The sequence below is a fragment of the Oryctolagus cuniculus genome, chromosome 12 (assembly GCF_964237555.1).
Source record: "Oryctolagus cuniculus chromosome 12, mOryCun1.1, whole genome shotgun sequence".
NCBI classification, from domain to species: Eukaryota; Metazoa; Chordata; class Mammalia; order Lagomorpha; family Leporidae; genus Oryctolagus; species Oryctolagus cuniculus.
In genome coordinates this window covers 114,209,426-114,353,604 of record NC_091443.1, presented here as the reverse complement: position 1 = coordinate 114,353,604, position 144,179 = coordinate 114,209,426, and the positions used below count along the sequence as shown (strand labels likewise).

The 144,179-nt window shown below is 44.1% G+C and overlaps 1 protein-coding gene and 1 long non-coding RNA gene across 4 annotated transcripts; one reads left to right on the top strand and one right to left on the bottom strand.

Moving 5' to 3' along the window:
* Nucleotides 1-50,360: 50,360 nt before the first annotated feature.
* On the bottom strand, nucleotides 50,361-90,444 carry LOC127489679 (uncharacterized). 3 transcript variants are annotated; one of them, XR_011381160.1, is made up of 5 exons: nucleotides 90,358-90,444; nucleotides 74,032-74,538; nucleotides 72,805-72,916; nucleotides 52,517-52,624; nucleotides 50,361-50,540 (listed from the first exon to the last, which is right to left on the bottom strand). It is a non-coding gene; the product is annotated as an uncharacterized lncRNA (long non-coding RNA). The 3 variants fall into 3 exon arrangements; XR_011381158.1 differs by lacking the exon at nucleotides 90,358-90,444 and adding an exon at nucleotides 89,047-89,284; XR_011381159.1 differs by lacking the exon at nucleotides 90,358-90,444 and adding an exon at nucleotides 89,047-89,196 and having other exon boundaries at nucleotides 74,032-75,071.
* A 3,977-nt stretch (nucleotides 90,445-94,421) lies between these two features.
* LOC138844812 (uncharacterized) lies at nucleotides 94,422-100,712 on the top strand. Its single transcript, XM_070054860.1, has 3 exons — nucleotides 94,422-94,535; nucleotides 98,654-100,265; nucleotides 100,396-100,712. Exons 1-2 carry the CDS (start codon nucleotides 94,422-94,424, stop codon nucleotides 100,130-100,132), a joined length of 1,593 nt encoding a protein of 530 aa, XP_069910961.1. The 3' UTR covers nucleotides 100,133-100,265; nucleotides 100,396-100,712.
* Nucleotides 100,713-144,179: the final 43,467 nt, after the last annotated feature.

Genomic DNA, 144,179 nt, shown 5'->3' with positions numbered 1-144,179 from the left:
TTAGCTATTGTGAATTGAGCTGTAATGAACGTGGTGGTGGAAATATGTCTCACGTACCAATTTCATCTCATTTGGTCACTTACCAGGAGTGGAATGGCTGGGTCATACATTTGATATATTTTCATATTTCCAAGGAATTTTCATACTGTGTTCAATAATAATTGTATGGGTTTACATTCCCACCAATAGTGTATTAGGGTACCTGTTCCCCCCACATCTTTGCCAGCATTATTATTTTTTTTTTTTGGATTGTACACATTTTAACTGGGGTGATGTGAAACCTCATTGTGATTATTTGTATTTTCCTGTTGGCTGGTGATCCTGAGGAATTGTTCATGTGTCTATTGATCATTTGTATTTCATGCATTGAAAACTGACTGTTCATGTCATGTCAGATTTCTTCACTGTATTGTTTTTATTGTTTTGGAGTTTCTTGAACTCTTTACATATCTTGGTTTTTAATCACTTATCAGTTGCATAATTTGCAAACATTTTCTGCCAATCTGTTGGTTGCCTTTTTGTTTCCACTGTAGAGATGTTTCACATTCTTGGTTAATTTTATAAGATATTTAAAATATTTCTGGAGCTACTGCTAATTGAATTGATCTTAGAACGTCTTTCTCAGCCATGACATTGCATTTGTTTATTAATGCTATTGATTGTCATGTGTTGACTTTATATGCTGGAACTATACCAAGTTGGAGTCCATTGATCCTGTATACAGAATCATGATGTCTGCAAACAGGGATGATTTGATTTCCTCCAATTCTAATCTCTATCTATTTGAATTGATTTTCTTGCCTATGGCTGTGGCTAACACCTCCAGAAGTATACAGAATAGCAGATGTAAGAGTGGGCATCTTTGTCTGCTTCCAAATCTTAGTGGAGATACTTGCAACATTTCCCACTCAATATGATGATGGTTGTGTGTTTGTCATATATTGCCTTGATTGAGTTGAGGTATGTTCCTTCTACAACCAAATTGCTTAAGATTTTTGTCATGAAAAGATGTTATACTTCATCAAGTGCTTTATCACACCTGCTGATATAATTATATGGTATTTATTCTTCAATCTGTCCATGTGACACATCACATTTATTCATTTGCATGTGCTGAAACAAACCTGCATACCAGGAAAAAATCACAAGTGGTTTATGTGAATAAGCTTTCTGATGTGTTGTTCAATTGGATTAGCTAGAAATTTTTTTTGAGGATTTTTGCATCTGTGTTAATCAGGATATTGGTCTGTAGTTCTTTCTCCTGTATCTTTTTCTGGTTTTGGAATTAAGGTGATACTGTCCTCAAAGAAGGAGTTTGGGAGTAGCCCTTCCCTTTCAATTGTTTGGAATAGTTTGAGGAGCATTTGTAGTGGGAGTTGGGAATAGGGTGAGTGGTTGAATGCTCAGGTGTACCAGCCAATATTTAATTTTTAAACATCTATTTTAAATACTTCCACAAAGTGAATATTGGAACAGTACACACTTTGAATATTTAATATTTAAATAAACATCAAATATTTAAATATTAAATATATAAATAAATATTAAATATTTAAATAAATATTATAAGAAATATAATGTATATTATATGTATATTATAACTCTCTCAAGAGAACCACAGTAATGTCAAATAATAGACAATATAATCAAGTTTACTCTATTAAACAATGAAGTAAAGTAATTTACATAAAGTAAATTGATTAAACAGTTACAATGGAGTCAGAGCAAAACCCTTCCAGCCCAAGCCCCATCTTTGCAAAAGATAAATGCAATTTCTGTTGCTTCTGGAATAATGAAGGATAGAATTAAAAGGGAGAGAATGATCCTACGGGGCAAGCAGGATGCACAGCAGATTCATGGAATGGCAAATGCTCTAAACAGCACTCCAGCCTCAGAATCCACCCTTGGGGCATTTGGATCTGGCTAAAAGGCCCATGAGAGTCTCGCAGGCATGGAAAGCAAAGACACTGTGGCAAAAATGACCTGAATGAAAGATCTCGGTGAGTGAGATCCCAGCAGAAAGAACGGGCCCTCAAAGAAGGAGGCACCTTCTCTGAAGGGAGGAAGGAACCTCCACTGTGATACGGCCTTGACTACATAAGATCAGAGTTGGTGAACTCAAGAGGCTTCCATAGCCTCGACAGTTCGTGATTATTGACATCATAAATAAGAGTGTCGATTGTTAAATCAATAACGGGAGTCACTGTGCACTTGCTCCCCATTTAGGATCTCTGTCCTTAATATGTTGTACTATGAGAATTAACGGTAAAACTACTAGTCGAACAATACTCTATTTTGTGTGGCTGTGTGGGTGCAGTCTGTTGAAATCTTTACTTAGTATATACTAAGTTGATCATCTTCATATAAAGATAATTGAAAATCTCGAAGAATGGGATGGGAGAGGGAGTGGGAGATGGGATGGTTGCAAGTGGGAGGGAGGTTATGGGGGAAAAAGCCACAACAATGCAAAAGTTGTACTTTGTAAATTTATATTTATTAAATAAAAAAAGAAAAACAATTTCTGTTGCTTCTGGGTCATGTCCAGATTGCAGACTATGGTAGCAGAATTTAGGAACAGAGATTACGCCCCTCCTTTGGGTATACCTTATCTGTAGTTCTTCTTGTAGCAGCTGGCATCTGGTAGACACTCAATGTATTAATGTATTTTAAAAAGCATTTAGAATTAAATTTTAAAGTATTTTTCATTTTGATAAGATTTTTGATATTCATAAAATGGAATGTATCAATGGCCTCAGAAGGGCCTATCTTAGCTATAGACTGCAGCATTACCTTTGTTAACGACTTCTACTGGATAACATTGTCTGCTCAGAACTTATTTGAAAATCCCTACTTAGTTGCCAGAAGACTTGGCTGCAAAGAGATAATATTCAAGGCTCATGGTTAAATTGCTGCAAGTACCACTCAAAAATCAGCTCTTAGGTCAAATATCATTTTAGTAGCTGTCAGATTATTTTGAGCCCTGAGGAAATAAGATGTAGGGCATTTGAATGTGATCTACTGGGAAAACTTCATGAAGATATCCACGGAGATAACTATTACTGTTACCAGAGACACAGCCCTATTTTTAGGATCACTTTAACACTTAATCCTATCTATATGTTCATTTTAACACTTAAGGTGGCATTTTTACCACCCAGTCTAATGGGATTTGGGGTCCCATGGCAAGTTTTTAAACTGTACCCTTGTAAATAAGTCTATAGGAATGTATGCATAACTACGGCTTTAAAACTACAAACTTCCTCCTCCCTTTCTTTATTCCCACTCTTGCTTTTTACTGAGATCCACCCTCCAGTGACTTTATACACACATGACTAATGCTATGTTAAATAAAAAGTTTCAACAAATACTATGAAGAAAACCAAATAAAAAAACAAACAAAACTATTCCTCAACAGTCAAGACAAAGGCAGCTCAATTCGTGACTTCTTGAAGTGTCAATATCACTTCTACAGATTTAGTTTTAGGTGCTCTATTCTCGCAGATCAGGGAGAACATATGGTATTGGCCCATTTGGCACTGGCTTGTTTCACTAAGTGTGATGTTTTCTAGATTCATCCATTGTGTTGAAAATGACTGGATTTCATTTTTTACTGGTGTGTAGTATTCCATAGTGTAAGCAGACTCATAGAATGGCAGCACTCCTGCCTCAGAATCAACCCTTGGGACATTCGGATCTGGCTAAAAGGTCCATGAGAGTCTCACAGCCATGGAAAGCCATGACACTGTGGCAAAAAACAATCTAAATGAAAGATCCTGGTGAACAAGACCCCAGCAGAAGGAACAGGCCATCAAGGAGAGAGGCGCCTTTCTCTGAAGGGAGGAAGGAACCTCCACTGTGATATGGCCTTGACTAAACAAGTTCAGAGTCGGTGAACTCAAGGGGCTTCCATAGCCTAGACAGCTCATAGCAAGAGTCTCAGGTGATTGCTGACATCATAAATAAGAGTGTCAATTGTTAAATCAACAACGGGAGTCACTGGGGTACATGCTCCCCACATAGGATCTCTGTCCTTAATGTGTTTTACTATGAAACTTAAAAACAACACTACTAGTCGAACAATACCCTATACCTTGTGCGGTTGTGTGAGTACAGCCTGTTGAAATCCTTGCTTAGTATATACTAAGTTGATCTTCAGTATATGAAGGTAATTGAAAATGAAATTCGATGAAGGGCAGGATGGGAGAGGGAGTGAGAGAGGGGAGGGCCACGGGAGGGAGGGAGGTGGGGCGGGGGAAGCCACAACAATACAAAAGTTGCACTTTGTAAATTCACATTTATTAAATAAAAAATAACTATATAACAAAAAAAACTTAATACTTTACCCTTTTAGTATTTTTTATGTTCTACTTAAAACTATTGGTTGAACTCTATAATTGATACACAATTACTCTTAGGTGTTTAATTAATGCTATAACTAGTACTCAAATAGTATTTTACACTTTGTGTTTCTGTGTGGGTGCAAACTGTTGAAATCTTTACTTAATATATGCTAAATTGATCTTCTGTATATAAAGATAATTGAAAATTAATCTTGATGTGAATGGAAGGGGAGAGGGGTGGGAGAGGGGAGTGTTGTGGGTGGGAGGGAAGTTATTGGGAGTGGGAAGCTATTGTAATCCATAAGCTGTACTTTGGAAATTTATGTTCATTAAATAAAAAAGAAAAAAAGTATTCCATAGTGTACATATCCCATGATTTCTTTATCCAGTCTTTGGTTGACAGGCATTGAGGTTGACTCCATGTTGTAGCTATTGAGAATTGAGCTGCAATAAACATGGGGGTGCAGATAATTCTTTAATTTACTGATTTCATTTACCTTGGCTACATTCCCAGGAGTGGGGTGGCCGGGCCATACGGCAGGTCTCAATTCAGATTTTTGAGGTTTTTCCATACTGTATTCCATAGCGGTTTTACCAGTTTACACTCCCACCAACAGTGAATTAGGATACCTTTTTCCCCACACCCTCACCAGCATTTGTGGTTTGTTGATTTCTGTATGAAAGCCATTCTAACTGGGGTGAGGTAAAACCTCATTGTGGTTTTGATCTGCATTTCCATGGTGGCTAGTGAGCCTAAATATTTTTTCATGTGTCTGTTGGCCATTTGGGTTTCCTCTTTTGAAAAATGTCTAAGTCCTTTGCCCATTTCTTAATGTGGGTGTTTGTTTTCCTGCTGTTGAGTCCCTTGATGTATTTGTATATTCTGGTTATTAATCCTTAATTGGTCGCATAGTTTGCAAATAATTTCTCCCACTCTGTCAGTTGCCTCTTCACTTTCCTGAGTGTTTCTTTTGTGGTATAGAAACTTCTTGATTTGATCTAACCCCATTTGTTAATTTTGGCTTTGATTGCATGTGCCTCTGGGGTCTTTTCCAAAAACATTTTGCCTGTGCCAATGTCTTGCAGTGTTTTACAAAATGTTCTCTAATAATTTGGTGCCGGGTCATAGATTTAGATCTTTAATTCATGTTGAGTCGATCTTTGTGTAATGTGAAATGTATGGGTCTTCATAATTCTGCATGTGGAAATCCAGTTTTCCAAGCACCATTTGTTGTAGAGACTGTCCTTGCTCCAAAGATTTGTTTTAACTCCTTTCTCAAATACAAGGTGGATGTAGATGCTTGGGTTGATTTCTGGATTTTTATTCTTTTGTATTGGTCTATCCATCTGTTTTTGATCAGTACCAGGCTATTTTGATTATAACTGCCTTGTAGTATGTCTTAATCTTTTATTGTGATGCCTCTGACTCTATTATAAAGATTGCTTTAGCTATTCAAAGTCCCCTGTGATTCCATATGAATTTCAGCATCATATTTTCTATATCTGAAAAAAAGTCCTTGGTATTTTGATTGGTATCACAATGAATCTGAAAATTGCTTTCAGGAGAATGGACATTTGATGATATTGATAATTCCAATCCATGAACATGGAAGATTTTTCCATTTTTTTGGTATCTGCTTTTATTTCTTTAATATTTGTTAATTCTCATTGTGCAGATCTTTGACTACCTTGGTTACATTTATTCCAAGGTATTTGATTTTTTTGTAGTTATTGTGAATGGGATTCAATTTTGAGGTTGTTTCTCAGTATTGGCATTCTCTGTGTTTACAAAGGCTATTTTTTGTATTAATTTTATTTCCTGCTACTTTCCCACGCTCTTCTATGAGTTCTAATAGTCTCTTGGCAGAGACTTTTGGATCCCCTATATAGAAATATTTTCTGCTAATAAGGATAGTTTGAATTCCTTCTTCCCAGTTTGTATCCATTTGATTTCTTTTTCTTGCCTAATGGCTCTGGCTAAAACATCCAGGAATATATTAAACAGCAATGGTGAAAGTGGGCATCCTAGTCTGGTTCTGGATCTCAGTGGGAATGCTTCCAAGTCTTCCCCATTCAATAGGATGCTGGCCGTGGTTGTGTCATAAATTGCCTTGATTATGTTGAGGAGTGTTCCTTCTATACCCAGTTTGCTTAGGGTTTTCATCATGAAAGGGTGTTGTATTTTATCAAATTTTTCTCTGCATCTATTGAGACAATCACATGGTTTTTGTTCTGCAGTTTGTTAATGTGGCATATCATATTGACTGATTTGCAAATGTTGAACCATCCCTGCTTACCAGGGATAAATTCCACTTGGTCCATCTGGGTGGATGATCTTTCTAATATATTGTTGAATTTGATTGGCTAGAATTTTGTTCAGTATTGTTGCATCTATGTTCATGAAGGGAATTGATCTGTAATTCGTTGTTTCAGTTGCATCTTTTTCAGGTTTAGAGATTAAGGTGATAGCTGGCTTCATAGAATTTGGGAGGATTCCCTCCCTTTCAATTGTTTTGAATAACATGAGAAGAATCGCAGTTAGTTCTTTAAATGTCTGGTAGAATTCAGCAGTGAGGCCATCTGGTCCCAGGCTGTTATTTTTTTTGCGAGGCTCTTTATTATTGATTCAATTTCTGACTGGGTATTTGGTTTGTTTAGGTTTCCTATGTCTTCATGGCTCAATTCAGGTGGTTGTATATGTCCTGGAATCTGTCCATTTCTTATAGGTTTCCCAGTTTGTTGGCATAGAGCTCTCTGGAGTAATTTGATTTTTTTTCCTGTGGTGTCTGTTGTTGCACTTTTCACTTCTAATTTTATTGATTTGGGTCTTCTCTCTCTCTTGATGGCTAGTGGGAAAAATGTTTTGCCAATTTTGTTTATTGCATGAAAAAACAGCTCTTCGTTTTGCTTATCTTTTGTATTTTTTGTTTGAATTTTATTGATTTCCTCTCACTTTAATTATTTTTTTCCTACTAGTTTTGAGTTTGGTTTCCTGCTGTTTTTCTAGGTACTTGAGATGCATTAATAGCTCATTTATTTGGTGTATACACCAATTGCTATAAACTTTCCTCTTAACACTTCTTTTGCTATATCCCATAAGTTTTGGTACGTTGTATTGTCATCATTATTTGCTTTCAGAATTTTTTTTACTTATTTTTTTAACTTTCATTTAACAGATATAAATTTACGAAGTACAGCTTTTGGATTACAGTGGCTTTTCCCCCCCATAACTTCCCTCCCACCCGCAACCCTCCCATCTCCTGCTCCCTCTCCCATTCCATTCACATCAAGATTCATTTTCAATTCTCTTTATATACAGAAGATCAATTTAGTATATACTAAGTAAAGTTTTAAACAGTTTGTACCCACACAGAAACACAAAGTGTAAAGTACTGTTTGAGTACTAGTTATACCATTAATTCACATTGTACAACACATGAAGGACAGAGATCCTACATGGGGAGTAAGTGCACAGTGACTTCTGTTGTTGACTTAACAAATTGACACTCTTGTTTATGGCATCAGTAATCACCCAAGGCTCTTGTCATGAGCTGCCAAGGCTATGGCAGCCTCTTGAATTCACCAACTCTGATCTTATTTAGACAAGGTCATAGTCAAAGTGGAAGTTCTCTCCCCCCTTCAGAGAAAGGTACCTCCTTCTTTGATGGCCTGTTCTTTCCACTGGGATCTCACTCACAGAGATCTTTCATTTAGTGGTTTTTTTTTTTTTTTGACATGCCTGAAATACTCTCATGGGCTTTTTAGCCAGATCCGAATGCTTTAGGGCTGATTCTGAGGCCAGAGTGCTGTTTAGGACATCTGCCATTCTATGAGTCTGCTGTGTATCCCGCTTCCCATGTTGGATCATTCTCTCCCTTTTTTATTCTATCAGTTAGTATTCACAGACACTAATCTTGTTTATGTGATCATTTTGACTCTTAATCCTATCATTATGATCGATTGTGAACTGAAACTGATCACTTTGACTAGTGAGATGGCATTGGTACATGCCACCTTGATGGGATTGAATTGGAATCCCTTGGCACGTTTCTAACTCTTCCATTTGGGGCAAGTCAGCTTGAGCATGTGACAAACTGTACATCTCCTCCCTCTCTTATTCCCACTCTTATATTTTACAGGGATGACTTTTCAGTTAAGTTTCAACACTTCAGAATAATTGTGTGTTAATTACAGAGTTCAACCAATAGTATTAAGTAGAACAAAAAAAAATACTAAAAGGGATAAAGTATTAAGTTGTTCCCCTACAGTCAGGACAGTGTCCATTTCACTTCAACAGGTTTCCTTTTTGGTGCTCAGTCAAAATCTCTTTTGATTTCTTCTGTGATCCACTGCTCATTCAGGAGCATGGTGTTCAGTCTCAATGTGATTGCATATGTTCTAGAGATTACCGAGTTGCTGAATTCTAGTTTCATTCCATGATGGTCCGAGAAGATGCATGGTATGATGACGACTTTTTAGAACTGGTGAGACTTGCTTTATTGCCTAGCATGTGGCTGATACTAGAGAAAATTCCATACACTGGAGAGAGAGATCTGTTAGGTCCATTGGTCTATAGTATCAATAACCTCTGCTGTTTCCTTGCGGATTTTCTGTCTGGTTCATCTATCCATTGCTTAAGTGTGGTGTGAAGTGCCCCATTAATATTGCATTTGAATCTATGTCTCCATTTAAATTCCTTAACATTTCTTTAAATAGCCAGGTACCCTGAAATTAGGTGCATATACATTTATAATAGTCACATCTTCCTATTGAATTGATCCCTTGATCATTACACAGTGCCTTTCTTTGTCTCTTTAGTTTTTTTGTTAAGGTCTATTTTTTCTGATGTTAGGATGCCTATACAAGCTCTTTTTTGGTTCCTGTTAGCATGGTATATCTTTTTCTATCCTTTCATTTTCAGTCTGCATGCCTCTTTGGTGAGATGTATTTCTTGTAGGCAGCAAATAGATGAGTTTTGTTTTTTTAATCCATTCAGCCAGTGTGTGTCTTTTAACTGGAGAGTTGAGGCCATTAACATTCAAGGTGATTATGGATAGGTAACAATTTTGCCCTGCCATTTTTCCAAAAATATTCCTGCTTTTTACTTTGGATTTTTTTGTACATTTACTGGGATATTTTCTCTTGTAGTGATGACCATGTTTCTGTGTGCAGCACATTGTTAACTATCTTTTGCAGGGCTGGATGGTTGATAACAACTTCTTGAAGTTTCTGCTAGTTATGGAAGGTCTTTATTGCACCTTCATTCATAAATGAGAGAGTTTTGCTGGGTATAGTGTTCTGGGTTGACAGTTTTCTTATTACTTGGAATATATCTTGTCATTCTCTCTTATCCTTTGGGGTTTCTGATGAGAAGTCCACTGTGAGTCTAACTAGAGATCCTCTGAAAGTAATATTGGCATTTCTCTTGCACATTTTAGTACATTTTCTTTATTTTACTGTGGAGAGTTTGATTACAATGCCATGGTGAAGATCTTTTCTGGTCATGTACATTAGTTCTGTGTGCTTCCTGTACTTGGAAGTCCCTTTCTTTCTCCAAATTAGGGACATTTTCTGTTACTATTTCACTAAACAGGTCTTCCAATTCTTTCTCTTTCTATGCTTTCTGGAACTCCTAGAACTCATATTTTGGGTCACTTGATAGTATCCTGTAGATTTCCAACAGTGTCTTTTAGTTTTCTAACTTCCTCTTGTTTTTTTTTTTTTTTTTTTGTCTGACTGTATAATTTCTTGTGATTTGTCTTCTAAGTTGGCTATTGTTACTTCTGCTTTTCCAATTCTGTTAAAGCTCTCCACTGCAGAGCTAGACAGTGAGAGAGAGAAAGGTCTTCCTTCTGTTGGTTCACCCCTAAATGGCCACTATGGCCGGTGCACTGCACTGATCCAAAGCCAGGAGCCAGGTGCTTCCTCCTGGTCTCCCATGCAGGTGCAGTGCCCAAGCACTTGGGCCATCCTCCACTGCCTTCCCGGGCCACAGCAGAGAGCTGGACTGGAAGAGGAGCAACCAAGACTAGAACCCAGAGTGCCGGCACCGCAGGCAGAGGATTAGCCTAGTGAGCCATGGCACTGGCTCTATTGAATTCTTAATTTCATTTTGATTTCTCTTTTAAGGTATCAATTTCATGGGAGAAATTTTCTTTCATGTCATGTATGAATTTCAGTAGTTTATGCATTTGCTTCTGATTATTTCAGAGTAATCATCAATTTTTGAATTCCATTTCTGGCATTTCTTCAGTATTATCATCTTCACAATCTAGTATTCAAGTGTTGTTTCATTTAGGTGTTGTTTTCTTCCTTACTGTTTCCTTTGGTGCATTTGTTAAATGGTGTTTGTGGAGATACCCAGTGGTTTCTTTTTTTCTTTTTCACTGTGGTGGCTTTTGTCTTTGTATTATGCCTCTGTAGATTAGTGGAGTATCTGCTTTCAATGAATAGCTAGAGGCATGTGGTAGGTGTGGCCAGGGAACTCTGTCAGTTCTCCATGGTGAAAGGCATGTCTATGGTGACACACCTAGATTTGGCATGGTAAATTTGCTCTTTATCAGAAGAGAGGTTTATTCTACTCAGCTGAACTCCTCTCCTCAAAGGAGACTGGTGTGTGAGCACTAGCCCCTGGGAGTATTACATTAATCCACTCTGCCACAGTGACCACACAAAGGATCTATGCAGTCCTCAGAGTAAGCTCAGATTCTGCAGCAATGTCCCTCACCAGGTAACCAGGGAGTCCTAAGCCTGTGGGTTCTCCCACAGTGACATCCCAAAGTCCCAGCCACACCCTGAGCCCTCTCATGCACACATCTCAGCACACAAGCCTCCCACAGTCACAAACACCCAGCTCCCTGTTAGCTTTCCCCACCAGACTCAGGAGTCTCTACTTGGTTGGTTCTGGCACTGAAAAGCTGGTACAGCTGTTGGGTATGTCTGAAATGGTGCCTGCTCTATCATCTTGTACAGGACACAGTTGCAGTGTGGTGGGGAGAGAAAAACGTTCCCTCCCTTTTTCTTCCTCTCCTCTAGTTTTGCAGGTATACTATTCCCCATGGAACTCCAAGAAGGGTTCCCTCTAGGCTCTTCATGTAGCTTTATCGTCAGTGACTTGGGATGCTGGTCATCTTAGTCTAAAAGCAGATGCTATATATTCATCGATTAATTTCTGGGATCTGTATTCCACTCCATTGAGCTATATATATTTTCTTTACCAATACTGTGTAATTTTAATATATATGGCTTTGTAATATGTTTTGTAGGCAGGTCTTGTGATGCCTGCAGGTTGACTGACCCTGCCCACCAAATCCCCATATACACCTTTGGCTAATCTGGGTCTTTTTTTTAACTCATGAATTTCAGGATCACTTTTCTAATTCTGTAAATAATGTTCTTGATATTTTGATAGTTACTGTGTTGAATCTGTAGACTGCTTTATGTAGTGTAAGTATTTTAATGATATTGACTCTTCTGATCCATAAGCAGAGGTAACTTCCCAGGTTTTTGTTTCCTTGTTGATTGCCTTCATGAGTGATCTGCAGTTTGCATTGTAGAAATCTTTCACTTCTTTGGTTAAATTTATTCTTATCCATTTGATTTTTGTAGATATTGTGAATGATCTTTTTTCTTGAATTCTCTTTCAAGGAGTTCATCCTTAGTGTATAAAAAAGCTAATTTCTTTTTCCTCCCTAAATGGTCTTGCTAATACTTCCTGTACCCTACTGAAGAAGTGTGGTGTAAGTGGACATTATTATCTTGGTCCAGATCTGATGAGAAGTGTTTTCAACTTTTTCTCATTCAGGATGTCATATACAGCCTTCATAATGATGAGTTATGTTTCCTCTTTTTTAAAAAAGATTTATTTTATTTATTTGAAAAACAGAGTTACAGAGAGGTAGAAACAGAGAGAGAGGTCTTCCATCTGCTGGCTCACTCCCCAGATGGCTGCAACGGCTGGAGCTGTGCAGATCCAAAGTCAGGAGCCAAGAGCTTCTTTAAGATCTCCCACCTGGTCAGGGGCCCAAGGACTTGCGCAGCCCCTATGTTTCTTCTATATCTAATTTGTGTATTTTCTTAAACATGAAGGGGTGTTGAATCTTATCCAATATTGTCTTTGCCTCTATTGAGGTGGCTATATGCTTTTTTTATTTTTTTAGTTTGTTCTTGTGATTTATGTTGTTTATTGACTTGGTATTGTTGAAACACTCTTGATTCTTGGGATAAATTGAAGTTGATCATGATGTCTGATTTTTTATGTGGTTTTTAATTGAGTTTTTTGAGAATCTGCATCTTTGTTCAAAAAGGATATAGGTCTGTTTTCTTATTGTGTTTTGTCTTTTTTGTTTTTGATAAGAGTGACACTGGCCTTTTAAAGTCAGTTTAGCAGGCCGGCGCCGCGGCTCACTAGGCTAATCCTCCGCCTAGCGGCGCCGGCACACCGGGTTCTAGTCCCAGTCGGGGTGCCGGATTCTGTCCCGGTTGCCCCTCTTCCAGGCCAGCCCTCTGCTGTGGCCAGGGAGTGCAGTGGAGGATGGCCCAAGTGCTTGGGCCCTGCACCCCATGGGAGACCAGGAAAAGTACCTGGCTCCTGGCTCCTGCCATTGGATCAGCACGGTGTGCCGGCCACAGCGTGCCGGCCGAGGCGGCCATTGGAGGGTGAACCAACCGCAAAGGAAGACCTTTCTCTCTGTCTCTCTCTCTCACTGTCCACTCTGCCTGTCAAAAAAAAAAAAATTAAAGTCAGTTTAGCAGGGTTCCATCCCATTTAATATTTTGAAATGGTTTGAATATTACTGGAATAAGTTCCTCTTCAAATGTTTAATAGAATTCAGTAGCAAATCCATCATGTTTTGGATTTTTACTGGAAGGCAGATGTTTAATTACTGCTGCAATCTTGTTTCGTTTTATTCTTGTATTTAGATTTATATCATCTTGATTTAATCTTGATAGGCTCTAAGAATCTTCATTTATCCACTTTCTCGAGGTTTGCCAGTTTATGTGCACATGCTTGTTCATAGTAGTTTCTTAGCATCCTCTGTTTCAGTTCAAATGTCTGCTTTTTCATCTCTAATTTTATTTGAACGTTTCTTTTTTTTTTCTTTGCAAGTCTGGCTAAAGGAAAATCTATTACATTAATCAGCTCAAATATCTTTTTGTTTTATTGATCATTTGCTTTAAGTTTCAATTTCATTTGTTTCTGCTTTGGACATCACAATTTCTCACCTCTTTCTGGTTTTGCATTTGGTTTCCTCCTGTGTTTCTGTGTCTTTGAGATGCATCACTGGATCTTTGAGACCATTCTGTATTTTAATGTAAGTTAATGCTATCAACTTCCCTTTAAAACTGCTTTGGCTGTATCCCATAGATGTTGATAAGTTATGATTTCATTTTATCTCAAAGTTTATGATTTTACTTTTTTCAGTAACTCCTATATTGTTAGGGAACCATTCACAGAGAAAGTAATTGTAGCGCAGTTTGAAACAAAGTAACTGTAGTGCCCTTTGAAAGAAAGTAACTGCAAAAAAAAAAAAAAAAGAAAGTGCAGTGGCAGTCGCAGTCACGTGCAGCTTGAAGGAAAAGTAGAGTAGTAGCCACCCTAGCTGCTAAGATTTGAAAACGGATGGCCTAACCAGATGGCCTAACCACAAACTGTCGTTGCCATGACAACGGGACCCTGGGGGGTCAGAATGTGGGCGGGGCTAGCCTCTAGAAACTGTATATAAGGGGACCCTCAGACGCTGTAAACCAGAGGTTGCTCAGCCTCTCTCTCCCCAGTCCATAGTGCCTAGTGCCCGCGGGGAGAAGCTCCTGGTCTGCAGTGCCTAGTGCCCACAGGAGTAGGCTTGAGCGATCTCTCCTCCTAGTCGCCTAGAGTATCAATAAAGTGTGTTTAGCTTGACCTTCCTCAGTCTCCTGGACTCTTCCTTCACGGTAACCTGGCCAGTTCCCGAAGAGGGGAGATCCTGACATATATCATGTTTAATTTCCATGTATTTATGAATGTTCTGTTCTTTTCATTGTTGATTTCTAGTTTAATACCTGTGTGACCTGGGAATATAGATGGTGTGATTTTGGTCTTTTTGAGACTTGATTCTTAGCCTAATATATTATTTATCCCTAGAAAAGGTTCAAGTGTTCATGAGAAGAACGTGTAATCTGCAGTTGTTTGGTGAAATGTATGGTAATGTCATTTTGGTCCATTTGCTTGTTTTTCTGTTCAACAGCAGTGCATGTTTATAGATTTTCTGGCTGTTCGATCTGTCTAAGAGTAAGTTGTTGAAATCACCATTAGTAGCTCTAACAATATTTGTTGTATCTATCTGGGTGGTCTTGGGTTGCATGCATAGACACTTATGGTTGTTACATTTTTAAAAATTTTATTTGTTTGTGAGGTAGAGTTATAGACAGAGGAAGAGGGAAGATGAGAAAGGTCTCTCATCTGCCAGTTCACTCCACAAATGGCTGCACCAGGCAGAACTGAGCCTCAGAAGCCAAGAGCCAGTAACTTTTTCCAGGTCTCTCATTTGAGTGCAGGGGACAAAACACTGGACCCACATCCACTGCTTTCACAGCTATAGCAGAGATCTGGATCAGAAGAGATGCAGCCGGGACTTGAAACAGTGCCCATGTGGAATGCAGTCACCATAGGCAGAGGCTTAGTAGCCCACTATGCAACAGCACCACCCCTTTTACATCTCCCTGGGGATTTAAAATTTTATCAAATTACATTATCCCAGTTTTTCTCTTGTAGTTTTTCTTTTTAATTTAAAGTCTGATTTATCTAATATGAGGACAGATAGTCCTGCTCATTTTGGTTTCCTTTTGCCTGGTATATCTTTATCCAGCTCTTCACATTCAATCTGTGTGTGTCTTCATGAAGTGAGTTTCTAGTAGGTTGCATATCATGTGGGAGGGGGGTCATGCATTTAGCCAGGCTAAATCTTTTGGGGAATTTAATATATTTGCATGTGTGTTTCATACTGACAGTAAAGAGTGACAACTGTAACTTTGTCAATTGGATACTGACTCTACCTGTTTTGCAGTGAATTTGGTTGTTTCATGTATTTTCTTTTCTTTTTTACAGAGAGAGAGAGAAAGGTCTTCCTTCTATTGGTTCACCCCCCAAATGGCCACTATGGCCGGAGCTGTGCTGATTGAAAGCCAGGAGCCAGGTGCTTCCTCCTGGTCTCCCATGCAGATGCAGGGACCCAAGCACTTGGGCCATCCTCCACTGCCTTCCCAGGCCACAGCAGAGAGCTGGACTGGAAGAGGAGCAACCAGGACTAGAACCTGGTGCCCATATGGGATGCTGGTGCTGTAGGTAGAAGATTAACCAAGTGAGCCACTGCGCCAGCCCCTCAAGTATTTTCATGATTGCTTCTAATGCAGGAGTCTCTTCGGAACTTTTTTAAAAAAGATTATTTATTTATTTATTTATTTGAAAGAGCTACACAGAGAAGGAGAGGCAGAGACAGAGAGAAATTTTCATCCACTGGTTCAGTCCTCAATTGGTCACAATGCCTGAAGCCCTGCTGATCTGAAGCCAGGAGCCTCTTCCAGTCTCCCATGTGGGTGCATGGACCCAAGCACTTGGCCCATCCTCCACTGCTTTCCCAGGCCACAGTAGAGAGCTGAATTGGAAGTGGAGCATCCGGGACTCTAACCAGTGCCCACGTGGGATGCCAGCACTGTAGGCAGCAGTTTTATCCACTACACCACAGTGCTGGCCCCCAGAATTCCTTATAAGGCTGGCCTAATGGTAGTGAATTCTCTGTTTTTGCTTATCTGGGAAACACTTTATTTTCCTTTCACTTCTAATGGGTAGCTTCACTGTGCCTAATATTTTTTTAAAGCTTTTATTTAATGATTGCATTTTTATAGGTACAACTTTAGGAATATAGTGATTCTTTGCCCCATACCCATCTTCCCACCCCAACTCCCATCCTCCCTCTCCCATCCCCTTCTTCATTATGGTTCATTTTTAGTTAATTTTATATACAGAGGACCAACTCTATGTTAAGTACAGATTTCAACAGTTTGCACCCATACACACACACAACATATAGAGTACAGTTTGAGAACAAGTTTTGCAGTTAACTCCCATTGTACAGCTCATTAAGTACGCAGGTCCTACATGGAGAGTAAGTGCATAGTGACTTCTGTTTTTCCTTTAACAATTTTTTTGATATTCAATTTGCTTTTTATTTTTAAATTAAATTTAATTTGTTCTTAGCTAATATTTTCAACTTTTATTTAATATAAATTTCCATTTCCTTTTAACAATTAAAGCTCTTACTATACAATATCAGTGATCACCCAAGGCTCTTGCCATGGGCCACCAAGGCTATGGAAGCCTTTGTGACCATAGATTCCATCAGTGTTTGGACACAGCCATGAACAAAGTGGAAGTTCTCTCCTCCCTTCAGGGAAAAGTACATCCTTCTGTGATGGCCCCTTCTTTCCAATGAGGTCTCACAGAGATCCCTCATGTAGGGTATTTTTTGCCACAGAGTCTTGGGTTTTCATTCCTGAAATGCTCTCACAGGCCTTTCAGCGAGGGTTGATTAAGGGTTGATTCAGAGTGTTACTTGCAGCAAATGTCATTCTAGGGTCTGCTGTGTGGCTGCTTCCCATATTGGACATTCCCTCCTTTTTAATTCTGTTATTACCATGCACTTGATGTTATTTATATGGTCATGTTTACATTTAAACCTATCTGTTGACTTTCACATTTAATGGGATCACTTGAACAATTAAGATGGCGTTTATACCACCAATTTTAGTGGGATTGGAGTCCCATGACAAGTTTTAGGCTGTTTCCTTAGAAGTAAGTCTGTAGGACTGTTTGCAGAACTATAAGGAACAGGAGACCTCGAGTAGTTAAAGCAGTCTGACACTGTGCATAATGTTCCTGATTTGAAGATGTTGCTTTGTTTAAAGAACTTGGGGACAGCATCCCACTCTCTTCCGGCCTGCAGAGTTTCTGCTGAGAATACTTCTGAGTTTAACTTGACACTTTTCTCTTACTTTTTCCTTCAGGATTCTCTTTTTGCCCTTAGCTTTTGACAGTTTAAATTCAATATTCCTTGGAGAACATCTTTTAAAGTTCAGTCTGCCTCAGGTCCTTTGAGCTTTTTATATCTGATGGCAACCTCTCTTCCAATACCTGAGAAATTTCTTTATCCAGTCTTCTGATGATGGGCATTTAGGTTGACTCCATGTCTTAGCTCTTTTGAATTGAGTTGAAATAAACATGGAGGTGTAGATAATTTTTATTTGCTGATTTCATTTGCAACAAAATGGATGAATCAGGAAAACATCATACTTAGTGAAATAAGCAAGTCCCAAAGGGACAGTTACCATATGTTCACCTGAACTGTGACAGCTAGCAGAGAACCTGAAAGCAACCTGAAGAAGTGAAATGGACACTATGAGAAGCGATGACTAGCACAGCCCTTGTCTTGACTGTAGAGGAATGTTTTTTATTATTATTATTTTCTTTTTCTACTTAATACCATTGGTTGAACTCTTTACTTAACATGGAATTATTCATAGGTGTATAAATCCAGTTGAAAATAGATCCCAGTAAAAAATAAGAGTTGGAATAAGAGGGAGGAGCTGCACAATTCAGCACACATTCCCACGGACTTACCCCTAAGGGTAAAACTAGAAGCTTGCCATGGGACTCCAAATTCCATTAAATTGGCAGGTACCAATGCCACCTTTTGTGTTAAAGTGATCATATTATGTGTAATTGATCATATAAATAAGATTAACTGTCAAAGGGCTCACATAAATAAGATCAAGTATCTAGTAATAACAATAGATAGGATTAAAAAGGAGAGAATGTTCCAACACAGGAAGCAGTCCATACAGTAGACTCATAGAATGACAAACACCCTAAATAGCCCTCTGACCTCAGAATCAGCCCTAAAGGCATTTGGATCTGGCTGCAAAGCCCATGAGAGCATTTCAGGCATGGAAAGCCAAGACACTGTGGCAAAAAATGATACACATGAAGGATCTCTGAGTGCGACCCCAGTGGAAAGAAGGGCTATCAAAGGAAGATATACCTCTCTCTGAAGAGTGTTACAGCATCCCTGCCTCCCTCTACAAAGAAACTTTTATCCCAAATTTAGAGATAAGCAGGTGGCCTTTGGAGCCATGCTTGAGTTTAGAGTGCAGGAACCTTGAACTGGTGCATTTAGTATCTGACATTTGTGGAGATACTCCTTGGTTTCTTTTTTTGTGGAGCTTTTATCTTGGACAATGTCTGTGTGGATTAGTAGAGAGTCTGCTTTCAGGGAATACCTAGAGGTGTATGGTGGGGGTGGCCAGGGAGCTCTGTTTAGTGCTCCCATGTGAAGGGAGTGTTCAGGTGACACCCAGGTTGGGCATGGTAAATTTTTTTTTTCAATCAGAGAGGTTTTCCTTCTGTTGGCATGGACTCAGCTCAATTCCTCTCCTCAAATGAGACCAGTGTCTAGGTGCTAGCCCCAGTGAATATAATATTCTTCCACACTTCCACAAAGGATCTGTGCAGTCCTCAGTTAAGCTCAGATTTCCCATCAATGCCCCTCACCATTGAATGAGGGTGCCCTGAGTGTGTGGAGCTTCCCACGGTGACTACCCAAAGTCCCAGCCACATCCTGAGTCTTCCCACTCAGTCTCAGGTTTCCAAAGCCCCACAGTTTCCACGCTTTCACAGTCCCAGCACACAAGCCTCCCAGAGTCACAAGCACACAGCACCCTGTCAGTTCTCCCCACCACTCAGGAATCTCCACTCAGATGGGTGCTAGGCATGGACAAGAGCTGGATCAGCTGTTCCATATGTCCAAAATGGTGCCTGCTCTGTATCAGTTTGTAGCAGGATGCCCATGCAGGGTCATCGGGAGAGAGAAATGCCTCCCCACATTTTCTCCCTCCTGCAGTTCAGCAGGCACACTGTCCCCCACAGGCTCCAATTCATATTCCCTCCCTGCTTTTCCTGCAGCTTCATCGCCAGTGGCTTGGGCTGCTACGGTCTGGTGTCACCTCTCTCCCAAGCTGCTGTGGAGGCTCTTGGCTTCTGGGTTCCTGATTGTGAGTGCCCACGCCCTCCATGTAGGTCTGCTGTTCCTTCCAATGTGTTGGGAGTTTCCCCTGCCATTTTCTCCCTAACTCTTCCCTGAGACTGCACTCTCTCCACTTTTTTTTTAAACTGTCTTCTCCTAGACTAGGGCTGTAAGCTCCCTCCCTACTCCAACATCTTAATCTAATCCCAGGCAGTTTTTTGAAATGTGCACACGAGAACCTACAATATTTGTCTTTGTGTCTGGCTTATTTTACTGAACAGAGTGAGCTCCAGATCCATCCATTCTTTCCACAACTAGCAGGGTTTCATTCTTTATGACTGCATCATATTCCATACTGTATTTATACACCAATATCTTAATCCGTTCATCCATTGATGAGCACTTGGGTTGCTTCCACACTGTGGCTGTTTCTGAGTAGTCCTGCCATGGACATGCAATGAACATGGGAGTGCAAGCATCTCTGTGATACACTGATTCCATTTCCTTGGGATTTATGCCCAGAAATGGGACAGTTGAGTCATATAGCAGACCTGTCTTCAGTTTTGTGAGGAACCACCATATGTTCTCCATAATGGCTGTGCTAACTTACATTCCTACCAAAAGTATATAAGGGTTCCCCTTTCTCCACATCCCTGCCAGGTAGTTTCTTAAAAAAAAAACACTACTTAAATGTGAGAAAACTCTTTCTAAACAGGTACCTCCTATGCAGCCAATTATGAAGATATTAGTGAATGTTTTATGCCCTCATTACTATGTATTGGATTTTGAGTTTTAAGACTCCAAACTTTGGATGTGAAAAAGGTAATGCAACAATTTAGTTTAAGATGGTGGCATGAATTCAACATTTCCCTCCCCTCTGTCAAATAAAATCCCATTGAATTAACAAAAATTTAAGAAATAGAAAAAATTTAAAGCAGGAAAACAGGAGAGGGACACATACAAGATAAAAGGATTTGAGAACAACTCAGAAATTAGATTTGGAAAGCAGAGCAGATGATACCCAAGAATAAATTGTGACAAAGGAAGCTACATCACCCAAGAATTCTGAAACAGGAGAAGGGAGTAGCCTAAGTGGTAGCCATTTTATACAGTGCAATCCCTGTGACTGGCTTGTGTGGACATGAATAATGAGAGGAAGAAGAGAAATCAGGACACTGGACTGTGGGTTGGTCTCTGCAACCCTACACAAAGGGCAGGTCAGCACTGGCACAGAAAATTAAGCAGGTTTGCTGTTTCATTCATAGATGTTAATAGCCTTTCAAGGAAAATTGCAGAATTTTTCTGAAATAGAGACAGATCTCTATCTATTGGTTCACTCCCCAAGTGCCTGCCACAGCTGGGTCTGGGCCAGGCTGATGCCAGGACCCTGGAAACCAATCTGGGACTCCAACATGGGTAGCAAGGACAACTATTTGAGCAATCACCTGCTACCTTCTAGAGTCCACATTAGTAGGAACCTGAAATCAGAAGTAGAGTTGAGATGTGATCCCTGGCACTCCCATGTGGGATGTGGGCATCCCCACTGGTGTCTTAACCACTATTCCAATCACTTGCCCAACTTACTGTTTTTAAAAAAATTATTTCTTTGAAAAGCAGAGTGATGGGGGAGGGAAAGGAGAGAGAGATTTCATCCACTGATTCGCTACTCAAATGGCTGCAATGAGCTGGGCTGGGTTAGATAGAATCCAGGAGCCTAGATCTCCATCCAAGTTTCCCACATGTGTGACAGGAGCCCGGGTACTTGAAACATCTACTGCTGCCTTCTCAGACACATTGTCAGGGAACTGAACAGAAGTTCAGTAGGCAGGACTCAAATAGGGGACCCAATACAAGATTCCTGTGTTGCAAGCGGTGGCTTTAACCTGCACCATACCACCAGCTATCAACCTAGGATTTCTGAGATGTCTGAGATAGGTCTTTAACTATCTAGTGTGCCCCGTTGCTAGAAATGGAACACTCAACATTTGGTGTAAGATTCAGAAGCCTAGCATCCAATGCTGGGGCAGCATAATTTTGTGACCACCAAACCCTTAGAATTTATGAATCTGTGTCTGACTTTAAAAATACATATTATTTGGGAGGGTGGATCTGGTGGGAAGAATCACTATGTTCCTCAAGTTGTACTTATGAAACACATGAAGTTTGTGTTTCTTAAAGGTTTCTGGGGAAAAAGAAGAAATGAGTGCAACAGTTTACCTCTAAAATTACATATTACTGATTTTTATAGCAGCTGACATTTTCTTCATCTGGAAACATTTACATTGGATATTACCAATTGGTGATTTTTTTAACCTTCAATTAAGCTTAACTAAAAATTTTTTCCTCATTACTTTACAGAGGTTATTGAGTATTATGTTGCCAACGAAAATGTGTTTGATAAAGGGAGACAACATTCAGTGATTGAAAAACACAGGTAAGGTAAAATATTTCATTTCAAAAAGTCCTATGCCAGTGTGTTTTGCTACATTTGTTGTTTTTGAGACCTTTGTTTTGTTGTTGTGATACAAGTAGAGTAGTTACAACAGTAGAGATTTTTTAAAGGATGGTTAAAAGTAGTAATACACAAATTAGAATGCATAATGTTCTGTAAATAGTGCATGATGTAGACAGCCCCTTACAGCTGTTCAAAGAAAAAGAACCACTGCTTATCACCTGTCACTAAATTGAAACTGAGGTCAAAGCAGGGCTTGTCCCACATGGGCTTCATGTAAACTACCTGCTTTCAAATCTTCACAGCAACACATGTAATAAGATGAAGTGTTTGAAATAGTATTTCTATTTGGCAAAATTATGCTCAGATGAGGGAAATTGTTGACCTGTTGTGATTTAATAAGAAGTCTTAAAGTAAACAAATTCAGTTTTTGAGCCAAATCTAAGGAAGCTTGGATGAAAAGGCACTTAATAGGGAAGAAATTGTTGATTTATGATAAGTTAGTAACTGTTTGGCTTGAACACTGTAGAACACAATGAAATGAGTAATTCCTTAAGTGATTTTACATTTCAAATGCATCAATACCAGCATCTTTTCAAAAATGAGTTATTTTGGGTTGTGGTTGTGATCGCTCTGGCATGTTTGTCACCCTGACAGGAAATGGCCAAAGCAGAGGGTCTCAGACTTGTGTTCCCAGCTGTCGGCAGTCTCAGGCAGGTGGAGTATGCCTTGATTGCTGAAGAAAAAGGAAAATGCATTTTTGCTCCAGAAGTCTTCAACTGCCAAGCACTAGGTAACTACATGAGTTCAAAACAGAAGCTGCTCTGATATTTTGAGCAGTTTTTAAACTTTTGTTTTATGACTAGGAAGTTTTTCTACAACAAGTAGATTGATACATTGGCTATTCTTTTTGGTTTTTGGTTACTGTAGATAGGTAGTGTTGATTTTGTGGTGGAAAGGAAACTGAATTGGTTGAGTTTTATGTTAGATGCTTTTAGATTGCTTCGCATGCTAAGAAAGGTATTTTCTATGACCCATAATGCAATGTGAATGTGCGTTCATAGATGAAGGATGAGTAGATTGACCCATATGACTAGGACAAAGGCTTCAAGAAGTTTTTCTTGCCTACTTGTGTGCATTCAGATATTTTCCAGAGTTTGAGCTATCATTCTATTTTATTCTATCTCTTGTTTTAAAGAAAGCTACTTGTATACCTTTTAATTGATTTCATGATGATTAGTGGGTCACAATATGAAAAGCAATTCTGTTGGGCACTTTCTTTTTGACAATTTTTTTATTCTGATTTTTTTTTCAACTTTTATTTAATAAATATAAATTTACAAAGTAAAAATTTTGAATTGTAGTGGCTTTTCCCCCCATAACCTCCCTCCCACCCGCAACCATCCAATCTTCCACTCCCTCTCCCATTCCATTCACATCAAGATTCATTTTCAATTATCTTTATATACAGATATACTAAGTTAAGATTTCAACAGACCGCACCCACACAAACACACACAGTGTAGGGTACTGTTTGAGTAGTAGTTTTATCATTGATTCGCATAGTACAACACATTAAGGACAGAGATCCTACGTGGAGAGCAGGTGCACGGTGACTCCCGTTGTTGATTTAACAATTGATACTCTTATTTATGATGTCAGTAATCACCCAAGGCTCTTGTCATGAGCTGCCAAGGCTATGGCAGCCTCTTGAATTCACCAACTCTGATCTTATTTAGACAAGGTCATAGTCAAAGTGGAAGTTCTCTCCCCCCTTCAGAGAAAGGTACCTCCTTCTTTGATGGCCCATTCTTTCTGCTGGGATCTCACTCACAGAGATCTTTCATTTAGTGGTTTTTTTTTTTGCCACAGTGTCTTGGCTTTCCAATCCTGAAATACTCTCATGGGCTCTTCAGCCAGATCTGAATGCCTTAAGGGCCGATTCTGAGGCCAGAGTGCTGTTTAGGACATCCGCCATTCTATGAGTCTGCTGTGTATCCCGCTTCCCATGTTGGATCATTCTCTCCTTTTTAATTCTATCAGTTAGTATTCACAGACACTAGTCTTGTTTATGTGATCATTTTGACTCTTAATCCTATCATTATGATCGATTGTGAACTGAAACTGATCACTTTGACTAGTGAGATGGCATTGGTACATGCCACCTTGATGGGATTGAATTGGAATCCCTTGGTACGTTTCTAACTCTTCCATTTGGGGCAAGTCAGCTTGAGCATGTGCTGAACTGTACATCTTCTCCCTCTCTTATTCCCACTCTTATATTTTACAGGGATGACTTTTCAGTTAAGTTTCAACACTTCAGAATAATTGTGTGTTAATTACAGAGTTCAACCAGTAGTATTAAGTAGAACAAACAAACAAAAATACTAAGAGGGATAACGTATTAAGTTGTTCATTAACAGTCAGGGCTATGCTGATCAGGTCACCGTTTCTCATAGTGTCCATTTCACTTCAACAGGTTTCCTTTTTGGTGTTCAGTCAGTTGTCACCGATCAGGGAGAACATATATTTGTCCCTTTGGGACTGGCTTATTTCACTCAGCATGATGTGTTCCAAATTCCTCCATTTTTTGCAAATGACCAGATTTCATTGGTATTGACTGCTGTATAGTATTCTAAAGAATACATATCCCATAATTTCTTTATCCAGTCTACCATTGATGGGCATTTAGGTTGGTTCCAGGTCTTAGCTATTGTGAATTGAGCTGCAATAAACATTAGGCTGCAGACCGCTTTTTTGTTTGCCAATTTAATTTCCTTTGGGTAAATTCCAAGGAGTGGGATGGCTGGGTTGTATGGTAGGGTTATATTCAGGTTTCTGAGGAATCTCCAGACTGACTTCCATAGTGGATTTACCAGTTTGCATTCTCAAACAGTGGGTTAGTGTCCCTTTTCCTTCACATCCTCTCCAGCATCTGTTGTTGGTAGATTTCTGTATGTGAGCCATTCTAACTGGGGTGAGCTGGAACCTCATTGTGGTTTTGATTTGCATTTCCCTGATTACTAGTGATCCTGAACATTTTTCCTGTGCCTGTTGGCCATTTGGATTTCCTCTTTTGAAAAATGTCTATTGAGGTCCTTGGCCCATCTCTTAAATGGGTTGTTTGTTTTGTTGTTGAGTTTCTTGATCTCTTTATAGATTCTGGTTATTAATCCTTTATTGGTTGCATAGTTTGCAAATATTTTTTCCCATTCTGTTGATCGCCTCTTCACTTTCCTGACTGTTTCTTTTGAAGTACAGAAACTTCTCAATTTGATATAATCCCTGTTGGACACTTTGCCTGCAACTTCAGCTTTGCCACTATTTTCCCTTTGACCTGTGAACTGAACATTTTTCTGGATGATCAAGAATGTTTTTTCCAGTATTAATATTTCACAGTTGTCATTATATTGTCTCAATAATATCAAAATATTGTTGACACTTTAGAATTAGAAGGGAGAATTCATTTCTCTGTGACTAAGGAGGTGATCAGCAACTCTCCTAAGCAAATGAATTATGTGAATAGGGAAGTGGAAAACTGGGTGTTTTCTCTTGGTGGTGGAAATATCTTCATGATGGCCTTGGTAGTAGCATTTTCCAGAACTTGCAAAGCAGATAAAAATGAAATGTTACTGACGCTGAATAAACATTTTGGGAGGATTCTTAAGTATAAAGGTGAATTTCTATTTTCTGTATGCTAATCACATCCCAAATACTGTAGTTATAAAAGCCAATGGGAAACATGTAGTTTTTTAAACTATGAAGTTTTTTCCATATGCCCTTCAATAAGCCATCTATTATCGTATATTAGAATGTTGAAAATAGAAGTCTTTTTTAAAGACTTGCTTCTTTATTTGAAAGGCAGAGCTACAGAGACAGAGGCAGAGAGAGGTCTTCCCACCTGCGGGTTAACTCTCCTGATGGCTGCCATGGCCAGGACTGCACTGGTGTGAAGCCAGGAGCTTTTGTGGGTCTCTCACATGGGTGCAGGGCCCAAGGACCTGTGCCATCTTCTACTGCTTTCCCAGGCCACAGCAGAGAGCTGGGTCAGATGTGGAGCAGCCAGAAATTGAATCAGCACCCATAAGGGATGCCAGCACTGCAGGCAGCAGCTTTACCTGCTCCATCACAGTGCCAGCCCCTAAAACAGCAATATTTTTTTTCATTTTTTTTCTTTTTCTTTAAGATTTTATTTATTTATTTGACAGGTAGAGTTACAGACAGTGAGAGAGAGACAGAGAGAAAGGCCCTCCCTCCATTGGTTCACTCCCCAAATGGCCGCAATAGCCAGAGCTGCACTGATCCGAAGCCAGGAGCCAGGCGCCCCCCACCCCTGGTCTCCCACGCAGGCACAGGGGCCCAAGCACTTGGGCCATTCCAGGCCACAGCAGAGAGCCGGACCAGAAGAGGAGCAACCAGGACCAGAACCGGCACCCACACAGATGCCAGCACTGCAGGCAGAGGATCAACCCCACTGTGCCACGGCGCCGACCCCTAAAACAGCAATCTTAATCCAAAAACTATTACTGGAAAATTTGAGGGCCCTGAGGATGATTTTCTTTTTGAAATGGGAAAAAACTGTTTTGTAGAAATAATTTATCTGAGCATGTTTTCCCAACTCATATATGATAACTTTGCTGACTTCTCAGAATAAATATCTTTTGTAAAATTTTTACTCAATATTTATCTTAAATATAACAACTTAACTGAAGATAAGTGAAGAAAGCAAGCAGGGGCCAGGGCTGTGGTCTAGTGGGTAAAGCCACCGCCTGTGGTACCAGCATCCCATATGGGCACTGGGTTGAGTCCCAGCTGCTCCACTTCCCATCAAGCTCTCTGCTATGGCCTAGGAAAGCAGAAGATGGCCCACATCCTTGGGCCCCTGCACCCATATGGGAAACCCATAGGAAGCTCCTGGCTTCAGATCGGCTCAGCTCCAGCCATTGCAGCCAACTGGGGAGTGAACCAGCTGATAGAAGACCTCTCTCTCTGCCTCTCCTTCTCTCTGTGTAACTCTGACTTTCAAATAAATAAATAAATATTTTAAAAGAGAGCAAACAGTAAGCTTTACTAGTTATAAATCAGAACTTCTTTTCTTCCTCAAACTAAATATTAAGCTTGTGTTATTCTACTAGGAACTTTGTCCATTTCATGTGTCTGAACAGAGTACAAATATATCCTGAAAGAACCAACTTAGACTTAGCTTAAATTTCATAGGCATTTCACTACCTATTCTTAAAGTCATTGTTAAGAGGCAATATTGATAAATACTGAGGGTGGGCATTTGACACAGCCATGCAGGAGGCCCACATCCCATACTGGAGTTCCTGGGTCTGAGTCCTAACTCTGCTCCTGGTTTCAGGTCCTGGGGGCAGCAGATGATGGCTCAAGGATACCACTGGGTCCATGTCACCCATGGGGGAGGAGTTCCAAATTCCTGGCTTTAGCCTGGCCCAGTCCTGGCCATTGTAGACCCTTGAGGAGTGAACCAGTGAATGAGAGAGTCTGTGTGTGTGTGTGTGTGTGTGTGTGTCCCTGTGTCCCTCTCTGCCTTTCAAGTTAAATAAGGAATCTTTTTTAAGAAGGGGAGCATATATTAGAGAAAGACATTTAGAATATTTTGCTCCATGGCAGACCCAGAGCATTCTTTTTTAGCCGAGGTAGACATCATAGCATATCTGGTACTAATCTACAACTTCCCAGGGAAGAGGGACTGGATATTCTGTCCAGGGCAGGAATTGTGTCTTTAGGCTCCTTGAGAGAGGACCTACTCCTTTCTCAAGTACTGTGGGGTGCACACAAGTGCAGCCTGAGGCTGGGGTCACAAGACCGTGACTGATGTGAGAACAAGAGGGGTTGGTTCTGTTCTGGTCATTGGAGATGCTCTGCAGAGGAGCTGGCTCATAGCAGGAGTGGTGAGTGACAGAACTGCACTGCAGATAACAGAGAAGGCCTGTTCCAAATGGATCTGTGAACGTCAGAGTGGACGTGCAGAGCAGCAGAAAGGCCAGAGGGCTGGAGCCCTGCGAGGCATGTGACGCTTGCTCTTCAAGAACGTTGTGGCACTCTGAGCAGGACACCCATGGACGTGACAAAACACAGCCAGTGAAACACAACCCTCAGGATGGCAGCTGTGCAGGTGCTCCTGAGGCCACCTCTGCAGTGGTGAGACAGCCTTTTTGCAAAGCCTATTTCAGAGAAGTGGGTCACACGCTGTGTGCATGTGGATGTAGTGAATGTGAAGACACAGCTCAAGCCATGTGCTGAATCTGCAGGTGGTAGATGTGTGCTAAGAGGCCAGCTCCATTCTTAGTGGAGGTTTGCACAGGGTGACTGACACACCGCTTCCCTGAAAGCCAAAAGTTTCACTTGTAGGACCCCAAAAGCGGTGTCCTCTTGTGACGACCCCAGAAACACAGACTCCAGACCAGATGATGCAATAGAGCAGGAGGTAATTTTATTTCATTTGCGCAAATGGGCCCCCTACTGCTGCAAGCAGCAAGCAAGTGAGAGGAGCCCCGAGCAGCTATCTCACACAGCTTTTAAGGGGCAAAACCACAAAATTAACATACTACAGGGTGGCGTAAGTTTATTGGGCAACTACAAGGGGAGGAGGTCGTCGAGGAGGAGGAGAAACAGGGGGCTACGTGCCCTACGTGTCTAAGCTTGGATATGGGGAGGGGGTCCTTGAAGAGCAGAAAGGGGTGGCTACGTGCCCTACGTGTCTCGCGGTTTCTTTGTTAAGCTTGAACAAGCACAGGGGAGGGGGCTTAGGTGCGTACCAGGATGTTCTGTTGCCCTTATCTCTGGATAGTAGCCCTTATCTCTGGGTAGTAGCCCTTATCTCTGGCTAGTAGCTATCTGCTTTCTCTGTGAACTTAGTTTACTCCCCATTTCCCAGGACTGTTTTATTAAGGCCATTTTATGGCGGCTCTCGGCCGCTCCTTTCACACTGAGGCAGGTGCAGGGCATGTATATCATAAAAGAAAAGGTCCAATTAAAGGTTACATTTCAGGTAAATGTGATTAGATCATGAGTGTGATGCTGCGGATAAAATCCTCCAGCCAACTAGTTTTAAAACCATAGGGGTAAAATAATTAAAACAACAACAACAACAACAACAACAACAACAACAAAAAACAAACCTTTCTCTCTGTCTCTCTCTCTCACTCCACTCTGCCTGTCAATAGGCTAATCCTCCACCTTGCTATGCTAATCCTCTGCCTGAGGTAACGGCACACTGGGTTCTAGTCCCAGTCGGGGCGCCGGATTCTGTCCCAGTTGCCCCTCTTCCAGACCAGCTCTCTGCTGTGGCCCGGGAGTGCAGTGGAGGATGGCCCAAGTGCTTGGGCCCTGCACCCCATGGGAGACCAGGAGAAGCACCTGGCTCCTGGCTTCGAATCAGTGCAATGTGCTGGCCGCAGCGCGCTGATCGCGGCGGCCATTGGAGGGTGAACCGACGGCAAAGGAAGACCTTTCTCTCTGTCTGTCTCTCTCACTGTCCACTCAATAATAAAAATAAATAAATAAATAAACCCATAGGGTTTTTTTTTTTTACAGGCAGAGTTAGACAGTGAGTGAGAGAGAGAGACAGAGAGAAAGGTCTTCCTTCCATTGGTTCACCCCCCAAATGGCCGCCACAGCCAGAACCCAGGGTGCCGGCACCGCAGGCAGAGGATTAGCATACTGAGCCGTGGCACCATCCTCACCATAGGGGTTTTTTAACGTAGCTGTGTAAAGTTGCTCCTCAGATCCACAGTTAAGAGTTAGATTAGATCTCATGGCTTTCTTCATCAGGAGCTATGGTGATTTGGGATTCCTTGATTAGGAGACTAGTGAGCAGAAGTGAGAACAATGAAATTCTTCAGAAAAATCTTTGGCTAACTCACATGGCCCCAGTGTTTCAAGAATCACTGTTTTTTATGGGTACTTTAAGGATGAATGTTGGACTGTTGGAAACATAGTTGATGAAAAGCAGTGGCCTGGGGCATATTCATTCAGATACAAGGCTTCTGTAAGCAAAGTTAAAAACCATTGTTCTCATGCTTTGTAGAAGTCGTTTTCTGGGTGGAAAGTTAAATGTATGAGAAGATAACAGTGGAGAAACATTGAATTTCCATTATGGACACAGCTGTAACTGATAAGGTATTGGTGAAGAGATTGGTGACTAGAGATTTTTGTTCATTTTGGTGCAAACAAAGCTTCTTTACTCTTTTTATTCATTTACTTTAAACTTTATTTTAAAGGCAGTGAAACAAAACTATTACCCACTGATCCATTCCCCAAATGCTCTCAATGGCCGGCACCAGGAAGGGGCAAAGTTGGGAGCCAGGAACTTAGTGCAGGCCTCCCACATGGGTGGCAGGAACCTAATTACTTAGACCATAACTACTGCCTCCCAGATGGAGTCAGGAGGCAGAGCCAGTTATTGAACCCAGGTATTCTCATATGGGAAGCAGGTATCTCAAACAGCAGCTTAGCAGATGGCCAGATGCCCAGCCTCCTTATTCTTTTTAGAAGAGTTCCGTTATGTGGGCAGACGATGGCATAGTTCGGCAGTCTCCTCTCGGTGGACATTGGTCTGTGATTATGTGTTTGCAAATACAAACAATACTTGTACAAAGGATAATCTTGTACACTGTCACTTCATACAGACATCTACATCTGTAGAATAAGTCTAGAAGCCAGATGGAGTCAAACACTAAAGGAATCTAATTGTGACGGTTGTCACCAGACCATATTGCACTGGGATGATGTTAAGCTCTTCTACAAATCACACATGGAAGTACCTATGTCTCTAAAACATTTCCAATATAATGTGTTATTTTATTGCCACTTTGCTTTCTAAATGACTTGTAACAGAGTTAGTACCCCTTAGTCTGGAATTCTCTTGGTATTCCAAGATGGAACAAAGCTGGACAGGGGAGCTCCCCCAAACTCTTGAACCCACGCTGTGCACAGAGCAGATCCAAAGCAGCTGCAGCTGCCCAGTGAGCACCAAGCTGAAATTTCATCTCCACCTGCATAACTGAGGCAGAATCGACCCAGGGGAAACAAAACATTAATATTCTTTGGAGGAGCTTGGCAGAATCCAGAGATTCTAGAAGAATCACAGTGTCCAGAAAATAGGCAGAATCTGGAGTCACTCAGCAACTAAAGAATGAGGAAAACATGGCCCATTTTCAAAGGGAAAGGCAGCCCCAAATCACTAAGATGCTGAAATTATCAGGCAAGGACTTGAGACAGCTATTATAAATTTGCTCAGTGAGGTTAAAAAAATAAACAGATAATGACAAAAGAGAAGCAAGAAACCTTAAACTTAGGGCTGCACAAAAAATAGTATAAAATATCTGAAAAAAAGTGTTGTGTTCTGGATTGCCCAGATAGAGAGAACCAGGGAGACTCACTGAAATGCAAAGAACAAAGGGACTTTATTTGTAGGTCTGTTAGATAGGAAGTCAGATATGACTTATGTGTGTGTGACAAAGGCCTAAAGAGAAGATGTCTATGTCCAGCATCTGCATCTCAAAGTCATCCCGATAACCTGCCAGGCAGGGGTCCCGCCCCTTCTGCCTGATAACCTTCTAGGTGCAGTCCAGTATCTGCACTTCAAAACGATCCTGATCTTCCAGGGGGTCCTGCCCATCCTTCCTCTAACCAGGGCATCTTCAGCCAGGCTTCCTCCTGTCTGATAACTTCAGGGGGGGAACTCAGATAGGAGTTTTTCCATTTACATCCAAGAAGTCCTTTGTTCCAAGAGGAGCAGAGGTAGGGAAGCAAGACCCATCTCCTTAAAAACCCCTGGCCTCAACCGGACTGTGCGCTCAGCCCTCTGCCTCTCTGCTGAGCCGCCCGCCTGGCCTGGCCAGGTGTACTCTCTCCACTCAACCATGGAACCACGTTCTCCCCCAGTCCAAGTGACTGAGCACTCTCTCAGGTCCTGTCTGGAGAGGTGCCCATCCGTTCTTACGGATGTCCCTTCCCTAATAAACCTTGCTATTTTACCTCCCACTACTCTGTCTCACGCCTGAATTCTTTCTTGCGTGAAGACAAAGAACCCTGCCATTCATTGGTAACAGGTCCAGCATGCTGGGGCTCCAGCCTCCTGTGCAACGCAGTGCTGAGAGACCAAGACCCCCTTCTCTTTGTTTCCAGGGTTTTTATAGTCCCCGGGCAAACAAGTATCACATCCGAAGTCCTTCTTTCCCCTGGCCCTGCCGGACCAAGGACGGCCCACCTTATTGGTTGCCCCCACCTGGTCCTGCCAGACCAAGAACTGCCCAGTGTCAGGTTTCATCTTCTCTTGCCAGGTGCATCCTGGGCCTAGCCAGTTCCTTTGTCTTGTGTGAAGCCTATCATGGCGTGGCTCTGGCCTCTCACAAAAGGACAGAATACGTTTGTTACTGGTGAATGGCAGGGTTCTTGTCTTTGTGCAAGAAAGAATTCAGGCGTGAGACAGAGTAGTGGGAGGTAAAATAGCAAGGTTTATTAGGGAAGGGATATCCATAAGAACAGATAGGCACCTCTCCAGACAGAGCCTGACAGGGTGCCCAGTCGCTCAGACAGGGAGAGCGGGGTTCCATGGTTGAGTGGAGAGAGTACACCTGACCAGGCCAGGCGGGCAGCTCAGCAGAGAGGCAGAGGGCTGAGCATGCAGTCTGGTTGAGGCCAGGGGTTTTTAAGGAGATGGGTCTTGCTTCCCTACCTCTGCTCCTCTTGGAATAAAGACTTCTTGGATGTAAATGGAAAAACTCCTATCTGAGTTTTCCCCTGAAGGTTTCAGACAGGGGGAACCTGGCTGGCGTCGCCCCGCCTTAGAGGAGCCTTAGAGGAAGGATGGTTATTGGGTAGAAGGGGCTGGGTATGTTTGAAGTGCAGATACTGGGCTGCACCTGGAAGGTTATCAGGCAGAAGGGGTGGGACCCCCACCTGGCAGGTTATTGGTAGAAGGAGCAGGGCAGGATGCAGACACTGGGCTGCCCCTGAAATGTTATCAGGATGACTTTGAGATGCATATGCTGGACCCAAGTGTCTCCTTAGGCCTTTGTCACACACACATAAGCTTATATCTGACTTCCTAACATGGTTAGTAGTATAATGAAGATGGCAGGAAAGGGTCCATGAATTTGAATGTAGAGCACTAGAAAGTATCCAATTTGAAGCAAAGATGGAAGAAAAGGAATAGATATTCTTAGGGACTCATCAGTCAACAGATGTACAGTATGCATGACTGGAATTCTAGAAGAGCAGAGGGAGACATTGATGTTGAAGAACAGATGTGGAAATCCTAACACTGTGATTTAACACTGGTTGAGATAAAATAAGTGTGTTCCCACTGATTTTAAGGCCTGTGTTTGCTAAGGGCAGTGCAGACTTTTTGAGGCTTGGGAAATATCCTACTTTAACAAAATCACATTTTTCCTTAGATTTGTGAAATTGCTTTCATTTATCTTTTAATAAAGATTGAGGCTGGCACTGTGGTGCCGTGTGATAAGCTGCTGCTTGGATGCTGGCGTCCCCTATCCAAGTGCCCATTCGAGCCCCCACTGCTCCGCTTCTGACCTGGCTCCTTGGCAATGTACCTGGGAAGGCAGCAGAGGATGGCGAGCACTCTGTCTGCTGCCCGCCCCCATGTGGGAGACCTGACTGGAGAGTGGGCTCCTGGCTTTGGCCAGCTCAGACTTGGCTGTCGTGGATATCTGGGGAGTGACTCAGCCGATGAGTCAGCTGTATGTGATGCTCTGCTTTTCAGATACACAAATTGACTCCTTTTCAGTGTAAGTATTCTCTATTTTAATGTTTAAAACCATTAATCTGGGCAATGTGGTCATGTTGTAAATCTCCCACAAGCTAGAGAAAATGGTTCCTCTGTTGGTTTCAAAGTGAAGACAGTGGGAGAGGCCATTGTGTGCTCTGATTAGTGTGACATGTATTCACCAATGTAAGGTTTTGCTGCTCTTTAAATGTCCCTGTTTGAGTTAAAAGTCCTTTTTCTTCCTAGTCAGAGGTAAAATCATAAACCTGTATACAGGATTGCAACTTCTCACAACTCTGATGGAGAGAGCAGTCTTTGATCCAAGTTCAAGGTCAGTGTGGCTGGCGCCGTGGCTCACTAGGCTAATCCTCCACCTAGACGGCGCCGGCACACCAGGTTCTAGTCCCGGTCGGGGCGCCGGATTCTGTCCCAGTTGCCCCTCTTCCAGGCCAGCCCTCTGCTGTGGCCAGGGAGTGCAGTGGAGGATGGCCCAAGTGCTTGGGCCCTGCACCCCATGGGAGACCAGGAAAAGCACCTGGCTCCTGGCTCCTGCCATCGGATCAGCGCGGTGCGCCGGCTGCAGCGCGCCGGCCGCGGCGGCCATTGGAGGGTGAACCAACGGCAAAGGAAGACCTTTCTCTCTGTCTGTCTCTCTCACTGTCCACTCTGCCTGTCAAAAAAAATTTAAAAAAAAAAAAAAAAAAAGGTCAGTGTGAAGTCTCACATCTACACCTGCCTGGGGATGCACAGAGCTGTGCATCCTTCACAGAGCCTTCCTCCCCTTCCTCTTTCCTGGAAGAAATCTGTTTTCATTCTTTCCTAATTAATTTACATGTTTTATCAACAGTGAGTGCATGCAGTGTTTCTGGAGTTAGGCGTTAGCACAGCAAGATGCCCAGCATGCAGGAAATGACCCCAACCCCCTACAGGTTACTGTTCAGACAGAGGTGGTTGTGAAGGAAAGCTGATCCCACAGGAGCTCCCTTCGCCCTCTTGGCCTCCTCCTGACTGGGATCAGAGATCTGTTGACAAAGTGCTAGGTTACATTTTTCTTTAATAGCTTTTAAAATTATTTTCATAACAAATGAGAAGATGTCTAGTGCATATTGTTTCTCATCCCTCCTTACCCCAGAGAAAACATTTTTTGCAGTTTCTGATTTTAGTCTTCTGGTTTCTATTGCATTTTTGATATTTTTTTCTCTCTCCATTTATTCATTTGGGATGCTGTCACTGACTGTCCAGTTTGAATATTTACAATTTAGTTCATTTGTGTTACAACCCTCTGCCCTTTCCTCATGTTGATATTTAGGTAATTTCACATTTTTGAGATTTTTAAAATTTAAATAATCTTTACACTTCTCTTTCTACATCTCCCTTGAACAGAATCTCTTCAAATTCCACTTGATTTTTAAAAGATTTTGAGAGGCAGAGTTACAGATAGTGAGACAGAAAGGTCTTCCATCTACAGGTTCATTCCCAAATGGCCACAACACCTGGAGCTGGGCCAATCTAAAGCCAGGAGCTTCTTCCAGGTCTCCCACATGGGTGCAGGGGCCCAAGCACTTGGGCCGTCTTCCACTGCTTTCCCAGGCCATAGCAGAGAGCTGGATTGGGAGAGGAGTAGCTGAGACAAGACCCCATACCCATCGGGGATGCTGGCATGGGCAGAGGCTTAGCCCACTACACCACAGCACTGGCTCTCGAGTTTCACTTATTAAGGATGTGAATTCTCTTACCTCTTTGCCTACCTTTCTTTCCTTCCTTCCTTGTGTCAAGGATAACGGACTTTACATCATCAAGGTTAGTAATATTTACATTCCATCTTGCAACCACAAATCACTGACCAGAGGATGAATAAACATTGGCAACCAACAAGCAGAACTGACCTTACAGGAGTATGTGCATGCTGTCCAGGGGTGGTCTGAGCAGTGTGTTAGATGATGTGTTCTGTAACCAATACAGTTTAAAACGGCCTGGGCCACTCTGAGGAAAATGCCCTGTATCAAGGTAAATTAGAATACTTTCTCTGATGCTCTATGTATAACTTAAATTCATACCACATTATTATTTGCTTTTCAATTGGATCACAGTTCACTTGTCTATTTAACAGGTTTTTCCTGGAGTTTTGAATGTAGTTTGTCTTTAATGATGTTGTCTGTTGATTTTATAAGAACTCCTTACACACCCGTGCCTGTACTTTGCAATTTTTAAATATTTACTTGAGAGGTACAGTTACAGAGACAGACAGAGGTATTCATCCACTGGTTCCCTTCCCAAATGGCTTCAGTGGCTGGAGCTGTGCTGATCTGAAGCCAGGAGATTCTTCCAGGTCTCCTACCCAGGTGCAAGGGCCCTAGCACTTGGGCCACCTCTGCTTTCCTGGGCTATTATCAGGGTGCTGGGTCAGAAGTGGAGTAGCTGGTTCTTGCACTGGTGCCTGTATGGGATACTGGCATAGCAGGCAGATGCTTAAACTACTACACAGTGCTGGCCCCTGTACTTTGCACTTGTAGTTCCATCAGCCTTCCTCCGTGTCTGAAAACTACTCTCTTGGAGTCTTTAGTCTTTAATTTGCAGTGGACTAGTTACCTGGTAGGCATGATTCATGCAATTACCCAGGCATTTCCATAAATTACCCTCCTGGCTTCCTTTCTCTTCAGGGACTCTCATTTGACTTGAGGGGAAAGGGCAGAACAGGTAGATTCTATGAGACCTGGCGTATCTCAATCTGAGTTTATTATATTTAAAAAAACTGCTGGTCTCCATGGGTACAGAACTCTCGTTGAAGCGCTGCATTTTCTTCTAGCATCCCTGTGGCTGAGGAGGCATCTGAGCCACTCACATCCTCCTTCCTTGCTTCATTACCTCTGAAACCTTTTAGGATTTTCTGTTCAGCATTGATGTCTTGAAATGCCACAGATATCTCAGACACTTCTTGGAATCATGACTCAATCTGAGAAATTGTTTGCAGTTTTAGAATACTTTCTTCTACATATTTATTTGATACATTCTTTTTGTTTTTATGTTTGCTTTTTTTTTTTTCTGACAGGCAGAGTGGACAGTGAGAGAGAGAGACAGAGAGAAAGGTCTTCCTTTGCCGTTGTTCACCCTCCAATGGCCGCTGCAGCCGGCGCAATGCGCTGATCCGAAGCCAGGAGCCAGGTACTTATCCTGGTCTCCCATGGGATGCAGGGCCCAAGCACTTGGGCCATCCTCCACTGCATTCCCGGGCCACAGCAGAGAGCTGGCCTGGAAGAGGAACAACCGGGACAGAATTCGGCACCCCAACCGGGACTAGAACCCGGTGTGCCAGCGCCACAGGCGGAGGATTAGCCTATTGAGCCGCAGCGCCGGCCTATGTTTGCTCTTTTCTGTCTCCTTTTACTTTGATGTTGGGCTTCCTGTTATGTCTCTTTTCTTTCCTATTTTCAGTCTCTGGCTGTTTCCTGTAACCATGAGGTCAGATGCCTGTCAGTTCTAGTGCTTCTATTGAGCTTCATGTTTCAGAAATCCTACGCTCATCTCTGAAAGTTGTGACGTTCTTGTCTGGATTGTTTCAGTTTCACAGCACCCTTTTCTAGTTTGATACAATGGATCTCTTAGATTACATTGACTTGTTTTTATTTGGTTTAGCTCAGTTTCTATTTTGTTGCTTGCTTTTAGGTTCTGCATCTCAGTTTTGCTTAATATTTTATTTTCATTTTATTTGAAAGGCAGAAGGACAGAGAGAGCTCTTCCATTCACTGGCTTACTCTCCAAATGCATGCTATAGCCAGGAGTGGGCCTTATTGAAGCCAGGAGCCCAAACCTCAACCTGGGTCTTCCACATGGGTGTCAGGAACCCAGGTTTTAGAGTCAGTACCTGCTGCCTCCCAGAAGTGCAGCCCCAACTTGAACCCAGATATCTGATAAGAAATCCCAAACAGCATCTCAGCCACTGTGCCAAAGGACCACCCTATTTCTTGCCTTATTTTATTCCTTGGTGGTCAGTTTTCCAGCTTACTTTAGTCTGTCATTCTCAATGGCTTTCCATTCAGTTTAAGAGAAATGGAAAGGTAGGAGGTGGAGGTTTTCTGTTACTAACATAGAACATGTTTCTAGCCACGTTTCACTGCTGGGTAGGAATTTGTAGGTAAACTGGTGGCACAGGGATTCACTGTAGGGTCAGCTGATGGGAAGCCAGCTTTCCGACTGCTGCTCCGATATCAGGACTATTTAGTGTCTTTATAACCTGTTTACATTTTCCCCTCTAAGTGTCCAATAACGGCCTGTGGGGTGCTATCTGTTACGGTTATGCCTTCAGTGCCCTTTCATATGCTTACTTCAGTGTGATCTCAGGAGCAGGGGGAGAGAAACATGGATTTCTGCCATTCTGATTTTCTCCAGGTTGGCTGAAGAAAAGCTACACGCTCGGTTTCCATTCTGAAATTCCAGACGGTTTCTGTTGAATGGCTTTCTGTTGACCTGGGATCTCTTGAGATAGACTGCAAGCTCTACAAGGCTCTTGTGCATTCTGCTTCATTCACTTCTTCTCTAGAGCTAGAGGTTCAGCCACAAGGGGCTCCAGAAGTTCACGTCCGTGCTTCTGTTAAAGTAGAGCACTCTGGGCCAGTGCTTGGCGTGGGGGTTAATTACCACTTGGGACACCCACCTCCCATGGTGGCACAGTGCCTGAGTTACATTCCTGGCTTCACTTTTGATTCCAGCTTCCCGCTGATGCAGACCCTGGGAGGCAGAGTGGTGACTTAAGCAGCTGGGCTCCTACCACCCATGTGGGAGACCTGTGTTGACATCTGACTCCTGAATGCTCTGGCTATGGGGGATGGAGTGAATCACAGGGGAAATCTCCCTCTCTCTGCTTCCTCCCTTCCTTCCTCTGCCTTTCAGATAAATGGAGAAAAATTATAAAGTATATACCAATTCTCCCCAACTTTTGCCTCTGTTATACTTTCTCCTTTCTTTTTACCTCTGATGCCCTTGTCTCTGTTTCCTGGCCACCTTTCTCTCATAGTGCTTCTTTGTTTTTAACTTTTATTTAATAAATATAAATTTCCAAAGTACAGCTTTTGGATTACAGTAGCTTTTTCCCCCATAATCTCCCTCCCACCCGCAACCATCCCATCTCCCACTCCCTCTCCTATCCCATTCACATCGATTCATTTTCAATTATCTTTATATACAGATCAATTTAGTATATACTAATGCTTCTTTTTAAAAAAATTTATTTGAAAGTCAGAGTTACACAGAGAGGAGGAGGAGAGGCAGAGAGACAGGGAGAGGTCTCCATCTGCTGGTTCACTCCCCAGTTGTCTGCAATGGCCAGAGCTGTGCTGATCTGAAGCCAGGAGCCAAGCACGTGGGTGTAGGGGCACAAGGACTTGGGCCACCTTGTACTGCTTTCCCAGGCCATAACATATAGCTGGATCGGAAGTGAAGCAGCCAGATCTCGAACCAGTGCCCATACAGGATGCCCCACTGCAGGTCAGGGCGTTGACCTGCTGTACCACAGCGCCGGACCCTCACAGTACTTCTCACTGTGTCAGCTTTCTATCCCCTTCTCCAGCTGTGGAGGCCCAGCAGCTCTGCCCACCAGGCCCTGCTTTCGCTTACCTCCACACTGACTGTCCTGGGAGCTGTTCCCAGGCGTGTAAGCATGACATCCACATTTCTCCTTCATACCCAACTGCACTTTGAGTTTTCCCAGGAATATATTTTAGAGCTGCTCCACTTTTTTTTTTTTTTTTGACAGGCAGAGTTAGACAGAGAGACCGAGAGAAAGGTCTTCTTTCCATTGGTTCACCCCCCAAATGGCAGCAACGGCCAGCACACTGCACCGATCTGAAGCCAAGAGCCAGGAGCTTCCTCCTGGTCTCCCATGCGGGTGTAGGGCCCAAGCACCTGGGCCATCCTCCACTGCCTTCCCGGGCCACAGCAGAGAGCTGGACTGGAAGAGGAGCAACCGGGATAGAACCAGCACCCCAACTGGGACTAGAACCCGGAGTACTGGTGCTGCAGGCGGAGGATTAGCCTAGTGAGCCGCAGCACTGGCTGAGCTGCTCCACTTCTGATCCAGCTCTGTGTTGTGGCCTGGGAAACCAGTAAAAGATGGCCCAAGTCCTTCAGCCCCTGCACTCACATGGGAGACCTGGAAGAAGTTCATGGCTCCAGGCTATGTGGCCATTTGGGGAGTGAACAAGCAGATGTAAGACCTCTCTCTGCTTCTGCTACTCTGTAACTCTGCCTTTTAAATAAATAAATCTTTTAAAAAGATGTTTTACTATGTATCTCAGCAAAAACACTATCCTGTTTTTATACCATTGTGATATATTGAGTAAGCATTCAAATTTCCAGTGGCTTTATTAACAATTTATATTTTGCTTGACTGTAGGATCCAATGAGATCTAAAAATTGCTTTTTAAATCTCTGTTAATATATAAGCCCCCCCCGCGTCTTACCTTCTCAGTTCATCGTAACTTAACTGAAGAAACTAGATTAGTTGTCCTATAGATTCCCCACTGTCTGGATTTTACTGACTGTATCCATGTAGCTTCCTAATATTGCCATGGGATTTATTCTTTTCACTTCTGAGATTTTATGGCATTTATTTAACTGTTTGACTAGACCCTAATATTCTTCAATGAATCTTCATATTGTTTCCTTCTCTCTTTACATGATTTCAAATCACTTGAAGCCTCTTTACAAGAAGAAGTAAAAAGAAATAAAAAAGAGTGTGAGGAGTGGGTATAGTGGTGCTGCAGATTCAGTTCCTTGTTGGGTGCCTGGTTCAAGTCCTGGCTGTTCTGCTTCCTGATTACACACCTGGGAAGGCAGCAGATGCTGGCCCAAGTGCTTGTGTCCCTGCCACCCCTGTGGATAGGTTTTCTGGCTCTTGACTTCAGCCTTGTTCAGCCTGACTTTCACTGGCATTTGGGGAGTTGGGGAGTGAACCACTGCATGGATGCTCTCTTTCTCTCTCATTCTGCCTTTCAAATAAATAAATCACATATATATTTTGAGACTTTGCACGTGTTTAACTTAGTGTGATTGAGTTGTCTGTGGTCTTGCAATTGGCAAGGCAGGTACACGGCACCTTTCCTGAGCAACTTGGTACTTAAACTCCCTGGCCAACATGATGTGTACTGTTTTGCAAAAAGTCCCCTCTGGAGAATTCCCAAAGACTCCTGAAATGTGAACACACTTTACGTTAAAATGAGAAGAACTTTTTATTTTTAAATTTTTGATAATTATTCACTCCCTAAAGGAGAGCCTTAGCTTACTCAATGTGGGACCAGAGCCTCATATTTGTGGCCATATAAAATCTTCTATCAGATACGTAGAATTTCTCTTGGACACTCAGGTAGAAGGCAGTTACATTAGCCCTGCAGCTGTCTGGGGTGGGCTGTCGGAGGGCCGTTGTTCTCTCGTAAGGACTGCATCATTGTCACGCTGCTTGACTTTGGGGAAGGTCATTGATGGAGTCCTTCCTTGGCTCCTTGCCTCAGCATTTTTCTCAGGTGACATTTAGGGCTATACATAAACATATTTATATTACATATTATTTTAATACATTTTAATGTAGAGTTTTTCATCCTAGCTGGGTTTTTTGGATTTATTTTTTTTAATTGTGTTTGCTGGAATTAAATTTGGAAGGATTGGAAGCTTCTGTATAAAATCTCAAGCTAGGAATTTCCTTTTTTAATGTAATTTTTTTTTTTTTTTTTTTTTTTTTTTTTTTTTTTTTTTTTTTTTTTTTTACAGGCAGAGTGGACAGTGAGAGAGAGAGAGAGAGGGAGAAAGGTCCTCCTTTGCCATTGGTTCACCCTCCAATGGCCGTCGCGGCCCGTGCACTGCGGCTGGTGCACTGCGCTGATTCGATAGCAGCAGCCAGGTGCTTCTCCTGGTCTCCCATGGGGTGCAGGGCCCAAGCACTTGGGCCATCCTCCACTGCACTCCCAGGCCACAGCAGAGAGCTGGCCTGGAAGATGAGCAACCGGGACTAGAACCCGGTGTGCCAGCGCCACTAGGCAGAGGATTAGCCTAGTGAGCCGCGGCACTGGCCCTTAATGTAATCTTATTCCCCCTCTCTTGTTTAGGAGCTGGGAATCTCAAATTCAAAACTGCAGTTGTTCTGGGAAGAACAAAATCTGCTTCTATATCCAGGTGATAAAATGATTCTGATGGAGAAAGCTTTGTAGGAATTCAGTCAATCTTTATCAGTTTCACTTATTTGATATCCAGTGTTTGGTCTCAATAATCACAATATTATAAAAAGTAGCATGAGATTAAATGCCCCATGTTGTGGTGCAGGAGTATTTTCCAGAAAAATACATCTGGAAAACATTCTGGGGCACGTGTGCTGCTGTGTGCTCCCCACAGCGGCCTTCCACCATGAGAAAGCGTTGCTGAGTCATCAAGTCCCTTTGGATGTGATTTGGAGGTAAATTTTTTCAGTGCACTGTGTAGTTCCAAAGGGAATAGGTGTCTAGATTTCAGGCAACAGTCTTGGAATGTCTCATGCTGCTTATCAGGTCCCATTTACCATTGTGGAAAATGGAAAACAGCTTTGAGCTCTTTCCAAATCATTGTTTTGTCCCAGATCACAGCCCAGCTCAGACTGTGCCAGGTGCATGTCCTTTACGCAGTTCCCATGCCAGCCATGTTTGCGTATGTGATTGCACAACAAACTCAGCAACAAAAAGACAATTCTGAATTTTCATAATGTGTATATTTTCGCTCCTAGCAGACCTTTCCTACTAATGCTGATTTTCTGTTGACTAGGCACAGACAACACAGCATGATTCTCATTCCTATGGACACACAGGAACACAAATCTAAGGCCTTTGACCACTTGGCTACACGGTGAGACTCAATAAACAGGTCTGTGCAGTAGAATGCACTTGAAGGGACTTGATAGCATGTGAGTGGATGAGATATGTTCTAGACCTTCCTGTGGCCCTGACCACTGTCTGACATGGAGGCAGCATGTGAGTGGATGAGATGTGTTCTAGACCTTCCTGTGGCCTGACCACTGTCTGACATGGTGGCCGCATCTGAGTGGATGAGATGTGTTCTAGACCTTCCTGTGGCCCTGACCACTGTCTGACATGGTGGCAGCATGTGAGTGGATGAGATGTGTTCTAGACCTTCCTGTGGCCCTGACCACTGTCTGACCTGGAGGCAGGATGCAGCATGTGAGTGGATGAGATGTGTTCTAGACATTCCTGTGGCCCTGACCACTGTCTGACCTGGAGGCAGCACGTGAGTGGATGAGATGTGTTCTAGACCTTCCTGTGCCCTGAGCACTGTCTAATGTGTTTGCAGGATGGAGCAGATCAGCAGCATTGCAGCTCTCAGCCCTGTGTTGTTGCCTTGGGGAAAGGGCAGAATGCATTCTGGGAACAGCTGTGCTAACTGTCTGCTCCTTTCTGCTGTCCATGAGAATGGATTAATGACAAGGTATTGATAAATGTAGTAACCCACAGCAAAATTCATTTCTATCTCTAAGTTTAGATTTTTCTTTTTTAAAATTTTATTTAAGACATACAAATTTCATGTGTTTCATGTATACTAATTTAGGAACACTGTGATACTTCCCATCCTACCCTCCCTCCTGCCTACACTCCCACCTCTCCCTCCTCCTTCTCCTATTCCCTCTCCTAATTTTTTACAATTATCTACTTTAAGTTTACTTTTAAAGAATTACTCATTTATTTGAAAGCTAGAGTTATAGAGAGGCAGAGAGAGAGACAGACATACAGACAGAGGTATTTAATCCACTGGTTCATGCCCCAGATGACCACAATGGGGAGTGCTACACCAATTTGAAGCCAGGAGCTTCTTCTGGGTCTCCCACATGTGTACAGGGTCCTAAGGACTTGGGAAATAGAAGCTTTCCCGGGTGATAGCAGAGAGCTGGATCAGAACTAGAGCAGCTGGGACTCAAACCGGTGCTCACAGGGATGTTGGCACTGCAGGCGGTGGCTTTACCTACTAAGCCACAGTGCTGGCCCCATCAGTTTACTTTACATTCATAAGATTAACCTGACATTAAGTAAAGTTCAACAAATACTTCAACAAAGAAGAATAAGGAAAAAAAACTTCCTCAGTAGTAGAGACAAGGGCTATAAACAATCACTGAAGCTCAGGTTTCCTACTCTAGCTACAAGAGTCACTAATAAGCAGTATGCTTTTTATCTATCTGAGTGCAGGACATGCCCCCGCCCCCCATCACCCTTGGCTGGAGCTTCTAAGAACCAAAAAGATGTTTGTCCTCTGTGTCCATGCTGCTGAGTTAATCACTCAGCAAACATCTGCTGAGCACTGAGTGCCATGCCAGGTGCTGGGACCACATGAACACAGTAGACTGAGATCCTTGCCCTCACAGCACTTTCACAGTGCTGGGAGGAGACAGGCAGTGACTACAGACAGGCAACGACATCAGCTGCATGTGTGCTGGCAAGACATGCTATGAAAAGGCTGATGGAACTTCAGGTTCTGTGGTGACTCGGGTTTCCTGTCAATGAGCATGACTAATGAATACATGCCATTAGCAGCAATAAGACTCGCAGCTTTGTAGGAGGCTTAAAATCAACACCTTCTGTAAGCTACAGTTGTAGAATGCACCCATAGGTTAAGCATGGTACCAGTGGGATCAACAAACCCACTGGAGTAAGCGACACATGGGGGCGCTATTGGGTTGCAGAGTTACAGCCTGAACAACACAGATGGGTTAGTAATCCAGGTTGGGTGTCAACATAGTCCACTGAAGAGCCTCCATTTGAATTTCAGTATGCAAAATTGACCAGCACCTCTCCCACTCCCTATGTCCTAGGCTGAAAGAAACTGCTGAGAAGTCAGTTAGAAACATCTGCTCTGACAGGAGCTGCAGAGTTAGCATGAGGTCGTCTCTAGAGTTTGCCAGGGGGAGGTGGAGGCAGACTAAAGCGTGCCTGTGTTCCCAGTCCCAAGGACGGATATGCCAGCGTTTTCCAGAGGCAGAGGCACAGCGGGACAAGTGTGGACTGGGAGGCATTGCACCTGAAGGTCCGATCTCGGAGTCCCCTCCCACACAGAGCCTGCGCTGTCCCCTGAGCAGACCCCTGGCATCTTCACATGGCTTTCCACAGAGATAGATGAAGTTGAGTTCCGTCGCTCACTAAGTTTTGAAGCATTCTTTTTCCCTCCCCAAGTGAGATTCTCTGGAATTTTTTTTTACTTTTCTAAGCAATGTTCCTTTCCCAAGAAAAATTTTCTATGGAATCCCATATACAAAAATATAAGGAAAATGCAATTACAAAACAATGGTAAAACAGTCTTGTGTAACAATGGAAGCCAGTCTTTTCCATAGCTCTAGGATTTCAGGGAATGAAATGGAAGCCCCTGGATCAAATGGACCCTCCAATCTCTGACGTGCTCGGTGGCACTCTCTTTGGGGCTGACTTCTCCCTGGGATACCCATGACAATCAGGGCTTTGAAATCCTACTTTCTGTGAGTAATTAAACTTTAGTAGGTTGCTGTGTGTGATGCTGTTTTTGGTCAACTCATCTTGTTCTTTCAAATTCTATTTTCTACTTTATAGATAAGTTACACAGAGGACATCTTGATCCATTTCAATTATTCAAGTTCCAACCTCCATTGTAATCCTAGGTGAGATCAATTTTGAAAACTCCTTCTCCAGTCTTGTTAACATTTTCAGGTTTAAAACTGAAACATCTATGAGTCTATTTTGAGTTACTTTCTCCTTTATTTGCTTCATTTATCAAGGAGAACTATTGCATATTATGGAATTTTCTTACACAGAATGATAATAAGACCACTTCAAACACTTAAATAATTATCACATTGACTGAAAACATGGCTAAATGAGAATATTCAACTCAAAGCGAGATGTTTTTCCTAAAACATGATCTGTGGTCCTCTGCTTGTGTTAAGACAACCTCAGTGCACCTGGAATGAAGTCTTTTCCTCGTCTGCCTGTCAGAAACATAAATAACTTTGAATAGCATGGACCTGGAATCACTCCATCCTTCTGCTCACTGAAATCTGATCCAACGTTCAAATAACATCTCTGCCCCCTTTCAGAAATGTCTCTCCACACGCACCCAGTGAGCCCTGACCCTGCAGCCCTCAGGGTAGGACCTGGGACAGAGATGCCCTCTCCTCTGCCTTTCTTTGTCCCTCTCCACAGCCCTGATCCTGTCCCCCTCTTCTGGATGCTAAACTCATGCAGGGACTGTGTCTTAGCCACCTTCACAACTGCTGCCACTCTAATAAAGTAGCTGCTGCACAGTAAGTATTGCAGAGCCATTTCTACAGTCTGAAATTTTTTATGATTTTAAAAATGCACATGTCAGAATTCCTAGCAGTGCACAGTGAGCCTTATAGTGGCAGTGATTTTCACTTTCCCCTCACTGCAATGCCATTCTTTTTTTTTTTTTTTAGAAAGCTTTTATTTAATAAATAAAAATTTAGTAAGTACAACTTCTGGATTATAGCAGTTCTTACCCCCATACCTACCCTCCCACACCACTCCCTCCCCATCCCATTCTTCATTAAGATTCATATTTAATGGTCTTTATATACAGAAGACCAACTCTACACTAAGTAAAGTTCAACAGTTTGAACCCACACTGACACACAAAGCATAAAGTACTGTTTGAAGACAAGATTTACCATTAATTCTCACAATACAACTCTTTAAGGACAGAGGCCCTACATAAGGAGTAAGTGCACAGTGACTCCTGTTGTTGATTTACCAATTGACAGTCTTACTTATGTCAGTGATCACTGGTGGCTCTTGTTATGAGCTGCCAAGGCTACTGAAGCCTTTTGAGTCCACAAACTCCATCAGTATTTGTACAGGGCCATAACCAAAGTGGAAGTTCTCTCCTCTCTTCAGAGAAAAGTACCACCTTCTTGGGTGGTTGCTTTTTCCACTGGGATCTCACAGAGATCCTTCATGTAGATCATTTTTTGCCACAGTGTCTTGGCTTTCCATGCCTGTGAAACTCTCTTGGGCATTATAGCCAGATCCAAATGCCTTAAGGGCTGATTCGGAGGTCAGAGTGCTGTTTAGGGCATCTGTCATTCTATGAGTCTGCTGTATGGCCAGCTTCCCATGTTGGAATACTCTTTTTATTTCTATCTATTGTTATTACCAGACACTTGGTCTTATTTATGTGGTCACTTGGGCAGTTATTCCTATCTATATGAGCAGTTACACACTTAAAATGATCACTTTAGCATGTAAGATAGCATTAGTTTCACTCAGCTTAATGGGATTGGGAGTCCAATGCAAGTTTTAACTTTACCCTTGGGGGTAAGTCCGTGGGAACATGTGCCAAACTGTGCATCTCTCCCCTCTGTTGTTTCCACTTTTATTTTTTCCCAGGATCTATTTTCAATTGGATTTACACACGTATGAATAATTCTGTGCTAAGTAAATAGTTCAACCAATGGTATTATGTTGAAAAAGAAAATCATAAAAAAAAAATACTAAACTCTTCCTCGACACTTAAGACAAGGGCTGCTGAAGTCCTTGCTTCTTGTCATGTCAGTTTTACTTCTACAGGTTTCCTTTTATGTGCTTTGTTAGTTGTCACAGATCAGGGAGAAAATATGGTATTAGTCCCTTTGGGACTGACGATGCCATTCTTATTGAAGACAGTGCATCGTTTCCCCAGGATTTCTGTAAATAAGGAATGCCCTGGGCCACGTTCCCATTCTCCTTTCTTTCTCCCAGGTGAAGGCAGGGAATTTGAAACTTCCCAAGATTGCCTGGGACCTGGCAGAATCCACCACTGTAGGAGAACAGCAGGTGTGGTGGCACGTGCTCTGCAGATCGTGTGAATGGCAACACAAAGCAGAGCCTTCAAGAACAAACTCTACAAACACGTAAGGGTGATCACTTACTTGTATCTATCCTAGTCCAGTTACAAAATGTTACTGGGCTGGGCATTTGTCACAGCAAATAAGCTGCCATTTGCTTGGGACACCATTATCCCATACAGGAGGACCTGGTTTGAGTCCTGCTATTCCACTCTGGTCCAGTTTTTGCTAACACAGGCAGCAGGGGATGGCTCCTGTCATTCAAGTAGGAGACCCAGATTAAGATTTAGACCCCTGTGCCTTCTGCCTGGCCCAGCCCTGGCTGTTGTGGACATTCAGAGAGTGGACAAGCAATGGAAGTGTGCTTTCTCTCTGTGCTTGTCAAATAAAGGGAAAGTTAATTAAAAAAAAAAAAACATTATTTGGGGAATAGTTTCCTCTATGTGAATAAGGTGATTTTATTCTACATCTGATCTTAGCCAGAAGGCCAAGAAGCGATAGGGTGATTTTATTCTATACTTAATGGCTGCATTTAAATGTGGTCTGAGGGGAGGTCTTTATCTTTGTGAAAGATTACGTAGCTGCCGAAGTACTCAGCACACAAAGCACACACAGTTCCATCAACTTTCTGTTCTGTACAACTGGCAGCATTTGAGCTCCCCATGAGCATGAAGAGCAGCAAGAAGAGGCTGTCATGGGTAGGGGGACTTGTCATGTCCTTTGGTTTTCTGGAAGAAGTTAGGACACAGCCATGTAAAGACACAGGAGAAGAGTTCAAAACTCAGAGGAATATTCCTACAATTTTTTTTTTTTTTTTTTTTTTTTTTGGACAGGCAGAGTTAGAGACAGAGAGAAAGGTCTTCCTTTTCTGTTGGTTCACCCCTAAAATGGCCGCTACGGCTGGCGCGCTGAGGCCAGCGCACTGCACCGATCTGAAGCCAGGTGCCTCCTCCTGGTCTCCCATGTGGGTGCAGGGCCCAAGCACTTGGGCCATCCTCCACTGCACTCCCGGGCCACAGCAGAGAGCTGGACTGGAAGAGGAGCAATCGGGACAGAACCTGGTGCCCCAACCGGGACTAGAACTGGGGTGCTAGTGCCGCAGGCGGAGGATTAGCCTAGTGAGCCGTGGTGCCAGCTCAACAGCTCTTTTAAGACGGAATGGACTGCTTTGGGAAGAAGTGGGTCCCTTGTCACCGAAGACATAGGACCAGCATTTAGAGGGCTGTGATGATTCTTTGAATCTTCATCTAGAAATTTTACACTCTTGAGCTTGTTTACAAGGCACCATAAATTTAGTTCCACGTGAGTAGTGCCGCATATTGGGGTGCTGGTTTGAGTCCCAACTATTCCACTTCTGATCCAGCTTCCTGCTAATAGGCCTGAGAAGGCAGTGGCTGATGGCCCAAATCCTTCCAGATGGAGTTCCTGGCTCCTAGCTTGGGCCTGGCCCAGCCCTGGCTGTTGTGGGCATTTGTGGAGTAGACCAGCAGATGGAAGATCTCTTTCTCACTCTATCTCCCTGCCAATCTATCTTTTGAATATAAAATACATCTTTAAAAAACAACGAAGTATTTAATTTATTTGAAAGAATTACAGGGAGAAAGAGAGAGAGAGAGATTGAGATTCTTCCATCTGCTGGTTCACTTCCCAAATGACCAAAAAAACAGGGCTTGACTAAGCCAAAGCCAGGATGCAGGAGCTTCATCTGGGTCCCCAAGTGGGAGCAAGGGGCCCAAACACTCAGACCAGCTTCTGCTGCTTTCCTAGGCAAATTACCACGAAGCTGGATTGTAAATGGAGCCTCCAGGACTCGAACCAATGCTCATTTGGGATGCCAGCACTGCAGATGGTGGCTCAACCCACTATGTCAAAGTGCCAGATCCAATAAATACACCATTTTAAAAAATGGAAATGTGTATTCAGAGGGAAAAGAAGGTATTATTTTAGACTTCTTTGGAAAAAATTTTATAGAGAAATGGGGTTACTTAATCATCCCCCCAAAAATTTCTTCTAATGTTAATAAAGCTTTTATTTATTTGAGAGGCAGAGTTACAGGCAGAGAGAGGGAGAGACTGAGAGAAAGGGCTTCCATCTGCTGTTTCATTCCCCAAAAGGCTGCAATGGTCAGAGCTGATCCAAAGCCAGGAGCTTCCTCCCAGTCTCCTACGTGGGTACAGGGGCCTAGGCACCTGGGCCATCTTCTACTGCTTTCCCAGGCCACAGCAGAGAGCTGGATCAGAAGAGTTGCAGCCAGGATACAAACTGGTGCCATAAAGGATGCTGGCGCTGCAGACAGAGGCTTAGCTCACTACACCATAGCGCTGTCCCCCTACTTCTAATTTTTAAGAAAACAAGAAAAGTAATTATTTCTTAGCATTTACTGTTGAAATGTCAGTGTAGATCAAATCTCTGGTGACAGAATTGTTTATTTCTGTACATTATCACCCGTGTGAAAGTGCATCTGTGACCATCTTAGAAAAGTCTGCAGGGCCTTTCTGCCTCATTAGAGGCTGTATTTGCTTCCTTGTGTATTATTCTGTACTCAATGTTAGCAATAGTTAGTGCTACTATTTTAGCCAAATGTTATAAGCTCAATCAACATATATGTTCTTTTATATAACTGACTTGCAATAGTATTAAGAAAATCTACATCCTGCTTTGACACCACACCTGGGACTACATTGTGGGCACCCCTGTACCCTGTAGTCTAGGGCCAGGGCAAGGGTTCAGGTGTTGAGGGGCACTGAGGATGTGGTGACTGGAGAGACCTACATACAGCTCCTATTGGGGAACAGGGTCGGACACATCACTCATTTGGTTTCCTCTGAGTTCAGATTGGGCACTTTCAGTTGTCCAGTCAGCCATTTTATTAATTCTTCCCTTTGTCCCCCCTAAGGCTAGAAGGAAGGAAGTTGGAGAAATAACAATCTTTTTAATTTGAAAATGTTATTTATTTATATACATACTTATTTGAAAGGCAGAGTTACAAAGAGAGGGAGAGACAGAGATCTTCATTTGCTGGTTCAATTCCCAAATGGCCACAATAGCTGGGTCTGGGCCATGCTGAACCTAGGAGCCTGGAACTCCATTTGGGTCTCCTGCTGCCTTCCTAGGGGCATTAACAAAGAGCAGGAAAATCAGCAAAAAGCATGAAAAGACACAGCACCAAAGAAAATAATCAGATGGTAAATAAGCCACCTTGGAAAGCTGTTTGACAGCTGCTTGGATACTGGGGTGCAGCCCTATGAGGGACTAGAGTCGGCAGTAAAAGGAATCTACAGTCAATTCCCAGCAAAATTTGGATAAAACTCAAGGCCCTATGCTGAGTGAAAGAAGCCAGTCTCCAAAGAGTAGATGCTGTATGATCCCATTTCTAGGACATTCTAGAAAAAGTCAAAAGTATCATAATGGACAACCTGCCAGTGGTTGACAAGGGTGTAGGGGCTGGGGGAGCATGTGCCTACAAGAGAGCAGTACCGGTAAGTTTTGTGTGGAGATGGAACTGTTCTCCTGAGTGTGGTTACACCAACATATATGTCTCTAAAAATCCCAAGAAAAAGTTGAGAACAGCAACCAGAGGCTGCTGGGCAGTGCCAACCCTGGACTAATGATCTAGTTTGTCTACACGCAGTTCCACCTCCACCCCTTTAACCATGTTTCAGTGAGAGCTTGTGATCCACATTCAGTAGGGCTGGAGAAGAGTAGTTTGGCAATCAGAAGGTGACTCATTCCACCATCTTGACTTTAAACATTAAAATACCCAAAAGAGTGCATTTTGCAAAATAGAATTTCTTTCTGAAATCTTCCACCTCTGGGGCATTCCAGAGGTACATGGCTGGGCTAGTGCATATCAAGCAAACTTGCTCCTCCATTTAAAAATGCATAGAGCAAGACCTGACCTCGACAGTGTTTGTACCTGACCTCGAGGCTGTGTTGTTTCCCGCAGACCTCCAACACCAGCTCACCTCCTCCCTCTCGTGCCACCTTCTGCTCCCCGGCAGGAAGTGGTGGCTCACCGGATTGTTGAAAGCCACACTGCCATCCAGGAGATCTGCTTGTTGACCCTGAAAGCCGCCCACTGTGTGGACACCATAGGCAGCGCTGGAGCTAGGAAGGAGGTGAGGTCCCCCTGACCACCAACGGCAGAGCTGGGCATTTCAGGTCTCAGGGCACCTAGATGGCACTAGCAATAGTGGGAGACCCCAAGGCACCTGGTTGAAAGCTCCTACACGGTGGCCACTGGCCAGGTTTCCTTTCATGGGGCTGTTTTGGGGAATCCTTTTCAGTCCAGTTCCAGCTTTCTGGAGATTAGCAAGAAGGAACGGGGTTATCCTAGGCTTTGAGAGACCTGGGATTCATTGTACCTACTCTGCCACTTTTTTATAAGCCTTGTGGCCAAGGCCAAAGTATCTCATCCTTCTGCCTTTGGCCTGCGTTTCTTGTGGAGAGTGATGGAGATGGTGTGCACGGAATGTGCCATGCAGCCATAGTGAATGTGTCATGTAAGGTACCTCTCGTCCCCAGCCTTCTTGTGTCTCTGGTTTCTATGGAAAAAAATATAATCACTTACATTGCTAGGAGAAAACTGATTAGTGCAGCAAAGCCACTTGAACCTTTTGCAGTTTCTGAAGTGATGAGTATGAGTTATCAGCCAGCCGAAATCTCTCTGGCACCAAGGCAACTAAAAGTAAATGTCGTTGACTGGGACAAAGTATCTTTCCAGGTCTGTATTGAGTGCACAGCAGCAAACACCTTTGCTGGCTTCCACCTGAGATCCTGTGTTGGGGGGAAAGGTTCTTTGTGTCACTTCACAAGAACCTGCCCAGACAGTGTGCCCAAGAAAGGAGCATGTTGTGTGTATCCTGCAGATGGCAATGATCAAAGTGGCCACTCCAGGGGCCTCTGCAGAGTCACCAACCTGACTGGGCCATGCAGGTGGGTGGAGCTGCAGGTGGCTCCCAGGCTTATCCTCTGACTAACAAGTGAGTAGGTTTCATTGAAGAGCTTCTGCATCTGATAGGCCTGGTGATGAAACCCTCCAGCTACCTTGACAACACTACATGTTAAGAAATAAGAGCTACTAACTTGCTTCAAAGTGTAAGTGAAGTGATGGGGTTCTTTGATATGCAGCTCAGCACCCACACATAACCATCTTCTGTGACTACAATCAGCACCCGGCTCCACTGCATTACCCTGAAAGACAAAATTATTGAAAAGGCAAATGAGAGAGGTTTGAGGGATGGAGAGAGAGAGCTTTCTTCTGCTGGCTCATACCCAAAATCCCAAAAGCAGCCAGGGTGAGGCCAGGCTGTAGCCAGGAGCTTGGAACATCATATGGGTGGCAGGGACTCTTATGTGCGCCCTCAACTACTGCCTAGCAGGATGCGCATTAGCAGCAAATGAGCAACCAGAACACAGCCAGGACTGGAGCCCAGGATTCTGCCAAGGGATACATGCGTCCCGAGCAGTGGCTTAACTGCTGTGCCAAAGGCTCACCCTGACTGTGCTAACAGTAAGGGTACCACCACAGGTCTGCAACCCACAGGGAGGCAGCAGCTGAATCTGCAGCAGTCCATGGCAGTGAGCATCCATTACACAGATCTGAATCCCTGGAGGTGAGAAAGAACCTCCCCCCAAGCCCCAAACATCCCTCCATATGTTCTCGCAGTGCCACCTTCTCTATCACACTGGAGAGAATTGCCTGCCCATCAGTTTTTAACCTTAAGAACTGAAGATAGTTTCCCATCGTCACTGCCTGGGGCTTGCCTCAGGTCTCTTAATCCTAACCACCTCCAGGAACCTCCAGCAAACCAAGCATGAGGTGAACCCCGCTGTGCTTTGCCATTTAAGAGTCTGCTCTCCAAGCTGGGAGCTTGAGAACGGCATTTCAGAGGCCCTGGGGCTACTTTCCACAATTCCCCGAGTTCTTTTCCTCATCTGCCCTGGCTGGATGAATGTACTCTGGATCAGTGTTGACGCGCCCTGTTCCTCTTTAGTAACAGCCACCGTCCCTGCTCTGGATGCCTCCAGCTATGCCTTCATAAGAACCATGCGCTTGGTGGATGGACGAGATGAAGTTCACCTCTCGACAATCCCAAATGGGAGCTGCGAGACCAAGCCACAGGGTTGGCAGCCGAGAGGTAGGGAGAGCACAAAGCCTGCTTTAGACACCACTTCCATCTCCAGCCATTGCAGCTAGTTGTGGAGTGAACCTTTGGTTGGAAGACCTCTTGCTCTCTGCTTCTCCTCTCTCTGTGTAACTGACTTTCAAATAAAAATAAATAATTCTTAAAAAAATAAAATAAAACCACCTCAGATGATCACAAAATCCCGCAGCCATTGTTAGAGTCCCCAGGGACCTCCAAGGAGCCACCCAGGAAATGGGGCAGAGATGGCTGGGTCCTGGCAGGCAGGTTCTTTCCCGGCTTAAGATCAGAGATGCACACAGACAGCACTGCACAGGGCTGGTGCTCAAGTTCCTGTTGGCTTTGCACACCATGCGTGAGCCTCTGGCTCAAGTAGACTATTCTGCCCACAGTCTTCTTTGCACAGATCCGTGTTCACACTTTGAATGGTGTGTAGAGTTATGACAATGAATTTTCCCATATTTAACGCCATAAGAAGCACAAGCCTCTACAATGCCACTGAGAGCCAGCACTATGGATCCTGCCCTGCCTCGGGGCCACCCTCACTTTCTGGGACCCCCAAGAAGGCGGCTCCATGCTTCTCATTCCCATTCCTCTGTGCATGGAATTCCAGCAGACAGACCTAGGCCACACACAGCAGCGTGCTGTGACCCCTGCGCTGTCACGTGGGGAGGGGAGAGCACAGCAGGGCGGAGCGGCTCCGTCTCCTGCCTTCTGCCCCTTCCCTCACCTTTTCCTTGCCTTCGCCTCATCGTTTCCGAGCCCCCGCAGACAGGAGCGATGAATGCCTCCCTGCCCAGGCCTGAGGAGGAAACTCCTGATGGTGTCAAAATGGTCACTGTTTTACAATACACATCTCTTAAGATGGATGAACTCTTTCTTTTTTAAACATCACAACTGCTGTGAAGGATGTAGAACAGGATTTCTCACTCATTGCTGGTGGATGCATGAGAGCTCACTACTCTGGTGAACAGTCTGGCCGTTTTCCAAAATTAAACACGGTCTCAGATATTCCCACACTCACCATTCTAAGAATTGAGGCCACAGCCTTGAAGAGGGTGTCCAAGTCACAGCATGGCACTATGTCAGCAGTTCAACTCATACTGGGGGCTATCACTGGGCCCTCCTACACATGAACAGAGAAAACTGTGTCCACACAGGCATCTGAGGATAGGATGAAGGGATGGATGCCCTCTGTGTCTGTCCCTCTGCTACCCAAACAAATTTTGAATACACAAACACACCCCACCCTCCCTCCCAAGGTTGAGTAGGCAGGTGAGTTTGGCATTGTTCAAATGGATGGGAAAAGCAGCAGTGGAACAGTCACCCTTTGGGAAGCCTCACTGCACAGAACGCACGAGATTGACTCCCTGACCTATCACTGCCTGAGTGACAGACCCTCTCACTCTGAATCCATGAGCATTTCTGAATGGCTTCCTCCAATCAGGGTACTCACAACCACCCTGTTCAAACATGCATTGGACGGCAAGAGCTCCGTGCACGTCAGGGCACGCTGAGGCCTCTGTTCTTGATTTAGGGTAAAGCTCTGTAACTCACTGTGCTGGAGAACAAAGCAACCCCTGCTCATCCCTCCTGAGGGGGACTGGCTCACAAAGGGCAGCTCAGCCCAGGCTGCCCCATACAGCACAAGGAGGGGTCTGGCTCTGCAGAGGCCTGAGCATCAGGCCCTGGGTGTGACACAGGTGACAAGACCACCCACCTTCCACCAGCACAGCAGGAGATGCTCCAGGGGCCTGACACTGATCATGAACATCCTCCCCGACAGGGCCCACACAGGTGCAGAGTTAGGAGGGGCCAGTATTAGACATTGACCCAGGTCACTCACTGGGTCCAAGAGGCCATGAGGAAGGGCTCATGGATTTGGAGCCAGGGAGCAGAGTGAGGGGAGGGGAAATGGGAGGGAAGGGGTCCTGTGCAGTGAGTGGGAATGGAAGCCATCAGAGCGAAGGGGATCAGAGGGACAGCAGGAACTGCTGCTTGGCACAACGTTACTGGTCTCTGAGCAGGGTCACCATGTGACCAATGTGTGACTGACTCCTGAGGGCAGGTGCACAGACCACATGCACAGGAATATTCCTAGCAGCCGTATCCATAGTAACCCCAAATAAGAACAACCAAACACATTCCCACGGGGGCCTGGCTAAGTCAACTGGAGTTAGCCACACTGAGTATGGCTGAAGAATGCTAGAAATGAAGCATCAGTGACGAGGGTGGAAGAACGGAAGCAGGACTTCTCCATGGGCAGAGGTGGACAGGGAGGGTGCAGCAGGCCCAGTCCTTCCCTACCACATGAGGTGCTCAAGTGAGTCTGAGACTCGGAGTGAGAGATGCACGCTCCAGCTGCTGCCTCTCATTCAGTCTCCTTGCAGTCTTCTTCATGGTCTTTTATTTCTCTTTTTTTAATCTATTCTTCCTTTTTTGGCAAAATAAAATCAGAATTCATCTAGGATTTTATGGGAAGAACTGCTGCTCCAGCTGCCCTGCTTCTGATTAGAACCAAGCAGCATGGATCCGAGCAGGTGTGTTTCCATTGGCAAAGGCACTGGGCAAGATCCCATGGGTTTTCTGCCTGGCTACATCACCACCAAGAAACGATAAAGTGATAGATATTTTAATTATCTCCCACATAGGAGGATATCCAAGATGGCCAGATAGTGTATAGCCATGCTGACTTCCGACTTCAGCTACCTAGGATATGAAAAGAACAAAAAAGTGCCATGTTTCTTAAAAGAGACAAACATCCAGATACAAGAAGTTCAAAGGACCCCAACCCAGAGACGATTTTATCCAAGGCACATTACAGTCACATTCTCAAAATACAGGGACAAGGAGAGAAGTCTTAAGATTCTAAGAGAAAAGTAACAAATCACCCAGTGAAAAAATCAAAAAAGACACATCAGGGACTGGTGCTGTGGAATAGTGGGAAAGCTGCTTCCTGAAGTGCCAGCATCCCATAAGGGCACCAGTTCGAGCCCTGGTTGCTCCAGTTCCAATCCAGCTCCCTGCTATGGCCTGGGAAAGCAGTAGAAGATGGCCCAAGTCCTTGGGCCCCTGCACCCACGTGGGAGACCCAGAAGAAGCTACTGGCATCCTGGCTTCAGATCTATCCAGCTCCAGCCATTGTGGCCATCTGGGGAGTGAACCAGTGGATGGAAGACCCCCCCGCCACACACACACCTCTATAACTCTGTCTTTCAAATAATAAATCTTTTTTAAAAAAAGATAGATTGGAGTTACAGCATGGTACTGATATCTTCTTGGTCTTTGGCTAAGATCCAGTGAAACACAGTGTTGAGCAAATGGACTGAACAGACATTTGGAGGACATTTCACTCAACAGCTGCTGAATACTCATTCTTGTCATCAGTGAAGAACGTTTTCTAGGATGGAAATCAAGTCTCAGTAAATTCTAGAAGACTGAAATCATACCATAGGGGGGTCACTGTGGCACAGTTGCTAAGTCTCTGCCTGTGGTGCAGACATCCCATATGGGCACCGGTTTGAGTCCTAGCCACTCCTCTTCTGATACAGCTCTCTGCTGTGGCCTGGGAAAGCAGTGGAGGATGGCCCAAGTCCTTGGGCCCCTGCACCCACGTGGGAGACTCAAAAGACTCTCCTGGCTCCTGGCTTTGGATCAGCCCAGCTCCAGCTATTGTGCCATTTGGGGAGTGAACCAGTGGATGGAAGACTTTTCTGTTTTGCCCTCTCCCTGTCTATAACTCTGCCTCTCAAATAAATGAAATCATACCATGTATGTTCTCAGACCACAAAGGAATAAAAGTAGAAGTCAGCAACATGAACATGGCATTTGTAAATACATGAAAATTACACATGCTTCTGAAATATCAATAGGTCACTGAAGAAATGAATAATGAAGTGAAAAACTTCCTTGAAATTTACGAGAATCAAAACACAACATATGAAACCCCATGGATATAGCAAAGTTATTATGGAAACATGAGACCCCAAAACAGCTAAAGCAATCTAAGCATTCTTAAAAAGTAAAAATAAAGCTTAAGGCATTACAATACCAGATTTCAAGACATATTACAGAGCGGTTACAAGCAAAACACCCCATTACTGCCATAACAATAGGCATGTGGATGAATATAACACATCAGAACCCCACAAATTAATCCACGCATCCACAGCCAACTAATCTTTGGCAAATGAGATAAAATCACTCCCTGGAAAAGGACAGGCTCTTCAAAACTGATGTTGGTAAAATTGGATCTCTGCATGTGGAAGTGTGAAACAAGACCCATACCTTACATCCTATACAAAACCAACCACAATGGATCCATGATCTAAACCTAACACCTGGAACCAGCAAATCACTAGCAGAAAACATAGGAGATATATGGCAAGGCATTGGCATACAGGACTTCTTAGATAAGACTCCAGAAGCACTGGAAATAAAAATCAAATATAGACAAATGGGGTTACATCAAACTAAGGAGCTTCATGAAGCATAGCAATGACTCACTCAACAAAGTGAAGAAGCAACTGGCACAATCAGAGAAAATATCACTATACCTGTGATAGAGGATGAATTCTAGAATATGTAATGAGCTCAGGAACTCAACAAAAAACAAAGCATTCCAGTTAAGAAACAGGCTAAGGGATTAGCAGGCATTTTTTGAAGGATGAAGCACAAACAGCCAATAGATACAGGAAGGATGCTTAGGCTCACCAACTATCAGGAAAACAGAAATAAAAGCCACTGTGTGGTTTTACCTCATCTCAGGCAAAGTGGCCATCATCCCACAACCAAAACATAACAAATGCTGGCGAGGATGTGGAGAAAAACATATCCCAACACACTGGTGGATGGAATGTTATCTATCTCAACCATTATGAAATACAGTACAGTGATTCCTCACAATTTTTTAATTTTTAAGCTTTTATTCAGTGGGAGAAATGTATAGGAACATGAGATCCCTATCTAAAAGAGAAATCTGGGTTCATACCTTCCTCACAACTTTTAAAACCGAACAACCACATTGCCCAGTAATTCCATTAATGGGAAGTTACACAAAGGATAAGAAATTTGCACATAAAAAATTTCTGTACCCCTGCATTTGTAGCAGCTCAACTCACAATAGCTAACATATGGAAGCAATCCAGATTCCCATCATTTGATGATTGCACAAAGAAAATAAAATGTGAGATATATGTATGTATGTATATGTATACATAATGAGATGTTATACATAATATATGTAATAGAATGCTGCTCAGCCATAAAAAAGAATGAAACCTTGTTTTATGCAACAAAATGGATACAACTGGCAACCATTACTAGTGACATAAGCCAGTCACCAAAAGGCAAATTTGTGTTTTCTCCAATCTGTGACGGTTAATACACAGAATACAAAAAATTAATGGTTTCACCCATATACAACATCTGGAGATCTGATTATTGTTATAGAGTTTGTACATACACTTAAGAAACAGTAGACTTTCTACTTCTACTTGGATCATTAAAATGTCTACACTGTCAAAACCAATCTACAGATTCAATACAACCCCCATCAAAATACCAGTACTGGGGACAGTGCTCTGGTGCAGCGGGTTAAAGCCCTGGCCTGAAGTGCCGGCATCCCATATGGCCACCAGTTCTAGTCCCGGCTGCTCCTCTTCCAATCCATCTCTGCTATGGCCTGAGAAAGCAGTAGAAGATGACTCAAGTACTTGGGCCCCTGCACCCATGTGGGAGACCCAGAAGCAGCTCCTGGCTTCGGACTGGCACAGCTCCAGCTGTTGTGGCCATCTGGGGAGTGAACCAGCAGATGGAAGACCTCTCTGTCTCTACCTCTTTCTGTAACTCTTTCAAATAAATAACATATATCTTAAAAAAAATACCATTATTTTCAGAATTAGAAAAAAAACCCTAAAATCTATATGGAATCACAAAATAACCAGGATAACCAAACTGATGCTTAGCAAGAAAAAAAAAAATCCATCTGGATGTATCACAGTATCTGATTTCAAGGCATACTACAAAGTTGGAGTAACTAAAAGACATGATATTGGCATAAAAACTGATGCTGAATAGAGATCCCAGAAATTAATCCACATTAATGCAGCCAAAAGTGCTCTTATCATACATGGTGATGGCAAACCTGGATGTAACAGAATGAAATGAGACACAAACCTCTGATCATATACAAAAATGGAGTGAAGATGCAGCAAAGACCAAATTTTACACCTGAGACTATGAAGTTACTTGAAGAAAATGTAGGGAAACACTCCAAGACACGGTGTAGGTGATAATCTCTTGGATAGACACCCAAAGCACAGGCAATAGAAGCAACACTAAGCACATGGAATTATATCAAACTCAGAAGGTTTTCACAGCAAAAGAAATGATACATAGAGTGCAGAGACAGCCAACAGAGTGGGGAAAATGTTTGGGTGCTGCCTAGCTGACAAAAGATAAATATCCAGAATATATCAACTTAAAAAACAACAAAAATTAGCCTGCCAGTGAAGAAATGGACAAAAGACATCAATAGAGAGTTTGACAGAAAACAAATGGCCAACACATACATGAAAAAATATTCAACATCACTCAATGTCAGGTAAATGCAAATCCAAAACACAATCAGATATCCCATCACCCCATCAGAATGACTGAAACACAAAAGACCCAGAGTAACAAATGCTGGGGAGGATGTTGCTCAATGCAAACATTTATACACTGTTGGTGGGAGTGCAGCCACTGTGCAAAATAGCATGGAAACATCTTTTAAAAAGTAGAAATAGAATTTCCATATGAGCCAGCAATCCCTCTTCTGATAGTGTTGTATTAAAAACATACCAGCACCACCATGTTTATAGCAGCACTGTTCACAATAGCAAAATCTGAAATCAACTGTCAACATCAGAATAAAGAAAATGCACTCTGCATATACAATGCGATTATTCAGTGACATAAAAATGAAATTCTAACATTTGCATCAGAATGGATGCAACTGGAGAATGTCATGTTGAGTGAATAAGCTAGACATAGAACGATAAATACTACATTTGCTCCCTTATAGATAGTTTAAATTTTAAAAGACAAAAAGTATGATTCCAAAATAAATAAGAAAATGACAATGTATATTAGTATTTCTGTAAATATTATGGAGCTGGTGCTATGGCACAGCAGTTAAAGTCACCTCCTACATGTAGTGCTGGCATTTCACTCAGGCACTGGTTCAAGTCCCGGATGTTCCCCTTCGGATCCAGATCTCTGCTGTGGAAAGCAGTAGAAGATGGCCCAAGTACTTGGGACCCTGCACCCGCATGGGAAATCCAGAAGAAGCTCCTGGCTTTGGATTGGCCCAGCTCTAGCCATTGCATTCATTTGAGGGGTGAACCAGCGGTGGGAAGACCTCTCTCTCTTCCTCTGCCTCTCTGTAACTGTGCCTTTCAAATAATGAAGACCATGATAACTTTGGGAAATGGAGTTGTATTGAAAGCATTCCTCAGAGTAAAGAGGAAACAGTAAAGTTAATGCCACTGTGAAAACAAGGTTCACCATTATTCTTCTCTCCCACGCCTAGGTGAGAGGATGGTCACAAGAGGATGGTTTTGAAGGTATCCTTCCTTTCTTGGAAGCTTTTGGCTGAGGAAAGGGGATCAGTGAGACACAGCTAAAGCAACCTTGATTTTCAAGACTCTGTAAGAGCCTGGCAATTCTACAACCTGAGAACAAAAGTTCTTACACTGCACTTAAGTGGGAAACAAGAACCCTCAAACCATGATAGGCTTTTTCTTTCTAAAACAGGCTCCATTTAAAGATATCTAAGGATACCGCCATTACCAAATCTTGCTTGGATTCTGGGACATACGACTAAGAACCTATGCTCCTCTCCCTACTCCCCTTCACAAACCTAATTCCAGACACTTTACCACAAAGCTAGCCTGCCAAATGTGGTGAGGTTGAGGCCCTGAGGGCAGATCATGAAGACACAGGACTAAGAGGGTAAATACTGCACCAGATGCTTCATTCAGGAAGTGCCTCCCAGCATGGTGCCATGAAGACATGAGAGGGAGAGGCCCCAACCAGATCAGAATAGGACCAGGCCCTCCTGGGGAACAAGCAGAAAGCAGAGAGGGGCTCTCAACAAGGGGTAGAGAACCTGGGGTAAAGTGTTCAGTAAACACCAGTGGTTGAAGATCTTTACATCAATAGGATTGATTAGTATTTAACAGATGTCAGATGCAGAATAACTAATATGGAGACAGCTAAAACATGCTAAATTGGATTATATTCATCCATTGGCTACGTGAACGCTGACTTCAGTGCCAGTGGTCTTTGAGATAATCCCAAGCATAATGTGAAAAATTAAACACCATGAGGTACATTTTACAACAATGCCCAAAGGCTACTGTTGACTCTCCTATATACCAGCAAGGATTACAGGAAGACTTTTAAACAGTACATCCCTAAGAAAAAAAGTCATTTCCACGTATTAAAGAATCACTATGGTGAGGCCGGCGCTTTGTCACAGTGGGTTTAAAGCCTTGGCCTGGGGCCAGCGCCATGGCTCACTTGGTTAATCCTCCGCCTGCAGCGTTGGCATCCCATATGGGCACCGGTTCTAGTCCCGGTTGCTCCTCTTCCAATCCAGCTCTCTGCTGTGGCCCAGGAAGGCAGTGGAGGATGGCCCAAGTTCTTGGGCCCCTGCACCTGTGTGGGAGACCAGGAGGAAGCACCTGGCTCCTGGCTTCAGATCGGCATAGTTCCAGCTATAGCAGCCATTTGGGGGGTGAACCAATGGAAGGAAGACCTTTCTAACTCAAAAAAAAAAAAAAAAAAAAAAAAAAAACTGGCCTGAAGTTTCAGCATCCCATATGGGTACCAGTTCAAGTCCCAGCTGCTCCTCTTCTGATCCAGCTCTCTGCTATGGCCCGGGAAGGCAACAGAAGATGGCCCAGGTCCTTGGCCCTTTTACCCACATGGGAGACCCAAAGGAAGCTACTGGTTCCTGGCTTCAGATCGGCACAGCTCTGGCCATTGTGGCCATCTGGGGGGTGGGGGGGTGAGACAGCAAATGAAGACCTCTCTGTCTCTACCTATTTCAAATAAATCATGAAAAAAGGAATCACTATGCTACATTGTACACCTCCCTGTGTGCCACTTAGATAGCTGGCTGGGGAGTTTTGGATTCCACCCAGGAATACTCTTTTTCTAGGTGTAACAGTAGATTATTCCTAGAAACCAAAGAAATAATCTTCCTTCCCCAGAGAAGCTACTGTATCATTTGCAACTAGATTTGGTTAGACAGGTCCCAGGGGAGCATGAAAAATTTAGCTCCTTGATTCCAAGAGTATCTCACTGAAGCTGTGACCATGGATCTAATCTGGGATGAGAACACACTAGTACATCATCACCACTAGCAGTTCAGCCATCAGACAGAGAGCTTGGACAAACTATTTCAGCACTGTGCAGGGTATTTTGCAAGGAGGGAATCTAATGCCTGGCCAGACCCACAGGCTCAGGCAAAGCTGAAACGTGTTGAGATCTTCGGGTCATCACAGCTCAGGGGTCTACCCAGGTATGGCTGATGGACATCCAACGTGGAGGAATCAGCTCATTTAAGGAAAAACCAGGGTGTCTTACTGTTCCTACAGATCCCCAAAACAGGTGAGTTAATTTTATTCTGACCACAATTGGCCTCACTGCGGATTACACAGGCACAAATTTCAACTGTGCTCCTGTTCTGCGAGACAAAGCATCTCCCTGTGCTCTACTTTGATTTGTTCTTTGTCTTCTTAGGTGAGTTTGCTTTATCTACCCACCAAGCTTGTGCGTTCAGGGTACACTTCCGTTTCTTTCATCTTTACAAAACCACACTGCCTGACACCTTAGCATAATTCAGATCCTCAAGATTTCTGTGGAAATTAACCAGAAATGCCAATGTAAGTAGAAACAACAGAATGCAGAAATCTCCATGTATGCATCTGTTGAATCTATTTAACCACCCATTCATCCCTCTATGTATCTGGCATTTGCCTGTATTGGCAAAGAAAGATGCATTATACAGCTACTGACGCTCCTGAGCCATTTAGGGAGGATCCCAGGGACCAAGATGCCCACGTCCCCATCTGGAGACCCAGGAGAGCCATTCATTCAATTCTAGGACACTATCAGAGTATTGGTCAATTATCTAAGGCATTAAGGTAGGAGGGTCCGCTCCTGCTCACGGACTGAGTAGCCCTTCTGCTCTACTCAAACCTCACCAGGAAGGGCAATTTCCTTGACAAAGTCTATAGATGTTAAACCTAGCCAGAAGTACCCACACAGAAACATCAAATTTATGCCTGGCCAAATGTGTGGGCACTTGGTGGCCCCCTCCAGTCATTACATAAAATCACCTTTCATACTAGGATCAAACATGAAATAAAACACCAGGAGTAAGGCAGGACTTTAGCATTCACAGCCATAACAGTTGATACACATAGGCAGACAGGAGGAGGAAAGGCTGGAGGGGAGAAGGGGTGAAAAAGGCAGGCTAGGGGAGGGGCTCACTGGAGGACAAGAAGATGGAGAGTTTGGAAACACCAGGAATCAGAAGACAAGACAGGGGCTGGCGCTGTACTGCAGCGGCTTAATGCCCTGGCCTGAAGGGCCAGCATCCCTATGGGCACTGGTTCAAGACCCGGCTGCTCCACTTCTGATCCAGCTATGGCCTGGGAAAGCAGAGGAAGACGGCCCAGGTCCTGGAGAAAGCTCCTGGCTTCAGGATCGGCAGAGCTCCAGCCGTTGCAGCAAATTGCGGATGGAAGACCTGTGTGTGTGTGTGTGTGTGTGTGTGTGTGTAAAACTCTTTCAAATAAATAAATCTTCAAAAAAAGAAAAAACACAACAATGTCATAAGGATGAACAGCACTGTGGCATAGCAGGTAAAGCCGCCGCCTGCAGTGCCGGCATCCCATATGGGTGCCAGTTCAAGACCTGGCTGCTCCACTTCCGATCCAGCTCTCTGCTAAGACCTGGGAAAGCAGTAGAAGCTGACCCAAGTCCTTGGGCCCCTATACCTGCGTGGGAGACTCAGAAGAAGCTCCCGACTCCTGGCTTCAGATCAGCACAGTTCTGGCCATTGTGGCCAACTGGGGAGTGAACCAGCGGATGGAAGACTGACATCTGTCTCTGCCTCTGCCTGCCTCTCTCTCTCTGCCTCTCTCTGCCTTTCCTTCTCTGTGTAACTCAAATACATAATAAATCTTTAATTAAAAAAAAAGCATCAGCAGAAAGAGTAAAACTTCAGACTGAGCACAGTCCCCTGAAGCGGAGCCCCAAGCTCTAGCTCAGTCCCTCACCCTCACCCCATCGTGACCAGCACTGCAACCAGGGCCAAGTTTCCTGAACTCAGGAAGCAGCTGGCAGAGATGTACAGCCATCTCCTAACAACCCTTGCATGTGCACAAAATGTGCTTTCACAGGCATCGCCTCAGTTCCCACAGCAAGGAAACTGCGGTCCCTGCCTTCTTTCATCCCTGGGGGTCTTTGAAGCCCAGGACAGCCCAGGAAACCACAGCCAAGTAATGAAGGCAAGGCCATGCATGTTTGCCTCTCGCGGAACACACACACTCACCACGGGTGGCTCTCCATTGGCTGACAGATGATTCCTAAAGCTTGGTCTGTGTGAGAAACAGCCTCACCCATCCGCTCAAGTGATGGACTCGACTCAGTGAGTGCAACAAGAGCGAGACCCGACTTCCGATCTTGCAACACCTTGTGCCAGCACACCAGGAGAAGGTTCCAGCAAGCTATTTATTTCCTAGCAAGCAGATCCCTCCCCCAGTTCCTCATTGGCTGAGTAACAACAGCGTGACAATCTTCCTGGCATTTGCTTCAGCTGTTTGGCCACAACCTTCCTGGGTCCCTAAAAACTCAGGTGCATGGAATCTACCATTCTTACTTTGAAAATGAACCAAGTGTTTACTTCTCACAGGGAGGAATAGTGAAGAGGAGTTCTTGGGCAAGGCACCTTTGTGCAGAGCAGTGTGTATGAGGGGTGAACAAGGGCTTGTCTAGGAGAAGATATACTATATTGGCTAACACAAATCTGCACTCACGTAGAAAACTCACACTCTCATCTGTGGGAAATCACTAACCTCTCCCACTCCTGAATATGGCCCGGAAAGGGTCTATTGTAAACTGCCTGCATGTCTGTATCCTCCGGCAAATTACAAATGCCCAAACACACCCCCCGACAGTCTTAGCCTAGTACTTCTCCCAGTGGTGGCACAGATTCCCAGAAGTAACTTGGGGGTTTTGCCCCCACATGCTTGAAACAATGGGATTCAGACTCATCTCTGTGCCTTGGTTGTCAGCTTCTAAGCAGCTGTGTTTCCAGCTCCCATTCCATGACAAGCAAAGTCCTGTATCATCCACGCCCACCCACACTCCAACACAGGAGCCCACAAAGAACTGTGGGCTGTGTTTTGGGCCCTTGTGAGACTTGCTGTCTCCCACAGTGCATATCAGGAGGAAGCTGGAATCAGGACTGGACCAGATGTAAACCCAGGAAATCCTATGTGGGATGTGGACACCAGGAGGTGACTTATTGCTGCCCCAGGAATCCACCTTTTACTCCTATAACACTTAAGAGGGAATTACATAAAATTAATTATACACAGGCAAGTTTGTGTACACAAGGCATGACTATGTTATCAATAACAAGAAAAGCAGTATTGGACCAGGACACACAGGAGCAGAATTTGTGTATGCTATTGTAGGTGGCATTGACTCAACTAAGGGGCTATATATTTAGGATGCTGTATGTGATCTCAGTATCAACATATTTTTGATAATCTTTTAGAGATTTACTTTATTTATTTGAAAGGCAGAGTTACAGGGAGAGAGGGGGAGAGAGGCAGATCTTCTGTCCACTGGTTCACTACCCAAATGGCCTCACGGCTGAAGCTGGCCCCAGCCAAAGTCAAGAGCCAGGAGCCAGGAGCTTCTTCCAGATCTCACATTGGTGCAGGGGCCCAAACACTTGTGCCATCCTCCACTAATTTCCCAGGTGCATTAGCAGGGAGCTGGACTGGAAGTGGAGCAGCCAGGACTTGAACTGGTGCCATATGGGATGCTGGCATCACAGGCAGCAGCATTACCTGCTACATCACAAACACCAGCCCCTAGATAATTTTTGTGTACATGGGGACAAGTTCAAGGGCATTTAACTAGCTGTGAGCCAAAGCCATACCAAGGGTGCTCGAGGCTGGCCAGGACACCACACGGCCCCTTCAGGGCTCAGGCTGTGAGCGCCTCCAGGCAGCAGTGGAGGTCAGGGCACATCAGAATGAACTTTGAAAAACTGATTTGAGGGGCCAGTACCACAGTGTAGCAAGTTAAGCCTCTGTCTGCAGCACCGGCATCCCATATGGGCGCCAGTTCAAATCCCAGCTGCTGCACTTTTGATCAGCTCCCTGCTGATGCACCTGGGAAAGCAGCAGAGGATGGCCTAAGAAATGGAAATGCAACAAACACAACAATGCACCTCAAGGACCGCAAAAAGCAAGAAAATCCCAGAATTAGAAGACAGAAATAATATCAGAACTGAAACATGAAATAAATTCTTAAAAAGATGAGTGGATTAGGTTTTTTGAAAAGGTGAACAAAATTTGTATTTTTAAATTTTATTTTGAGATCTGAAACACAATCTTATTTATTTGTTGTTATGAAACCTTAGTTTTGACTGAACTCAGATTTAGCAGTAGACGCTCTCAGAGAAGACAGCCCACATCTCCCGACAATCTGTTCCTGGCGTTTTTCTTTGGCTTCCTCCATTCTCTTGGCCAAGAGTTTAGCATATTCTCCAGCCTCCTCCTAGTTCTTCTGTTTCTTCAGAGCAATTCACCGGCGTCTGTGTTGCAGGACACGTGGAGTAACGAGACACTGAATCTTGGGTGCTTTGGTCCTAGGTTTCTTACCTTCTTTGTTTAAGGGCTTTTCTTACAACATACGGGCATACATCATCATCTTTAGAGAAACTGAAAAGTTTACAAATTCTGCTGGCTCTTTTAGGACCCAGGCGACGAGGCACCGTTCTATTAGTCAATCCAGGAATATCTTTCTCTCTCTTATTTATTTATTTATTTTTTTTTTTACAATGACCAAGTTGAGAACACTCAAATTGGCATCAACAATGAAGCCCCGAACTGATTTGAGCTTTCTTTCTCCAGTTCTCCTTGGTCAGTAACAGGAATGCCCCTTACTCAGCAGAAGGTGGACCGCCCATGGGTCAAGACACCTTGCTTCATGGGAAAACTTTGTTTGTCATTCCCACCACTGATCCAGACCACATAACCCTTCCATTCTTCACCCAGGGCATCGGCAGCAACTTCTGTGGCCATACGCTTCTCATAGAAAGTACAAAGTTTACGTTCACTGTGCACTTCGATGAGTTTCTGGCAGCCAGTGGCTGGGAAGGAGATATTCAGCTTCATTTTGAAGCAGCTGACTGCTTCAGAGGCTAAATTTTATTTAAGGTATACGAGTTTCATGTATTTCCTATATACAGATCTAGGAACATAGTGATATTCCCCATCCTTCCCTCCCTCCCACCCACGCTCCAACCCTTCTTCCTCCTCCCTCTCCTATTTCCATTAATTTTTACAAAAATCTATTTTCAGTTTACTTTATATTCCTAAGGGTAACTCTACACTAAGAGTTCAGATAGTATAAAGGAAAAAATACTGTTGTGGGGGCTGGTGCTGTGGCACAGCAGGTTAAAGACCCAGTCTGCCTTGCAGGCATCCCGTAAGGGTGCAGGTTCAAGTCCTAGCCGCTCCACTTCCAACCCGGCTCTCTGCTATGGCCTGGGAAGGCAGTGGAAGACGGCCCATGTCCTTGGGCCCCTGCATCCACGTGGGAGACCTGGAAGAGGCTCCTGCTTTGGATCAGTGCTGCTTCAGCCATTATGGCCAACTGGGGAGTGAACCAGCAGATAGAAGACCTCTCTCTGCCTCTGTCTCTCTGTAACTCTTTCAAATAAATAAGATAAATCTTTAAAAAAAATACACTTGAACACATTTTTAGGTAGACAATAAAAACAGAGAAGACTCAAGTCAATAGCAGACATGAAAATGCGACAATGCATATGATAACACAGAAACATCACTGCCCATTATAGATTGTGAAAACCACATGCCAACAAATTTGAGAACCATTAAGAGAAAGATAAGGGCCGGCGCCACTGCTCACTAGGCTAATCCTCCACCTGTGGCGCCGGCACACTGGGTTCTAGTCCCGGTTGGGGCACCGGATTCTGTCCTGTTGCTCCTCTTCCAGTCCAGCTCTCTGCTGTGGCCTGGGAAGGCAGTGGAGGATGGCCCAAGTGCTTGGGCCCTGCATCCACATGGGAGACCAGGAGGAAGCACCTGGCTCCTGGCTTCGGATCGGCACAGCATGCCGGCCACAACGAGCTGGCCGTAGCGGCCACTTGGGGGGTGAACCAATGGAAAAAGGAAGACCTTTCTCTCTGTCTCTAACTCTGCCCGTCAAAAAAAAAAAGAAAGAAAAAGAAAAAAAGAAAGATAAAACTCTGTAGGTGTGACTTACCACACCTGCAGCATGAAGAGAGACCAACAATAAGCTGAGAATTGGAAGCAGTAAGAAAAAAGCTCCCAGCAAGGAAAAGCCCAGGACCAGATGGTTTCGTGGCTTCATTTTAGCAAACTCTCAGTAAGAACCAAACTGATTAATCTCAAAGTAGCCCCTAAAAATTCAAAGGGAGGGGAACCTTCCCAATTCATTCTAGGAGGACAGCATTACCTCTTCTTCAAAACCAGGCAAGGACACAACCAAAAAATAAAATTACAAGTCAGTGTCCCCAGTGGACACAGCTGCAAAATCCTCAACCAACTCTAGCAAAATAAACTTAACAACAAGAAATCATTCATACTGATCAAGTGGGGTTTATCACAGGGATTCAGGTACATTCAACCTGTACACACCAAGAAACCTATCACAAATCACTTCAATAGAAGGAAGGATAAAGCTCATATGATCACCTCGACAGAGAGAAATCACTCGATACAATTCAACAATCTCTCCTCATTTAGAAACCTTGCACATGGGGCTGGCGCTGTGGCGCAGCGGGTTAACACCCTGGCCTGAAGCGCCGGCATCCCATATGGGCACCGGTTCGAAACCTGGCTGCTCCTCTTCCAATCCAGCTTTCCTATGGCCTGAGAAAGTAGTAGAAGATGGTCCAACTCCTTGGGCTCCTGCACCCACATGGGAGACCTGGAAGAAGCTCCTGGCTTCAGACTGGCACAGCTCTGGGCATTGCGGCCAATTGAGGAGTGAACTGTCGGATGGAAGACCAACCCCCCTCTCTCTCTCCCTCTCCCTCTTTCTGCTTCTCCTCTCTCTTACTCTCACTTTCAGATAAATAAATAAATCTTTAAAAAAAAAGAAACCTTGAACAAACTCATCATAGAAGGGGTATGTCCCAACACGGTACAGGCTATGTTGGACAAACTCACAGCTAAGGGGATTTCCTCAAAGATCTGGAATCTGAAAAGAATGTCTACAACCACCACTCTTAATACAGTACAAGTTATCACGAAAGCAATTAGGCAAGAGAAACAAGTAAAATGCATACAAATAGGAAAGGTGGAAGTCCAACTGTCCCTGTTTGCAGATGACAGGATTCTACTTGGGAGAAACCTGCAGACTCCCGCAAGAGAATATTAGAACTGGAAAACAAATCCAGTAGCTGCAGGGTACAAATTCAATGTGCAAAGCTAATTAGCATTTGTATAAACAAACGATGAACTGTGAGAAAGAAGTTACAAGACCAATTCCATTAATAATTACAAAAAATTTTAAATGGAATAAATTAAACCATAAATAGTAAAGACTCCACCAATGATAATGACACAGCACTAATGAAAGAAATGAAGGAGCTAAAACAGAAGAACGGCCTCCCATATTCATGGTTGGAAAACGTATTTATTTACCTTTTTAAAATGATTTATTTGAAAGTTAGAGTGGGATGGGGGGAAGGTAGTCCTGTATCTGCTGGTTCACTCCCCCAGTGGCCTCAATGGCCAGCACTAGGAAAGGCTCAAGCCAGGAGCTTCATCCAGGTCTCCACAGGAATGGCAGAGGCCAAAGGACTTGAGCCGTCTTCCATTGCTTTTCCCAGGCCATTAGCATGTGGCTGAATTGCAAGTGGAACAGCCAGGACAGGAACTGCTGCATGTGGATGCAGGTGTCACAGGTGGTGGCGCCACTGCTATGCCGCAATGCCTGTCCTTGTCTGGAAAACAGTAAATTGTTCATACTACACAAAGAGATTGAAAGATTCAATGTACTCATCACAAAACTACCAATTACATTCTCCAAAGAACAACAAAAAACAACTTTGAAATTCACATAGCAGCACCAAAGTCCTCAAATGGACAAATCAGACTTGAACAAAAATAATACAGCTGGAAGCACAAGAACACCAGACTTCAAGCCCTTCTACTACTCCAACAACACCAACATGATCCTGGCATGAAGACAGTCACAAAGATTAATTAAATGAGTAAAGGTCGAAGAAATGAACCCAGCATCCACAGCCGTCTTGCCTTGGACAAAGTTGCCCAAAACACACAGAGAGAGGACAGTGCCTCTACTAAATGGTGCCTGGAAGACTGCATGTCCACATGCAGATAACTGAACTGGGCCAATTCCCCACCCTATGCAATCATTTACTCAAAACAGATCAAAGATCTCGATGTAAGGTTGAAAAGTAAGCGCTCAGATGAGATCACAGGGGAAACACCAAGACATCTCCATAGGCAATGGTTTTAAAAAGATCAAGAGAAAAGGAAGAAAACCAGACAAATGTGATTTTATCAGACTCAGAGGCTTCTGTACAGCAGAAGAAACAATCCACAGAATGAGAGACATACTTATAATCTGTTCATCTGACAAAGGACTAATATCCCTTACATGTAAAGAACCTGGAAAACTTAACAAGAATGTAAGCAATGCAGTTCAGAGCTGGGCATTGGACAGGAGCAGACATTTTGCCCTTTGCTTTGCTTTCAGGGAAAAACACACATTTGTCCTGAATCCACACGTGTGTGTGTTTGGCTCTCCATGTCCAGGGAGATATCTGGAAAGAAAGGAGGATTTTTAATGGCAGATAACAAAAAAAAAAAAAAAAAAAAAATGGATCCTCTAACAAAAAGTTACATGTGGAAGTACGGGTCCCACTGAAATAGCAGTTATGGAATAGCGGTCATGGAATCCAGAAAAATCACCTGGATCAACCAGCCAACAGCCCCTCCCTGTATAAATCAACACCGCACATGGCCCTCACTCCAACTTTCAGCTTGTTCAAGAGTTGCCCCTTGGATACGAATTCAGACGTCCATCAAAGAGAATTATGGGTTTCCATCAGTGTAGCAGTGGTTGGTACTGGAATCCTGAAGAAAGACCTTGTATACCTGAACACTGTGTCTATCACACTGCTAAGGCAGCACGTGACTGCTCATCATGGAAAGAGTCCATTTCTACGCCTCTCTAAGTGTGTGGCTGGATAGAAAGTGATCGCTGCCATCCAGGAAGTCAGCCCAGAGTATGAGTTCTGTGCAAAAACGACAAGAACAATGAAATCCCACAGGGATGGGACCTCCAGCGTCAGTCATCTGGAGTGGAAGTGTGAGCCAACTTCATGGTGACGGCAAGAGCTGCAAGGCCCCTTAACCTTTGTTAACATTTGTGAGTAAGTTCACTAACTGCCTGGAAGCAGACCTGAGGCAAATTGAAGGAAGCTATGGTGGGGAGTAAGGCATGACTTAGTCACATAATCCCCAGCCTGGCCTCCTTGAGTGCAGCCAGGGGCCAGCGCTCAAGCACACATCCCCTGACAAGGAAGGGCTGCCTCCCATTTCTCTCCTTGCAGAGCCCAGAGGAGGCTGTGGCCCCATAACCCCCCGAGTTTGACAAACCTGTCCAGTGTGACTAAGCACTCTTCAGGCACTGAATCGCACGTCCATCTGGCTGAGAACAAAGACTGAAACCCGGTGGGGCTGCACCATGTCCCCAGGTCCCCAGTTCTCCTGGGTTCAGTTTACTCACCCCTCTGTGGCGGTCCCTGCCTTCATTCTCCAGCCATTTTCATTTGTAGCCAAGGAAATCCCAACCAGGCCTTCCTGTTCCCAGAACTTTCACCTCCACGGAAACGGGCTCACCAACCTTGGAAATTCGTTCACTTCCTGGTTAAAACCAATCCGGCCTCATGTCCCAGATGACAGCAGGAAGCAGCCAGACGACAGTGATGCCGTGTACTCCTTTGAAGCTGTAAGTTCTAAGCAAGGAGAGCCAACACAGAAACCATTCTTCCCGCTCAAGAAAACAGCAAGGGTTTGGCTAAAAAGCTTGCTGACAATACCCATCCCCAGGTGTTCTTGCAAATAAAGGGGCAGGGGGAAGCTGATTGGATGCAGCCAAGCTCAGCAGCTAACACTTCTCATTAAGGAGTTGCCTGCAATTCTGACTCAGCTGCATCAGGTTTGCTGCACCCTTGTAAAAGCAGGGCCAGGACCCTCACCATCTCCTTCCTGGTACAGAAATCCAACTCCATTATAATGATAAACATCCAACAGCAGCTGACCTGAAACACATGCAGCATACACGAAGACACAGATGGCAAAGAAACCTGCTCCTCCCTGAACCTGAGCAACCCTCCTGGGGACGTCCCATAAACTTAGGGAGCATAGAAAACTTCCCTGGAAGTTAAAACCTTTTAACTTCTGGCTCTTTCAGAAACCTGATTTCTGATTAGTTAAAGCTACCTTGTTCCTGAATTGTGCAATTTAAATTTAAATTGCTGCTCTTATCTCACACTGTGGTGAGTGTGTTTCTGTTGGCAAAGGCATAGGACAGGAACCTCTGGGTTTTCTGCCAGTCTCATCATCCCAAAGAAATGATAAGATGATGGATATGTTAATTATGCCCACTTGGGGCCAGCACTGTGGCTTAGCAGTTACAGCTGCCACCTCCAGTGCCGGCATTCAATATGAGTCCTGGCGGCTACATTCTGATCCAGCTCCCTGCTGTGGCCTGGGAAAGCAGTAGAAGATGGCCCAAGTCCTTGGGCCCCTGCACCCATGTGGGAGACCTGGAGGAAGCTCCTGGCTCCAGATTAGCTCTGTCCGATGCGGCCATCTGGGGAGTGAACCAACAGATGCAAGACCTCTCTCTCTCTCCCCATCTCAGTCCCTCTGTAACTTTGCCTTTCAAATAAATAAATGAATACTTTAAAAAATTATCCTCACTTAATCATCTGACAAGGTTTATAGGCCGTGTACCACTACACTGTATGCCACATATAGATAGCTATCTGTCAATTTAAAATAAGATAAAATGAATTTAAAATTGATTCTAAAGCTCCTATGAAGATTACAGAAAGCAACAGCTCACCTACTCTTCTCCAGTAACCGCCGGTTGTTGCACAAATTAGAAATCCATTGCACAGCATGGGACAAGGGCAGCTGGAGACTGCAGGGCAGGGGCTGTGGCCACACTGAGGCTGCGCTGTTGCTGAAGTGCTGTGAGGGCTCCCCGGCACAGGCAGACGAGGACAGCTGGAGACTGCAGTGCAGGGGCTGTGGCCACACCAAGGCTGCACTGTTGCTGAAGTGCTGTGAGGGCTCCCCGGCACAGGCAGACGAGGACAGCTGGAGACTGCAGTGCAGGGGCTGTGGCCACACTGAGGCTGCGCTGTTGCTGAAGTGCTGCGAAGGCTCCCCTGTCACAGGCAGAGGAGGACAGCTGGAGACTGCAGGGCAGGGGCTCTGGCCACACTGAGGCTGCGCTGTTGCTGAAGTGCTGCGAAGGCTCTCCTGTCACAGGCAGACAGCCGAGTGATCGGTGTTCTCACGCATTCTTCAGTGACAGAACTTGGCAAACGAGCAACATTCCAATGCCCTTAAAGGTAAAAGTAAAAATGATAGTGTGACTGATTTCTGACACGGCTCATCAGACTTCAGACTTATAGAACTTCCCTTTTCCCATCCGACTTTGAGACTACGTTTTGTGTGTTTGTCAGAAATGATCTGGTATGTGACGTGGAACGTGGCAGTGCCGCTGGAGTGGTGAGGAGAGCTGCAGCAGTGCCCACAGCCGTCTCAGTTGCCAAGGTCTCGTCTTGTGTGAGGCACAGAATCCCCCTGAGAACACGCCTGGAGCTGGCTTGATCACTCCTTTACAATGTGCTTGTGTCATTTGTGTCTTGTTCTTCAAAATTCTATGTCAGCTGGTACTTGAGCAAATCCAAGTTAACACAGTATTTTGGTTTTATCACTTTTTCTTTTTTGTTCCCCACTTTTCTACATTCAGTTTTTTCTTTATTTCTTGCAGTTACTAACATTAAAGAAAAGCCATTTTCTATATTCCCCAATGGCGCATCATATTGGCTGTAATATTAAGGTGAACAAACGATAAGTGATTTTGCAAGATCCCTGAAAAGTCAAGAAGGGGCAGAGTTTTTAGAGATGATCACTAATAAGATAAACACCCACTCAACACAGCATTAACCACCACAGCAATCAGACAACCATTGGTATGGAGGCCAATAAGAGCATCAGTGAAATTCACTGGATCACATTAGGGGCCACAGGGCTCCCACAAATGAGAATGGATGGACAATGGGGGCAGTTCAGCCATCCATTGCTTTTTCTGTGTTTTAAGATTTATTTTTATTTGCAAGTCAGAGCTACAGAGAGAGAGGAAGAGAGACACACAGAGAAATCTTCCATCTGCTGGTTCACTTCCCAGATGATCACAATGGCTGGGCTGGCCTTTTTTTTTTTTTTTTTTCCCTTTCAGGGGAAAACATAAACATTTGTCTTCATTGCACGTGTGTGTGTTTGGTTCTCCATGCCCATGGAGATATTTGGAAAGAAAGGAGGACCGGCCAAAACCATTCAAACCCAAGTTGTGACTGAACATGCATATTTAGTGGGTTGTAGAAGGACCAAACATGCTCAGATGTTGCCCAAGCCAATGCACTTCCAACTAGGGACAGCATATGCACATTTGGGGTTTCAGAGGTTGCTACATGAGTGGCAGGTCCAAACCAGGGATGGCAATGGTGCCTATGTGTTTGTTGGCTTGAAGGCAGCTCAAGAATGAGCAGTCTCTGCCCAAGCCATTCCATATCCAACTGGGAACCGCACTTCTGTGTTTGGTGGCTCACAGACATTCCAAGCATGGGCAGTGGCTGGCCCACACCACTGCTAATACAACAGGGGACCATGACTGTGGGTTTGGTGGCTCAAATGTGGCCCAAGCATCACAGTCACCACCCAAGCCATTGGACACCAACTGGGAACAGCACATGTGCGTTTGGTGACTCACAGGCTGCCTGTGCATGTGTAGTCACCACTCATGCACTGCAAATTGAACTGGGCCCATGCATGCACATTTGCTAACCCACAGGCTCAACCATCGCAAATCTAGCTGGAGGCCAGGCATGCATGTGGTTGCTCACTCGGGACCACAGCATGCAGCCACTGGAGTAATGGAGGCCTGTGTGAGTCAAGTGCTTGTCCCCTCAGAAGCCTCTGCATGCACCTTTGCAAACACCACAGGGGTCTGAACATGCGCATTCGGTGGCTCACAGGGAGTTCATCCACGTGCAGTCACGCAGTCGCCCTCCATGCCATTGCAAATTCAACTGGGGACAGCATATGTGCGTTGTGTGGCTCACAGGCTGCCCATGCATGTGAAGTGCCTGATCGATTCAATGCAAATACAACTGAGAACTACAAATGCATGTTTGGGGGCTCAGAGACCCACACATGTGCAATTGGCAGCCCAAGACATTGCAAATTCAACTGGGGACCAGGCACGCAAGTGCAGTGGCTCACTGGGAACCACAGCATGCAGAGTGACCAGAGTAATGGTGGCCTGTGCAAGTCAAGTGGCTGTCCCCACCAGGAGCCTCTCCCTATGCTTCGCTAATCCAACAGGAGACTGCACATGCACATTTGGTGGCATGGGTAACGATCGGCCGGGGCACCCACAGTGACCCTCCTAACTGCAGCCTACATGCACAGTGGCCACACCCATGAGAGGAAGGTGCATGCATTATTGTAAATCCAACAGGGGACTGCACATGCACATTTGGTGGCATGGGTAACTATGGGGAGCAACTCAGATTAGACTGTTACTGGAATTAAGACTTATTCTATGCATCTGCTCTCCCACAATATGGCGCTGGGAGAGGAGGAAACAGCTTCTACACAGCTGCCTCCAGTTCAACCAATAAACAGCAGGACCTGCTCCTGATTGGAGGAGAGCAGCGTACTTGGCGTGTGGGTAGCAGAGTTGGGATTGGTGGAAGAGGACTATAAAGGAGGAGAGAGACAACATGCACCAGGAACATCCATCTAAAGGGAACACCTGAGCAGCCCCCGAGAGAGCCGGCCGGCAGTGTGCCGCTCCCCTGCGGAAGTGGGGAAAGTGGCAGGGGGAACCGCCCTTCCACGGAGGTGGAAGGGACGGTAGCCAACCCGGGAAGAACCAGCAGCAAACCCGGGGAGGGCCGAGCAGACAAAAGAACAGCGCAGGGTCCTGTGTCGTTCCTCCACGAAGAGGGGGAGCGACATAATGGTGCCGTGACTCGGATAGGAAACCTAGGAGGGAAGAAGCGGGAAGAAGTGGGAAAATACCGGAGAGAGAGACTAGCAAAGAGCCTAGGGGAAAGCCGGACGGAAAAGGTGCCGGAAGAAGCTATCGAAAGCCTAGGCATAGACTCGGATACGGACTGTGGGAAAGAAGTTAGGATTGGACGTTAGGATTGAAAACGAAAGTGAAAGCTGGGAGAAATCTCTAAGGTTGAAACCGAAAGTGAAACCTAGAAGAAACTTAGACTCAGATACGGACTGTGGGGAGAAGCCAGGAGAAATGAGAGGGGAATCTTGTTGGAAGAAAAGTTAGGAAACATACCAGGTAGAGAAAAATGTTAGGGAGGATGAAGCCGCGGGGGCAGGCCGAGGCGGAGACGTAAGCTATGTTGTAATTCATTAAGTCAGCCCGGGGAACAAGGGGCGAAAATCTGGAACCAGAGGCGGAGACGTGGGCCAGGTTGGAATCCGTCAGATTAGCCCGGGGAGCAAAAGACAGAAAGCCAAACTGAAAGGCGGAGACGTGAGCCAGGTTGAATTCGCCAGGTTAGCCCGGGGAACTTAGATTGAATACCGGTGGCGGAAACGTGAGCTAGGCTGTGTGACTCGCGGAAGCCGCCGCGCGCGGGGCACGAACGGGGAGAGCGCACAGGGCGCTAATAGATAGGGAACACGGGGCTGCCGCGGAGGCCGTGGTGCGGGCGCGAAGGGGCGCGGAGACCGCGGAGGCGCGCGAAGCCGGGAAGCCGCCGCAGGGTGGGCGCCGGGAAGCAGCGCAGAGCCGGGAAGCCGCCGCGGGGTGAGGCGCCAAGAAGCAGCCTCGGGGCGGGCGCCGGGAAGCCGCGGGGATAAGAGAAACAGAAGTTTAGAAGTAAAATGAGAGAAATAGGAATGCTGGTAGATAGAAGTAAAATAGGAGAAATAGGAATGCCCGGAGGTAGAGAAATAGAGAAAAATAAGGCCTCCCCACAACACGGCAATGAGAGAGCTTGGATTCGGTCTGCCTGATTAGTAAGACGATAAGCACCTGTGGGCGGCTGCAGGTCACCAAAGACAGGCACGTTATCAACACCAATAAGTCTCCCCACAATACGGCAATGAGAAGGCTTGGATTCGGTTTGCCTGATTGGTAGGGCTTGTAAGCACCTGCAGGCAGTTCTAGCAGAGCAGAGCATGTGCTGCAGGGCACCGAACACAGGCACACATCAGCGCCTAAAAACCTCCTCACAACATGGCTAAGAGAGGACCCGGATTCGGTTTGCCTGATTGGTAGGGCTTGTAAGCACCTGTGGGCAACTCCAGCAAGCAGAGCAGAGTGTGCGCCGCGGGCACCGAAGACAGGCGCGTATCAACGCCAAAAATAAAAAGAAAGGGGGATCTGTGGGGAGCAACTCAGATTAGACTGCTACTGGAATTAAGACTTATTCTATGCATCTGCTCTCCCACAATATGGCGCTGGGAGAGGAGGAAACAGCTTCTACACAGCTGCCTCCAGTTCAACCAATAAACTGTAGGACCTGCTCCTGATTGGAGGAGAGCAGCGTACTTGGCGTGTGGGTAGCAGAGTTGGGATTGGTGGAAGAGGACTATAAAGGAGGAGAGAGACAACATGCACCAGGAACATCCATCTAAAGGGAACACCTGAGCAGCCCCCGAGAGAGCCGGCCGGCGGTGTGCCGCTCCCCCGCGGAAGTGGGGAAAGTGGCAGGGGGAACCGCCCTTCCACGGAGGTGGAAGGGACGGTAGCCAACCCGGGAAGAACCAGCAGCAAACCCGGGGAGGGCCGAGCAGACAAAAGAACAGCGCAGGGTCCTGTGTCGTTCCTCCACGAAGAGGGGGAGCGACAGGTAACGATCGGCCGGGGCACCCACAGTGACAGTCCTAACTGCAGCCTACATGCACAGTGGCCACACCCATGAGAGGAAGGTGCATGCATTATTGTAAATCCAACAGGGGACTGCACATGCACATTTGGTGGCTCACAGGTAGCCCACCCATGTGCAGTGTCCAGCCCAATCCATTGCAAATCCACCTGCGGGCAGACAAATGAGAGCCAGCACATTCAAAGTGGAGATCCCACCTGCAGACTACCCACGAGCCACTGTGAATCCAACTAACTGGGGACTATACATGCCCATTTGGCTGCTCACAGGTGACCCAGCATGCACAGTGATCAGCCTAATGGCAGACTGTACATGTGCAGTGGCCGTCCTCACCACAGGCCCCTGCATGAAACCTAGCAAATCCAACTGGGAAACACGCATGCTCAGTTGGTGGCTCCCCCGGGAACCAAGCATACACAGTGACCAGCCTAACAGCAACCTGCACATGAGAAGGGGCCATCCCCACTAGAAGACCTTACAAGGCGCAGTGCAAATCCAACAGGAGATTGCACATATGCATCTGGTGACTCTCAGGCAGCCCACGCATGTGTAGTCGACACCAAGCCATTGCAAATCCAGCTGGGGACTGAGCATGCACTTTTGGTGGCTCATATGTGGCCCAAGAATGTGCACTGACATTCCTAACTGTGGCCAGCACATGCCCAGTAGCTGGCCCCGCCAGAGCGAGGCCCACACATAACTGGAAATCCAACTGGGGACTGCGCATGTGTGTGGCTCACAGGCAGCCAAAGGACAAGCAGTCGCCACCAACGGCCTGCAAATCCAACTGGGGACAGCACATGTGTGTCTGGGGACTCAAAGGCTGCCACACATACGCAGTGGGCAGCCCAAGCCATTGCAAACCCAACTGGTGACCATGCACGTGCATCTGTTTTCTCACAGACTGCCCACACATTAGCAGTGACCGGCTGAAGCCACTGCAAACCCCACTGGGGATGCTGCATGCAGATTTCATTGCTCACACACTGCCCATGCACGTGCAGTGGCTGCCCAAGGCACTGCAGATCCAACAGGGGACCTCCCATGCGAGTTTGGTGGCTCAGATAGGCCTGAGCATGCACAGTCACCACCCATTTGCCACTACAAATACAACCAGGGCAAACCCAGTGACAGTCAGCTCATTCAAAGCACCTATCCCCATGCGTAGACTCTGTGTGAGTCATTATAAATCCAACTGGAGGACCAGACATGAACACTGGATGTCTCTCAGGTGACCCACGCCTGCAGTGACCAGCATAATGGCAGCATGCAGGTGTGCAGTGGCCATCCCCAACAGAGGACCCTGTGGGAGCCATTGCAAATCCAACTGGAGGACCAGACATGAACACTGGATGTCTCTCAGGTGACCCACGCCTGCAGTGACCAGCATAATGGCAGCATGCAGGTGTGCAGTGACCATCCTCAACACAGGACCCCGTGTGAGCCATTGCAATTCCAACTGGGGACAGCACGTGTGCATTTAGTGGCCAACCAGCAGCCTGCACTTGTGGAGTAACACTCCTAATTGCAGCTCGCACATGCCCATTAGTTGTTCCCAACAGAGGAACGCACAGGCATCATTGCATGTCCAACTGGGGACCTTAACTCTAACCCCAACTCTAACATCCTGACCCTCTACCCAACCCCAACCCCTAACCTGAATCTTAAAACCTAACAGTAAACCATAACCCTAACCTTAACCTCCAACCTCTAACCCCTAATCCTAATCCCAATCCTAATCTTGAACCCCACCTCTCATCCTAACACAAACCCTAAACCCTGCCTCTAAAACCCTAAACCCCAAACTGTATATCCTAATCCTAACCTTCACCCTAAACCATGACACTCCACCTCTAACCCTAATCTTAATCTTGACCTCACACATAACCTCCAATTCTATTTTTTCCTTGATGCTACTTTCTAGCTCTTAAAATCAACCTGAGTGCTGGCACTGTGGCATAGTAGGTTAAGCATCCGCCTGCAGTGCCAGCATTCCATATGGGCACTGGTTTGAGACCCAGCTCCTACCCTTCCAAAACAGCTCCCTGCTAATGGGCCTGAGAAAAGAGCAGAAGATGGTTCAAGTCCTTGGGCCCCTGCACCCACATAGGAGACCTTGAAATAAGCTCCTGGCTCCTGGCTCCTGGCTCCAGATCGGCCCAGCTCCAGCCATTGCAGACATTTGGGGAGTGAACCAGTGGATAGGAGACCTCTCTCTCTGCCTGTAACTCTGCCTCTTGGAGCAAATAAATAAATTTGTAAAAAAAAATCAATCTGTTCACCATGACACTGTGAAACTCAAATCCCTATTGCTTGTGTGATAAATTCAACACAAAATCAAGCCCATCCCCCACATTACAACCTCAATCACCTGACATCACATGACAGAAAACTAGGAAAACTGTTATAAATGCACATCCAAAAACCTTCCACAACAAACTTAAAGCAATAGCACATTAAAGCATTACATGCTAGATTAAGGTATCTTTCAGAAAATCAAGGTTGAACAACAAAACACTCATCCGTGTGAAACATCACATTCACAGAATGAAAAGCACCACCTGATCATTCCACCAGATGCAGAAACAGCTTCAATAAATCCACAACCACGTAGTGATGTTTAAAAATGCCCATTGATCAGATAAAGAAGGGAACTTCCAGGCCTGGCATTGGGTGCTGCAGGTTCAGCTGAGGCTTGCCATGCCCGTACCCATATGGGGGTGCTGCTTTGATTCCCAACCTTTCCACACGTGTGACCCAGCTTCCTGATAATGTTCCTGGGAGGCAATGGGTGAGGGCTCACGTATTTGGGTTCCTACCACTTACAGTGGGAGACCCAGATGGAGTTCCAGACTCCAGGCTTCAACCTGGCAGCGTCCTGGCTGTTGTGGCCATTTGGGGGAATGGTTCAGGGTAGGCAAAACCTCTCTCTCTCTCTCTCCCTCTCCCTCCTTCCCACCCTCTCTTTCACTCTCCCTTTCAATCGAAGACATAAATCTTTTAAAAAGAGAGTGAATTCTGGAGAGAATTTCAACAGGACAGAGTGTTTGGGCAAACCACAGAGCAAATATCACACTCGATGATCTTCCCTGAAAGCTGTAGGCCTGAGCTGAGGGGCAGAGCAGGGACACCCACGTCCCCTGTGTGTTCAACACCACACTGCATGTTCTCTGCAGAGCAATGAGGCGACAGGAAGAAATATCACACTAGGAATACATAACACAGCATCAGAGCTGGTAAAAACCCACCCAGGGAAGTGAACACCACAGCCCCAACACACAAAGACCCACTCTACACCAGGAATGAGCAATCAGGAAAGTAAATTTTAAAACTGAATCTTAAACGATGTCAACCCCAATAACATGATGGAGAATAAATCTGATGTTGGGGCAAGACTCACTCCCTGAAGATTATAAGTTATTACCGAATGATATTAAAGAAAACCAAAATAAATCCTATATGGGCGCCAGGTACTAGTCCCAGTTGGGGCGCCAGGAACTAGTCCCATCCCAGTTGCTCCTCTTCCAGTCCAGCTCTCTGCTGTGGCCTGGGAAGGCAGTGGAGGATGGCCCAAGTGCTTGGGCCCCTGCACCTGCATGGGAGACCAGGAGAAGCACCTGGCTCCTGGCTTCAGATCGGCACAGCGCCAGCTGTAGCAGCCATTCGGGGAGTGAACCAAGGGAAGGAAGACCTTTCGTTCTGTCTCTCTCTCTCACTCACTGTCTATAACTCTACCTGTCAAATAAATAAATAGAAAAATTTTTTAAATAAATAAATGTGAAGACACATCAACCCCACCTAACAGAACACTTAAAACTGATTGCGGTCCCACAAAGCAAAGCAAGCTGCAGGTTCAACGCGATTCTTTCACAACCTCTAAGATCCGGGCCACACATGGGGAAAATCACCCTAACATCCACAGGGAACTTCCAGGGTCAAAGCACCCTGCAGAAACACACTAAGGAGATTCACACTTCTCGCTTTCGAATCTTAATACAAAGCAATGATACTCAAAGTGTGATGCAGGCAGACTGGACCCACACTGGAGGAGGAAACGCCTGCGAGAGAACGGGCGCCACAGGGCGCGGCACAGGAGCTCCGCGCGCTCTCCGCAGCGCCTGGGCGCCCCCTGGCGGCAGTCCCCCTGATCCCGCAATTCACGGCTCTGGCCATTCCAAGCCCTGACTGGAGGGAAATTCAGCTGGAGACAGAGCCCACCGCCCTGGCCATGACAGGAATGGATGGAGATAAGGAGTCAAAGTTCAGCGTCATACATAAAAGTCATTTGCTTTGGTCTACATCGGTAATGATGTATAAGAAAAATTGAAATTTGAAAACTGCAATATGAAAATTTTAAAAAGTAATACCTTCAACAATTCCACTGCATAAAATGGAGGTCCGTAAAGCAAAAAAATCTTTAAAAAGTATAAACATGTATTAAGAAAACCTTGACATGCTGTTTGAAGAAACCAAATGAAATACAGATCAAGGCAAATATTCATTATTCATTATTCAACTCAATGTTGTTAAGAAGAAAATTCCTTTTAAATTTTTAAAAGATTTATTTATTATTTATTTGAAAGGCAGAGTTACAGAGAGATCTTCCATCTGTGGGTTGACTCCCCAAATGGCTTCAACAGCCAAAGCTGGGCCAGGCCAAATCCAGGAGCCAGGGGCTTCTTCCAGGTCTCCCAGATGGGTGCAAGAGCCCAAGCACTTGAGCCATCTTCCACTGCTTTCCCAGGTGCATTAGCAGGGAGTGAAGCAGCTGGGCCTCACATTGGTGCCCACAGGAGATGCCAGTGTAGCAGGCGGCAGCTTTACCTGCTACATCACAATGCCGGCCCTGAAAATTCTTTCAACTTTGACACAGAAACTAAATGAAACCACAGATTCCCAGGAAACTGCATCAAATTCCAGAACAGATGACATCAGCTTGAAGAAGTCCAGCTGTTAAAAACTAGCACATCTGGGCTGGCACCGCGGCTCACTAGGTTAATCCTCCGCCTTGCGGCACCGGCACACCAGGTTCTAGTCCCGGTCAGGGCGCCAGATTCTGTCCCGGTTGACCCTCTTCCAGGCCAGCTCTCTGCTGTGGCCCAGGAGTGCAGTGGAGGATGGCCCAAGTGCTTGGGCCCTGTACCCGCATGGGAGACCAGGAGAAGCACCTGGCTCCTGCCATCAGATCAGCGTGGTGTGCTGGCCGCAGCGCGCCGGCCGTGGCGGCCATTGGAGGGTGAACCAACGGCAAAAGGAAGACCTTTCTCTCTGTCTCTCTCTCTCACTGTCCACTCTGCCTGTCAAAAAAGAAAAAAAAAAAAACTAGCACATCTGGATCCCTGGATCCCAATGGTTAACATGGAGCCATGGTGATGGCGTGAATGAGACGCTAGTGATGGAGTGGATTGTGGTGGAATGAGAAAGCCATGCCAAGATGGCCGCTGGCAAGCGAGCGTCAGTTACTCGGGAATGGCTTTGAAACCCATCTGGCAACAGAGTCTGCCTGGCAACAGGCTGTGATTGGATGGCTTTGGAAACTGCCTGGCAACAGAATGTGATTGGTTGGGGCATAGACCTCCCCATAGACTGCCCCTTGACCAGATTAGCTGGTCTTGGCTATATAAGCTGTTGTACTAACTGAAATAAATGAGTCTGCGGGCTGCTTGCCTCAAGCCTGCTTTCACCCGACTTCTGGGGTCTGTGTGGTGACTCTGCGCCTCTTGCCCCCACCATGCTCCTCATCTCAGAAACTAATCCACTGCAACATTGTTGAGAAATCAACTGCAGCATTGGACAGATGGGTAAGTAGAGGTGAATGCAGGGCCCCAGACAGACCAGGGAAAAAGCAGCCAACTGTCAACAGGACAAGGCAATTCAACAGAAAAGGAATGTCTACTCCACAGCTGGTGAAGGGACAGCTGGAAACCATGTGGGAAAAACAGACACACACCTTAGAACATTCAACAATTCACTCAAAGTGAACCATGTGCGTATATTTAAAATGTGACCATAAAAATCCTAGAATAAAACGAATATGTACATGTATTTCATGATAAGTTTCTAAGTGCAAGCCTAAAAACCAACCCATGGGAGAAAATAACTGACAATGCAGACTTTGTTAGAACTAAAACTCTGCTCTGTGGGGGTGGATGTTGTGGCTCCATGGGTTAGGTCACCACGTGGGATGCCGGAATTCCTGTCCAAGTGCCTGGTTCAGGTCACAGCTACTCCACGCTTCCAATCCAGATTCCTGCTAAGGCACCTGAGAGGCAGAAGGTGCCCAAGTGCTTGGGTCCCTGTCACCCAAGTGGGAGACCTGGGTGGAGTTTCTGGTTCCTGGCTTCAACCTGGCCCAGTCCCAACTGTTGCAGGCATTTGGGGAGTGAATCAGCAGATGGAAAATCTCTCTCTCTGCCCAGCTATGTGTGTCAGTCTGCCTTTCAAATAAATATATCTTTTAAAACTTGTATTTTTTTAAAGGTTTAACAGGACCTGTTCCTGAATACACGGCTCTCTTGCTCTCTCTCTTGATCTTTCTCTTCTACGCTTTCCTTCTCTCTCTTTTTCCCTCTTCACCTCTTCCCTCCAGTCTGTCGGGTTTCCCCACCAATCAATCCTTTCCCTTACTCTGGCGTTTGGTGTTTTGTGGCGGCCATGTAGTAAACCACTGCACCACAATGCCAGCCCTGCTTAACTGTATTTTCTTTTTTTTTTTTTTTTAAAGATTTTTTATTTAGTTAGTTGAGAGGTAGAGTTACAGACAGTGAGAGGGAGAGACAGAGAGAAAGATCTTCCGTCTGCTGGTTCACTCCCCAATTGGCCGCAATGGCCGGAGCTGTGCCGATCCAAAGCCAGGAGCCAGGAGCTTCCTCCAGGTCTCCCATGCGGGTGCAGGGGCCCAAGGATTTGGGCCATCTTCTACTGTTTTCCCAGGCCACAGCAGAGAGCTGGATGGGAAGAGGAGCAGCCGGGACTCGAACTGCCGCCCACATGGGTGCCAACACCACAGGTGGAGGATTAACCTACTGCGCCACAGCGCTGGCCCCTAAAACTTCTATTTTGAAAAATACTATAAAGCAAACAAGAGGACAAGCCACAGACTGGGAGACATCACTAAAACAGGCATACCTTGAAAAATAGTGTGCAAAACACAAGAAGATGTAAAAATCAACAACGAGAAAGCAAACAACCAAATTACAAATGAGGAAGACCTAACAGACACCTCACCACAGAGGACGTGCAGGTGTCAAACAAGCATGCAAAATAAGGCTCAACGTCACCTTCCTTGAGGAAAAAAAAAAAAGTCACACGACAACATAGCCCTGCGCCCTGATGCATCAACTGCCGTGAAGGGTGTGGAACAGGGGCTCACACTAGCTCACCGCTCTGGAAAGCAGCCTGGCGGCTCTCCAAAGCTAAACATGGTCTCAACAGATGATCCAACACTCATGTTAGAGGGGCCAGCACTGTGGCACAGTGGGTTAAAGCCCTGGCCTGAAGCACCGGCATCCCATACGGGCACCGGTTCTAGTCCTGGCAGTTCTACTCGTAACAGCCAAATCCTTGAAGCTGTCAGTGGTCCCTCCAATGCATGGGTGACAAGTGCACAGTGCTTCCCTGAGGAGTCAACGAGCAAACAGACGCTCTCTGTGTCTGTCCCTGTGCCACTCAAATAAACACATGTTTAACAAACATCACACACCACCCACGCCTCCTTCCCAGAGTTAACTGGGTGGGGGAGTTTGGCCGGAGCGGAGTGGGCGGGAAAACAGCAGCAATGGAAAATCCCCCCTTCAGAAAGCTCCATTGCACGGAAGTTGACAGGGGCTCAGCTCCCCAGCCTATCCCTGCCCAAGGGGACAGGCCACCCTGCTCTGACCACACAGCCCAAGGGGACAAGCCATCCTGCTCTGACCACACCACCCAAGGGCACAGGCCATCCTGCTCTGACCGCATGCGCAGTTCTCACACTGCTTCCTCCAGGACAGGGAAACTTGGCCAAATCATTCAAATCTGCAAGGGGCCAGCAAGCCCTCTGTGCCTCTCAGGAGACCCTCAGGGAACGCTGGGGCTGCCATCTCTATTCCGGTTAAAGCCCTGTAACTCACTGAGCTACACATGAACAAAACACACCTCCCCTCCCGGAGAAACTGGCTCGGCCCAAGGAGCACCTGGCAGAGGCCACCGTGTGGGACACAGGTGACAAGAACCACCCAGTCATGCTCTCTACCACACAGTGGGAGATGCTGTAGGCACCTGACACAGACACTGGAAGATTCTCCTCCATGAGCCCCATAGGTGTAGGGAGCATCCTGCAGAGGCCACCGTGTGGGACACCAGGTGACAAGAACCATCCAGTCAAGCTCTCTACCACACAGCGGGAGATGTAGGCACCTGACACAGACACTGACAGGTTCTCCTCTGCGAGCCCCACAGGTGTAGGGTATTAGGAGGGGCTGCGCTAGACATGGAGCAGTGTCACGCATTAGGTCAGAGAGGGCAGCAGGGCAGATCATGGAGATGCAGCCAGGGAGCACAAGAGGGAATGGAAACACTGATGGAGGCACAGGCCTGGGGTGTGAGGGCGAGCAGAGGCCACAGCCAGGACGGTCGCTCTAGACAGCACGGGTGGTCGCTACACGGGTCAACCCCTGCCCAGCCTGGGACTGACTCCTAGGTGTGCAGATGACACATGCACAGGGCCAGCCTCACCCACAATCGCCCCGAGTGAGAACCAAACGCCCACCCCTGGGGACTGGACAAGCAAACTGCAGTTATCCACATCACGGGGTTCGCTGAGCAATAGAGAGCCATGGGGCACCAGCGACAGGGACGGAGTATATGACAGCAGCGTCTCCAACACGGGCTGAGGGCGGAGGGGTGAGGAGCACAGGACGCTCGGTCCAGCGGTGCTGTGGTGTAGCTGGCAGAGCCCCAGCCTGCAATGCCGGCATCCCATGTGGGCGCCGGCTTGAGTGCCGGCTGCTGCACTTCCGACCCAGCTCCCTAATAGCCTGGGAAAGCAGAAGATGGCCCAGATACTTGGGCCCCTGCACACACGTGGGGTACACAGAGGAAGCCCCTGGCTCCTGGCTTCGGATCAGCCCAGTTCCGGCCATTGCAGCCATTTGAGGCATGAACCAGCAAATGAAGGGCTTTGCTCTCTCTATGAAACTCTGACTTTCAAATAAATACATCAATTTAAAAAAAAAAAAAATTAAGCCTCTCTCGCACCAGGTGCTCCCAGGTAAGTTTACAAGCCTGGAGTGGGGGTGCAGGGCAGCTGCTGTTTCCTCTCATTTTATGTCTCCTCGCAGTCTTACTTTTCTGTCACGGGCTTTTCTTTCTTTCCTTGTTGGCAAATTAAAATAAGAATTAATTAGGATGTTTGTGGGACCAGTGGCTGCTTCAGCTGGACTGGCTCTGAGCCTAACCAAACAGTGCAGATTCCAGCAGGAAATGCGGCCCCTCCCCACAATTCCAACCCCACCCCTCCAAGACCCTAAAATCATCTTCAGTCCAAAGAGAACCCACCCGTAGAGCTGCAAGCACCTAGGGTGGCCAGGGGTGCGCCCACAGCGCCATCTGAAGGGCGCACCATGAAGTTCACCTCCCATCAGGGACCAGCTGCCGGCTCTAGAAACTCCTGGAGGTTCCCAGGGCAACAGCCAGGGTTCATGGGAAGCCGGACAAGGATCTAGGACAGAGTGCAGAGATCAAGGCCTGAGCACATGGGACAGGAGAGCAGGAGCGTGGGGAAGCCCCTCCAGGGCAGAAGACACCCCAGCTCAGGGCAGCGGAGTCTGGAAGGAGAACGTGGGTTCCACCTGGACTTAAACACTCAGGGCTCCTTCGGCCAGAGGGCCCCGCGGCCACCATGCCTTAGAACATTTCATCTCCCAGAGGGCCACGCGGAAGCCTACCTTAGAGGACTCCATTTCTCAGAAGACCCCGTGGGCGCCCTGCCTTAGAACAGTCCATCTTCCAGAGGGCCCCCCCGGATGTCCTGACCCAGGGGACTCCATCTCCCAGAGGGCCCCGCGGCCGCCCTGCCTTAGAACATTCCATCTCCCAGAGAGCCCCGCAGGCGGGTCACGCCTTGGGGGACTCCATTTCCCAGAGGGCCCCGTGGGTGTCCCATCTTGGAGGACTCCATTTCCCAGAGGGCCATACGGAATTCCTGGCTTAGAGAACTCCATTTCCCAGAGGTCCATGCGGAAGTCCTGCCTTAGAGGACTCCATCTCCCAGAAGGCCACGCGGGCAGCCTAGCGCGCCGGCCAAAGCCAAGCAGCGGCGATAAGGGCCCGGAGCCCCGCAGGTCCCCCGGCCCACCCCCAGGGGACACCACCCTGACCCCGCCAGGCTCCCTCTTATCCCGCGGCACAGGCGCCGCTCGGCCCAGCCCGGCTCCAGCCCTGAGCTGTCCCCGCGGCTGCGTGGACAGTTGCCGAGGTCGGGGTCGCACGCTCCGACGCGCCGCCGCCCACACCCCTGCTCCCGCCGGCGTGGAGTCGGGGCTGTCCGCGGCGCAGGCTAGAGCGGACACGGTGCGCGGACCAGAAGGAACGCACGGCCCAGCTCAGAAACGCGGCCACCACGGAGGGTTTGTGAGGGGCTCCTTGGGACTCGCGTCGCCAGATCGGGGGCGGCCCCCCACGGCGGCCCTCTGCCGCGTCGCAGGGGTGCCACGTCCGGCCGGCGACAGGGACCAGGACGCGGCCTTGGGCTCGGGGTGCTGCCTGGCACCTCCCTCGCTGACGCCCTGAGGCGGCGTGGCCGCTTGGCACGGCCCTCGCGTGTCCTCAGAACTCCCCGGGCCGCGAAGCTAGAGACCCAGCCCAACCCCGGGGCACCACTCGCGTCTCTTCCTAAAACTGACACACGGGGCATCCTGAATGCAGGGACCAGAGGACATCGCTGTGCGGGGGACGCAGAAAACTAACCCGAGTCCTCACGCTGAGATTCCAAAGGCGAAATACACAATTCTAGAAAACGCAGAATCTATGTGGTCCTGGGTCAGTCATGAACCTAATTCCAAAATTTATTTCGCAAGAGAGAAGCTGCTAAAATGGACTTCATAAAATTGAATTTTCTACCCTGTGACAGACCCGTGAGGACAGAACCAGGCACAGAATGGGAGCAGAGCTGAGGAGAACGTGTCGGGACAGGCATGGATGGGTGAGGACGAGAACGTGTCAGGGCAGGCACGCAGTCCAGTGGTCGGGATGCTCACCCTCCTCCTCCCGGGATGCCTCCGGTCATCGGGCTCTGGCACCCACGTGGGAGAATTGGCCTGCGCTCCTTCCCGGCCGGATTCAGCCCCGTCTGCGGAGTGAGTGAGCAGATGGGAGCTCTCTGTGGTGTGTGTGTGTGTGTGTGTGTGTGTGTGTCTCTCTCTCTCTCACACACACACACACACACACAGATCCCAGTTCTGCCTCTGAGCCGGCTTCCTGCTAAAGTGGATCCCGAGTCCCTGCTATACTCGTGGGACACCCAGCGTGAGTTCAAGGCTCCTGGCTTTAGCTTGGCCAAGCCCCGGCTGCTGCATACATTTTGACAGTGAACTACCAGATGGAAACTCCCCCCACTATGCCTTTTAACACATAAATTTAAAACATAAATATATATTTAAAAGAATTTATTTTTCAAATTACACAAATGACTCCTAATGGTAGAGCTAGAAACGTGCCTTGGAATTCCAAATCCCTTTAAAGTGGCATGTACGAATGCCATCTTACTAGTCAAAGTGATCAGTTTAAGTTCATAATTGATCATAATGATATGATTAAGTGTCAAAAAGATCACAAAATAAGACTAGTGTCTGCTAATAATAACATAGAATTAAAAAGGAGAGAATGATCCAACATGGGAAGCAGGTTACACAGCAGACTCATAGTATGGCGGATGTCCTAAACAGCACTCTGTCCTCACAATCAGCCCTTAAGGAATTTGAATCTGGCTAAAAAGCCCATGAGAGTATTTCAGGCATGGAAAGCCAAGACATTGTGGGGGAAAAAAAAAATGACCTAAATGAAAGATCTCTGTGAGTGAGATCCCAGCGGAAAGAACGGGCCATCAAAGAAGGAGGTACCTTTCTCTGAAGGGAGAAGAGAACTTCCACTTTGACTATGGCTTTCTTCCAGGTCTCCCACATGGGTGCAGGAGCCCAAGGACTTGAGCCACCTTCCACTGTTTTCCCAGGTAGATTAGCAGGAACTGGATTAGAAGTGAAGCAGGGGCCAACACTGTGGCATAGCGGGTAAAGCCATCACCTGCAGTGCCAGCATCCCTTATGGATGCCAGTTCAAATCCCGGCTGTTCCACCTCCAATCCAGCTCTCTGCTACAGCCTAGGGAAGCAGTGGAAGACGGCCCAAGTGCCTGGGCCCTTGCACCCACGTGGGAGACCCAGAAGAAGCTCCTGGCTTCAGATCCGCCAGCTCCAGCTGTTGTGGCCATCTGGGGAGTGAACCCGCAAATGGAAGACCTCTCTCTCTTTCTCTCTCTTCCTCTTTTTAACTCTACCTTTCAAATAAATAAATAAATCTTTAAAAAAAAATAGTAAAGCAGCTTGGACTCAAGACGGCGCCCATATGGGATGCTGGCATCACAGGCAGCAGCTTTACCTGCTACAGCAAAGCCAGCCCCACGCTCCGTGAACTTTATGAAGACCTCTGGTATCTAATGATAGTTGTCTATGTGACCTAATTATGACTAAATTGAATAATGCTTAATTCACAGACTTTAAGCTTTAGAAAAAGAGGCTGGGAAATGGTGACAGTAGTCTAAGTATTCACTGCATTTGGTAAAGTAGAACAAGAAAATCTGAACTAATGAAAAACAAAAGAAAGTTGGTTTGCAAACAAGAAAAAGGGAAAAATACCTAGAAGTTAAGACACTGAAGTGCTTGGGCTTGATTCCAACCACTGGCTCCTGACTCCGGCTTCCTGCTAACAGGCCCTGGTGGGGCCAGTAATGGTTCCTGCCACCCATATCGAAGACCTGGATTGAGGTCCCAAGACATAGATCTGGTACTGGCCCATCCTGGCTGCTGCAGCCATTTGTGGGATCAATCAGCAGATGGGAATCCTCTGTCACCTCACAAAAAAAAAGAAAAGAGATGAGAAATTTGAGATCATACAGTTTGGAAAACTCGAAGCATTTTTTAATTTAAGGTTGACAAGGTTGCATCTCCCAGCTCTTACAGAAAAATACACACTAATAAATAATTTGAGAATCAAGAACAAAACACTCGGGGCTGGCACTGTGGTACAGCAGGTAAAGCCGCAGCCTGCAGTGTCAGCATCCCATATGGGCACAGGTTCAAATCCTGGCTGCTCCACTCCTGATCCAGCTCTCTGCTGTGGCCTGGGAAAGCAGTAGAAGATGGCCCCTGCACCCACATGGGAAGACCCAGAGGAAGCTCCTGGCTCCTGGCTTCAGATCAGCTCAGCTCCAGCCATTGCAGCCAACTGGGGAGTGAACCTGCGGATGGAAGACCTCTCTCTCTCTGCCTCTCCTTCTCTTTCTGTGTAACTCTGACTTTCAAATAAATAAATAAATATTTTTAAAAAAAGAAAAAAACATTCAGCCCCATGGTAATTTACTCAAAAGTTGTAATCATGAAAACCACTCTTAAAATCTGTGAATGAATGCAGTTGGCCCCAGTAGATTATTTCAATTGCCTGAAATGGCCCAGAGGAAAGATGAAGAGTGCTGAGGTATTCCTAACATAGCATATAAAAACACGTTTAAAAATGGGAGAAAACCTGGGGTCTCAAAACTTTGAGAGCTAGCAGGAATCAAAAAGCTGTTAATTCCTGGGTGGGTACCTGGTACAGTGGTCACACCGGCTCTGGGGATGGCCACATCCCACACTGGAGTGCCCACTCCTGATTCCAGCTTCATGCTAATGCATATATGAGAGTCAACAGTGATGGCACAAGTACCTGGGTCCCTGCCACTCATATGGGAGACCCAGACTGGGTTCCCAGCTCCTGGTTTCAGCCTGGCCCAGACCTAGCTGTTGTGAGTATTTGAGGGGTGAACCAGCAGATAAGGGATTTCTTCCTCACCCCCCAAAAATAAATAACATGTTTTTAAAAAGATCTAATTCAAGGTACCTTTTTAATGGTTATACCATCAAAAAAAAAAAAAAAAAAAAAAGACCTAAAAAGTGATGATGGTTTAAGATGTAGAGACTGTACTGTGGAAGACAGTATGGAGATACCTCAGAAAGCTGAATACAGACCTACCATATAACCCAGCCATCCCACTCCTGGGAATCTATCCAAAGGAAATGAAATCAGCATATGAAAATGTTATCTGTACCCCCATGTTCACTGCAGCACAATTCACAATAGCTAAGATATGGAATCAACCCAGATGTCCATCAACTGAAGACTGCATAAAGAAATTATGGTATATATACAGTATGGAATACTACACAGGGATAATGTTATTTGCAACAAAATGGATGCAACTGGAAACCATTATATTTAGTGAAATAAGCCAGCCACAAAGGACAAATACCATACAGTCTCTGATCTGTGGTAACTAATAGAGTACTTAAAATGTAATCTAGGCAGCCATTGGAGGGTGAACCAACGGCAAAACAGAAGACCTTTCTGTCTCTCTCTCTCTCACTGTCCACTCTGCCTGTCAAAAAAAATAAAAATAAAAAATAAAAATAAAAAAATGTAATCTATAGGAACGAAACTGACACTTTGAGATGCGATGATTTTGAACAGCTCTAGCCTTGACTGCCAGGGAACAATGTTTTCCTTGTTTTTGTTCTTTACTTCTTTTTCTTTTCTTCCTATTAATCAGTGAACTCTCTAGTGTAGGACTAATCTTATGAGTATAAAAATTAACTGAAAATTGATCTCTGTAAAAAATTAGAATGGGACAGCAAGAGGGAGAAGGAAAGGAGTCTGGGTGTGAGGGGGTGGCGGGGAGCATCATGTTCCCAAATCTATACATATTAAATGCATGAAGTCATATTCCTTAAACAAAAATCTTTATAAAAAAGAGATGTAGAGGCTGTCTGAGGCTGCGGGCAAGAAGCAAAAGAGCAGCCCAGCTTGAGGGCTCTGAAGAGCCTTTGCCAACGAGTCCCAGGTGAGTAACTGGAAAGGAGGATACTTCAGAGGGCTCTGTCTCAGAAAGCAACAGACTGAACAGCAACCAGGATGCAGAGTCAAGGCCACATCAAAGAATGTGCCCATCTGCAGGTCACAGGTCACCGACAACCCCTGAACCCAGGATCTCCTGACTGCATGACTGCCCTGAGACGATGCACCTGGTGGTCCCCACTGCCTCACAGAAATGCTCGCTGATTGTCCCACTCATGCTTATCCTTGTAAACTGTGCACAGAGAAGGACGGTAACTTGGCTTTTTAGCTCACAGGTAGGTGGGACCTTAAGGATGACAGCAAGACACATGGGGGAGAAGAATTCCCGTATATGGAGACCACTGCCCACTCATTTTTAGTGTTGTTTCTTGTGAGACTATCACATACCCCCACTCCTACAGCAGAACATATTAGTCAAGGCCAGAAGACTCTGCCCAAGCAAATACCAGTGGGAACAGTTTGTGTCACTTCTACACTTGGTTCACCAGCAAGGTTGCAGCATAGGCCATTCATTCAGCCTGGGATTGCAAAGATTTAAACACCTTGAACATATACATACTACAGAGGCTGGGGGTTGTTACCACAGCATATCCTTATTCACTGCACTAGTTCTCTGAGAAATCCAGAATAAGAGGCATCAGTAAGAGAAGATGACTCTCAGAGAGAGAAGGCACTGAGGTCTACAGCGTGGGCCCTCGGACTTTGCAACACAGGGTGACTGAGTAACTAGACAGCCAGAACAAAGTTAATGTGGAGTCCCCGGGTCACATCAACTGCATAAAAACCGGAAAACCACCTGGACTGCTTGATTTATAATTGGGATTAGGAAGGCATTTGAAGGTCACCATCCAGAAGCCAAGTAAAATTCAAGAAATCTGAATACACAACTATCAAAACTTCTCATAACGAAAACTAACACAAAGCAAAGTCAAACAAAGATAACAAGAGACATCACAGAAAGCTCACCTTTCTAGTAATAGGAATCACCAGATATTCGTAAGAGAAAACATAGGAAGCATCAGCATGCCAACAGAAAAATGAAATTCTCCAGAAACCAAGTCTTTACAAGTATGAACATATTCAAAGTGTCCAGAAGATGAGGAATGCAAATTAAAATTACACTGCAACACATCCTTTCACCTGACAGACTCTGAAGGTCAGACAAGACCTCGCTTGGCAAAGCAATAGGCTCACCCCTCACTGGACCAATCCACCGAACTGCTCTTCCACAAACAACCAAACTGCTACCTGATTGCAGGAGCTTCCTTTAAAACAAACAAAAAGATTCGTTTCTTTGAAAAGCAGAGTTACAGACAGAAGAAGAGACAGAGACAGAGATCTTCCATCCACTGGTTCATTCCCCAAATGGCCATAATGGCCTAGGACAGGCCAGGCTGAAACCACGAGCTTCCTTTGGGTCTCTTTTATGAGTGGCAGGGCCCCAAGCACTTGGGCACCGCTGCTTTCCCGGACCCATTAACACATTGACACAGAAGTGGAACAGCTGGGACTCAAGCCTGCACCCATATGGGATGCTGGCACTGTAGGCAGAGGGTTTACCCACTGCGCCACACCAGGCTTGAATTCTTAAATGGATTTCCTGCTTCAGAACTTTCCTTGAGAGAAACCCCAAGTATAAAAAAGCCTGGAAGGGGCCAGTGCTGTGGTACAGTGAGTTAAAACCCTGGCCTGAGGCAGATAGAAGATCTCTCTCTCTGCCTCTCTGTAACTCTGCCTTTCAAATAAATAAATCTTTTAAAAAATTAATGTTACTAAGAAGAAATCTTTAGAATTTTAAGGATTGTTCAAAGAAATTACAGATACAAAGGAAGAAACATTATACTGTCACTACAGTTAACCTTACAGAAAAAGACTTAAGCAGCATTAACCATGGTCCTATTAATGCAGACATACCACACAGGACCTCGTATTAGCAACTTCCTCCTTTTATATACCTAAATTCCATAGAACGTGTGTATCCTGGAACCTCACATTTTCACCCACAACTGCATGGGGAAAAGGTACGTAATGTATTAACTGTAGCATCCTTTTTCTTTAATAGTTCCAAATAATACAACTGCTTCTACCCTTCACCCAACAATAATCTTTGGCTTTGCCTTTTGACCTGCATGAGCCAACAGGATGTCAGTAAATGAGATACATAGTTTGCCTTCATGGAATACCATTATTTTGTGAAGATAAGAGCTGGCCTGGTGGAGACATAGGGCCTAACCAAGAGCCGGCACTATCACCAGCCATATGAGTGACGCCATCTGCAAGGAACTAGCCTTGTCATAGAAACAAGTGAACCCTTCTTTGTGATCCTAGAAAATACCAGCGCAGGACACCCAGCTAAGCACACCCCATGATGCTGTCTCAGAATTAAAAATAAGGTGCAGGCACGTGGAAGTTCAGACACCAGCTGGGACACCTGCATCCCATACAGGAGTGCCTGGATTCGAATGCTGCTCCACTCCCAATCCCAGCTTTTTACTAACACACCATGGGAGGCAGCAGGGAATGGCTCCGGTACATGATCCCTGCTACTCACATGTGAGACTTGGGCTGAGTTCCCAGCTTCTGGCTTCAGCCTGCTCAGTCCCTGCCATTGCAGGTATTTTCAGAATGAACCAGTAGATGGGAGATCTCTCTCCCTAGCACATCTCTGCTACTCAAAAGAATTTTTTTAAAAATTCACAAAATGCCTTTTAGCCCAGTAAGCTTTTTGTTGATATGTCAGGCTGAGATACTTTGATAAGTAAGGGGAAAAGAATCGAACTTCATGTCAAATACAATCATTATAACCTCAACACCAAATGTAGTTTCAAAAAGTGGAATAAAGGTCAACCAGATGAGTCTCCTGCTGGCACTAAGCTGTGTAAGTCACAAAAAGAAACTACGGAGAGATCCTAAGACTGTTTAAATGTTTACATCCATGCGGGCATTGGATTGTGCACTTTCATAATGAACTTGCCAGCGACTGAAGTATGACTCACCCTTGTTCTCCCATTCCAAATAGTGGAAAATAAGCTCACGGTAATTGGCTACAACACGTATGACTTTGAAGAACCGACTACTGCCATCAAGAGGGGAAACGTGTATTATAAACCCCTCTGGCTCATATATTCCATGGCAAGTGCTGGCAGGGGGAGGGGGGATGGCAGGCATGGTCAAGGCAGTCTTTAAACCAGGTTTGCTCAATGTTAACTGCAGTTGCTGAAATTGAAGCCAGAAACAGCATGAGTTTCTGAATGCATTGTGGCAAAGCAGAAAACACTAGTGGAAAAGGCAGGGTAGTGGACATCTACACATCAGATGACCCCAGGAAACCCACTTGTTCCCTGAAACTCAGCTGGTTTCTGACCAGGCAGAAAACCTCCAGCAATCATTCATAAGCTATCAGGGAGAACTATCAGGACAGACGCCAACATTAGCCCATCTCTAAATCCTACTGTGGGTGACAGACGAGGATTGAGAGGGCTTGGGTTCTGAAAACAGTGAAGGCAGAAAGTAGAGCAAGTGTGTACACAGGGGCTCCAAGGAGTGACAGGTTACCCTCTGCTGCAGTCAACACCCTTAAGACTCCGCTAGTAACAGTCCCCGGCGCTTGCAGACCCTTCTAAATCCACTCACTCACGTTTCCTTAAAAAAAAAAAAAAAAAAAGGGATTCTATTTGAGAGACAGTTACAGACAGAGAGGGAGAGGTCTTCCAACCACTGCTTCATTCCCCAAATGGCTGCAATGGCTGGAGCTGGGCTGATCCGAAGCCAGGAGCCAGAAGCTTCTTCCGGGTCTTCCAGGGGCCCAAGGACTTGGACCATCCTCCACTGCTTTCCCAGGCCATAGAAAAGAGCTGGATCGGAAGAGGGGCATCCGGGACTCAAACCAGCACCCATATAGGATGCCAGCACTGCAGCTGGAGCTTAACCTACTACACCACAGTGTGGCCCCCACACCTTTCTTCTGATCACAAAATTCCAGTGTCACCAGGTCTATGGCAGTTCGTGGAGGCAGCAGAGGAACATCACTCAGTCCTCGATCACGCTGGACAATACATCAGTCATTGCTTGGCCTGTGCAAAGCTCCGATCCCTACCTCTGTGGGACTTCTCAGCGCTGCTCTGCAGTACGGCAAAAGCGTGGGAAGGAAACGGGGCCACCATCCACGCTCCAAGTCTCCCGGGTGGAGCTCATTGCCCCTGGAAGCAAGGAGGGGACAGACGTCACGTGAGGACCACAGAACCCGCACACCGGACGGCCCCACACTGAGGCTCAGTCTGCACACACTCCAGTGACTCCTCTGGGAACTGCACGCGTCACAGACGACTGACGTCACACAGGTCAGGGCCAGGACGCCAGCGTTGGAGCACAGGTGTGCCCATGCCACTCCCAGCGTCTGATCGCGCGCAGCCATCACCGCTTTCTGGAAAAGGCCGGCTGGGCGCAGAGCTCCAGGAACCACCGTCTGTCCACCCGCAGGCACGCCCCAGGCGACAGGCAGCGCAGGCCTCCTGACCCCGTCTCTGGCCCTCAGCACGGCCGCGACGCCCCTTCCCCTGCTCTGGCCCTCAGCACCGCCCCGGACGCCCCCTTCCCGCCTCCGGCCCTCAGCACCGCCCCGGACACCCCCTCCCCGCCTCCGGCCCTCAGCACCGCCCCGACGCCCCCTCCCCGCCTCCGGCCCTCAGCACCGCCCCGACGCCCCCTTCCCGCCTCCGGCCCTCAGCACCGCCCCGACGCCCCCTCCCCGCCTCCGGCCCTCAGCACCGCCCCGACGCCCCCTCCCCGCCTCCGGCCCTCAGCACCGCCCCGACGCCCCCTCCCCGCCTCCGGCCCTCAGCACCGCCCCGACGCCCCCTCCCCGCCTCCGGCCCTCAGCACCGCCCCGACGCCCCCTTCCCGCCTCCGGCCCTCAGCACCACCCCGACGCCCTTTCCCCGCCTCCGGCCCTCGCACCACCCCGACGCCCTTTCCCCGCCTCCGGCCCTCAGCACCGCCCCGACGCCTCCTCCCCGGCTCCGGCCCTCGCACCTACCCGACGCCCTTTCCCCGCCCCCGGCCCTCAGCACCGCCCCGACACCTCCTCCCCGGCTCCGGCCCTCAGCACCGCCCCGACGCCCCCTCCCCGCCTCCGGCTCTCAGCACCGCCCCGACGCCCTTTCCCCGCCTCCGGCCCTCAGCACCGCCCTGGACGCCCCCGGCCCTCAGCACCGCCCCGGACACCCCCTCCCCGCCCCCGGCCCTCAGCACCGCCCCGACGCCTCCTCCCCGGCTCCGGCCCTCAGCACCGCCCCGACGCCCCCTCCCCGCCTCCGGCCCTCAGCACCGCCTCGACGCCCCCTCCCCGCCTCCGGCCCTCAGCACGGCCCAGACAACCCTCCCCGCCTTTGGCCCACAGCACGGCCCGGCCGCCCCTTCCCCGCCTCCGGCTCCTGCCCTCAGCAGCGCCCAGGTCACCTATCCCCCTTCCCCGGCCCCCAGCATCCCCACTACGAGGGTCGCCTCCTGGAGGGGTCCCCGTCGGGGGCGCGCCGCATCTCACAGCCCATTCTGTTCCCATCCCGGGGAGCGCCCGCCCCGTGCCCAGGTCCTCCGAGGGCCGCGGAACTCCGCTCACCGCCTCACCTACTGCAGCGATGCAGTTCAGCCGGAGTCCAATGGCTCGGGAAGACAGCGGCGACACACAGAACTTCTGGACACAAGTGCAGCAGGGACCGAGGCGCCTTCCTGTCGTCGCGTGAAGATGACGTCACGTCATGAAAGCCATGACTACATTTCCCACAAGCTCCTGCGTCCCGTCTACCCGCGAAAGGAGCCGCCCGGGTCTGTACCACGTGACGTCCGTGTGGCCGCTGAGTCTATCCTGAATTGACGCATTCGTGTTGGGATGAAACGTGATTTTCGACTGTGCGGGGAGCACGTGATAACCGAAGCAAGATTTGAGATTTGATTTTTACTTCTGGTGATTGTATTGCATTTATAGAATCCACGTCTGCTTCCTACAGGTGCTGCCTAATGCGTGGGGAAATCACGCATTTACTTTAAATTTTACTTTAAAGAGTTTAGGAAACTAAAAATAATCCAAAAAATAAAAACAAAACTTAGGAAACTAATACTCCTAAAAATTCACTTCAGGGCTGGCGCTGTGGTAGCGGGTAAAGCCGCCACCTGCAGTGCCAGCATCCCATGTGGGCGCTGGTTCGAGCCCCGGCTGCTCCACTTCTGATCCCGCTCCCTGCTGTGGCCTGGGAAAGCAGTGGAAGATGGCCCAAATACTTGGGCCCCTGCACCCATGTGGGAGACCCGGAAGTAGCTCCTGGCTCCTGGGTTTGGATCAGCGCAGCTCCGGCCACTGTGGCCATCTGGAGAGTGAACCAGCAGATGGAAGACACACCCCCCCCCCACCCATAACTCTGCCTTTCAAATAAAGTAAATCTTTAAAAAAAAAAAAACCTTCTAAGTGAAAAAAGTTTGTTTTTTTTTTAAGATTTATATATTTATTTGAAAGGCAGATTAGAGAGAGGGGCAGAGAGATCTTCCATCTGCTGATTTATTCCTCACATGGCCACAACTGCCAGGGCTTAATCACAGCACTAGCCCTTTGATCTCCTCTATTAAAATAACTTGTATGGGGCTGGTGTGGAGTAGTGGGTTAGGCTGGCCTCCCATATGTGTGCCTGTTCCTGTTCCAGCTGCTCCAGCCCAGCTCCCTGGTAAAACAGGGGAAGATGGCCCAAGTGTTTGGGCCTTTGCCACTCATGGGAGACCCAGATGGAGCCCTTGGCTTCGGCCTGACCGAGTGCTGGCCATTGGGGCCATCTGGGGAGTGAACCAGCAGATGGAAGGTATCTCTAACTCTTTCAAAATAAATGTCTTTTTTTTAAACTTGTGATCCATCCCTGGATCATACTATGTGCTTGGGAAAACTAATCTAGTGTATATATCAGAATAAAAAGCTGTGGCCTAGGGCAAGTGCATTCTAAGTTGTGCAAGTTGAAAGTTTCCACTGTCTGGTGGTTGCTTACCTAGAAACTCCTGAAGTCCATCTCTCTGTTTACCTATCAAACCCTTATTTACTTCCTGGGACCTGATCTTGAACCTCATCCTCCCTTTGGTGGTTTTGTTAGTGGAGTTGAGTGGAACCGGTTCTTGTCTTTGCTCAAGAGTTCCGACATGAGACAGGAGTGGTCAGCAAGGTAGCAAGGGTTAATGGGGTGGGACATCCATCAAAACAGCTGGGCACCTCTCCACACGGAATCTGAGACTGGATTTTTAAGGGAATGGGGGCGTTATTCTGGCTGCTTCTCCTCTCCTCCTCCCTCCTCTGGACAAAGGATTTGCTGAATATGGATCCGGTGCATTCCTCCCATGGTTTCACTGCTCAGTGCTGTCACACTGGGCGGCCCACTTGGCAGAGGAGGGTCCCCTGGGGTGCCTCCCTGGGAGAAGGCCCTGAAGGTTTTACTGCGCAAGGCTATCAGGCAGGGTCACCCCGGCTCAGGAGAGTCCCTGGGGGAGCCTCCTTGGGGAAGGCTGGGACTGCAAAGTTATTGGGTTTCAGGCAGGGCTTTGTAGTGTAAAATACTGGCTGCTTCTAAGGTGAGCTTCCAAGGCTGCTACACTCCTTTCTGAAGAAACTTATTTTTCTCAGGCCTCTCACACAAACAGGATAATTTCCAACTTCCTCCCTAACAATTTTTGCAACAAACGAGACAATCAAATCAATGAAAGAATTTCACACTTGGGGCATGGTGGGCTGAGGTTCCACCTGCGGTGCGGCATCCCATGTGGGCACCGGTTTGTGTCCCGGCTACACCTCTTCCAATCCAGTTATCTGCTATGGCCTGGGAAAGCAGTGAAAGATGGCCAAGTGCTTGGGACCCTGCACACACATGGGAGACCTGGGGGATGCTCCTGGCTCCAGCCGTTGTAACCATTTGGGGAGTGGGCCAGCAGATGGAAGGCCTATCTTTCTCTTTCTCTCTCTGTGTAACTCCACTTCTCCAATAAATAAAACCTTTCAAAAACAAACAAACAAAAAGACTTACAAATAAGATTGTCACCTTTCCCCACAATTCTAAGGAACTGCCCTCTGTGTTAATCATTATCTCACACACTGATATCCATATCTGCATGTGAATATAGACTGTATCATATAGAAGGCTCGTCACATTTTATGTGGATTTGAATTAGGAATATTAACATAAAATGTCACATACAAATTTGAAATTATTCATTATTTGCTTTGAAAATTATCATGAGTCATGTATCTTTCTTAAACAGATTTACTGATACAAGTATTTATTGCTATTCACTGGTAGAAATCTTTACTGATACAAATACAATTTTCTTACTATGCAATTAATCTTTTAAAAATCCACAATTCAAACATGTGCAATAATCACCAAGAAGCACTTTTTTAAAGATTTTATTTATTATTTATTTAAGAGGTAGAGTTACAGACAGAGAGAGGGAGAGAACAGAGAGAAAGGTCTTCCATCTGCTGGTTCACTCCCCAAATGGCTGTGTCGATCAGAGCTGGGCTGATCCAAAGCCAGGAGCCAGGAGCTTCCTCTGGGTCTTCCCACCTGAGTGCAGGGGCCCAAGGACTTGGGTCATCTTCCACTGCTTTCCCAGGCCATTAGCAGGGATCTGGATCAGAAGTAGAGAGGCTGGGACTCAAACTGACACCCAAATGGGATGCCGGCAAGGCCTCAGGTGTGAAGCAGTCTCTGGGTCTCTCCCCCGGAGCCTGGGGCCGCAGTGCCCCAGGTCTGGCCCCGTGCAGCCTGGGCCACAGTGCCCTGGCTCTGGCCCCATGCAGCCTGGGGCCGCAGTGCCTAGGTGCTGACCCCGTGCAGCCTGGGCTGCAGTGCCCGGGTGCTGGCAAACCAAAGGCACATCCCTGAGGCCTGGCTCTGTCTTGGCACAGCCTGACGTGAATGGCTGCCTTGACTTCACAGTCCCCAGCTGCTCTGTGTGTGTGTCTGCTTGTTTGTGTGCCTGTGAGTAATTCCTTATAAAATACATTTCAGTAAAAACGTTGAGTGAAGTGAAATGCAAGAGTAAATAGTCATAAAATTCAGGTAAATAAGAAAGTCAAATATAGGAAGAAATGACTCATGGTAATGGTGGCAACACCAAGGAGGCAGCCCGAGGGTGCATGTGGAAAATCTGGTAGCGAGAGCCCACGCCTGGGGCAAGGTTCCAGCACCTGCAGGCTCTGGGCCCAGGGAGAAGCCAGGTGCTATGGGGAGCTGGTACAGGGGTCAGATGTGCTCACTCAAATCCAGAGCAGCTGCTCCTAAGCTCCTGAGCTGTGTGGCCTCGTCCACTGAGACGTCCTCCCCTCTCTGGCCACTCCTGTGCTCCCAGAGACTAGCATGTGAGCAGGTGAGGGGGTGCAGATGGAACAGAATGCGAGCCCAGAGCTGGCCAGGCATGGGGGCACTAAGTGCACTGTTGGGCCATCCTGTCCACTGTGGTTCTGACTAAGCTGTTTGGTGGCTGGTGACACAGCCTGTCTGTGGACAGTCGGGTGAAGAAGGTTCTTTGGAGGGCGTGGGCAGCCTGCAGGGTTCAGAGGCTCAGGGAGAGGCTATGGTCACTCCCTGGAGGCTGCCCCTCCCTGCATCCAAGTTCCTGGAGAGGTCTTGAGATGGCCCCGCTCGGGTCACAGGTACAGCCTCCTCCGCTTGGCTGGGGGCTGAGACTCAGTGACTCCATTCAGCAGCCTGGGGGGGTGGGGAGGGGAGGGCTGTCCCTGGAAAGCAGGCTGGGCAGAGGGGCTGCCATTGAACCTGTGTCCTGCTGGGCAGTCTGGGCGGTGTCAGACTACATGCGTTTGCATTTACTAGTTTGACCTGGACCCAAGAGGGGACTGCTTGCCTGCTCATCAGAATCGCTGGGCACTGACACACGGGGTCTCCAGAACCTGGGCAGGAGGCTCTGAGCGCCAGTGTCTCAAACGAGCTTCCCACAGAAAACGCTGACTGTCCTTGGCCATGCTGGGCCACGACTTGTTGCAGGAGGTGGCCGTCAGGCCCCAGGCCCAGTGGGGCAGCTCCACACTGAGTGTTAATCCACCGGGCCTGCTGACATCCCAGATCCACTTTCCAGTGTCCCCAGCTCTTCCTCCCTGCTGCTGCTGCCAATCTCATGGTTCCTGCAGTCAGAGAAGCATGTTCTCCCTCCATTTTCTGTGCCTTCAGCCTTTGTCCTGCAGAGCTTTCTAGGACAGACTGCAAAGGATAGCATGCATGCTGGCAGCCTGAGGGGCACTCATTTGCCGAGTCACGAGCCTCATTGATGTCACGTCCTTGCCTCCTGTCTGGGATTTGATGAGCACTCCTGAGATGACAGTCAGAGTTACAGTGAGAGAAAGAAAGAGAGTGAGACAGATCATTTACATTCTGGTTCACTCCTCATGTGGCAGCAATGGCTAGGGCTAGGCTGGGTTGAACCCAGGAGCCTGGAGCTTCTTCCAGGTCTCCCACATGGGTACAGGGGCCCAAGCACTTGGTTCATCCTCTGCTCCTTTCCAAGGCATATTATCAGGGAGCTGGATTAGAAATGAAGCAGCTAGGTCTTGAACAAGCTCCCATGTGGATTTCCAGCACTGCAGGCAAAGATCTAACCAGGTATGCCGTAAAACTGACAGTGACATAATTCAAATTTCTACTAATATTTCCTTGGCCAGAATAATCTGGCCTTGGAATTTTTCTAGACTAGGAGTGGATATGTGATCCTCTCACAGAAAAACACTACTGAAATTGAATGGATGTGGTCACCACATACTAGAATTCCTTTTCTTCCACATATCTTAACTTCATTCCATATCCAGAGAGACAGTGCTAAGATCTCATCTATTTATCACTTTCACTCAAATCCATGATTTCTAAATGAGATCAAAAGTTGTATCATGTCCAGATGTGGCTTCCCTTGATGCATGGACCTGTGTCTCAAGCAGACAAGTTATCTGTCTTGTCTGTATGCCACTGTCCATGGTCCAAGCATGAGCACTATATCAGAGTAGGCATTTTTATTTATGAATTACCCTTTGAAAAAAATTTAGGATGGGAGAATGCAGGAGTACCACTTCATGACAGTCTGGCCATTTAGATGTAACTCATGGATTTTGGATGATTTGAACAATTAATAGAGTTTATTTGGAGCCAATCTAATCCATTTACAAGTTTTAACAATAGCTGCCATTGTTGTAACCTTCCTAAATTCGCCATGCAGTTGACTATGATTGTGCTGGATTTCTAAATGTTTTCTTGAAATTTTTTTGTAAGAAAAAGAGAAAGCAAACTTCTCAACCTTAAATGATAAAAGCCACAATGAGAATCCTTTGAGAATTTTCCATTCCTCTGTATCCTTAAATTTCTAATTTTTTCCTATTCTCTTTCTCTCTTGCATGCATGATTTGGATATTTTATGAGCTCATTTTCCTTTAGTCCTACCAAATAGAGTAAATAGTAACTGATACTTGGTACCAATCTTTTCCTAAAACTGTCAGTCTATGGAGGTAAATGTTATTTGACTTACACTTAGGTTATGATTGTCATTAGGTACACACAAGGGTTTACCAAATAGTTGGAAATGTGCAGTATGAAAAAAATGCCTAAATTTCAGTATTTTTATAACAAAATAAGTTTATTTTCTAATTGAACTCTGTATGAATTTTTGAAAACCCTAAGTTTATGTAACCCCTAGAAAACAGAGATGCTTCCTCTTATTCTCCTCGTCTTCATTTATATCGGTCCTTGTTTTACTTTTGTGTTTCATTTACCAGTTAGATTAGCAGATAATTTTTTCTGACTCATATTGCCCATCCAGGAAGTGTCATGTTTTTGTTTTTTCCTTTTAACTCCCCTCAGATTCCCAATGTAGTCTTTCTTTCTTTCTTTTTCTTTCCTTCAGAAGTTATTTATTTGAAAGGAATAAAGAGAGCGAGAGAAAGAGAACTCCACCTGCTGGTTTCCTCTCCAAATACATGTACTGACTGGGCCTTGGCTGAGAATGATCCTGTAGCTAGAAACTTGGTCTGAGTCTATAATGAGGATAGAAGGAATCCAAGCACCTGAGGCATAATCACTCCCACCCATGGCCTGAGTTAGCAGGAAGCTGAGGTCGTCTCAAAGCTGAGAATCAACCCCACACACCGATGCCGTACATGTGCATGCTAACTTCTGCATTAAATTCCCACTACTCTATGTGGCTTTTGTATATTACTTTTATATTCTGTTAATGTTGTATTATTCTGATAGTAGTTTTCAGGGGAATCTTTGGGTTTTGTGGTTACAAATTATATGGAAATCATAATTATTTCCAATTGTGCTTCTTTCAATCAACTAATAACTATCAAACAGAATTAAAATTAAAATTGTGCTGATAAGGTGTGGGGTCATCTGGGAATGGGGTGTGGATGGGGAGGGGTTAGGGGTAAGGTTAGATGTCAAGGAACCCTGTGTGTGGGTTCTGAGTGGCTGCAGGTGGCCTGAGCTGCCACCAGGCCAAGTGGGAGATGGCAGTCTTGGGCAGGGAAGATTGAAGGTGCCTGCTGCAAAGGAAGAGGCACGGCTGCTGTGGCCACCTGGCAGCAAGGAGCCAGCAGCTTTGCACAGGGATTGTCTCCTTACCAGACTACGAGCTCCTTGAAAGAAACAATCATGTCTTACTCATCTTTGTTTCTTTTGAGTCCACTACAGTTTCTTTTTTTATTTTATTTTATTTATTTTGACAGGCAGCGTTAGACGGTGAGAGAGAGAGAGACAGAGAAAGGTCTTCCTTCTATTGCTTCATCCCCGAAATGGCCACTATGGCTGGCACGCTGTACTGATCTGAAGCCAGAAGCCAGAAGCCAGGTGCTTCCTCCTGGTCTCCCATGCAGGTGCAGGGCCCAAGCACTTGGGCCATCCTCCACTGCCTTCCCTGGGCCACAGCAGAGAGCTGGACTGGAAGAGGAGCAACTGGGGCAGCACCAGTGCCCCAACTGGGATTAGAATCTGAAGTACCGGTGCCACAGGTGGAGGATTAGCCTAGTGAGCTGTGGCACTGGCCATCTACTACAGTTTCTGATACATAATTCATGCTGAACTTTGGGAAATGGCCACTGCTTTACCAGGGTCTGATACTAGTAGCAACCACAGTGGAAGGTTGTAGTTGCAGAAAGGTATTTCTAGTGCCAAACTAAAGCAAAAAAAAAAAAAAAAAAAAAAAAAAAAAAAAAAAAAGAAGCTAGTTTGAAACAGCATATTGCTGTTTCAAACTAGCTTTTTTTCATATATATATATATATATATATGAAGTTACAGTTTTTCATATAAAAGCAAAATTCAGTAGTTCTTATAATCCTAAATGAGATGAACAACTCACTATAAATGTGACCCCACAGATTTACATTGGAATTTTGGGTTTGGAGTCACCACACTTTAAAAGCAGATAGTTTATTAGGAAGAATAAGGATAGATTTTAAACCTGCCCTGTTAATACACAATAGAAAATTGAAAAGAGTGATGGATAATGCTTCCACCCTGAGTGTTAAAGCAGTCCCTTAAGAAACCCACCTTGTCTTCAGACTGCACTAGCACTACTGTTGAAGATCCTCCCATTCAAGAGGTACTCAGTTCATCAGAAAATAATGAATATATAGCATCTGCCAGCGCACAGATGGAATCTGAAGTGAGAAACATATTATATCCTGAAAAATCTAACTCTGAAAATAGTTCTGCCTTTGATAAATGAAGGCAGCCAGAGGGGTGTGAGCATCTGTATGGCATCAGTTTGTAAACGCCAACACAGGAACTTTGCCATCAGGGTGGAAAGAAAGGAAAGATCTTGATTCTTTTTCCTCAGATTGCATTTCACAGGTGCCCTGAGCAGACATAGAAATGCATTTTAGACAGCAAAAGTCATTCTGCCCAAAGGGATTGACCTAAAGGACCATCCTGAGAGACAAGAAAGCATTTCTTTATTAATTGTCCTAGCCTGGTGGGCATTCTTGTCTTGGAGAACATTACAAAATCAGTCTGAATCAAGATCCAGAAGCCAAAAGGTATGACATTCTGACAGGGTGAAGTTGCCACTTGGGACACTGGTATCACAAATGAGAGCCAGTTTGAGTCTCAGCTGCCACACTTCTGATCCAGCTCCATGGTGATGCCCCTGGGAAAGTAGTGCAAAGAAATTAAGTGCTTAGACCTCAGCCACATTCATGAGAGACAATGATGGTGTTCCAGGATCCTGACTTTGGCTTGGCTCAGCACTGGTCATTGTTTATGCTCTGTAGAAAGCATCAACAAGCAAAACCCCCCGACAGAAGCCATCACCTGACCTATCTTGGAGGTAAGACACAAAGTAAATTATCTGCAAGCCTTTTAACATCATCTCAATGTTTCCTTATTAAGCATTTTTAGGTATCCAGTTGTATTAAACCTTATACACTAATCATACAAAAATGTGATGGGACCAGAAATCTGTATGCAACAAGAATCACTTGTCATTTTTTTTGTTTGTTTTTGTTGTTTTAGTCCAGGGAGTATAGAATCCACTGAATGAAAAATGACCATTTGGGCTTATTTTGGAGCACATTATTCTTTTTGAAGTTGATCATTAAATTCTATTTAAAATTAAAAGATCAGAGTATCTTCTGATTTGTATAAGTTTCTCCTATGTAGCTTTCTACTACTTATCGAGGGACTGGTCTGGATTATTGACCTCAATTCCCACAGTTTCTCTATGAAGGATGAGGCACCACTCTCATCCCATTTTACCTATGGGGAAACAAAGCAACCAAGAGATCATGGCACTTGCAAGTCACAGTCAGAAAGCAGCAGTGGTAGAGCCAGGACTCCAACCCCACAGACCACAGAATAATCACTATTTAACTTTTTTTCACATGTGAAAATATATGGTACATCTTTTTTAACTTTTATTTAGCAAATATAAATTTCCAAAGTACAACTTTTCGATTATAGTGGCTTTCCCCCCCATAACATCCCTCCCACCCGCAGCCATCCCATCTCCCACTTCCTCTCCCATCCCTTCACATCAAAATTCATTTTCAATTATCTTATATACAGAAGATGAATTTAGTATATACTAAGTAAAGGCTCTTGTCATGAGCTGCCAAGGCTATGGAAGCCTCTTGAATTCACCAACTCTGATCTTATTTAGACAAGGCCATAGTCAAAGTAGAAGTTCTCTTCTCCCTTCAGAGAAAGGTACCTCCTTCTTTGATGGCCCGTTCTTTCCACTAGGATCTCACTCACAGAGATCTTTCACTTAGGCCAGTTTTTTTTTTTCTGCCACAGTGTCTTGGCTTTCCATGCCTGAAATACTCTCATGGGGTTTTTAGCCAGATCTGAATGCCTTAAGGGCTGATTCTGAGGCCAGAGTGCTGTTTAGGACATCTGCCATTCTATGCGTCTGATGTGTATCCCGCTTCCCATGTTGGAACATTCTCTCCTTTTTAATTCTATCAGTTAATATAGACCTTTGACTCTTAATCCTATCATTATGATCCATTATGAACTGAAACTGATCCTTTGACTAGTGAGATGGCATTGGTACATGCCACCTTGATGGGACTGAATTGGAATCCCCTGGCACATTTCTAACTCTACCGTTAGAAGTGAGTCCAATTGAACATGTGACAAACTGTACATCTCTTCCCTCTCTTATTCCCACTCTTATATTTAACAGGGATCACTTTTCAGTTAAATTTAAACACCTCAGAATTATTGTGCGTTAATTAAAGAGTTCAACCAATGGTATTAAGCAGAACAAAAAATTACTAAAAGGAATAAAGTAGTAAGTTGTTCCTCAACAATCAGGTTAAGGGCTGATCAAGTCATTGTTTCTCATAGTGTCCATTTCACTACAACAGGTTTCCTTTTAAGTGCTCAGTTAGCTGTCACTGATCAGAGAGAACATATGATATTTGTCCCTTTGGCTTATTTTACTCAGCATGATTGAAATCATACCATGCATCTTCTCAGACTGCAGTGAAATGAAGCTGGAAATCAGCAACTCAGAAATCTGTAGAGCATATGCTAACACATGGAGACTGAACAACATGCTCCTGAATGAACACTGGGTCATAGAAGAAATCAAAAGAGAAATCAAAAACTTTCTGGAAGTGAATGAGGATAACAACACAACATATCAAAACTTATGGGATACAGCAAAAGCAGTGTTAAGAGGAAAGTTTATATCAGCAGGTGCCTACATCAAGAAATTGGAAAGGCACCAAATAAATAAGCTTTCAATGCATCTCAAGGATCTAGAAAAACTGCAGCAAACCAGACTCAAAACTAGTAGGTGAAGAGAAATAATTAAAATCAGAGAAGAAATTAACAGGATTGAATCCAAAAAAAGCATTACAAAAGATCTACCAAACGAAGAGCTGGTGTTTTTTTTTTCAAGGTGGCATGTACCAATGCCATCTCACTATTCCAAGTGATCAATTTCAGTTCACAATTGATCATAATGAAAGGACTAAGAGTCAAAGGGAGCACATAAACAAGTCTAGTACCTGCTAACACTAACCGATAGAATAAAGGGGAGAGTGATCCAACATGGGAAGCGAGATACACAGCAGACTCATAGAATGGCAGATGTCCTAAATAGCACTCTGGCCTCAGAATCAGCCCTAAAGGCATTCGGATCTGGCTGAAAAGCCCATGAGAGTATTTCAGGCATGGAAAGCCAAGACACTCTGCCAAAAGATCTCTGCGAATGAGATCCCAGTGGAAAGAACAGGTCTTCAAAGAAGGAGGTACCTTTCTCTGAAGGGAGGAGAGAACCTCCACTTTGACTATGACCTTGTCTAAACAAGATAAGAGTCGGAGAACTCAGAGGGCTTCCATAGCCTTGGAAACTCATGACTGGAGCATAGGGAGACTACTGATGCCATAGACAGGAGTGTCAATTGGTAAAGTCAACAACAGGAGTCACTGTGCACTTACTCCTCATGTAGGATCTCTGTCCTTAATGTGCTGTGTATTGAGATTTAATGCTATAACGAGTACTCAAACAATATATTTCACTTTGTGTTTCTATGGGGGTGCAAACTGTTGAAATCTTTACTTAATGTATACTAAACTGATCCTCTGTAAAAAAAAAAAAAAAAAAGAAATTATCAACTCCCAACTTGACTCTCACTGGGATTAAACATGACAATAGGTCTGATCTGATTTCATCATCATTTAAAAAAAATCATCTATTATTTTTCACTTTATGTTTCTGTGTGGGAGCAAACTGTTGAAATCCTTACTTAATGTATACTAAGCTGATCTTCTGTATATTAAGATAATCGAAAATGAATCTTGATGTGAATGGAAGGGGAGAGGGAGTGGGAAAGGGGAGGGTAGTGGGTGGGAGGGACGGTATGTGGGGGAAGCCATTGTAATCCATAAATCGTACTTTGGAAATTTATATTCATTAAATAAAAGTTTAAAAAAATAGACAAAATTGACATACCACTGGCCCAGCTAACTAAAAAAAAAGACCCAAATCAATAAAATCAGAGATGAAAAAGCAAATGTAACAACAGACACCACAGAAATAAAAAGAATCATCAGAAATTACTACAAGGACTTGTATGCCAGCAAACAGGGAAATCTATCAGAAATGGATAGATTCCTGGACACATGCAACCTACCTAAATTGAACCATGAAGACATAGAAAACCTAAACAGACCAATAACTGAGACAGAAATTGAAACATTAATAAAGGCCCTCCCAACAACCCAACAAAGAAAAGCCCAGGATCAGATGGATTCATTACTGAATTTTTTCAGACATTTGAAGAAGAACTAACTCCAATTCTTCTCAAAATACTCAGAACAATCAAAAAAGAGGGAATCCTCCCAAATTCTATGAAGCCAGCATCACCTTAATCCATAAGCCAGCATTGAAAGAAAATTACAAACCAATACCCCTGATGAACATAGACGCAAAAATCCCCAATAAAATTCTGGCCAATAGAATGCAACAACACTTCAGAAAGATCATCCACCCAGACCAAGGGGGATTTATCCCTGGTATGCAGGGATGGTTCAGTATGTGCAAATCAATCAATGTGATACACCACATTAACAGACTGCAGAAGAAAAACCATAAGATTATCTCAATAGACGCAGAGAAAGCATTTGATAAAATACAACACCCTATCATGATGAAAACTCTAAGCAAACTGGGTATAGAAGGAACATTCCTCAATACAATCAAAACAATTTATGAAAAACCCACAGCCAGCATCCTATTGAATGGGGAATAGTTGGAAGCATTTCCACTGAGATCTGGTACCAGACAGGGATGCCCACTCTCACCACTGCTATTCAATATATTTCTGGAAGTTTTACCCAGATCCATTAAGCAAGAAATAAAAATTAAAAGGATACAAATTGGGAAAGAATAAGTTGAGCTATCCCTCTTTGCAGATGACAGGATTCTTTATTTAGAGGATCCAAAGAACCCTACTAAGAGACTATTGGAACTCATAGAAGAATTTGGCAAAGTAGCAGGATATAAAATCAATGCACAAAAATCAATAGCCTCTGTATACACAGGCAATGCCATGGCTGAGAAAGAACTTCTAAGATCAACCCCATTCACAAAAGCCACAAAAACAATAAAATACCTTGGAATAAACTTAACCAGGACGTTAAAGATCTCTACAAAAAGAATTACAAAATCTTAAAGAAAGAAATAGATGAGGATATCCAAAAATGGAAAAATATTCCATGCTCATGGATTGGAAGAATCAACATCATCAAAATGTCCATTCTCCCAAAAGTAATTTATAAATTTAATACAATACCAATCAAAATACCAAAGACATTCTTCTCAGATCTGGAAAAAATTATGCTGAAATCCATATGGAGACACAGGAGACCTCGAATAGCTAAAGCAATCTTGTACAACAAAAACAAAGCTGGAGGCATCACAATACCAGATTTCAGGACATACTACAGGGCAGTTGTAATCAAAACAGCATGGTACTGGTACAGAAACAGATGGATAGACCATTGGAACAGAATTGAAACACCAGAAATCAACCCAAACATCTACTGCCAACTTATATTTGATCAAGGATCTAAAACCAATCCCTGGAGTAAGGACAGTCTATTCAATAAATGGTGCTGGGAAAATTGGATTTCCAAGTGCAAAAGTATGAAGCAAGATCCCTACCTTTCACCTTACACAAAAATCCACTCAACATGGGTTAAAGACCTAAACCTATGCCTTGATACCATCAAATTCTTAGAGAACATTGGAGAAACCCTGCAAGATATTGGCACTGGCAAAGACTTCCTGGTAAAGACCCCAGAAGCACAGGCAGTCAAAGCCAAAATTAACATTTGGGATTGCATCAAATTGAGAAGTTTCTGTACTTCAAAAGAAACAGTGAGGAAAGTGAAGAGGCAACCGACAGAATGAGAAAAAATATTTGCAAACTATGCAACAGATAAAGGGTTGATAACCAAAATCTACAAAGAAATCAAGAAACTCCACAACACCAAAACAAACAACCCACTTAAGAGATGGGCCAAGGACCTCAATAGACATTTTTCAAAAGAGGAAATCCAAAGGGCCACAGACACATGAAAAAATGTTCAGGATCACTAGCAATCAGGGAAATGCAAATCAAAACCACAATGAGGTTCCACCTCACCTTGGTTAGAATGGCTCACATACAGAAATCTACCAACAACAGATGCTGGAGAGGATGTGGGGGAAAAGGGACACTAACCCACTGTTGGTGGGAATGCAAACTGGTTAAGCCACTATGGAAGTCAGTCTGGAGATTCCTCAGAAACCTGAATATAACCCAACCATTCAACCCAGCCATCCCAGTCCTTGGAATTTACCCAAAGGAAATTAAATTGGCAAACAAAAAAGCTGTCTGCACCTTAATGTTTATTGCAGCTCAATTCACAATAGCTAAGACCTGGAATCAACCCAAATGCCCATCAACAGTAGACTGGATAAAGAAATTATGGGACATGTACTCTATAGAATACTATACAGCAGTCAAAAACAATGAAATCCGGTCATTTGCAACAAAATGAAGGAATATGGAAAACATCATGTTGAGTGAATTAAGCCAGTCCCAAAGGGACAAATATCATATGTTCTCCCTGATTAGCGACAACTAACTGAGCACCAAAGGGGAAACCTGTTGAAGTGAAATGGACACTATGAGAAACAGTTACTTGATCAGCCCTTGTCCTGACTGTTGATGTACAATGTAATACTTTATCCCTTTTAGTATTTTTTTTGTTTGTTCTACTTAATACTATTGGTTGAGCTCTGTAATTAACACACAATTATTCTTAGGTGTTTAAATTTTAACTGAAAAGTGATCCCTGTTAAATATGAGTGGGAATAAGAGAGGGAGGAGATGTACAATTTGGGACATGCTCAATCGGACTTGTCTCAAATGGTGAAGTTAGAAACGTGCCAGGGGATTCCAATACAATCTCATCAAGGTGGCATGTACCAATGCCATCTCACTAGTCCAAGTGATCAATTTCAGTTCATAATTGATCACACTGATAGGTCTAAGAGTCAAAGGGATCACATAAACAAGACTAGTGTCTGCTAATACTAACTGATAGAATCAAAAAGGGAGAGAATGTTCCAACATGGGAAGCAGGATACACAGCCGACTCATAGAATGGCGGATGTCCTAAATAGCACTCTGGCCTCGGAATCAGCCCTTAAGGCATTCAGATATGGCTGAAGAGCCCATGAGAGTATTTTAGGCATGGAAAGCCAAGACACTCTGGAAAAAAAAAAAAAAGAAGACCTAAATGGAAGATCTCTGCGAGTGAGATCCCAGTGGAAAGAACGGGGCCATCAAAGAAGGAGGTACCTTTCTCTGAAGGGAGGAGAGAATTTCCACTTTGACTATGACCCTGTCGCAATAAGATCGAAGTTGGCAAACTCAACAGGCTTCCATAGCCTTGGCAATTCATGACTAGAGCCTAGGGAGATTACTGATGCCATAAACAAGAGTGTCAAATTGTTAAGTCAACAACAGGAGTCACTATGTACTTACTACTTATGTGGGATCTGTCCATCATGTGTTGTTCAATGTGAAGTAATGCTATAACTAGTACTGAAATAGTAATTTATACTTTGTGTTTCTGTTTGGGTGCAAACTGATGAAATCTTTATCTAATATATACTAAATTGATCTTCTGTAAATAAAGATAATAGAAAATGAATCTTGATGTGAATGGAATGGGAGAAGGTGTGGGAGATGGGAGGGGTGCGAGTTGAGGGAACTTATGGGGGGGAAGCCATTGTAATCCATAAACTGTACTTTGGAAATTTATATTTACTAAATAAAAGTTAAAAAAAAGAAACACACATATTAAAAAAATACTAGACTATAAGATGAAGAGAATTGAAGAAATGCCAGAAATGGAATAAAATGTTGATCATATGATTATTTAGAAGTAATCAGAAGCAAATGCATGAACTAATGGAATATATACAAAACATGAAAAAAATCCCACTAAATTGAGATCTTAAAGTAAAATTAAAATAAATACTGGAAATAAAGAAATCAATGAAATAAAAAATGCAGTGGAAAGCCTTCACAACATAAACCAATGAACCAAAGAAAGAATATCCAACTTATAAGACAAAGCATAGAAAATTATACAGTCAGCCCACAAACAACAAGAAATTAAAAAATTTAAGAATACTGTTGGAGATCTACAGGATACCATCAAATGACCCAATATACAGCTTTTAGGAGTTCCTGAAGGTGTGAAAATAGAGATAGGATTAGAAGGCCTTCATAGTGAAATAATAACAGAAAACTTTCTGAATTTGGAGAAAGAAACTTCCTAGAAGAAGATGCACACAGAACTCCCAATAGAAATGACCAGAAAAGATCTTCACCAGAACACATAATCAAACTCTCCACAGTAAAACATAAAGACAAAATTCTGAAATGTGCTTTAGAGAAATGCAGCTTCTTTCAGATGATCTCCAATTAGACTCACAGTGGACTTCTCATCAGAAAATCTACAGGCTAGGAGAGAATGATGAGATATATTTGAAGTCTTTAGAGAAAAAAAACTGTCAACCCAAAATAATAAAATACTAAACCCTGAAAAACTCTCATTAATGTTTGAGGTGAAATAAAGACCTCCCATAACATAATAAATATAAATTTCCAAATACAACTTCTGGATTAAGCGGCTTTTCCCACAAAACCTCCCTCCCATCTACAACCATCCCAACTCCCACTCACTCTCCCATTCTTCATCAAGATTCATTTTCAATTATCTTTATATACAGAAGATCAACTTAGTATACACTAAGTAAAGATTTCAACAGACTGCACCCACACAGACACAGAAAGTATAGAGTACTGTTATGTACTAGTTATAACATTAGTTCACATTGAACAACACATTAAAGACAGAGACTCTACATGGGGAGTAGGTCCACAGTGACTCCCACTGTTGATTTAACAATTGACACTCTCATTTATGAAGCCAGTAATCATCCAAGGCTCTTGTCATGAGCTGCCAAGGCTATGGAAGCCTCTTGAGTTCACCAACTCTGATCTTATTTAGACAAGGTCATAGTCAAAGTGGAAGTTCCCTCCTCCTTCAGAGAAAGGTACCTCCTTCTTCGACGGCCCATTCTTTCTGCTGAGATCTCACTCACAGAGATCTTTCATGTAGGTGGTTTGTTGTTGTTGTTGTTGTTGTTGTTTTTTCCCACAGTGCCTTGCCTTTCCATTCCTGAGAAACTCTCATGGGCTTTTTAGCTGGATCTGAATGCCTTAAGGGCTGATTCTGAGGCCAAGGTGCTGTTTAGGACATCTGCCATTCTATGAGTCTGCTGTGTATCCAGCTTCCCATGTTGGATCCTTTTCTCCTTTTTAATTCTATCAGTTATTATTAGCAGACACTAGCCTTGCTTATGTGATCTTTTGACAATCCTATCATAGTGATCAATTTTGAACTGAAACTAATCACTTTGACAAGTGAGATGGCATTGGTACATGCTACCTTGAGGGATTGTATTGGAATCCCCTGGCATGTTTCTAGCTCTACCATTAGTGGTAAGTCTGAGTGAGCATGTGCCGAACTATACATCTCCTTCCTCTTTTATTCCCACTCATATTTAACAGGGATCACTTTTCAGTTAAATTTAAATGCCTAAGAATAATTGTGTGTTAATTAAAGAGTTCAACCAATGGTATTTTTTTGACACGCAGAGTGGTCAGTGAGAGAGAGAGACAGAGAGAAAGGTCTTCCTTTGCCATTGGTTCACCCTCCAATGGCCTCCATGGATGGCACACTGTGGCCAGCGCATCACGCTGATCCGAAGGCAGGAGCCAGGTGCTTCTCCTGGTCTCCCATGCGGGTGCAAGGCCCAAGCACTTGGGCCATCCTTCACTGCACTGTTGGTCACAGCAGAGAGCTGGCCTGAAAGAGGGGCAACCGGGACAGAATCTGGCACCCCGACCAGGACTACCTGGTGTGCTGGCACCGCAGGTGGAAGATTAGCCTAGTGAGCCATGGCGCCGGCCAACAAATGGTATTAAGTAGAACAAAAAAATACTAAAAGGAATAAAATAGTAAGTTGTTCTTCAATAGGACAAGGGCTTATCAAGTCATTGTTTCTAATAGTGTCCATTTCACTTCAACAGCTTTCCTTTTAGGTGCTCAGTTAGTTGTCACATATCAGGGAGAACATATGATATTTGTCCCTTTGGGGCTGGCTTATTTCACTCAGCATGATGTTTTCCAGATTCCTCCATTTTTTGCAAATGACTCGATTTCATTGTTTTTGACTGCTATATGGTACTCTACAGAGTACATATCTCATAATTTCTTTATCCAGTTTTCTGTTGATAACCTTATAGGTTGATTCCATGTCTTAGCTATTGTGAATTGAGCTGCAATAAACATTAATGTGCAGACAGCTCTTTTATTTGTCAATTTAATTTCCTTTGGGTAAATTCCAAGGACTGGGATGGCTGAGTTGTATGGTAGGGCTATATTCAGGTTTCTGAGGAATCTCCAGACTGACTTCCATAGTGGCTTAACCAGTTTGCATTCCCACCAACAGTGGGTTAGTGTCCCTTTTCCCCCACATCCTCTCCAGCATCTGTTGTTGGTAGATTTCTGTATGTGAGCCATTCTAACCGGGGTGAGGTGGAACCTCATTGTGGTTTTGATTTGCATTTCCCTGATTGCTAGTGATCCTGAACATTTTTTCATGTGTCTGTGGCCTTTTGGACTTCCTCTTCTGAAAAATGTCTATTGAGGTCCTTGGCTAGTCTCTCAAGCAGGTTGTTTGTTTTGTTGTTGTGGAGTTTTTTGATCTCTTTGAAGATTCTGGTTGTTAATTCTTTATCTGTTGCATAGTTTGCAAATATTTTTCCCATTCTGTCAGTTGCCTCTTCACTTTCCTGTTTGTTTGTTTGTTTTTTCAGTACAGAAACTTCTCCATTTGATGTAATCCCAATTGTTAATTTTGGCTTTGACTGCCTGTGCTTCTGGGGTCTTTTCCAAGAAGTCTTTGCCAGTGCCAATATCCTGCAGGGTTTCTCCGATGTTCTCTAATAATCTGATGGTGTTGGGTAGTAGATTTAGATCTTTAACCCATGTTGAGTGGATTTTTGTGTAAGGTGTAAGGTATGGGTCTTGTTTCATGCTTCTGCATGTGTAAATCCAGTTTTCCCATCACCATTTGTTGAATACACTGCCCTTGCCCCTGGAATTGGTTTTAGATCCTTGATCAAATATAAGCTGGCTATAGATGTTTGGATTGATTTCTGGTGTTTCTATTCTCTTTCATTGGTCTATCCATCTATCTATTTCTATACCAGTACCATGCTGTTTTGGTTATAACTGCCCTGTAGTATGTCTTGAAATCTGGTATCAGATATTTCTATATTATCAGGTTTCAAATCATTTATTTTATTGCAAACTTTTAAAAATTTAGACATAGTTTTTATAATGCTCTTTTTCCATTAATTTTTTGTGTGTACTTAATGATTACCACCATTATGTAACCTAGGCCTAAGTCAAAATATTTACCTCATGGACCTGGAGTTTGAAGCTGGAAAAAGAATAACAGTAACATGTATCAGTTATAGGTCATTCTACTTGGTAGGTCTACAGGAAAATGCTGAGCTCATAAAAATAATAAAATTATTCAAGAGAAAAAGGGAATAGGAAGAAATCAGACACTTAAAGATGCATAGCATTAATAGGAATGGATTAGGAATTCCATAGGAATGGAAAACTCTCAAAGCATTTTCGTTTTGGCTTTTATTATAAGGTCAACAAGTTTGCCTGATTTATTCTTACAGGGAAAAAAGTACTGTAAGAAATAATTTGGAAATCCAGGACAATCATACCAAAATCTATATTGACTTGAAAATGAAGGTTATAACCATGACAGCTATTGTGGCCACCACAGCCCATGCATTGTGGCTGGTGCACTGTGTCAATCTGAAGCCAAGAGCCAGGTGCTTCCTCCTGCTCTCCCATGCAGGTGCAGGGCCCAAAGACCTGGGCCATCCTCCACTGCACTCCCAGACCACAGCAAACAGCTGGACTGGAAGAGGAGCAACCGGGACAGAATTCGGCACCCCAACCGGGACTAGAACCAGGTGTGCCAGCACCGCAGGTGGAGGATTAGCCTAGTGAGCCACGGCGCCAGCCATGACAGATATTTTTAAAACCTGTAAATGAATTGTTTCCAAATAAAATTTTCAAATGCTCAAAATCATAGAAAGGAGATCACAATGTGCATCTAAAAAGTATGCTTTAAGTAAAACACTAGTAACATAACCAGAAAAATGTTGTTTTAGAAGCCTGGCACCTGACTGGACTAACAAATACACACACTACACACATTTTGTAAAGGGTTATACTGTCATAAACAACCAATTGACTTCAAAAGTGCCAGGAGATAAGGCTGTATAGAAGTCATCTTATGGCTGGCGCCGCGGCTCACTAGGCTAATCCTCCGCCTAGCGGCCCGCCGGATTCTGTCCCGGTTGCCCCTCTTCCAGGCCAGCTCTCTGCTGTGGCCAGGGAGTGCAGTGGAGGATGGCCCAAGTGCTTGGGCCCTGCACCCCATGGGAGACCAGGATAAGTACCTGGCTCCTGCCATCGGATCAGCGCGGTGCGCCGGCCATGGAGGCCATTAGAGGGTGAACCAACGGCAAAGGAAGACTTTCTCTCTGTCTCTCTCACTGTCCACTCTGCCTGTTAAAAAAAAAAAGACATCTTATAAACAGGAAGCACACCAACAAGGCAGCCCAGCCCATAGGAAGCATGCTCTGCTAGATCCTTGCCAATGAATACAATGTGGATAATGTTGATAATGGTCAAAGAAAGTTATTTCTGAGAAGAAACAATGATTCCTTAGAAAGTAACAGGCCTGGCTGGCACCGCAGTTCACTAGTCTAATCCTCCACCTGCGGCGCTGGCACCCCAGGTTCTAGTCCCAGTTGGGGCGCCAGATTCTGTCCCAGTTGCTCCTCTTCCAGTCCAGCTCTCTGCTGTGGCCCAAGAGTGCAGTGGAGGATGGCCCAGGTCCTTGGGTCCTGCACCCACATGGGAGAGCAGGAGGAAGCACCTGGCTCCTGGCTTCAGATCAGCGTAGTGCACCAGCCACAACACGCCAGCCGTAGCAGCCACTTGGGGGGTGAACCAACGGCAAAGGAAGACCTTTCTCTCTGTCTCTTTCTCTCTCTGTCTAACTCTGTCTGTCAAAAAGGGGGAAAAAAAAGAAAGCAACTAGCTGAAGGGCTACCAAGGTGCAAAATGAAGGACTCAGCAAAGATTGTGTCGAGTATGGGGCAGAGGCAGAGTCCACTCCCCACATGGATCACCAGGATGGTCATATCACCATGAAATAGTGCTGTTATCCTCCAGACTCCCTAAATTTTCCTTTTAAAATGGAATTATAAAAAAGGAATGCCTGTTGTGATTATCCTCCTCATTTTTAAACCATGTACACTGATTACAAACACACAGATCTAACAATCAAGGGAAGCCACATCTGGACATGATACATTTCTGGATTCATTTACAGAATTTAGATTTGATTGCAAAGTTCAGAATAGGTATTTTAAGGTTGTCTCTCTGGGTATGGAATGAAGTTGAGATACTTGTGGGAGATTAAATCTGACGTGTGATGATCATTGCTCACTCATCTTCAGTGTTATCTCTCTTGAACAAAATCACATATCCTCTCCCAGTCAAGAACTCACACAAGACCACATGATTCTCACCCAGCAAATATCAGTAGAAATGAATTGTGTAACTTCCTAGAGGAGCTTTATTTGATCCAGTGCCTTCTTTATTCTCCAATCATAATGATGAACATTTCTAGTAAAGGTCACTCTAGCAGGCTGAGGAGAAATAGGAGATGTAATACACATTTTAAATGTGGAAGCCCTGCAGAGGCTGGGAGTCACCTGTCACCTAACTATACCCTAACTTTCCAACCCAAGTGTTGTGAGACACTGAGAAATAGAGCATCTGTTATAGCAGTTCACCTTAATAGATGGAGGGCCAATGGACTTTTCAGTAAAGTGTGTTGAAAACATACACAAAATAAAATTAAGTCAATCAGCAGTTCACACTGGCTACTTAACAACTTCAGAATTACATGGAGTGCATTATTAATAATCTTGGTTTAGGAAAGTTATTCTAAATGAAACTCAATATCCAGAAACTATAAAAGCTCAAGTTCAAGTGGAGGACTCTGAATATATATGTACTGAAACTTCTTATGTCAAAAATGAAAGACAATAAAACAAAATTAAAAATCAAGCACATGAAACTTATCATTCTACCAATAAGAATTATTAGTCATTCATATGAAAAAGAAGCAAAAATATGCATTCAAATGGGAAAATAGGCAAAGAGTTATAGTTACCTTTATGCTCTCCAAAAAGCAAGTCTTTAAATGTATGAGAAGGCCGGCGCCGCGGCTCAATAGGCTAATCCTCCACCTGCGGCGCTAGCACCCCGGGTTCTAGTCCTGGTTGGGGCGCCAGATTCTGTCCCGGTTATTCCTCTTCCAGTCCAGCTCTCTACTGTGGCCCAGGAAGGCAGTGGAGGATGGCCCAAGTACTTGGGCCCTGTACCCACATGGGAGACCAGGAGGAAGCACCTGGCTCCTGGCTTCAGATCAGCACAATGTACTAGCCATAGTGGCCATTTTGGGGGTGAACCAATGGAAGGAAGACTTTCTCTCTGTCTCTCTCACTGTCTAACTCTGCCTGTCAAAAAAAAAAGCATTAAGAAAGGAAATAAAAGAGTTACCAGCAGATTGGAAGCTAAATGCATATACTCTAGAAACATAAAGACAAATACTTGAAATCATTGAAAGTTAGCCATCTTGAGTTTCAGTATGGAAATTGATTTATTATGCCTACAAATGTAAGCAAAGTAAATACAAATCACAATATCTATGAATTACAAATTACTTAAAGGCATGTGATAATTTAGCATGCTCTCTAAATACCATACACATAAACAAATAATGATGGTTGGATCACTTGTACATAGTATAATTTTTCAATAAATAATAAAATCACATACAAATTATTCCACAAAATGGAAATATGTGTATATAGCTAATTGTTAATATTTTGACACTTAAACTTTTGCATTTTTTCTATAATTTATAAACATGCATGAATAACATGATCTCAAACTATCCAAATAATAATAAATCTAATCATATAACTGTCTTAATTTTTATAGTTCTAACACCATTTATTGAAGGATACTGTGTGAATGATAAAAATGTATTTCATTGATATAATCCCGGTTACATCAAAAAGTCTGATTATGCATAGAAAACATCTGCAAGTGATGCTGTCAGTTTAACAATAAATTCTGGCAATGATGTATTTTCATATTGTATGCCCACAATTGTATTATATTTTTCCAAGACTCATTATTTATCTATATTTAAACAATATTATTTTTAACGTACAAGGTAGTAAGTTCAACATTTTCTTTGTTTTATGAGGTTGATCCTTCTCTGGTCTATACCTACATTTCAGCCAATTATACTGCATTAGTAATTTATAAATGCATTTCTGGAAATAAAGTTATCACATTTTTACTTTAATAATAAATGCAAATATTTTATTTATTTTGTCTGCTCTTATTGACAAATGCAAACTGTAAAACACTACCCTGTGTGGTTAGAATTTTTTCAAATGTCAGCTGTGCATCAGGAGAGCACTAACACATGGCAGTTATGAGATATTTCAGTGATTGAGGTGGACAGATGGAACTCATTCAGGACAGATGATAATAACATACTGTTTATGTTTTATATTTCAACAACTAGACATTCTTTTATAACTTAACATACTTAAAATCTATACTTTACGAAACCCCTTTATTTATGTTTTTATTTCATGATCACTTTGAAGCCCTATAGGATCCACGTGTTACAACTAATTTGTTTGCTTCCCTTCAGAATTATCTGCAATGTAAAGGAGCTCAAATATTCATAAAATGAAAATATCTCCATAAAATGATTTTGCATCTCAAGAACTTTATATATCACGACAGGCCTATTTTTAATAAGAGTGAATACTCCCTACATCTCTGAAGATGTCTTTCACTATACAAATTAGGCTCTGCCCGCTTGGAGCTGGAAACACCACTATTGAGGTTTTGGAAGCTATGGAGCTGGAGGTAGAGGCCACCATCCCTCCTCTCTTCCTCTCTTCCATCACCTCGTGTCTTGAAAATAACTTTTTTACTCCAAAGAAGGTGGTAAGGGCAGTAGCCATCAGTGCTTCACTCCCTCTCAGCTCTCTCACCTGTGAGGGAGCCTGTGGCAAGTCCCAGCCACCCCAGTGCAACCCTAGGCATCCCTTTACCACCCAGCATGCCCTCATGGTAGGTGATATTGCCACCATTGAGTCCATCATCTCCACGTTCCTCCATGCCAAGAGGCTCATGAGCAAGCAATAGCTGCAGACCTTCAGCCAGAGCCTGCAGGAGATATGGGCAGAGCATTACACACTCCACTGGCTCCCAGAGAAGCTGTGCATGGTATCAGGTTACCAGCATATTCCTATGGGAATCAAGCAAACTGGATTCTCGGATTGCACTGAGCAGTCAGGAATTATTCAGGCTTCCCCCTGAACACGAACTTGCACTCTGGAATTGACCCCTGTGAAGTGTCCTACAGAGTCAGACAGGATGGCTCCATGATAGTGCTGTAGGAAGCCTCACCAGCAGGAGGCAGCATTCAGAACAGCACCAAGATGCAAATGGTAAACAGCAGAATCAGCTCAAAGGAGAGTTCTCTTGAGTAGGAAAAAAACCCTTTGAAAAACTGCAATATGATGACTATCGGGTTAAGATATAGGCTATGGAAGACATGGAATCAACCCAAATGCCCTTCAATGGAAGACTGGATAAAGAAACTATGGGCTATGTACTCTATGGAATACCACACAGCAGTTAAAAAAGTGAAATGTGGTCATTTACAGTTAAATGGTTGAATCTGGAAAATATTATACTTAGTGAAATAGGCCAGTCCCAAAGGGACAAATATTACATGTTCTCCCTGATCTGACAATTAAGAGAGCACCTAAAAAGAAACCTGTAGAAGTGAAACAAACACTATGAGAAGCAACTACTTGAATAGCCCTTGTCTTGACTGTCAAGGAACACTTTATTATTTCACTCTATTTTTTTTCTTTTTTTCTTCTCTACTTAAACCATTGGCTGAACTCCTTACTTAACATAAAATTAATCATAGATGAGGCCAGTGCCATGGCTCACTTGGTTAATCCTCTGCCTGCAGTGCCGGCATCCCATATAGGTGCCAGGTTCTAGTCCTGGTTGCTCCTCTTCCAGTCCAGCTCTTTGCTGTGACCCAGGAGTGCAGTGGAGAATGGCCCAGGTGCTTGGGCCCTGCACCCACGTGGGAGACTGGGAGGAAGCACCTGGCTCCTGGCTTCAGATCTGTGCAGCACTGGCCATGGTGGCCATTTGGGGAGTGAACCAATGGAGAGAGGACCTCTCTCTCTCTGTCTCTCTCTCTCTCTCTCACTGTCAATAACTCTATCTGTCAAATAAATTTTTTTAAAAAAGAATTAATCATAGATGTATTAAGTCAATTGAAAATAGATCCCAGTTAAAAATAAGAGTGGGAATGAGAGATAGAGGAACTGTACATATCAGCACACATTCCCACAGACCTACCCCTAAGAGTGAAGCTAAAAACTTGCCATGGGACTCCAAATCCCACTTAGCTGGGTGGTACTAATCCCATCTTCTGTAATAAAGTGATCATATTAAGTATGGAATTGATCATATACATAGGACCGTCAGTCAAAGGGATCACATACATTAGACCAAGTGCCTGGTAATAACAATAGATAAAATTAAAAAGGAGAGAAAGTTCCAACATGGGAAGCAGTCCACACAGCAGACTCATAGAATCACAAACACCCTAAAGAGCATGCGGACCTCAGAATCAGTCCCTAAGACCTGACTGAAAACACCATGAGAGCATTTCAGGCATGCAAAGCCAAGACATAGTGGCAAAATGGTTATGCATGAAGGATCGCTGTGAGTGAGACCCCAGTGGAAAGAAGGGGCCATCAAAGAAGGATGAACTTTTCTCTGAAAGGAAGAGAGAATTTCCACTTTGCATATGGCCCTGTCTAAAAACAGACTGAGATTGTGAACTCAAAAGGCTTCCATAGCCTTGGCAGCTGATGTCAAGAGCCTCGGGTAATATCTGACATCTTAAATAAGAGTGTCAGTTATTAAATCAACAACAGGAGTCACTGTGCACTTGCTCCCCATGCTCAACCTCTACCTTTAATGGGTCATATTATGAGAATTAATGGTAAAACTTGTCTTCAAACTGTATTTATACTTTGTGTGTCTCTGTGGGTGCAAATATTGAAATCTCTCCTTAGTAAAGAGTTGGTCTTCTGTATATAAAGTCAAATAAAAATGAATTTTAATGGAGTGAGAGGTGGGATTGGAGTGTGGGTGGGAAGGTGGGAAGAAACACTATATCCCTAAAAGCTGTACAAATGAAATTTGTATTCCTTAACTAAAAATCTTCAAAAATATAGGCTATGGAAAGATGTCCTTTTTTTTTTTTTTATTTTTGACAGGCAGAGTGGACAGTGAGAGAGAGAGACAGAGAGAAAGGCTTCCTTTTGCCGTTGGTTCACCATCCAATGGCCGCTGCGGCCGGCGCGCTGTAGCCACTGCACTGTACTGATCTGAAGCCAGGAGCCAGGTGCTTCTCCTGGTCTCCCATGCGGGTGCAGGGCCCAAGGACTTGGGCCATCCTCCACTGCACTCCTGGGCCACAGCAGAGAGCTGGCCTGGAAGAGGGGCAACCGGGACAGAATCCAGCGCCCCGACTAGGACTAGAACCTGGTGTGCCGGCGCCGCAAGGTGGAGGATTAGTCTATAGAGCCACGGCGCTGGCCGGAAAGGTGTCTTATAATGGATGGACAAATTTGAATTTTGCTTTGGGTGAGCTCCTCTTGAGGATACATTATGGAACTTAAATCATGTCACAGCTGTGAAGACCTTGCACAAGATAGAATAATAAAATAATTTTTAAGTGCCAAAAGACATGGTTTGTACAGTCCCTTTCAGTGATTTAGTAACATTTGAGACCAAATAAATGATCATTTTATTTCCTAGTGAGTGAAGTTTGTGTTTCATTTTCTCCCAGGCATTATATCTAAAGTTTTATATCAGTCCCTTTTATGATAATCAGTATTTCAATGAATTTTTCACTGCAGTGTATCTTGCAGAATATTTTTACTACTAACACTTGAAAATTTTTGGTAGCTCAATGGGAAGTATCAATGTCTTTAAAAAAATGGTGGTACTGGAAATTTAATGACAAGACATTTAGCTAGCACTTAAATATCTATAAATGTACATAAAGACAAACTAGTAAGCATGACCTGGGGAAATTGTCAGCTCTTATATGCTGGGTTTTTTTTTTTTTTTTTTTTTTTTTGGCCTTTATGTAGCAAGTGACCAAAACCTTACAAGGCTGCAGGCTTTAAAAAAAAAAAAACCCTTGAGAAAACCCCTTGAGAAAACACAAGCACCAGTCAGCTCTCTGTACATTTGTTAGTTTGTAGTTTTCTAAGATGGAGTAAACAACTTAATTTTAAAAAGAAGGGGTCTGGTTTGTAACTCTCCTTGGACTTAATTATGCAAAAGTCTTTTCTTCAAACTACCACCTATTTCATTAACTTTGTTCATCATGTTTTATTGAGTAAATTAAGAACTGGTGTAAATTTGTATAGATTGCAGCAAAGTTGTATAGATTTCTATATTTTAGATTTTGGATGAGGAATTTTTCTTCTCTCCATAATAAATAGTTTCTTATAATGGCATTGAAAATAAATGTTTTAAAAATGTCAGGAAGTGTATGATTCTGTGTGTGTTTTGAATTTCATTTTTTAAAATTAATTGGAACATGATAAATATGCTTTGATTTATTAAAGTGAGATATTCTAAGATTCAATTCTGCTTTTCCAATTAAAGCTGTTAGGACAAAGTCTTATATAGAAGAAGACTGAATTATGAAGCACACACTCAGGAAAGGAATCTATTATTCACATTACTATTCATTTACAGGAAGGTGCAACAGATGAGATATGTAAGTGATTTCATAACATATGCACTTCTGGGTATGCATGTGTGTGGTTTCTTTTTTTTTTTTTTTTTTTCTGTAAGATATGCTTTCTTTTTTTTTTTTTTTAAACTTTTATTTAATGCATATAAATTTCCAAAGTACGACTTATGGATTACAATGGCTTTCCCCCCATACCGTCCCTCCCACCCACAACCCTCCCCTTTCCCACTCCCTCTCCCCTTCCATTCACATCAAGATTCATTTTCGATTATCTTAATATACAGAAGATCAGCTTAGTATACATTAAGTATGTGTGTGGTTTCTAAGATTAATAGGTCTATTTTACCTTTCATCTGGATTCTATGTGGTGAATTTTTGGTTAAATATTCAAATAATATGCTATATATTTAATATTAAATATTTCAATAATAGAAGTTGTATAGAATATATATGTATGCATATATGCATTATTATAAATATATCAATTTGTGAAACTATCTGGACCAAAAGTCACTGCTAAACTTGTAATAAAATTAATTAAAATCTACACTTTAAATATTTTCTCATGATGTAACTCTAGGATTTTATTTAACAAGTTTATTTAAATACATTTGGAGGCCCATATTGTGGCATAGTGGGTTAAGTCATTACTTGTGATGCCAGTATACCACATCAGAGCATTGATTAAAGTCTCAGCCACTTTACTTTTGATCCACTTTGGCTAATGTTCCTGGGAAGTGTTATAGGTCATGGAGTGGAGGGCAGTTAACTGAGCGAGCTCCATGGGTTCTTTTCCTCAGCTTAGTGTAGAAATAAAGATCTGGGAAACAATTTGCAAAGAAGATGCAAAAGCTTTATTTTGTTTGCAAAGCAACAGCAAAGCATCTAGTCTGAGAGGAGTCCAGATGGAATGCCCGACCAGGACAATGGCTTTCAGAAAGTGCCCAGGGTTTCTATGGCATTACTGTCATTAGGTCAATCTATGGAGATGCCCATTGGACATGGACTTCACATATTCTATGTGAATTGAATTGGGGCAGCCCATGGAGATAGTGAGGGTCTTCTGAAGTCAGCCAGATTCCCCTTAAGGGCTCAGGACACTCCTCTACTAACTCTGGGTGGAGGATTGCAACTTACTTGAAGTTGTGGTTATAATTATAGGATCACACTATAACTACAGGATCACATGTACTGAACAGTAGGTTATTATGTGGGAGATATAAGCAGGTGAAAACAAGTTTTCCAGCCACAGCTTGTAGCCTGCCTGCAAAAAATTTGCAACTTGATTGTGCTGGACATTCTTCCTATGTCTGAGGGGCCCACAGACCCTTAGCCCCACCAGATATCTTCAGGAAGGCAGCAAGTTGTGGCCCAAGTACTTGGCCCCCAGCCACCTTCATTGGAGACTTAGACAGATACTAGCCTCAGCCTGGTCCAGTCTCAGATGTTGGGAGCATTTGGGAAATAAACCACTAGATGGAAGATCTGTCTCTCTGCCTTTTAGAAAAACACATACTTTAAAAAAAAAAAATAAGTATTTGGGGGCTGGTGCTGTGGCGTAGCAAGTAAAGCCACTGTCTCCAGTGCCAGCATCCCATATGGATGTTGTTTGAGTCCCGGCTGCTCCACTTCCAACCCAGCTTTCTGCTGTGGCCTGAAAGCAGTAGAAGATGGCCCAAGGGCTTGGGATCCTGCACTGTGTGGGAGACGCAGAGGAAGCCCCTGGCTCCTGGCTTCAGATTGGTGCAGCTCCGACTGTTGTGGCCAATTGGGGAGTGAATCAGCAGATGGAAGACCTCTCTCTCTCTCTCTCCTTCTCTGTATAACTCTTTCAAATAAATAAAAATATTTTAAAAAATAAATATTTGACTTTTAGTATTTTCCAGTGGGAATATTGTATAGGATATTCTGAACCCTGTCTCTTTTGCTATACTCTCAACATTTTTTGAGTTAGCCATTGAATGTGACATGCGCTATTTTTATAATGGTAATGCTGAAGATTGGGCACAACACTCTGGGACTTAAAATTGTCCATGATAAATGGACAACAAGGACTAATGCCTTGTTAGTGACTACTGCTGTCCCTCTCCCTGTCCTGGATGACATTCAGGGTGACCACAGGGTTTCTGTCATGGGATGGCACACTGCCTTCCCAGTTATCAGAGTAGCTGATGTGTTGACCTTACTTCCCATAAGCAACTGAGAGCAAGTGATAAAATTAACAAGAATTTATTGGGGATGTGAGAAAATAGTACACACACCTGCAGATAGGCACATCTGCACATAAGCAGAAAAGCAGCCCAAAGCTGCCACATAGGCCTGCATCAAGTTAAGGATATCTTCATCTTACCATTTTGTTTTGCATCCTTCATACTAGAACAAAAAACACTCTAGGCCTGAGAAACCCAAATAAATTGCTGATAGGCCTCTGAAAGTTGGAAGAGTTTTACTGTCAGAACCCTTATAAAGCCTTCTCTGATTACTACTTTTTGTTTCTCACAATTTTTTCCAAGATGTTTGCCTGTAGAGATAATTCCATTTAGAAAATGTCCTCTCCCTTTTAGTGTGTTTGGTTTATGGCCCTGAAAAAAACACTCATAATATAGATGAAATATAATTGATTTCCTAAACTCTGGATTGTGTATGGCTACCACTGAATACTATATTCAGGATTTGAACATGTTATATGATTGTGAAAACCTACAATTAAAATTACAATTTAAAATACATCACATCATTAAAATCTGAGAATTGTTAAATACATAAAACTGCAAAGCATTCCTAGTCATGTAATCCTTCTATTTTCATTTTGGAACACTGAATTATCTATTTTAATTCTATACAATCACCACATAATAGATAACTTGCTAGTATTTACTTCTGTACAACACTTTAACATATTTTTAAGGCTTGATAACACAATGAACACAAATATTTAATGTAAAACTGTATGAATTTTCTTAAAAGCTTAGTAGTATTTTCACAGTATTTCTATTAATGATTTTATCAAGAGATTAAAAGAATGTGTATATATGTGTAGGTAGGTGTTCATGTATATGTATATTTCTTAAAGTTAAGTGAATTATATTTCAGAGTAAAATGGATTTATACCACTACAATTCATGTTTTGTGGTATGTTACGACAAAATATGATATCAATGTTTATCTCACATTAAATTTTTAAAATATATGTTAAGAACACTTGAAATCTATTTCTAGGATAATATAATATAATATAATTTACTAGAGTTCTCAGGCTGTTCACCAGATCTCTAAGCTGATTAATCTTACAGAATTAAAAATTTATACCCAAGCCAGGCATCTGGTGGAACAGTTAAGATGCTGCATGAGATGCTCACATCCGTTACTGTAGGGTCTGGGTTTGAGTCCTGGATTTGCACCAAATTCTGGAGTCATGCTAATGCACATGTTTGGAGACAGCAGGTGATGGCTGAAGTTGTAGGTCTGTCACCCACAGGGGAAACCAGGATTGAGTCAAAACCTGTTTTGACTTGGCCTACCCCTGACTATTGTGGAGATTTGGATAATAAACTAAAATATAGGAGACTTTTCTGTCCCTGACTTTCAAATAAATAATGATTAAAAACAATTTCTACCCTTTGACCTATATCATCCCATCCTACCTCACTAACCAATGTTCTGCACTGTTTCTATGTACAGTATTTGGATCCTAAAGATTCTACATCTGGTTTATACTCCAGATTCAAATATGTTGTAGCAAATGGCTAAATTTCCTTTTGTAAATGTTGAATAGTTTTCTTTCAATAGCATTCCATTATAAAATATTTGATTCTCCATTTCTTTCTTTGTAATATTTCTTCATCCATTAAAGGATATTTAATGTGTTTTCATTTCTTGGTTACTGTAAAGATGCTGTAATAAACATGGGAGCACAGATATCTCTACCAGGTGATGACTGACTGATTTACTTTGCATATACACACAGAAGAGTAATAGATGAGTCCTATTTTTCACTTTTTGAGGAACTTTCATATTGTTTTCCACAGTGGCTATAACTGTGTACAATTTCACTTATAGTGTACCTGGGTTTTACAGTGGCTTCAAAAAAGACTCAACCAAAAAATTCCCAGTTACCATGCATGATCCAATTGTAGTAGTTATTTGTAACTCACAATTATCAGATTTTTTTTTCAGGAGCTGGTTATGGAAAGATTCAAGTTGCTCTCAGAGTATTTTGTTAGGGGTATTTATTTGTGTTTTTATTCAGTATATTTACATAAAAATGATTTGCCTTAACCCAAAACTAAGTAATCATGACAGCTATCTTGTTTTGTAGAGTTTCTTTATTAAATAAATGGCCATTGAGGCTGTTTGGGGAATGAACCAGAGGATAGAAGATATCTCTCTCTCTCTCCCTCTTCCCATCCTCCTTTCTTTCCTCTCCCCTTCCTCTCTCCTCTCCCTCTCCTTCTCTCTGTAACTCGTTGTCTGTAATTCTGCCTTTCAAATAAATACATTTTTTAAAAAGAACAAAATAGAAATAATGGAGATGAAATTGTGAAATAAAAAATGAATGAGAGCATTTTAAAAAAATGTGTGTGAAAGAATTACAGACAAAAAGAGAGAGAGAGAGAGAGAGAAGAGGAGAGGAGAGGAGAGGAGAGGAGAGGAGAGGAGAGGAGAGGAGAGGAGAGGAGAGGAGAGGAGAGAGGAGAAAGAGAAACTTCCATTTATTGGTTCACTCTCCAAAGGGCTGCAATGGCCAGGGCTGGGCTGGGCCATATCCAAGAGCCTGAAGCATCATTTAGGTTTGCTATGTGGGTGCAGGGGCACAAGGGTTTGTGCCATCTAATGACCAGGCACATTAGCAGGGAGGTAGATCACAAGTGGAGCAGCCAGACTCCAACTGGTGCCCATATGGAATGCCGGCCCTGAAGACGTGGTTTAACCCATGAGACTACAGCACTGGCTCCTTACTGAGAGCTTTAATAGCAGAATAGGCCAAGTAGAAGAAAGAATTTCTGAACTTGAGGACAAGAATTTTGAAATAAGGCAATCAGACAAAAATAAACAGAAAAGAAATAAAAAGAATGAAGTCTATGTGAAATATGGGATCCCATAAATGACTAAATATCCATATTATATGTATTCCTGAATGAGAAGCAAAGGAAAAATGTGTTGAGAACCTTCTAAATGAGATAATTGAAAATTTTCCATGTCTTGAGAGAGACATGGACCTCCAGTTTACAAGAAACTCAACAAACTCCAAGCAGACTCAACCAAAAAAGGTCTTCTCCAAGGCATATTGTTACCAAATTATCAAAAGCTAAAGACAAGGAGAAAATTCTAAAGACAGTAAGAGAAAAGCATCATTACATATAAAGGAAAATGTACTAGATTAACATCAAACTCCTCAGCAGAAACCCTACAGGCCAGAAGAGAGGGATATGCTATATTCAAAGTATTAAAAGAAAAATAAAACACTTCAAACCAAGAATATTATTTTCAGTGAAACTATACTTTAAAAGTGAAGGAGAAAAAAATATTTTCCAGATAAGCAAAAACAGAATTCACCACCACCAGACCAGCCTTACAAGAAATTCCGAAGGGTGTCCTGCCTTAGAAGTAAACATGAAAGCACATGACACCACCTAATTCGCCAACAGAGCAGATAGAATAATTATCCTATCAACAAATAGCATGTATTAGTTCTTATTTATCAATACTAACTTGGAATGGAAATGTTAAATTAAATTAACCAACCAAAAGACTTAGTTTGGTTGAACGGGTAAAAACCACAACCCCACTATATGCTGCCTACAAGAAAATCACTTCACAAAGATACACACAGACTAAAAATGAAGGGTTGGAAAAAAATATACCAAGAAAATGGAAACCAAAAGCGAACCTGCTTAGCTATCCTGATATCAGATAAAACAGTCTTTAAATCAACAACTGTAAAAATAAATAAAGGACATTATATTTTGATAAAAGGATCAATTCAGCAAGAAGACATAACAATCACAAATATTTATACCTGACAAAAGACCACCCAGATATATTTGAAAAATACTATTAGATCTAAAGGAAGAGGTATACCCCAATACAATAATGTATGTTGACAGACCATAAAGGAATAAGACCAGAAAGATGGCAGGAGCAGTGCCACAGTGGGTTAAAGCCCTGGCCTGAAGTGCCAGCATCCCTTATGGGAGCTGGTTCAAGACCTGGTTGCTCCACTTCTGATCCAGCTTTCTGCTATGGCCTGGGAAAGCAGTAGAAGATGGCCCATGTCCTTGGGCCCCTGCACTCATGTGGGAGACCTGGAAGAAGCTTCTGGCTCCTAGCTTTGGATTGGTGCAGCTCCAGCTGTTGCAGCCAATTGGGGAGTGAACCATCAGATGGAAGACTTTCTCTCCCTCCCTCTCTCTCTCTCTCTCTGCCTTTCCTTCTCTCTCTGTGTAACTCTGACTTTGAAATAAATAAACCTTTAAAAAAGACCAGAAAGAAATAAGAACAATAGAACACTCACAAATATTTGGAAATTAAGCATTTTCTAGAGTACCATATTGAATGAAATAAGTTGGGCCTAGAAAGACAAATACCATATGTTCTGCCTTATACATGGGAGCTAAAATAGAATACTATACAGCAGTCAAAAACAATGAAACCCAGTCATTTGCAACAAGATGGAGGAATTTGGAAAACATCATGCTGAGTGAATTAAGCCAGTCCCAAAGGGACAAATATCATATGTTCTCCCTGATTGGCGACAACTAACTGAGCACCAAAGGGGAAACTTGTGAAGTGAGATGGACACTATGAGAAACAGTGACTTGATCAGCTCTTGTCCTGATGGTTGATGTACAATGTAATACTTTATCCATTTTAGTATTTTTTTTGTTCTAGTACCATTGGTTGAACTCTGTAATTAACACACAATTATTCTTAGGTGTTTAAATTTTAACTGAAAAGTGATCCCTGTTAGGAATTTGGAAAACATTATGTTGAGTGAAATAAGCCAATCCCAAAGGGACAAATACCACTTGTTCTCCTTGATAGGTGACAACTAACTGAGCACCAAAAAGGAAACCTGTTAAAGTGAAATGAACACTATGAGAAACGGTGACTTGATCAGCCCTCACCCTGACTGTTGATGAGCAGCTTAATATGTTATCCCTCTTAGTATTTTTTTTTTGTTTGTTCTACTTAATACTTTTGGTTGAATACTGTAATCAATACACAATTCTTCTTAAGTGCTGAAACTCAACTGAAAAGTGATTGCTGTTAAATATAAGAGTGGGAATAAGAGAGGGAAGAGATGTGCAATTCGGGACATGCTCAAGCTGACTTACCTCAAACGGTAGAGTTAGAAACATACCAGGGGATTCGAATTCAATCCCATCCAGGTGGCATGTACCAATGCCGTCTCACTAGTCCCAGTGATCAATTTCTGTTCACAATTGATCATAATGATAGGACTAAGAACCAAAGGGATCACATAAACAAGAATAGTGTCTGCAAATACTAGCTGATAGAATCAAAAAGGGAGAGAATGATCCAACATGGGAAGTGAGATACACAGCAGACCCATAGAATGGCAAATGTCCTAACAGCACTCTGGCCTCATAATCAGCCCTTAAGGCATGCGGATCCGGCTGAAATGCCCATGAGATTATTTCAGGCATGGAAAGCCAAGACACTCTGGGGGGGGGGGGACCTAAATGAAAGATCTCTGTGAGTGAGATCCCAGTGGAAAGAACAGGTCATCAAAGAAGGAGGTACCTTTCTCTGTAGGGAGGAGAGAACTTCCACTTTGACCATGGCCTTGTCTAAAAATGATCAGAGTCAGTGAACTCAGGGGGCTTCCATAGCCTTGGCAGCTCACGACAAGAGCCTAGGGTGATTACTGATGCCATAAACAAAAGTGTCAATTTGTTAAGTGAACAACAGGAGTCATGTGCACTTACTCCTCATGTAGGATCTTTGTCCTTAGTGTGCTCTACATTGAGATTTAATGCTATAACTAGTATTCAAACAGTATTTTTCACTTTATGTTTCTGTGTGGGAGCAAACTGTTGAAATCTTTACTTAATGTATGCTAAACTGATCTTCTGTATATAAAGAGAATCGAAAATGAATCTTGATGTGAATGGAAGGGGAGAGGGAGTGGGAAAGGGGAGGGTTGCGGGTTGGAGGGAGGTTATGGGGGGAAGCCATTGTAATCCATAAGCTGTACTTTGGAAATTTATATTCATTAAATAAAAGCTAAAAAAAGAAAAAAAAAGAAATTTCTGTGTGTTATCAGTATTGTAGCAAATATATTTTTCTAAAACTGTTCTATGCCTTTGTCAAACCAATGGTTAGGTATGCATACTACTGTAGATTTAATGATCTGTGATTACTTTATCATATATGGGTGAAATGGTCATCTCTCTGTTTATTATTCTGTTATTATTTATAGCTATTGTCTATGTTCCCACTAAATTAGGGTCTTTTTGCTATTTAATTGTTAAACTTATTGGTGAAGTATTAAGCCTTTTTTACTGTAAAGTAAATTTTAAATATGTTATCTCAAAAACTAAAAAAAAAGAAGAAAGGGAAAAGGAAGGAGGTGGAAGGGAGGGAGTGAAGGAGGAAGGGAGACAGAAAGGAAGGGATTATTTTTTGTTATTAGAATAGTGTCTATGAATATTGAATGTGTTAAAACTAACTAAAATTAAAATTAGGAAGAGATTATCTTTTTGCTATTAGAATAGTGTCTTTGAATATTGAATGTGTTAAAAACTAACAAAAAATTAAAATTAAACAATTAAAAAGAAGATGAAACAGGGACTGGCATTGTGGCATAGTAGATTAAGCCATGGCCTGTGACACCAGCATCCCATATGAGCACCAGTTCAAGTCCCAACTGCTCCACTTTCCATCCAGCTCCATGCTGCTGTGCCTTGGAAAGCAGCAGAAGCTGGCGCAAGTGCTTGGGCTCCTACCAACCCAGGTGGGAGATCTGGTTGGATTTCCAGGCTCTGGTTTCAGCCTGACTATGGTGGCCATCTGGGGAATGAACCAGAAGATGGAATAATTCTCTCTCTCTCTCTCTTTTAACTCTCTTTCATATAGATGAATCTTTTTTAAAAGAAAAGTACATATTTGAAGGAATTGCAAGCAAATTTTAAAAAGAACTTTTAAAATCCAATAACAAAAGGCAATTTCCCAATTTAAATACTGATAGAATATACAGACACCTTAAGCATACATGTGTTTATATGTATACACATATTCAAAATAAGCCAATAAAGCATTCTGAATATTAGAGAATTATGATAAAGTGAAATGCACTGTACATTAAGGAAAAACATATTTTAATAGCAATAAGATGGAAAAATCATATATTAGGATGATTTTACTTAAAAATTATCATGACAACACAAATTTTTTACAAGAATACAGAATAGCAATATATCTTAATCATTATTGGTGAGAATACATAGTTCAACAGACATTTTACCAGACATCTTGATGTGTTATTAGAAATCCAATCATAGTAACACCATATCATACAGCATACAGGTTCCAATACATTTAAAACATGAGTAGATAAAAACTGATGTGAAATATATATAGTGGCTTTATTCACAATGGCTAAAACTCACATAGGATCAATTTTTTTCTTCGGTAGTTAATGAGATAACCAAATATTCAAAGTGGGTAGATATGCTAGGAGGAAAACAGGAGATGCATACACACGGGATGCATAGAGTATGGGCATTGGGCATGGGACATAGAAAAAAACCTGGCTGCAGTCAGAGGCATTCTAGAAACCTGTATGACAGTGGGTTCAGGCAAAGAGCATAGAGGTATATAAAGGTTGCCAAGAGCTGGAAGCACAGGCAATGAAGTTACTGCAGGGTAGTACAAAGATCACTCTGGGTAAGGAAAGCACATAGTTCAGGGAAGATATTGGACTCATCTAAGAGCTGCTGGAAGACATGATAACTGGCATGGTACAGGGAGACACTCAAGGAAAGATGTGCTGGAGACACAGGGGATGGAGACTCATGCAGCTGGTACACACTGCAAGCACAAGGAATAGGGAATGCTGAAAGCTGATATGAATGTCAAAGATTTTATAAATGGCAACATACCAAGGTGAACAGGGGTTACAGTTAAATGAGATAGACACTGGAGAAAATACATGGGTTTCAGACATAGGAATGGAGACACATGAAGCCTGAATGGCTTTAAGCACATGGGGATGAAGATACTGGGGCAGATAGGACCTGCACTTACAAGACTGGGAAAAGTGAGAAAATTAAGGGATTGCAGAAAAATCAGTGCTGAGAGAAAATCTGCATCCTTAAGTAAACATGTTAGGACACCACAAACTAATCATCCCAGCTTCCTTCTTAAGAATTAAAAAAGAAAAATGCTTGAAGAATATTTAAATAAAGCCAGGAAAGTGCAATAGCAAACAACAATTAAATTCTGATTTCACAAAAGTATTACAGAAACATATAAGCAAAGAAAACATTTTTTAAAATATTAAGAAAATTAATAAGCCAATAACCAATTTTAAGAAATTAAAACAGTGCTATTATTTACAGAGCTTATAGAACTCGCCAAGATATTAAGATTTTGTAAAATTCTTATGAGTAGAAATTTGACTCTAAAGAAGAAACTGACAGAATGGGAGAAAATATTTCCAAACTACGTAAGTGATAAAGAAACTCAACAACAACAAAACAATCTAGTTAAGAAATAGTTTAAAGGACTTAACAGACATTTTTTCAAAAGAAATTCAAATGGCCAATAGACACATGAAAAAGTAATATGATCACTAGCCATCAGGGAACTGCAAATAAAAACTTCAATGAGGTTTTACCTCACCACATTTAGAACCACTTAATATAGCAACCAAAAAATCAGTAAATGCTGGTGGGGATGTGGGGGGGGGGGATTACCTTAATACATTGTTGGTGGGAATGTAAACTAGGACAGCTGTTGTGGAATACAGTATGAAGATTCCTCAGAAATTTGAAAATAGATGTACTATATGACCCAGCAATCCCACTCCTGAGAATTTACCCAAATGAAATAAAATCAGCATATGAAAGTTATCTGTACCCCCATGTTTATTGCAGTTCAATTCACAATAGCTAAGATATGGAATCAGCCTAGATGCACATCAACTGAAAATGTGTTAAATATACACACCATGAACTACTACTCAGCCATAAAAAATAATGGAATTCTGTAATAAAATGGTTGCAACTGGAAGTCATTATACTTAGTGAAATAAGCCAGTCCCTAAAAGACAAATATATTTTTGTTTCTCTGATTTCTGATAATAGAATACAAAAAATGTAATACATATGAATGAAACTGATGTTTTAATATCTGATTATTGACCCTTATTTCTACTGTTGAGGAATAGATTTTTTTTTCTTAATTCACAGGCTTTTATTGGGGTTCCGCTCCCGGGCGAGGTTCCCCGGTCCCAACAGAGCAACAGAGCGGGGGCCAGGGAAGTCACCTAATAGGTTTATTTTTTCTTACCATTTGTTGAATTCTGTACTTAGTGGCAGGATATATTTATGAATATAAAATAAACTGAAAATGTGTCACTAAAAATTAAAAGAAAGAATATGACAGGAAGCAGGGGGGATGGTAGGTAGCATGAGCGGGAGGGAGGGCAGGATGAGAAGTAGCACTATGTTCCTAAATCTGCATATATGAAATACATGAAATTTATTCACCTTATATAACTAAAATTATTTAAAAATTGACTTCAGAGTTCAAAATCTGCTACATTTCGATATCCAAATTCCAAAAACACAAATATAAGATGAAATAGGAAAATTCCTATATAATTTAATAAGTTGAACACGTTTTTGGAACTCCAAACTAACCAATCAAGAAAAATGTTCCACAAGCAAAAATCTGGGTTCAGACTTATGGAACATTATACATTTCTAAGAGAAAAGCCACTGAATTTCCCTGACTTGTTCCAAGTGAACATACCCAGAATATTTTTGAATCTCTTTTGGGAAGCCAGTGTTACATATATGATGCAAATGTGACCAGGATATGCAGTGAAAATGAAGTAAAAAAGCATGTCTTTCATAAACTGAGGTACATATATTCTAAGCAAAGTATGATTATATGAATTCAATCAGAGGAAAGCACAACAGATCAATATCAAGCCAGCAACACTAAAAAGTGAAGAATTTTTAAATTCTCAAACAAACCCTATAAGTCATCTATGTAGTTGAAAAATACGAGGAAATTACATGGCCTTTTAGATTAAATATTAAAAATTATTTAATAAAATTCAATATCCAACCAGAAAGTAAATCAACTTATAGCAGAACAGGAAAACACAGTGACTTCCTCCATGTAATCAAGATAGTCTAAAATGGACCACAGCACACTACGTAATACAGGATCAGTGAAAGCTTTATCCTGGGAACAGCCCCAGGGAGTGCCTTCTCTCCCCCTACCTTCAACACTACACTGGAGGAATGCTCAGGGAAATCAAACAGCAAAAAAAGAAGCATAAATTTAAGTATCAACTTTTAAGCAATGAAATTCAATGTATGTGGATGACACCATTATATGGAGAGATAATCCAATCTAACCCCAAGCCAAATACACCTGGTAAATGAATTTAGCAAGATTACCAGGTGGACTATCGTTATAAGTCACAGCAAGAAACAGGAAATATTAAAGGACAAAAGGCAAACTAGCAAACATGTATCTACAATAGAAATTTAAATTATGTAATATATTTAAACAGTATTCAAACACATTAAATATACATGAATGTACACAAACAACAGAAAAATGACTTCAGAAGATGGAGAAAAGCAAAGACCCAGAAGTCGACAAAACGCCAGTAAGCCAGTGAATTCTATATCACCTGAATGTGGCTTTAGACCACCAGAGCCGCGCGGGAGCATGGAGGTGGTGGCGCTGGCCGCTGGGGAATCGGCGGTAGAGGAAGCGTCCTCAGACCACAGCGCAGCCCCTCACTCCCCTCACCTGGCAACAGTCCCCCCACGCCCACTATGCCAGCGAACAGGCTATTGGCTATTGCTTTATGACGTCATCCATGCAAACTGTCCAACCAGGCACCCCTCGAGGGAGGGGCAACCACGTAATCTCGCGAGATCCTCACGTCAGTCTCTTCCAGGCTGCACTGGGAGAAGTGGCTCAGCTTTCTCCCTTCTGCAAGGAGGAAGCCAGAGACTTGATAAGAAGGAATGCGGAGTGCTTAGGACCAGGTGTCTGGGAAGGGGGAGATGGAACAGGTGGTCCTGCTGGAACTGATTGTGAAGGGACTTGGATTTCCCATGTGAGCTCTTGCATCTGCAGACTCCACCAGCTGAGGGCTGGGCCGGCTCCGGAATACAGGCGACAAGCCCTGTCTCTGCACAGTGACCTCGGCTCAGCACCAGAGCCGTCTCTTGAGTGGCTGTAGTGCCTCCTCTCCTCGGGTTGTGCAGCGAGGAAAGGAGGGTGATCAGGGAGAATCTGCACTCGGAGTACAGCATGCACGCAAGGAGGAGCTGGGGTCTGTTGGGGGTCTGGATCACTCCTGTCTCCCCAGCGGCATACAGAACCACAAGCTCTGTAAATCAGAGAAGAACCAGCTTTGACTCAGCTTTTCTGTCCAGGGTTTGGGAAGGGCATCTGTTGATGAACTTGTTGGCAGAGTTCTGAGGCAGGTGCAGGCATCACCAGGACACTTGAAAGGTTGATTTTGGTGAAATTTCACATAAAAGGAAATTGGAGAATGCCTCCCGGACATTCCAGTGTAAAATATCCTCGCGACTCTCCTCATTTTAAATTCCTTGATCACCGCCTTTGGGATGACTTTACCTTTGCAAACTTTGCAGGGTGATGTCACCTCCACTCACCCTTGTCCCTTTTCCTTTCCTGATTTTTAAAACTGCCTGGGGATGATGTTCCAAGAAGTCCCCTGTGGGGAGCAACTGAGACTAGGCTAAGTTACTGGAATTAAGACTTATTCTATGCATCTGCTCTCCCACAATATGGCGCTGGGGAGGAGTAAACTTCTACGCAGCTGCCTCTCGCCAACTTGACTGACAAGCTGCAGGAGCTGATCCTGCTCCTGATTGGAGGAGAGCAGCGTGCTCGGCGTGTGGGTAGCAGAGTTGGGATTGGTGGAAGAGGACTATAAAGGAGGAGAGAGACACCATGCACCAGGAACATCTGAAGGAACACCTGTGCAGCCCCCGAGAGAGCCGGCCGGCGGTGTGCCACTCCCCTGCGGAAGTGGGGAAAGTGGCAGGGGGAACCGCCCTTCCACGGAGGTGGAGGGGTCGGCAGCCAACCCGGGAAGGACCAGCAGCAAACCCGGGAAGGGCCGAGCAGACAAAAGAACAGCGCAGGGTCCTGTGTCGTTCCTCCGCGAATGGGGGAGCGACAGTCCCCCATGGCTGAGGCTCCAGGAGTGTCTCATGGATGTCATTACCTGCCTCTCTCATCCTAGGGTACAGTTATTGGTCCTGAAGCTTCTCCTGGGACTGGGTGAAAAACTCTAGGTACACCTGCTGTCTGTGTAGCTAAGCCCTTGGGACATTAAGGTTTTCCTCTAACCGCAGCTTGTATTCTGGGAGACATATTAATAGTCAGCTAGGCAGATGCTGGTATCTAGGTGATGAGATAGAAATGATTCTCTCAGACTTGTGAAGGGAGAAGAGCTGTCACAGAAGTCAGGGCAAACCCACCCTGGCTAAGCAGTGCCAGACCTGAAAAGCAAAGGCACTTAGGGCACACAGCAGTTTGTTTTTGCTCCCAGGGAGCTGATATAGTTAGTCTGTAATGTGTGCCAAGTGAGATTGTCTAGGAGGGCAAAACTCTGCCTGTGGAGAGAAGGCTTAGGAATTTGAGTATTTGCATCTGTGGGATTATAAAATATGTATGTGCTATTTGTCCCCATTTTCTGGTGCAGAGATCTTAAGTGTTGCATTTTAATACATGTTTTGTGACTTTCTTTTACTGAGAAGATAAATCAAAATATCTCTTGGTGTGCACTCATGGATCCAATGAACTTTATACTCAATAATTTTGTTAAGAATGTTGACATTGACAATATTACTATGCGTATCCAACCTTGTTTCATCCTGTGAATTTATTTTTCACTCTCACATAATCTCAATGTTTGTTATGACCAAAAATTGAAAAAAAAATACTTTTATGAGGCCAGTTTTCCCAAAAACCATCAGGATGCCAGCTGATGTCTAAAGAAGAGTAAATATTTTGAGTAATAAACCTGATTGCAGACCAGAAATGATTGTGCAATGTATCACACAGAGGCTGCTCAAAAGTTTCTTAATGGATTTGTGCCATTTCACATGTAATAATTATTGTTCAAGGAAACAAGATGCTTCTCGGTATTGACTATTTTGAGGAAGTTTGTTCTGCACTTGGTAATCTTAATAGTTCTTATTTGTGATGCAGAGAGAATGCAGTAGAGCTAAAGCCAATTTATATGGAGGACCAGTCCGTTATGTTAGTAACAAGAGGGACACAATGAGCATTTTCATGTGTCCCTTTCCCATTTATTTATGTACTTGAAAATCAATTACAGACAGAGAAAGGGGGAGAGAGAGAGAGAGAGAGAAAGAGAAAGAGAGAGAGAGAGAAAGGGGAGGAGAGAGAGAGAGAGAACTGCCATTCAATGTTGCACTTCCCAGATGGCCACAATGGCCAGTGATGTGTTAAGCTAAAGCCAAGAGACAGGAGCCAGGAGGTTCTTCCAGGTCTCTCATGTGGGTGGCAGGGCCCAATCACTTGGGCCATCTTCCACTACTTTTCCCATGCCATTAACAGGGAACTGGATCAAAGTCAGAGTTACAGAAAGAGACAGATAGAGAGAGATCCACTAATCATTTTTGAGATGTGTTTATACAATGTCCTTTTTTGTCTTGATTTAACAAAGTGACTGAGAGGTGTTGTCTGGTGTTGAGAGTGTGTGACATATTCCCACATGACATACTCATACCTATCTTCAACACATAAGTCTAGGCCTTTTATTGAGCTGAGGCCAGCTCCAGTCTTCAGGATTTGTTTTGCCTTTCTTACTTGTTAGCTAAACATGGAAATATTTCCTGTATTGTATTGCATTCTATTTTACATTAAGTACTCCAGTTAAAATAAATACTCATGCTCTTTAGAAAATTATATAGGGACTGGCACTGTGGCATAGTGGGTAAAGCCACCGCCTGC

What these genes read in the sequence shown, in the direction of transcription:
- LOC138844812 (XM_070054860.1), top strand. Translation starts at nt 94,422, where the DNA reads ATGCACCTGGTGGTCCCCACTGCCTCACAGAAATGCTCGCTGATTGTC. An exon ending in CTTGGCTTTTTAGCTCACAG is followed by an intron (nt 94,536 to 98,653) that starts GTAGGTGGGACC and finishes TGCCACTCCCAG; the next exon opens with CGTCTGATCGCGCGCAGCCA.